Here is a 118,814-nt window from a genome sequence, read left to right on the forward strand (position 1 = left end):
GGTCGGAGTCCGGCCTTCGTCAGGAAGAACTTTTACAGATGAACGCGGGTTGTATTTATACAACCGTAGCATTGTATAAATACAACCCGCGTTCATCTGTAAAAGTTCTTCCTGACGAAGGCCGGACTCCGACCGAAACGTCGAAGAATAAATCGTCCGTTGTTGCTGTTTTCATTAAGGGTTTTTTTCTTCTCAGTTATATATATATATATATATATATATGTTACGTGTGAGTTTTTATTGTACAGAAATCGCGAATACACCTCCAACGCAATCTTAGTGGTGGGGGATCGGTGAGCGACGTGTTAGGGCGTCGCAGCTCGGAGCACGTGGAGCGAAAGCCCGAGCTGCAGAATCCAGGGATCCTGGGTCCAATCCCCACCCCTGTCCGTTTCGATCTGGATGAGCATCGTACTGGTGTGTGTTCGTGTAATCACGAAAGTACCCCTGGCTATAGCAGCGGTACAGCACTGGCTAAATTTCTCATTTATATCTGAGACACCATGACGGGCTGACTAACTTTAAGCTTTCTAAGCATACGCATAACGCACAAATCACAATGTCGATTTACGTGTAGCCCTTGTCTTTCGAAACAGAATTTCAGTTTATCTTTTGCGTATGTGTTCCTACCCCAAAAAATGCAACAAAAACCAATGAAAAACATTCTATTGCCAATATGCGTTGGCATTAATGTAAAGAGATTTGCTTTTATCGTCCAAAATGTACGTAGTACTTTCTTGTTACAATATCTAGTGCAATTTATGTTTTCTTAAAAAAGGATTCTGCCATTTATCTAATAAACAGATAGGCAGAAGTGCACGTTATGGGGTTATCTGGGTTATTTTAGCGCATATTTAACTCGTGCGTAATAAACAGAAAAATACAGACGAGATGTCCTTTCGGCTCCGGGTATCCAAACGCATTGAATTCAAGTGGCCCGCTTAGTATACGTAGAGTTCCTCGTATAAGTGTAATAGGACCTATCACAATTTTGCACTTCCGAGCTTCAAAGAAACGTGCCCTAACCGCGCTGTCTCTAAATAAAGAAACAATACTAAGAAATGGAATAAAAAATATCACCGGAATTCTTCGGGGATTCTAACATTTGAGACTCCCGGAAAGGACAAAAATATCGCTGCTGTCATTTTTATATCTTTCGCCTCCAATATTTGAACTCTATTTTTAATACTTCTTTTATTCTTTTTTTTGCACGATTGTGCGGCGACCTTTTGAAACCTGGAAGCAGCTGTATGAACACTTTTCCTTTTATCTCCTCCACGAAGCCACAAGACCGTCTCGTTTCTCTCGCGAACCCGGCGGCGATGGAACTGGTTTCCTAAATGATTTTGGATTTCGAAAGGGTTTTTTTCCTCGAGTAGTATGCAAACGAGGGTGTTCAGCACCGTCACTTTGCGAGCGGCCAAACCGTATGCATAGCGCAAGAAAAAATCAACGGGTTCCAATTAAAGTCGGTCAAGATAATCTATACTTTGTCGCTTTACTAACTTGCGTTCGTGTCTTTCCTTTTTTTTTTCTTTCTTTTTCCCAGGACTCCGTACCGCTTTGCAATATTCAGCAAGCGACTGTCGGGTTCGCAATCATTACGACCTTTTCTTATATTTTTTTATAAACTTCCTGACGTTGTGCTCATGTTAAATATTTTCTCCCACCGAGCTCTAGCTTTAACCTTTTTTTTTTTTTTTTTTGGACTCGATAGAGCGCATTCCCCTAACTGGGAGTTGGTCACTGTTCCTGGCACTTCGTCCATTGTCCATGTCGTGTTCGTTTAACTTCCTACATAGTGGCTGTCAGTTTCGAAACAATTATAGGCGTCGTCGGTGGCCTCGTGACCCCGTTGATCGCATTTGCGTATTCGCCCGTATTTCAATTTTTGCAGAACGAGGCGAGCGACACGCCTCTCTAATTTCAAATTCGTCGGCGACTTTAACGTGTACGTATACATGGGATATACGTATACACGGTGTGCAAGTTGTTCTGCTCTTTGCGCACCTCGTGCGTTTGTTTACCCCTTCAAAACGCGCCATGTACTTTTGTTTACCCCCTACTTCAACCAATGACGGGGCGCGCTTGCCTGCCTCGTCATCACGCATTCCCTGCGACTTCTTTAGGTTGCCCTTTGATTTGTCTTCTGCTCCCGTGCGTTCAAGTGCGTTCAAGACGCAGTTTGGAACACCTTGTCTGCCCTACACTCTAAAAAAAAGTTTGTGCGTCTATTTTCCCGCACAACACTCGGACAGCCAATCAGCGTAACTTACGGAGGCAGCTCAGCGAATTACGATGGCGAAACATATGTTTAGACCAAAAAACGCAGTCTGAGTTGTGACGTTAAGCAATGCCAAACGTCACGCTTGCATTGCTTAATGTCACAACTCATACTGCGTTTTTTGGTCTAAACATAAGTTTCGGCCGATCGTCATTCGCTGAGCTGCCTCCGTAAGTTGCGGTGATTGGTTCTCCAAGTGTCGTGCGGGAAAGTGAACGCACGGGCCTTTTTTAAAGTGTATAGACCTTTCCAAGGAAATGGCTTCTGGCCGGTGCCATTTACCGCGTTCGTGCGAATGGCACGCGATTTGCTCGCTTTCCGAAGCAACGAACTTGCGCCTGATGGGCAGTGGAGATTGCGCGCTGGGCATTGGATTTGTAAACATTGGTCCGTGCGCGACTCCGTCCCATCTCGAGCTTCCTGTCCTTTGGCATAGCCTCCTCTATACTGACAAAGCAGATGGCCACGAGAAGCGGCCGCCGAAATTGAAAAAAGTGGAGCGGCAGACAACGGATGCGAGGAGAGCCTCGTGACGGGCGCCCCGCTGCGGCGAGACGCCGAAACACACTTTTCCCGGGCGATGGAATGTCCGCTCGTGCTCCTCGAGTTCCTCGCGCTACCGCTTCTTTTCTCGTCGGGTTTCAAAACCATGTTTTGGGTCCTCGCCGCTGCAGAAGCTGTGCGCTGGCATCCAGGTTCCCCGAGAAATGCTCTGTGGTGCCAGATCCTCGCGCTCCAAGTCTGCGACCGGGCACTGTATGGCTCCGTCGTCGAACTGCCAGGCTATACCTTTGGTAACATTTCGTCACACGCGCAGCCGAGGTCCTGTGAAAGGCAACACGCGCGTGCTGGGATGTGAAGCTTCTACTGAATAGAATAGGGGACCTAAAGGCTTTGCTTCCCCCGAGCCGTTTGGGGCACCCAAAGCATCGGGGCACACTGTCCGAAAACCCCATATTAACTTGTTTCTTTTTTCTTTTTTTTTTCGTGCTTGCGGTGAGCAGACGCCGATGTTCCGAAGATCCATCGTCGCATTCGTCTTTTCTCGCACCATCGCTCCCGGATCGTGCACTGCCTGCACTCACGACCCGCCTGTCCCCTTCGGCGTCTGCTGCCTCTAGTCCTCCCCCGTGTCTCTCATCTATTCTGTTTTTACCCTAATTACACTCGCGCTTACGGACCACGCTGGGGCCAAACCGCAAGGGTCGCGCGGGTCACTTAATCCCGCCGCACTGCGTCCTTATTGCATTATTAGAGCCGGTGCTTTAGCGGCGGCAGCCGTCAGAACGTCCTCTGCCGCCGCGTCTTCGTTGACGCGCGCACACGCTAAAATGCACACATATAAACAAAACAATTAGAATTCCCGCACTCTGTTTTTCGTGCAAAACGGGTTTTCAGAAGTAAGTCACTACAGATGCGGGCCACGCGGGGTTACAGTATATTCTCTACGGATCGCTTCTGTCCGTTCAGCCCTAAGCTGGCAGTACGGTGGGGGTGTTACGCAGTCGCCGGACCAACCAACAGCCCCCTTTAATCGCCTGACCCCGGCTCTCTGCGCGTGGGTACGTGAGGGAGTGTGATCACGTGGCGAAAGGCAGACTATGACTGGTGCAACGAGTGGTGTAGCTTCCAACGCGCTGTTAGCTTAAGAGACAAACGGAGTTATAATGCGCGTCGCTCATCCGGTATCGCACTATTGCGCGTGCTCGAGCGAACATCAACCCACAACGAGAGTCAATTGGGTTCCCCCGCGCTTGCACACGCTGATGGCCGGTCGCGCGGCGCCCCAAATGAACGTATCTACCATGGGCGCTTGTAGCACTTGCATGCGAGCCCGTATACGCTATCCTACATTGCACCACTCGATCATATATACCCGTAGCCCGTGGACGGCTTCCGCTATGCTAATCTGCGAGGAAAGGTTCCAGCGTGTGTATCGTCGTGCGTGTGGGGGGATACGATATGATCGACACTGTCTTTCTTCCGAAAGTTGTTTTTTGCAGAACGCGGCTGACGTGACGTAAAGGAAGAGAAGAGGCGGCTCTAAGAGGTTTCCTCGTGCAACAGTCGAGCGCGATGTTGGGCTCCTTCTGCAAGGAAATGGAGCTCGAACAAACAGCCGGTCTGGAGGAAAAGTGGTTGTACTGTTGTGAGTCCGCGGAATAGGCGTCCACGAGAGATATCTTGTCGGAAAGTTCATTAGGCTAAGGCGGGCGCGACTTGCACGTACTACTAAATTGCTGCGCTTATCGCAATAGTCATTCGCACTAGGCCAATTGTAGTCTCATGACTCGCATTTGACGCTTCTCCTAGAAACTTGAAATAAAAATTAGCTTCTTTGTGAGCTCTGGGAGCTATAGGATGGGAAGACGATCGGTGCTGCCGAATTCCTTTTTGGCTTTGACCGAGTGCCCAAAAGAAGGGTGTGCTTGCCCTGCGATAGGAGGTGGAAGGCTGGATACGAATGTGCCCGTCTGTAAAGACGGCATATACGTCGAGACGAAAGAAACGACAAACAACGTTCGCCGACATAGCAGAAACAGGTGCTTAAAAAAAACTTGCAGTACCATTTATTTACAAGCGCGTTCTTCAGTTACAGTTAATAAAGAAAAAACGTTGCTGTCAAGATTTGTTTGGCATGTTAGCCGTGCTGTGCTTTTTTTCTTTTTTAGCACGAGACTTTAAGCGATTCCACCTCTGCCGGGGACTGCCTGAAAATAGAGAATCGTGCACACCGAGCAACAATTATGTTTACGCTCTTTGCGTCTTGATTCGGCGTTCTTGTCAGCTAATGTCGCAATCTCATTTATTGCGAATTGGTGATAAGATGTCCAGGACTCGCCACACGCTGCGTTTTTTTTTTTCTTTTTTTTTTTCTCAACGATAGTAGTGAATTGTTTTATTCCTTGAATATCATTAGTAACTTCTTCAACACGCTGCTTGATTTTTATTACATTATATATAGTCTTGTATGAATCGAGAAACTCTAAATCCCGTGAGAGCGTTTATTACGCGAGTTTCTTTTTACTTCATATTTGTGAACAGTATTCCCCATATAGTGGGAAAAGAGAGAAGTTTGGCAGGGCAGGCCGCCTCGGTTAACGTGTTTGTTTTCTCCTGATCTTATATTCTCTTTCTCTCTCCAGTTGTGTAATAATTTGATTCTATTTTGCCAATAGATTTAGCCCAAACATATCTGCAAAAGGAGAACAAAAGACGACGAAGTGTTTCCATGCCGAAGTGCCATTTCACCCCTCTTTACTATTTTTGTAAATAATAACGTGAAATTGAACCCTCCGCTACTACAATCACCATCCATCGACCTGCACTGCCGAACGGCGAGTACACGAACGCGGACGGACTTTTAACTCCTAAAACGAAAATGTGCATCGACTTCCTGACCGAAAGGCAGCATTTTCCCAGCTGTACGGTCACTGATAATGCGACTACAACGGACGACGAGGGCTACACTTTGAAGCAATAAAAAAAAAAAAGCAAAGAAACGATGTTGTCAAGCTAAGAATGCGTCTTCGAACAATACAATAATATCTGTTGAGGCCCGACCTTAAACTCTGACTGTCATCTTCAAGCCAGTAGATGAGACAAAACTGATTACCAAATCAAATGAACTCAAACTGACAAAGCCACTTGAATCGAAAGCACCCGCCTTTATAGTTTAAATCCGCCCGAACTACAAACTCAACCTGATCTCTGCCGATGCACGGAATGCTGAAGGACTTTCATTTCTTCGGAAGGTGACATCTCTGCTTGCAATCGCTGTCCATTCCTTTGAGCCCCGTTCCCAAGCAACCAAAGTCATCAGAGGAGTTGACACTAACATCGGCACTTCCGAGATACATGAAGAGTTAGAGACCGACAACGACACAACCTTTACATCTGTTCGTCAGATGGGTGCACCCACTACAGTGACTATAACTATCTTTTTATCAAGACTTTTTGAGTGCGAGTGTGTAGTAAGCCACAAAGTGAAACCATTTGTGGAAATGCCAATCTCATGCCATATGTGTGGCCGTTTTGGGCACATCAGATCTATCTGCCGGAATTCTCCAGTATGCTCGCGTTGTTCTGGACCACACCAGCGAGCTAACTGTGACGCCCAAGCAACAGCTATCCGCTGCTATAATTGTGGCAAGGAACACGAAGCGACATAACATCAGTGCGCGAAATGGGAACATGAACTGGAAATACGTCGACTACGACAAAAAGACAAGTTGGACTACAAAACAGCTCAAAGGACAGCCAACAATACTCTTGAGCGAGGCCTGACTAGGGAGCACTCTCCTCCGCTAAGTATGCGAAACCAACAACATGCAAGCTCAAACAAAAGTTACGCTGGCAATAATGACAAGGACACAACAACCACCTGGGTGAACAAAGCGCCAGCTCAGCAGATAACCCCAAAGCACAAATCAGTCATATATGAAGCACAGCGCGTATGAACTTCTGGCGTACCAGATATGTTATCTCTGCCATGAAGCACACCAGGAGGGTCATCAAATATCTCTTCAGTGGATACCAGGTCACTGTGCTGTCGCCGGAAAGGAGGCAGCAGATAGTGCCGTAAAATCAGCTAACAGAGGCAATAAAATAAATATACCATGCTCCAGATCTGACACGAGCATTCTGGTTTACAACATGACAAAGGCAATCTCACTGGAATACTGGACGAACGCGTATAGACCAGCACGCGGCCCTGATGTCATGCAGCTGCGGTGGCGCTGTCGACGGCACTGCGCATGCGCAGACGCTTCACGCGAATATGGTTTCTGCGCACGCGCAGTGCCCACATTTGATGTGGGCAAACACCGGCTTGTTTGTAAACAGCGTGTCGGCCTATAAGGAGTATTCACTGGGCGCCATATTTGTGGGTGCTGTCTAGAGCGCATGCTCAGAACGAGCCCACATTAATAGGCTGCTAAGACCGGCAATCTTGAGGGTGCAACTGTGGAAGCTCGCCATCAGCACACGCTCAGCAGCCGCGCACACAGCTATGGCCGCCAGTGAATACTTCCTATACTTTCTCGACCCTCAACTTTAATTCCGCGTTCCATCTGGACTTCCGAGACAATTGGAGACGGTTCTGCACCGACTGCGTCTTGGCGTGGCATTCACTCCGCAATTTATTTGCCGGATTGGAAAGAGAGACTCCGCGGATTGCACCAACTGTGATGTCGAAAGTTCGATTGAACATATCTTATGTGAACGCCGTCACTTCAACGAGGAACGTTAAGTGCTACGACAAAGTTTAATTACGTTGGATTTAGGCCTGTCAGCGTGTTCAAAGTTTTAGGAGTCTTGTACACAGTGGATTAGTTCATAAGGGCGGCGAAGGCCTTGGTAACATGCCTTACGAACACGAATTTGTCGTCCCAATGTAAATGCCTGGAGATATATACGTGAACGGTGAACCACTATCATTGGCAATTTCACCCCATCCTTCCTTCTCATGTCTACGTCTATCCTTCCCCCTCGCCCTAACCCCCCCCCCCCCCCTTTACAGAGTAGCAAAGTAGAACCTACGCTCAGGTTAACCTCTCTGTCTTTCCTTCATAGACCTTTCTATCTATCTACGTGCAAAAAATAGACTTCCGTGCAAGCGACAGCAGTTATGTTTCAAACGCAGCACTACAGCCCTAACTCCCGCTTTCCGGCGTTTATCAAGTTGCCAGAAGTGCGAGGTGTGTCGAACAGAGTTTGCCTCCCCGGCTCTAACTTTATTTATTCGGTTGTTTGGATGAAAAAAAAAAAGCAAAACAACTTATATTCAGGTGAACGTTTGTGGAATCATTTCTTTCTCAAGAGCACATCACTTTTTGGTATGATCCCATCAGCGACGATTCACTTCTCCCACCGGTGCACTATACTCTTTCACCTCAGCTTGTGCACCGGCGTATTTTCCCCAAAGAGAATTGTATCAGTGCGCCAACCAACCAGAGATCCGGGTGTCCTCACCCGGCACTCCCACTGGGAGGAGTCAGAGTGCATGTTGACAGTTGATTCAGCCAGCGGGTTGCAAGCAGGTTTGTGGCGTGCGTATTCCTAGCGGTCGCTCGCGGAGGAGCGGACGTCTGTACTATCGATTTAGAACTGCACAGGCCGGCATCTCTAAAGAATAATAAAACAGAACGATAAAGTGGTGAAAGAAGACCGAACATGCGGAAGAACGCAATCGAGTCGAGCACGTCGAGCCTTCGATTCCCCGAATACAACAACAACATGACGTCACCGAGTTGACCGGACGCGTTCGTAAATTCAACACTTCTATGACGTGCGTAAAAGAAGTAGAGAACTAGACACTCAAGCTGCAAGTCTTGCGCCGTTTAAGTGGACAGTTTGACGGTACAATTGTTTTATTTGAGAATAGATGTTAGCCAAGTCGGGAGTGCTGCATTTATTAACAAAGCAATTCCGTTTGTGAACGACTCGCTCTTCCGTGAACAAACGAACGCAGTCACTGCGGCCTCATTCACCTCCGCAGCGACTGCGTGCGATTCGTATTTGAAAAAAAATCACACCAATAAATTTGGACATATGAAAAATTATAGCTCAAAGCGTGCTACATTATAAACCCTATTTAACCCATTAATGCCCCATGTTGCATATCTGCAACACAGACTTCAACTGCTCAAGAAAAATACATCGGGCCCATTTTGTGACAAAAAGTTGTCAGTGCTCTTCTCAGTGGGCATTTCTCAATCCAAGGAGTTCAGATTTTCACCACTAGGGGCAGCGCTGTGCTCGCAGGAATCGTTTGAAAATGGCGTCCTCCACGCCGTGCGGGAGTTCTCAAAACCAGGTATGTTTACATTTCCACAAAGAACCTAAAACTGAAAATAGGAGCTCTATATTACCGGAGGAGCCTCTAGGAATGTCCTTCGCGTGAATCGCATGCAGAATCTCGCATTTCATACATTATATGAAGCTGGATATTTTTTATTCCTGGCATGTTGCAAATGTGCAACAGTGGGCAGTGAATGTCACTTCACACGGTTGTTGCATATATGCAACATTCGCTTTTTTTTCAATTTTCGCTACAATTTTGTTGTTCGGTTAGGTAATACCTTTCAGCTGTCATTTCGGGATGTTGTTTCACTCTTGGTAATTTGTTCTTATCCCATCTACAGGCCGTCATTGCACCTTCAGCCTTCTATGGTGTGCCAAGGACAAGACCAAAGCGGTTCCTTGGAAATGACAACCTGCTGGACAACATCGATTGCAACGAGAGTGATCTCTCGGGTGAAAGCAGCAGCGAAGAATGCGAAGCAATCACTGAAGATAGCAGCGATGAAGACGTCGAGAGCACTGACGCTAATGTTGAGACAGGAGTTGCTAAGGGGGACCTGAAAGGAGCCTATGCGAACAAACGCTACACATGGAAAAAATGTGCGTTTGACCAAGCTGGCACAGACTTTGAAAATGACTTCCCTCTGCCTCCTGCTGAACCCCTGTCAGCGAAGCAGCTTTTTGACCTGTTTGTTTCGAGGAGCATGCTGGGACACGTTGTCGAAGAAACCAACAACTACTATATGCAGAAGCACGGAACACCCCTAAACATGACAGTCGAAGAGCTCACCTCGGTTCTAGGAATGTTTTTTCGCATGGGACTTGTGGATATGCACAATGTACGTGCCTACTGGGAACATGGAAGCCGCTATGAGCTGGTTGCACAGGTGATGTCGCGCAATCGATTTGAGAAGATTGCTGGTCACTTGCATTTTGCTGACAACGACGGTGCAACAGACGAAGTGAAACAAGACAAATGCTGGAAGCTGCGACCATGGCTGTCAGCACTGCGGGGAAACATGCTGAAAATACCTCAGGAATGCAAGTCATCCGTCGACGAAATTTTGATTCCTTTTCGTGGAAGGTCGCAAATTCGTCAGTACCTTCCAAACAAGCCGAAGTGCAAGTGGGGCCTCAAGCTCTGGGCTCGTGCTGGCGAGTCTGGACTTTGTTACGACTTTGACATCTACCAGGCATGCAGCAAGGGAGCCTACGGAGACCAAGAAGGATATCAGTTAGGCCTTGGTGCGGGAGTGGTGCTTCAGTTGTGTTCAAGTCTCCCTGAACGGGACAACAATCTCATCGTTGCTGACAACTTTTTCACGGGACCACACTTAGTTTGCGAGCTAACGCGGAGGGGTATCTCGTACATTGGAACTGTGAGAGAGAACAGACTGCAGTCGTGCAAACTAATGGATGAGAAGGCAATGAAGATGCAAGGTCGTGGCACGTGTGATTCATGTGTCGCATCATGTGGTGACAGAAGCATGATAGCTGTAAAGTGGTTCGACAACAGACCGGTCACACTTCTTTCTAACTGCACTGGTGTGGAACCGGTCACCTCTGTAGAGAGATGGGACAAGAAAGAGAAGTCTCGCATCTCAGTTGAATGTCCAGCAATTGTACCCGAGTACAACAGATCGATGGGTGGTGTTGACCTACTAGACAAGATGTGCTACAGCTACAGGTTTTCCATACGCTCGAAGCGGTGGTACATGTACATATTTTGGCACACCGTCAAAATTGCTGCTGTGAATGCGTGGTTTCTGCACAAGCGTCACTCACTGCAGCAAAGGGAATCTTCCAAGCCTCTGCGAGAATTTCTTGCGGACCTTGCCACGAGCTTGGTTTTGTACAGGAAGCGTCCGCCTGGCCGCCTTTCTCGAGAGAATCTTCCCTTGGTGAAGCGGGCGTCACCACAAGTTCCACGCGACGTAAGAGGCGATGGTAGCCATCATTGGCCCATTTGGATGGACCGCCGCAACAGATGCAAGTTGTGCACAGGAGGCTACAGCTACGTCGCTTGCTCAAAGTGCAATGTTCACTTGTGCATAAACAAAGACCGGAATTGTTTCGTCGATTTCCATCGGGGTTAGGTAACTTATCCATGCTAGGAAGCACGTCTTTCTATGTTTTGTTCATCACTGCTGTGCCTTGTTTGATAAAATAAACTTCTTATATATGGCTAATATTTTGAGATATTCACTTACTGCCCAGTGTTGCAGATATGCAACAAGCTATAGTAGACAATTCGTAGCACTTATGAAATTTTTTTTGGCCCCTGTGTCTATATTTATGTTCAGTGACCCTGTATTCAATATATTTTTCAAATACTCTCACTATTTTTTGCACTGGGAAGCAATGGGTTAAGATTACTAGATTATCACGAATACGACACCCGTAGAGAACTTTCTCCTTGTAGACATTTTTTGTTTATATTTGTTTCAAAGATGGCGGAGGAACGCTTCGTGGTGGTGCGACGGTAACTGGCCAATGCGCGGCCTGTAGAGGTGGAGCCTCCGGTGCACAAGTTGAGGTGAAAAAGAGTATAGCCTCTGCATGCCGGCGACGAATACTGAGGGAGTCTCTTGACAAGATCAGCGCCTCGCTGGGGGAGATGCTGTTCCGAGATGTTTGCCTCACCCACCTTCCAGCCCAGACCTGACGCCATCGGACTTCTGACTGTTTTCCCAGATGACGGAGTAGCTGAAGGGTACGCGGACCGCGTGCGACGAAAAGATTATCATTGCGATGCGACGTTGGTGTTGTCTACAGCCGCCCTTATTTTTCTACGACGTCATGTGGAAGCTAGTGAACCGGTGGCAGAAGTTTATTGTCGCTGGTGGGGACTGTATTTAAATTAAAGTGTGTGGTCCTCCACTCCAGACTTTAATTTGGATGTGCCACTTTTGAATTCCATCATTGAATAAAAAAAAATAGACGTTTTCAAATCTCTTTAATGCGAAACTAGAGCGCAGCTGTTGAGAAGGAGGAGGGTAGGGTATGCCCCTGCTCCTCCTCCGTACCCTCCTCTTCTCCTCCTCTTCCTCCTCCTTTCCTCCTTCCGCTGAATTTGATCATGGGTGACGTGACACAAAGTCGTGACGTCATTTTCCCCGCTAAATTTAGCGGGGAAACGGAATTGGCGTGGAGGTCACGTGACGTTAATTTCCCCCTCTAAATTTAGCGGGAAACTTAACCCGCTAAAGTTAGCAGGGAAATTGTCCCGCTTACTTTAGCGGGAAAATATCCCCGCTAAATTTAGCGGGAAAATTTCCCCGCTAAATTTAGCGGGAAAATATCCCCGCTAAATTTAGTGGGAAAATTTCCCCGCTAACTTTAACGGGAAAACGTCCCATAATCCACGCCGACGCCGCTCAACCCGGAAACGGGCGTTCAAGAGCTGTTACAGCCCCCCAGGAGGCAAAATTTATTCAGCACCCATCCTGGGTACGATATTTTCGCTGTGTTGCCAACTTTCTAAAGTTTAAACTGGTTCAGCTTGTTTGTGTACACTTCGTGCGCGATGCTTTGTATAACTATTATTGTCGATTATACGAGTAATGTGGCCTTTAATTTAAAATTGGTTTCATGGCCTATACCTTGTTTTAATTTTTCTTAAGTTCTCGCCATTTAACTTGCTGACAAAAAAAAAATCTTAAATTTAAAAGTGCCCAGAAGTTGATAAGCTCTGCCAGGTGGGTTGGATCTTCAAAAATACGATCCCGATATCTATATATAATAGCACCTGCATAAACGTCGCACGAACCTGAATGTTAGGTGGTGACCTATATCAACGAGATCTCGATAAATACAGCATGTTTTGCGTGGGTTATGTTTTCAGGAGCAAGCTATAATCCTAAAGTGGAATGCCCCACGCCAGAATTTATTTTTGTCTTGTCGTTTTAATGACCTACAAGATACACTTCTGGACTCCAATTATCTATTTCAAATTCATCATTATTTTTCTTCTTCTTTGTTTTTATTCGATTGATTAGTCCATACGACGCATGCAGTCGAAATGGGTAACACTGTGCCGCGGCTGCTCAATAATACCCGATCCGTCTTTCGACTGAGACCTCCATATATAGACTGGATGGACGCTTGTTCTTGCTGTAATTTATTAGTTTTTATCTACTACGAAAACTAATATTTTTTTAATACCCTGCGCGACGTTTTGTTTTTCTTGGTGATGTCTATTCGGCCCACAATTAAGCGAGCACATAGTAATTTCCCGGCCTTATAAACGGAACGTTAGGAACAGGAACATACGACGTTCCTCCACTGTCGTCTAGAAATGATTGTGTTTCCTCTTCATCTCGATGTTCCGCGGTTTTTCTACTTTCATGGGAGCTAGAAAAAAGAAAGCACCTAAAAAGCGATTATGCCGAAAGGCGGCTCAATCTTCTCTGGCAGATGCCAACAGGAATACGAATGAGACGAGTCACTCGGCGATTCCCCGCCGCAGCTGCAGACTCTAGGTCAAGGCCGGCGACGAGAGCGCCTGAGGGCTGAACTGGAACCGCTAGTCGAGCCGATTCCGGTCTGATTTTAGAATGGACCATTTTTTTCGCGTAAAGACGACGCCAAGCGGCGAAAGCTCGGACTGCGATTGGCTTCTGTAATTGCGATACCTCTCATGGCTTCACCGCAACTCATCTGTTCCCGTTTTGCTTGATATGAGCTCTATGTCGCTTCGCGCAAGGCATTCTTATCAGAGAAGTTTCGTAGATCTTTTGCGGTGTCTCGCTACGCTTTTCGCAACCCCCTAGAGGAAATTCGAAACCCTGCAGACAGGGCTAGCGGCGCGCATGTCCAGTAGCGGTGTCCTCGTTGCAGAGAGGGTAGCGGAGTGGGGAAAAACGGCCTGCAAAAACTCTTTATTAGGGAGTTGTCGTAGATCGTTTCCACCGTTCCGCAACGCTCCCCGCAAGCCGGAACTCAAGAGCCAAGGCCATCAGCGCGCAGGCGCAGTACCGGCTTCTTCGTTGCGGAGATCTTAGCGGAGAGAGAAACGCGGTCTACGAAAACTTCCTATTGAGAAGCCTGTGTTACGCGAATAACGCCACAGGCGCAAAAAAGTCCAGTTTTCTTTTATTAGTTCTATAGCAAAGAATTTTTTTTTTTTGCTCCCTATTTTTGGTGTTTTTGTGTATCTTTTCACACCTTTACGACGTCCGGTGGATGAAATTTGATTTCAGAATCGTTTCATGGTTAAGCAAACTGGGAGCAGATGAGTCGCGGAGGAGGCAGGAGAGGTATCGCACGTTGTTGTTTGAGGCGAGGACGGGTGTTCTGCGAACCAGAACATACAGAGCGAAGTACCAGGAAATGGATACAGTGTGCAGTGCTTGTGGAGAGGAGGACGAGACGGCTGAGCACTTGATACTCTACTGTAAAGGGCTATGCCTACCGAAGACAATATAGATTTAATAAAGTCATTGGGTTTTCGAGACAGCGAAGGAAGAGTGGACTTGAAGACAGTAGAGATTACCAAGCAAAGATTAAGTGAATAATGGCTGAAAGCGAGAGAAAACTAGGTATTTTCTTATTAACTGATGGCAAGGGGGTTTTATAACCTCACTTTCTTTTCAGTGCGGAGTGAATATAGTTTTCTCCTTTAAATATTCTAAGCTTAAATGGTAAAACAAAATGGCTAGATGGCGTAAGCTACCAACTGATTCAAAGGGATCAGCCAGATTCATCCATCCATCCATCCTCCATCCATCCAGGTCTTGAATAGTCCATTCCTCATTATCGGCTTTCCTTTGAGTAAGAAGTGATACCGGTGCTCGCCATTTTGGTTCCAGATTTTGGACGTCCTACATAAACGTGTATTTAAAACTGTGTACTTATCTCTTCGTCAATCTTCATTATAGAAGCCATGTCAACACGTCTGATTCTTTTTTTTTTTTTTGTCAGCTTAATCGAAGCGTCAAGAGCCTGGTCCTGTTTCCAGCGGTGCTTGACGGGGTCAATCGTGATCACTTTAGGCTCGCAGTTTTCACGAAGCTAGAGGTTACACGGAAGGATGATCAATCAAAAAAATATAAATAGATGCATAGAAAAAAAGAAGAAATAAAACAGAGCAGGGATACCGCTTATCTAAAACGCTCGTATAACTCACCCACAATGAATCAATCTTTTGTTGCAAAATAACAACATAAGACCTGCCCCTGGCGAAAATAAACCAATATAACGGTTGTGTATTAATGTCGCACTTTTACGAAAAATAAAACAGAAAGGTAGATGTAAACTATGTTTCATTTATGTTTTAATATACTTTTAATATCCCTAGTGTATTTTAATCTACTTTGGTTTGCTTAAATTTTAGTGGAGCCCTACAGATTCTAGGTTGCTTCCGCCGACATAGTCAAGCCACTATGCATACACAACGTATATTTTAATGTGTTTTTATTAAACTCAAAATATCCCCATTTCACAAGCATCCCTTTGTTTCATAAAAGGCGAAATTAATATACTTCCAGTCTTTCTTTTTGACAGAGGTGATAGCTTCCTTTCACTGTCTCATACTTCCACTACATGAGATGTCCCATGTGTCAGGAGGAATAGACCGCCCTATCAGGGCAGCAGCAGTTAGTCTTTGTTTGAATATATTTGTTAATTGAAATAAAAAAGAATCTGAAGGGCTAATAAAAATATATTTTCACTATATATTCACTTAATGTGCTTTATATGTGTATCTACTAGTTGGTATCCACGAAATCAAGGACACAGTATGAATAAATATTGTTTATGTGTGTGGTACGGCCTCTAAAAGACGCGCTCAAGCACATGCATTTCACGAGCTACACTAAGCGTGTCAGACAAATGATTATTGCACTTTTTATTTTCTTTACGTCCATAGCTGCAGGTACGGAAGTAATAAAAGGGGCTGTCAGCCTCATGCGAATAATTTATTCATTTTATGTCGGCCATATATTTAAGCTAATTTGGAAGTCAGACTGAGATTACGTTTGCTCTGGTAAATTCTGCCTAATTGCGAGCATGTGAAAAGTGAGAGGTGAGGAGAAGGGGGGGGGGGGGGAGGGGGAGGGCTTTGAAAACGAGTTGAGAAGTTAGATGAGACAATTTAAAAGGAGGTGTAGTTAACTTTTTGCCTGATTGTATGTAGGCCTATTAGGAGTAACCGCAGTGTGATTTGGGATAATGAGCAGTTTCATGGTCGATCTTGTCTTGTTGACCACTGACTGATGCACTCAAGTGTGATTTAGATTTTTTTTTTCTGTTCTCCGTATTTTGATTTCTTTTCGAGATGCCCCAACAATGGACGAGGGATTCAAGAAAATGCTTAAAATAGCTATTAAAGGGCTCATTGAAAGGTTTCTAACTTTACGAGCGTGCTTTGTTGTTGTGAGACTTTCAATTAGCTTATCAAGGCCTCGAAGGGGGAGCATTGATATAGAAACGGGGTTCGGCAAGCCGATAGAGACGCCATTTTGGATAACGACAGCTACGCCCTTTTCGGGTCGCGCACAAAAGCAGAATGATATAATCAAGGTTTTTAAAACGGGCCTTTAGAGCCCCCTAAAAAAAACTATGAGTTTTTTTTTTTTTTTTTCTATTTGCATGCTACGGCGAGGAGATGCTTTCAACTTCTCAGCCTTCGTCTTCCTCCCTATGGTCTCTTTGCGTGCGCAAGTTCATTGGTTTCCTTGATGCCTTTTGTTGGCTGCCCCCAGCTAAGGTTCGTTCGGTCGTTTATGACTCCCGCTTTAAATAGGGGCTCGGTTTTGCGGAAGTCGGTAACGTTTAACCCTATTACGATTGTTCCAATTCCGGTTGATTAGACCGCTGTCCTCCTCTCCTTCCTTCTATGATTCAGTGGCGTTGGTGCTGCGTCAGATTTCCCATTATGCCGATCGGTGCGAAGATCCGATTTGAGATTTGACGAAAATAGACTTCTGTCCTATTGCTTTCTTATTTCTTGAAACGGGAATGAATACTGCCGAGATCGTGCATAATGACCGCACCAAAGCAGGATCCCCTTTCAAGGAAATAGCAGTCGTTAGAGAAATTGCCCGGGTACCCTCTCGGTAAGGCGCGGCTTATAGAAGCAAATTTGTCGTCTTGGAAGTGTTTGTGCTAGCTAACGTCAATGCAACTCTTAATGTTCCTTTGGTTTCTTGATGATGTTTTTAATGGAGATACTATCGCAAAGTATTGCAGTAACGAGCTTACGAAAGCCTTTTCCTCTTCGTTCGTCGGTGCGATACTTGGCTGTGCCTAAAATGGCTACCAGTTTGCGACAGTCATTGACTGTTTCCATTGGAAAGCAGCACAAAACAACATTTTGGTGTACGGGATTTAACATCCTCGACAGTTAACGTAACTGAAGACACTCCCAAAGAACGTATTTATGCGAAGGTGCGTCGTTCAGCTCGTTGTCTGCTCAAGCTTTTGGTTGTCGACATTTGACAATGCGCGAACTTTTACTGGTTAATATGATGTAAAATGAATACGCGTTTCGGCACATTCTGATACAAGGATGGTGAAAATGGATGGCCGATTGCAACGTTAACATTAGTAAAAACTGCTTCAAAGTACGGCCATGACATGGCGGCCCTTAGCTCGGTTCACATAGCCTTGACGGGGATTATTTTGTCGGATAGCTTGGCGGCGGGTGTCTGCTGGTGGTCTGGTGTCTGTCTGGGTGGAGGTCAGTCAGTCTGGCTCATTTCCGCCAACTTTGCGGCGGAATGTCTTTTTGCCTTCCCTCTTTCCAGTCTGTGTGGACGGCTCTAAATTGTTGTTCCCTTGCGAATAAACTTAGCTGCGTTTTAAATTTTGTGTCGTCTTGCCTGTTAATTTATTTCCCATTGTCTAATGGTTTAGATTATGATGTTTCCTGACCAAATCGCCTGCATACTTTCGCTTCTTGTATGGTTCATGTTGTTTGTGTCATCATGTTTTATTCTTTTTTTTTTATTCGCTATGTAACCAACACGTTCCTGGGCACAGCCAGTTAAGGGAGTGAATAATGAATAAAATAACAAACTGCCTTAAAAACGCACAGCTCTCAACTTCAACGCTATTTATTTTCTCATTTCCGAATGTATTAAAGGGGCACTGACTCATCAAAATCATATTTTTTTTTTATTATCCGAAACGATTGAAAACGATGCCGGGACGCTACCCTCAAAATTTGAAATTTGGGAATTCAGTATTTGTGAAGTAAAAAAACAATTTCCAAATGCCGAATTCGAAGTTCCCGCGCGATCGGCGCCGGTGCCTTGACGTCAAAAATCGCGGAGACCTGAGAGTCGACTTCCTTTCACCACTCCCTGCTGTTGCCATGGCGACCCAAAGCGAGGAGGAAAGGAGTGAGCGGCGGCGTTACGGCGGACCGGTTGTGAGCGGTGTCGCCTGTTTTACGTTGGAGGATACAAATCCAGGAGACGGCACCACAACGAACTCCCGATTTTTGGTATTTCAAAAAGAAGGGCCGTAGTGCGTTCGCAATTGCGTTAGAAAACATGTTTTACGATTGCCGTTATTAAATGTTATAGAGATGTCGCCTACAAAGCTTCTAAATTTCCTGATTTTTGACGTCACCGATCAAAAGAAGCGAGGAGGCGAGAGGCGGGAAAATCAAACGCCAAAAATAAAAAGGCGCGCGCGCGCGCGGGAAAAGTTTTTTTCGCGATGCGGTTTTTTTTGCGTGTCTATGACTGCAACTTGCATCGTTTTAGACAATAAAAATAAATACGACCTTTGGGGTGTCAGTGCCCCTTTAAAGACGTGAGAGGAAGAACCTCATTCTAGCATATCCTCTCGTGTATATACCTGCAGAGTTTTGGCAATGTAGGGCTGGCATGTGATGTAAGACGCAGGGTTAGTATCAATATCGCCGGATTGCTTACAATCGTTGGTCTCTCCCAGACCGGGAACAGATAAATTTAGGTACAGATTCTGCCAGATAAAAAGCGAGCAACTCACTGCACACGTCTATCGGCTATTCCTGCATCTCTTTCGTCTTTTGTATATTTTGCGACTTTTTGCACATCTCCCTTTTCCCCACAGATATAAAATTATTCAGCCAATATTAAAAGGGACAATTTTTCGTAGAATGGTCGTGTTTAGTCGCACAAGCGTTTGTAAAATCAGTAGTGTAGCAGAAGACCGTGAACGTTTTTGGTATGTGTAAAAGTTATAGAAAATGTCACGATCGATTTGTCTGTGCGGAAATTTACAGGGTAGGTCTCCACACGGGTGGCACCACGCTTCAAGTTCCAGCACCCCTGAGAAAGAGAGGGGGAGCGAACACTCAACCCAATACATGCGTAGTGCAGGCCACAATCTAGGGTGATACAATTGTTACCACCACGCAAAGAACAAGCTGTACGGAGCTGAATTCGAAATTAAAGAGAGTATACAAACCAAATGGTTTGCAATTACCTGTCTAAAAACCTCGAGTTTTGCTGTCCAATATTTTTTTCTTGTCCACGCTTTTTTTATTATTATGTGCATGTTGTTACTTTCCTAGCCACAGCCAAGGTGTTTGCTACAACGTTCAGCGGCAAGTTAGAACAAAAACAGGACAGCGGTCGGAACTGGCAGCAAGAACTTGCGAGCCCTTGAAGCTATACAATGGCCTTTGATATTTCGCTAAGAGACTTAGCTTCTCCTGGGATAAAAAAGCCCTCACAGAAACGTCGGCTGCCACAGGCACACTCATACACCATACAAAGGACGCGGTGTTAGCTGCAGACATGATTATTTGCGGACATGCTTCAAGTGCGTTGGAAGCATGCTTGCTTCCTACATGCTTCAAAGATGTCTGCAGGCGATCAAGCCTCAGGCTGTCTTTGCAGACTGTCTTTTGTGCGATGGGGTACTATAGCACTGGTATCGCGGCTTAACGCTTCCGGGAGACTTCTTCCGAAGTTCAACTGTCATTTCCGTTGAGCGAACCACGTCATCCGGGACACGTCCTGAGCCGGCCCTCCTTCCTTGTGCGCAGGCGACGTGTCCTCGGTGGACATGGTGCAGGTGCTGCAGACGCAGTTCGCGCCTCTGGCCGAGGCCCTGTGCAAGGCCGTGTTCGACCTGACCTCGAGGGGCGACACGGCCACGCTGGACACTATCTCGGCCCAGCTGACGGCCGCCTTCCCGGCCATCGAGCGGCCGGGATCGGACGTCGTGTACCGGGCCCTGGGGGCCCTTATCCGGGAGAGGCGCCTCTACCACACGGGCGTCGGGTACCAGGTGAGCGACCAAAACCGTACCAAAATTTCACGTTCGTGTCTGGACAGCGTAAGGTCGGTCTGCCTTTGAGGTGTGGCGACTCTGGTTTGCGCTGTAGATGAAGAAATTAGCCAGTGCAGCAACGGGAATAACGCGCCCCGTTTCAGCTTAACTTGGAAAACGGCGAGAGCTACTGCCCCCGTGAGCCAATTAGAGCGACGAAGCGAGCCACGTGAGAGCTCTCTGCCAGAGGTTGCCATTTTAGTTTAAATTCAACACTCACAAAAAGCTAAGAAAAAAAAGGCATTCTTTGCTTTTTAGGTTTGCGACTAGAAGCAATCTCAAAACTGAAAAGACTGTGATGGCGCAGGCGAGCTTGTGTCGGTTTACCATTTTCTTAACCCACCTGACACTATATGTGGGGAACTAGAAGAACCAAAAGGGGAAGAGACAGGAACAGAAAGACAGAAGGCGTCGTCCTTCTAGTTCTCAAAACTCAGTCACCCTTGCGGCCGCATTCATCTTGAATCTCTCACCCGCGAACGCATGAACTAGAAAACTGATGAACTAGCAAAACTCATAAACGTATCAAACTCGTAAGCTCACAAAGTAATGCGTTCACCAAGCGCAGTAACTGCAGAATTCCCTGAACTTGAGAACTCACCGAATTCAAGCATCCACCGAACTTATGAAATCACCGAACTCGAGCATTCACCGAACTCATGTATTCACCGAACTCGCGAGCTCACTAAACATAAACTATAACTGAACGCATGCACTAACCGTGCTCAGAGTACTCATGAGCTCACCCAACCGGCCCAACTTGTGTACTAACCCAATTTTCGCCTCTCATCGACCTCACGCCCTTCACTCAACCCAAAACGTATGAATTTTCAAGCTTACCGACGCACTCCCCTCCCCCTCCCCCCCCCTTCCCCCCCCCCCCCACACACACACACGTACACACACACAGATACACGTCCGAGTGTGATTGAAGTGGCTGAATGGAATGCACTCCTTTGTGGAATTTGCCGAAGTATGAACTCTCCACGGGAGGAGCGCCGAACGTTGGTGCGCTGTCCCGTGCCTCGCTCGGACGTTCTGCCTGGCTCTTCAGGGCCGCTGCCTTTACCCTTTCCAATTTATACCCAACTAAAATATAGCACAAAGTCATCATTCCTGCAGCCTACCAAGGCTAAAGTGTAATGTACGTGAAAGACGCCAGACTCGCGATCGTACTGAATTGAGTAAATTTCTCATCTTGAGTGGAGACATCAATCAGACGCCTTTTGAGTCAAACTAACGTCCCACTGCCTAAACTTCCATACAACAAATCACTACCGTGCTGCAACACGAGCAGAGTCATGAACTGCGGGGTACTTTCTTCCTTCTGTATACGTTGAAACGATTGCGTTTGTCATACGTAAATCTTACAAATATGTTTTATGCTTTCTTAAAACGTGACACACTTTTCTTTCGTATTTTCGTTCGTGCGCGCATTCGTCGACAGTTTACCTTCTCGTGTAGTCTGCAGAAAGTTGAATTACAAAGAACCGATAATGTTTTGATTTAGAAAGTTTGGTGCGTCTTGGGAAGAGTCGGCGTTCTTGTTCTGCTCGTTTTTTAGGGTTCTTTCACTCTCCTGTCTCACTCCGTGTGCCGCAGTAATTCCATCTCTGCGCTCGCGACAAAATAGTGTCTACTTTTTTTACAGTGACGTTTTCGTTGTGTGTGCGTGTGTGCCCGTCCGTGTGTGTGTGCGTGCGTGCGTGTCTGCGTGTGGGTGTTTCTGTGTTTGCGCGCGTGTGTGCGAGGGTGTGTGCGTTATTTTTATGTTTTTTTTTTCGCCAATAGTATATACGTTTTAAAAACTTTGAGGACGCTTAAGCTTCGCCTTTAAGCGTGGAACGCGATAGCGAAACATATAAACTCCCGCTCGTTCTCAAGCCGTCCAAGCAACCGAAGGCTTGTGGGTTCGAATCCCGGCTAAAATTCTTCAAATTTTTCCTTAGGGCAAACTAATTACTTTATAAACTTGAAATCGTTTGAGACATGCGGCGCCTTTTCATTCGCATTCAGTGTCATGTTTTTTTAATCGCTTTCATTCCACGCGTGACGTCACGTTTTACGTGAGCGTTGTGAGTTGTTTGAAATTCTCGCGCGAGGTCACGTGGCTGTGACGTCATGACCCTATCGACCAATCCTAGATTTTAGCACACGCCACCGCCACCGGCTTTTCTGCGACACGAGCTCCTTAACGCTATCGCGTTAAAACGTTGTCTGTTTGGGTCTGTTTCGGTCTATAGACATGCACTGACCTATGACCACTGATAGCTTGCATGTTCTTCACGCTTCGTGCTTCGTGATTGGCTTCATGATTGGCTCTTCGGCTTTCTTATCAATTAATGCAGCGCTCTCATTGGCTGCGGAGCGACCAATGAGACCCGCCGCACACTCCCTTTCTTAATCTGTCGGTTACTGTAGTCTGTTGCTTGTAAACAAACACGTCGTGAGTGCTCTATTCAGCATAAAGAGATAGAAAGAAAGCGGAAGTCAGACATTCACTTTCGATAGCTAGGATAGCGTACATTATTTTATCGAATGGTCTAATTCCTCCCTTCTTTTCACTTGGAACGAGCAGCCCACCACAACGTCCTCGATTTCACAAAACCTAGAGAACCGACCGAGTTCTATTATTCTGTAGTTTTGTCTATTGACTCGGCGGTCTTAATGACGCAAGGTAAAAGTAAGTTCCAAGTTTTTCTCAACCACAGAGAGAGAAAGGGAGAGAGAGAACTGTGTGGTCTGTGAAAACGCTCGCTGTCTCCTGATCAAAAACGAAACCGTTTAGTTGGAGAAAACAAGAAAGCACATTTCACAACTCGGTGTCTTATTCAAATGAATGTCTGCCCGAAGAATAGGAAGGACGCCGTACGGTGGCTACATTCACGTCTTGCTCGTGCTCCTCGTCCTTGTCCTTGTTTTGTGTACTTTTTTTTGGAACGCGCCATAGAGCAAGACTGGCCGACTAACAAAAGATACATACTTCCTTGGCATTGGGTTGAGTTTGTTTTTCCGCACGGACTTTTCCTGTTCGCGTAAGCCGCTGAAACAGTACGCTTTATCCTCTCTGCACGCTTTCTCCAGCGATAAAACTTTGCGCTTTGTACTCGCTGCCTTTTTTTTTTTTTTTTTTTCTTGCGTTTCCACAAGACAAATTTGTGTATTCTGCTCTTCCGCATTATCTGTTGGTGGTTTGCCCTGTCCACCGAGTACGTGCGCCTCCTCTGACTTCGCGTTCGTAGTCATTTGCATTTCTTTTCTTTCCACCGATGTCTGTTTGCAGACACGACGAGATCATAACAATTGACCTTGAGCTAGTTCTAAGAACATCTTAAAAGCTGGAAGTCGCATTAAGCGTCAACCGAGAACGTCTCCCTAGACATATTGATTCTAAGAGGGAATTAACGAGACATCTCGATACCTTCGCGCCTATTACTAAATACCGTATTTACTCGAGTAATAGCCGCACTATTTATGAACAAGGCCCTTCCGTCTACTTTTCCCACAGGGAACACATATACAGCCAATCATTGCGTTGCGCATAAATAACATAGCGAATAACCAGATCCATACGAATTCAATCTTCACAGATGGTATCTTCGCGCGAAGACGTTATGTCTGTCCTGTAAACAGCTGGAATCATGCTGTCGATCGCGGTGATTGGCAATCTGCGTGCTCCGCGCAAAAAGCGAACTCTCAGGTTGTCTTCATAAAGGGTGCGGCTATTACTCGAGTAAATACGGTATGTTAAGTGAGATTGTAGGATGTCATGCGAACTAGTAAATACTTTGTGAGTGTAGGGAGAGGTGTGTCGTAAAACTAAAACTTGCCGGTGTACACTCCCCGCCTCTTTTCCCGAATCATCAGTGACGTTGGAGGCGATGTATTCTCGAGTGATTTCGAGTACTTACATCTCATTCCTTTGCATTATAATGAACACTCTGCGGCTATTTTCTTGCCGGAACCAAGATTCGCTGTGTGATATGAGGCAGCTTACAAGTAGATGCTAAAAACTACTAGGGCTTCCATCACAGCGTTTGCGACTGGTCTGGTGAGGTCGTTGAAAAATTAAAGGTACAACCACGAGTTCTGCGAATGCAATCATTTTCTTTTTAATGATTAGAGAACCGATTTTACAAACGCCTTTATATATCGACGTATATATTCTCATTTATTGTAATATGCATTGCGCGTGGAACATTTAGGAGTAGCTCGTCCCGAATCGTCTAAAAACTATAAACAAACACACACACGCACGGACGCACGTGTAGATAGAACCGAAAGTTATATGTACCTTTACTTTAGCATTGCAAGAGAAGAAAGAAAAAAAGAAGTTCTAAATGTTTGAGTAAATTGATATCCAGGCTTTTTTATTGTAGTAATTTGTGCTTTGAGCGTCTGTGCCACCAAAGGTTATTTGCAAACAATAAAAATACAATAAATTTCCCTTTATCGCGCGAATCCATCCTCTCCCCTCTACGCCTTCGGGCATTTCTAAAGTCTTAAGAATGAGGAACCCACAACATCAAAGGGCAAGCAGGGCATCCCAGGAGTGTGGAACCACGAGGCTTGTAATCTGGTCGCTCGTGAGCGCTTTAAGGTTAACCGAATCCGTCTCGCACCGTGAATAGCCTTCCCGTGGGGGGTCCAAAGTTCCCCGGACGAAGGTTAAGTTCAACGCAAAGAAAAACGACAGGTTTACAATAAAGGCGGGTCTGCGTGCGTAACACACTATACAATCACACACCATCGAAGCAGATAAAAAGGCTTATACGGGAAACCAGCGAGCACGAAATTAAGGAGCGAAGGAGGAGGGAAAAGGCCAGAACGAATTGTCTAACTATCGGCGTACACAAAATCCGGATGGAAGGAGCGAAAAAACGGGGGACCAGAGCAATGCGTCCTCACGACGGCGTGCACGGTTCAGCGCATCATCGGGCAGGTGGCTCGCCGGCCCAACGCTCCCTCCCGGCGTGCGCAGGTGGCGGCCCCGGACACGTTCCTGCAGACGTCGCCGTCGCCGGTGCCCACGGAGCGGCCCATGCTGCTCACCAACGAAGAGGCCATCTCGAGACTGCACGGCACGCCGCCGACGTCGGCGCCGCACACGACCGACGAGTCGGCGGCCGATGGCAGCACGCTCGAGCGCAGCGCCTCCATGAGGCTCCTGGGCACGCGGGACAGGGCCTCGGAGCCCGGCCTGGGCGCCAGGCTGAGCCGCAGCAGCTCGGTGCGGCTCTGCAGGACCACCGTCCAGGACAACCTGCTCATCACGCCGGCGGCCAGCAAGAGGGCCGGCCGTTCAGAGGCCAGCAACAAACGTGAGTGTCTGTCCCTTGGCCTTAGGCCACGGACCACACTGCTGATACATTATACGGAAGGCAGTCTGCAAACACTGTCTGAGGTGGGTTTTTTCCTTGTACGACGCCCCTGTCAAATTACTCGTAGAAAGACTGCTTTTAAACGTGTTCCAAGCACACATATATGGGGCAAACATGCTTCGAAAATGCTTCAGGCGTATCCGCAGATATTTCCTTCATTACGTCTGCGGCGACCACCGTGCCTTATGCATATGTTGTACGAGCAGTGTGACTGTTGCTCTAGTCTTCTAAGACAATGACCTGCAGGGGCTCTGCCGCAGTTCATCCCAGGTCACTCCCTTCCAAGACAGTTCATCCCGAACACTTCGTACCATTTTATTCCGGGATGTTTTATTTTCACACCTTTTCTTTTTTTAATCCCAGGGACGCTTAATACCGCGACATTTCGTGCCAGCAGAGCGTAACTTAGGATGATATATCTTTGGCATGAAGCATCTGGAATGAAGTGAGTCCGCCTGGCGGGAGAAGCTGCGTTGTTCCCGGATTCCCAGGGTGAGATGGGCATCACTACGCCACTTAGTACGGGCGATAATTTTCCTGGCATTACGCAGATGCAAGACCATTTGCCAACGTATAGTATCAGAATGCCTAATGCACAGATGATCCTAGATGCGTTAGGCATCAAAAGGAGCGTTGTTGGCGGTTCTCATGTTGCAAGAGACTATATGCTTAACCTCTCTTAGCTTCTCTTGCTTACAAGCCGAAGTTCTTGTCGAGTATTCTTTGAATAGACTTCAGAACAGGCTTACGAGTAAACAAACGCTGGCTATGCCTGGACCAAAGGGAATGTATGTTTGTGAGGCGCTCTTGGAAAGGTAAACGCGACCAGTATCAGGTGCTCACAGTCTGTGGGAGGTGCGCGAGTAACTTTGAAGTTCTTGGAAAACGAAGCACGAGTCATGATGCTGACCAGTTTTCATATATTGCAGCTGAACCTTCTCTGGTCTGCATTAGCAAACATGCAACCTGTACGGATTGGATGTTCATGACTCCGATGTGTCTACCACAAAGACGTGAATAGACCCTTTTCAAGAGTTCGCGCCAACGCCTGTCCGCCATTGCTTGCTCACACACTCTGAGCACGTAATGGACACGAGCGATGCGTCGGCGTTCGGCGTGAACTCGGATCCTATCACACGCTCGTGTCCAGGCAATGGCGACCGCCAAGGTTGCTCGACGGACTTTTGAAAAGGGTCTATTAACGAGGTCGACAGTTCAGTGCTGAAAACTAAAAGAAACTACACTATTCAGAGAGAGACTCACAAACATATTCCTACCCCGACCCTACCTGCTAATGCTCCTGTTTTTTTTTTTTTTGGTTTGTTTTGTGCTTTACTTTTTTTTTAGTCAATATGTGAGGTCTCGAGAGATGGCTAGAAATACAGTTTATCTAAATGCCATCGAACGTTTTTGTGCACTAATTAGGTTCCCAAAGTCGCATCAACCTTTCTAGCCTTTGGTTAGACTCCGTCGTTACGATCAATACTAATTACACATTAATTAGATGCACTGAGCTAAGAAACTCCGTATTTGATAGAACATATGTGCATTGCCGGAAAACATATCTTATAAAGTTTTACACATCCCCCAATACCTCTCTCGAAGACAGCCACCTGTTTTATGGCCCTCACGTAGAAAGACCAGGAAGACACAGGCGATACAAGCGGCCGTATTTGAGTTCTGGTGCTCCTGTAGCATCGGCGGCCGCTAAGAGGGCGGGCAGGTTCTTCTCTCGTCGACTGACCGAATTCGCACGCTTTCGCCGCCAATGCCGTGCAGCCGGGCCATCCGAAGGACGTTTGCAGTTCTTCTGACAGCCGGCATGGCCGCAGCAGTGGGCCACAAAGGGTTGGCCCGTCTATATTTAAACGGGAACTGGGCGTGAACGAAAGCAGACTTGTGTCAACAACTCGCACCGTTTGTTTCAACGCTGCGGTATAGGCCAACTGGCCGACCTGGAGCGCCAGAACGAACCTCCCAGGACGTGGCCACGTCCTGGAAGGCCCATCAGACAGAGTGCCACGTCTTAAAGATAGGATGTTGAGGACACACTTGTGTTAGTTCGTGATGCATCTCGAATAAAATAAAGCGAAAAAATAAAAACGAAGGACGAGTTAAAGAAACTGGACAGGCCAATCACTGACTTACAACTGGCTTTACTATGAAGAAAACATAAACCTACGTAATCTTAAACATGCCACTACACTGCTAACATCATCCAATTGCTTCAGTCTGCACAAGATATACGATCTCTTTTTCATATGACGCAATCAACGGTGCACAGACACGCTTGCCTTGCTCGTACTGTGTCATAAGGAATGCTTCTGTTATCTCTCGAGTCCTTTGGTTGGCCTATGACACAGTACGAGGAAGGCACGGATGGATGGGTGGATGGATGTTAATGGCTATACCTTTTGTAACGGGCGGTAGCTTTTGCCACCTAGCCTAAGTCTAAAAAGACAAGCATGATTCCTCTCACCCTTTTGAGCCAATCCCCCCCCCCCCTCCCTAACTATCACGAGGCGGTGATAGTTAGTGCACCGTCGATTGCGTTATATGAAAAAAAAAATCGCATATCTTGTGCAGAGTGAAGGAATAGGCCATATGCGAAATGTAAAGTGCCAACTAGTAGCGCGCCGAGGACTACGTCCGCCATCTTGTTAGTGGCGAGAAAACGAAGCCAGAGACCCGACGGGCAAAGACCCCATGTGAACAAGCGACCGCGCTTCGTGTGAGAGATGCGATGCCAACGATTGCTGCGTTCCGCTGCAGATGCAGCGATAAACCTTTGATTCGTGCATGACGTGAACGCAAACGTGAACAGAGTTCACCTTTCTCCCCTTATTTATATTTGTTATTTGAGAGGTAGCCTTTGACAAAAACAATCGATGACAACGCGAAGAAACATGCGGACGTTATCGCGCGGCGTGAAGGAATTTAGAACTATTGAGCTGGGCCCTAATCTTTTCAAGAAATTGAACCAAATTTGTTCATGACCTTGTTTTTTCTTGTATATGCGTTGTAGTGTCGGCCTGCCTTTTTCTTGATACGCAAGCAGCTCAATGCACGCGGACGAGACCAAGGCTGTTCAGCGAGGCAAAAAGATGGCAGTTTTAATAATCTACGCCACCAACCATAATTGACGTCGCGTATGGTTAACAGTTGTATGGTTAGGTTCATCACAGTGGCTAAAACTTTAATGTCGGCGGTGGCAAAAACTTACGTTGCGGACGTCGAATGAAGCAACACGGGGGGTGCCAACTTCATTTTACAACCTCCTTTCCTTTCTTTTTTCTTTTTGTCGCAGCCGAGGCAGAAATCTTGTTTTGTGCAAAGAAGTTCAGGGTTAGTTTTGAGAAAGTCGCTGCAGTTATTCTGTCAGGGTTGAACAAATCTTTATTAATAGCGCAACATCCGTCAACTGTGCTTGAGGTTAACGTTATCTGAAACCAATGCAACTCTTGAAAATTATTGCCCAGGGCAGAGTTTCTTTTAGAACACAGAGCGTTCCACCAAAAAAAACCTTCGCCAGTAACAAATAAAAAAAAAAGAACTAATTTTGAGTCATATATTTGCGTGGTGCAGTACACCACTAAACAGTATGACTTCAAGCGTATTCGCATCGAAAAAAGAATTAAAAGTGTTCTCAAAGATGAAAGGCAGGACGGCGTAGTCCTTTCGGAGGCCTGTGCACACGCTGGCGACAACACGCTTCCACAGAAAAGGCGTGGGACTTGGTCCGCTGCTTCGACAAGGTGGTCGCCAGCGTGTACAGGCCTCCGAGAGGTTTGTCAGACAGTTGTGGTATGTTGTTTAAACTGTTCGTCGACGTAATATGGTCAGAAGGCGGAAAACAGTTGCTGCGCCATCGCACATTGCCCGTACGGCTGCCGCCGATGCCTCCACCGTGCTTCAGTACCGACAACGCATGCCAACATTAAAATGTCGACGTTCTCAGTGTTGTCAGATCACAAAGCAATTTCGCATAAGGCCTTTTGGATGATGTTAGCAATCTAGTGGCATGTTTAAGATTACGCAAGCTTATGTTTTCTTCATAGTAAAACCAGTTGTAAGTCAGCGATTGGCCTGTCCAGTTTCTTTGACTCGTCCTTCGTTTTTTTTTTTGTTTTTTTTTTTTCGCGCTGTTTTTATTTAAAATGTTCAGCAACTTGAGATAATGGTAAGATAACCGAGAACGTTAAAATACGTTCCTTTAGCCTAGTCGCGGATTATTGGACATCTTGGTTAACTTTCGCCAGCACCTGCACTGTTACCAGGGGTGGGCAAGATACTTCGAAATTGTATCTTCGATACCGATACTCGATACCCTCGAAAATTGTATTTGAGATACCGATACAAGATACAGATGCAAAACTAATCTCCGATACAGATAATGAATACTGTATTTTAGATACCTCGATACATCGCTAAAACCTCATTCGAAGTACTTTAAAATGGGTGTATCTTATTGCTTTAGATTAATTAACAAAGGTATTAGTTGAATTCTTGTGTTTGTTATATTGCGTCTTTTTTTCGAACGTTTACACAAACGTACAATCCTCCGTAAAACTATTGCAGCCAAGAGAGCAGCGAGGTATAAAGATACACGCTATTTCAAATCCACAGAATCTACCAAACCAAAACGTTCTATCTATAATTGAGTTTTAGTCTCCGCAAGTTTTTTTCAGAAACACAGACTATGTGGTGTTAACGAGTTATAGTAGATCGTGTTTTCAGGGAAAGATATTTGTACTGGGAGCTCGCGCTGCCACATCGAAGCATGCTCTGAAGCGCGCGCATGGAGTGGTATCGATCCAATGAAAACGATATACTGAAACTCCTTACTGTCGCTGTCGGGGGCTGAAGCTCGAAAAACAAATACAGGCATTGAAAGAATCAGGAGAGCGTGTTGGTTAAACATTCATGAGGAGGATTTAGAACGCAAGTAAGAAGAAGGGACACACAGAAATATGAGACAGACATGGCAGTCGGTGTCTGTCTCGTTTTCATATTAGTCCCTTGAGTTTACTTCCGTTCTGAATCCTCAAGAAATGACAGACACTTTTAGATAGACGTACAAGTAGGCAGCAATTTAGCACCATGTTTTGCGTCTTTTCGTTCTGGTCGCTTTATTGTGATAGTGTCGCGCAAGAGCTTGCTGCCGTTTTTGCCGCCCTGGCGTTTGAAAAACCTTTCGGTCACGATGGCACCCGTGGGACCGCAGCCTTAAGCAGAAGCATTTGCTCAAAACGCCGGTCTGAAAGTCTGCCACGATGCGGGCGTAAGATTAGCGAAGCGAAGGAGAACAGCCGTTCTACAGGAGCCGAGGAGCACGTTGGGCTGTTGTATCTAATGAAGGCGCTTCTCAGAGAAGGGTATGAGCGGAGCATATCGAATTCAACTCGAGGATCTTGCAGGTAGCTCAGGAACTCAAGTTTGACTTGATCTTCCTGACAACTGGGGCTCGTGCCGCAGTGGGCTTCAAAAGAAAAGAATGCATCAGCCGATACGTCAGAGGCTGCAGAGGTTGATGGCGCGCACGCCAAAGGACGCGTGGTATGCTTGGTTGCATTTACAAAGTCAATTACAGCTTTTTCTGTGAGTTGCTGGCCATGCTCGCGGACATCTTGAGGTTCTCGTGACAACCACCGCAACTTAAAGTAAGGGTGAAGAACGGCAGCAACAGTCGCTTCATTTGCACTTGGTTTCATTCGCAGAAGCTCGTCAAATCTGCGAATGAACCCAGATGTAACCGCATCCAAAAGTGGTCTGCAGTAGACGAAGTCCATACCAGCCTTCTCCTGAAGCTTTGATTTTACGGTAAAAAGCGTTGGCAGCAGCTCCCCGAAGAAGCAATCGGACTGCGCTTGGAGTCGCGTCAGAGCGGAGGCGATGGGCTGCAGGATCTCACAGTACTCGGCAATAAATGCTAAGTCTCTTTCTTGGAATGTCTGCAGATTTAGTCCATCGCAGACATCTCGCAGTTTATCCTTCGAGCGAAGGAGGTCTTTCATGCTGTCATACAATGAATTCCAGCGTGTTACGCATGGCGTCTTCAGAGAATGCCCTAGGATGTCCACAATAACTTCAGACGACTTGGGTCTTCGAACGCAGTTCCATAGAGCCGAACACTTTGACATGACCGATGTGTTAGCACGTTCAAAGGACGGTGTCGACAAGGCTGCCTTCGCATCTGAAGTTGCCACAAGACTCAGCGTGTGACATGCGCATCGAAGATGACGAGGCAAGTTGATTTCAGCATCGTCCAGGTTGTCGGGTTCGACCATAATTTCAAAGGACAAGTCGGCGGCGACATCATCTGCCAGTTAAAAAAGGAACACATTTAGCCGAAATACTTAAAACAGCACTCAAGATTACATTTTTGGAAACATTTTACGGTGAATAACACATATTCATAGAAACTAAAAGAAAAACAGTTGTGCAATAATCAAACACACTCTCGTTTGAATTAGCTCCAGTGGCTTCATCTTCAATTATTTGTATTGCGTATCAAAAGAAGAATTATATGTATCACAAAAATTAACCAAGTCAGCTGCACCAGACAAGAGGAAAATTAGAATGGGTGCATAACATGACGGATATTTTTCACACTTCTTGCATTTGTAATCGCACGTTACCCACTTGGGTTTAGGTTATTGAGACAGACATAAATCAGTCCTTAAAAAATCTGAAAAAAAATGTTTGATAATAAGTACAGCATTACCCTTACCCTGGTCAGTAATCTCAGAACAAAAGCCGAACTCCCTGAAGGCTTTGGCGAAGTTGCTGGCGTTGTCTGTGACCGTGGCTACGACCTTCTCCCGCGAGATGTCGAAGGACTGCCTAATGTCTTCCAGCATTTCTGCTATCCTGTCGTACGTGTGGCTTCCAGGAAACCTCCTGCAGGCCAGTGCGAGCGACCTCCGAGAAAGGGTGTCAGCGTCGATCTAAATAAATATACAAATATTATCATTCATTAGTTACTTAATCATGATTTTCCACAACTTCTACTTTTTAATACAGAATATGTTATAGGAATGGCCTCAGGCACTTCCGGCGACGCCTTCTAGGTAACGAAGGTGCGGAACACGAAAATTGAAATATAAAAGACACCGGCAGCGCTCCGATACGAACCAGCGTCCCTCAGATTATGAATCCGATGTCTTAAACACTGAACTACTAGGGACTTTTTTACGAATCTCTGACCCTCATACTGTGAATCCGATGTCTTAACCACTGTACTACCGCTCTATGAGGAAACCATATGCTTCGATTCACCTTATACGTGGGCGAAGCATAAAATCTACGTGACCTACGCGTTCCACTCCCGCTCGAGCGCTACTTATGGCAGGGCTTTCTTCCGGAGACGCTGTTTCCAGCAAGCTGATGGAAGCTCCCCAAAATAATGCGTACACATTCTGTGTTACCACTGCCTTTGCCACGGTAGTGAAGGAAAGGGACACATTTTGTTTTATTCAAAACACAAAGCGCTTACCCAATGAACCGTGACACCCATGAAGCTACGATGGTGGGTGGACCAGATGTCAGCTGTGGTTGCAACATAGCTTTGACCAGACAACTTCTCTCGCGCGTCATCCAGAAACGTTTCCCATTCCTCATCAATTCGCCGACCTAGGGAGCGTCGCGACATCACACTAGTCCCTGGGCGCAAGCCTAAAATAGAAAAAGAGACAATGTACAATTATAATGCAGTCTGATTTCGCATAGAATTGAAAGCTCACCTGTTACAAGCTGTATGAAGCCTGGCCCTTCGACTGTCGATAATGAATGCAACCCATCCACAACGAACTTGACGATCAGATTGTCTACTTTAGGCTGAGTCAGTTGACTTCCGGGAGAGCAAAACAGTTTCGTTTGGCGCATTTTGTCAGCAGGGGCGTCGGCCTTTCTCTTGACTGCTTGTGTTCTCCACCCTTCTTTGTACTCATCGAACCTTCTTAGCTCTTGTGGATGCACGTGCTGAAACAAAATAAGTATCGATTGATTATATAGCCGCCACACAAGTAATATCACACAAAGCGTACTTCCGTAAGCTATGCAAATGCACCGTTTTGATACATAAGACAGCACTGAAAAATTAGATACATATAGATACACTCTGTTCGACTCAATGCATTTCTTGGCATGTTACAAGCAAACAAAAAATCTAATTTATGTTGATTCTGCACCTACCTTTAAGTGAAGCTTGAAATTCGAGGTTGACGAGTAGGCGCCAGAGATGGTCGCTTTACAAAACGAACAGGCAGCCTTTACTCTGTCGTCCCTAGATGAAATCACGGTAAAATACTTCCCGTCCAAGATGGCACAGCGAGGAGTATTGTCGTTGTCTCGACGCGGCGGAACAAATAACTTTCAACTCCAAGACTGGGACTGCGAAGTGCGCACCATACAGCCGGAAATATCAAGTGAAGTTCCGCGGAAAAGAAAACCAGGGACAGAGCTCAGCCTAGCCGCCTAGCGTTTTGCAGACGGCGCCCTCCTGTCTGGCTCCTGTAGTGCTCTGGGCGGCCGTGCAACCCGGGTTTGCTATAGACACACACAAAAAAAAGGACAATGAGCGTACAGAGATTGCGAAACCGCTCGACTTTCTTTCGATCGTGTTTCTTTGTTTGTTGTTTTAGCCGCGGACACAAGACTTGTTTACTTGATGTCGTCTTTTCGGAGGCCTTCTATGCTCTAGCTTCCCCTGAACAAGAGTGAAAGAAAACGCAGCTTCGATTTAGAAGCGCACTTTTGCAGGTGATGTATCGGGTATTTTTACAATACACGATACTTTCAAAAAGTATCTTCGATACCGATACTTCGATACATGTTTTTCTGGCAAGCGATACCAGATACAAGATACTCAACTGTATCGAAAGATAGTATCGAAGATACATATATCTTCGATACTGCCCAGCTCTGACTGTTACTGCGTTTTTCTTGAAGCTAGTTGTATCAGAGATGTTGGCATCGCTCTATTCATTTGCGTTTGAGACAACTTTGCTTATTATCTGAAGTGACGGCAGAATTGGTTGTTTAGACTACATGTACCTTCCAAGAAAATTCAAGGAGACCTTGCAGCGAGGGGAAAGGCTACTTTTAAAAATCTCTGCATGCAACACTGCGCGCGGGAGAGAAGTGGCATGGTTTCGATTTCGACGACGAAGTAGTGCATCTGAGCACAGCATGAAACCGAACCCAGCGCTCGCTTGCATTGTACCCTTTCGCCTTCGTGATATCCCCCGTTGAAACACGGATGGCCAGCGGCCGTAAGGACCTGGCTTAGAGAGAAGTAGGAGTACGGCCGGCCGCGTCCCATACCTTTCTGGCAGCTTGGTACCAGACCAGAGTGCAGCAAGACTCTCCGGGCTTACGAAACATTTAAGACGCCCATTGAGGAGAAGATGAAGCAGGATGACCGGCCCTGTATACGCCTTATATGTGCCTTCGTAGTCCTGCTTACATCTGCACAAGCTCTGGCACATCGAACAATATCTCTCTCTCTCCCCCCCCTCCCCCCCTCCCCCCCCCCCCCCCCCACACACACACAAAAAAAAAAGTGTCTTAGCATTTGAATTTTAGTTGGGGGCAGCACCTACAGTATTATAATTTTAGGGAAAGTTTCCTTTTCGAAAATGCAAGCACTGTACTTTGTCGTGGGTTGGCGAATCGAAACCGAAGCTCTGGCCAAGGGGTTCCCAAGATGCTTTGTACGGCACTACGTCGCTAGGATCACTTCGATTTTGCGAGAGTTCTATTGTGGTACTGTTCTGATGTATGTTCGTGCCGACTCTGATACACTTCCGTGCCGATACGCTTCGTATATCCTGGAAGTGGCACAGTTAATTGTCTTTTATCATTAGAAGCTCAAAGCGCACAAAGGAAATAAAGTGAACACGAGATAAGGTCATCCCATACTTTGTTTTGCTTTCCTTCTGCCTTCTTTGCGTTTTTAAATCACAGAATGGTAAATCAACGTCAACGTCACCTTCGTTTTCGATTCCTGGAGAATCTCACGTGCCGTACATCGGAACCCAATAATGCGTCAAACAGACGGTAGGGGTACCGCATATCAGCACGTTTTGATTGTATCCACTATACGGGTAGGATGTGTATGAATATGCTAAACTGTTTATGTTGACGATGTAGATTTTGCTCCTGATGTAATGGATGAGGCAGGTCTTCGAGAAAGGGGAATAAAAGGGCCTTAATTCCTTCTACTCACCTGATGTCTGGGGCCTTCTACCAAAAGTCTATATCGATGAGACGAAAGAAACGAAAGAAGCAGAAGTAGTTATGTTGTTTCAATAAAGTGACTGGAGATGGCACTCGATTTAATAACCGTCTCGAGCCAGCTGTCCAGGTTGTCGTTCCCCCTGTACAGACCGTCTGGTTATATACCCTGCCGTGTATGAAAACTATTGTCAATTACTTGACAAGAAACGACGAATTCTATTGAAAATGCTATTTGAAATCCGTGAGAAATCAGTCCGATCCAGATGTATTCTGTTTCACTTTAAGCTTGATTGGACATGAGAGCAAAGAATTTGGGGACGCACACGGAAAGAAACGAGCGGCAGGCACAGAGAGAGCGCGGGAATAGGATGAAAATCATGTTTGAATGATCCTGCTTGCTTTTATGGTATTCACAACTTTCAGCGATCATGGTACCGCGGTGTGACCATTGCGCACCATAGTTCCGAGGTGATCGGCTTCACAATAAAGGTTGTTGCTACACCTTCAAGACGTGCAAAAAATAAAGTAAGGCTTTAATACTTCTCATATATAACAAAACCAGAATTACTTACGCGTCGGAGACTCAGCCTCGTTCTGCCGTTCTACGATGATCATCCAGGTGACAGCCATTTTGACGGGCGTCAGTGCGCCCCTTATCGGTCGTGAAAGTTGCGAATACGCCCCAGTGCCCATATGCTACTGCTAGTGTAAATAGGCGCGTCCTTTGGCTTCAAATGTCCTTCACACTTGATGCGCGATTCACGTCTGCTTGATTCGACGGATGACAGAGTCACGTTTGGGAATATTGGTCCGCATTCTGGAACCGGTTTTTGCAATAACATCCGGATATCGGAACCCGTGAGAACCCCATTCTCGGTATTGAAAGGACGAGATCTACGAAACGTACGAAGCTGTTACGACCCTCGAGTGCCGTGCTTTCACATAAGGGCCGCGGAATTCAGATCTCTGTACAGCGGACGTCACGATCAATGCATGCACGAGGCCATTGTGAGCACCATACAAATTCTGTCAATACCATCGTTGTAACGCGGCTTGTATAGGCGCGCCTTTGGGTATTCGCCGGTTTCTTCCCGTTTTGCTTACCCACTAAAGTGCTTTCTTTCAAAGTTTTATGCGGGATATCATCTTGTCCTCTTTTTTTTTTTTTTTGTGTGTGTATGATTCGTCTTGCTGCGTCAGTCAAAGGGCTTCACAACGAGGCCGTTTTATTTTCGTTGTGAAGTAACAGGTTATAGTTTAGAATTTGGGCACCGAATGGTTTTGTGCTGTACAGTAGACATCAGGACCGGCTTCCTAGAAACAGAGTCCTACCTAATAGTGTGCCGAAGAAAGCACTGCCAAAGCTAATGCTCAAGCGGAGTGGTAGCATCTACAGCGGAGACACCAAACGCCCATTGCTGCTAATTTCACGTTGTCGATACAAACACACCGCACAATTTACTTAAAGTCAAGTCTCAAGTGCTGGCGCGCCCGAGGCTTGGCTGGCTCTTTTTCATGCAGTCTTAGCTAAGACACTGTTTCTAGCAAACCCGATTCGTGGTCGTCGAGCTCATACCACATAGTATATTGTTTAATATAAATAATGATAACAATGACGAGTGTCTTCTTTCTTTGTGGTCCGCAGGAGATGGCCACGGCAAGTCCTCGGTCTTCAGCCGCTGGTTCCGGAGAAGTCGATCGGAGAAGCGGTCCGAAGCGTCCGTGGCCTCGGCGGCGGGCTCGTCTTCGGCCAAGAAGCAGCTGTCCACCTTCTCGGCCCAGTTTCCGCCGCTGGAGTGGAACGACCCGGACTACGTGCACTACCACTCCAGGGCCACCCAGACGGTCCAGCCGGACGTCCAGCCGTACGCCGTGCTCAAGGTATGCATCCAACTCCTGTGTCGCGCCTCCTCTATCCTCCCCAAACGTCATCACAAGTGAATCCACGCAGCGCCGTCTGCCTTGTACCAGCGTCGTCGATAGAGCAGCGTCTCTCAACGAGCGCCACGTTAGCACGTCTGCCACTTTTGCGACGGCTGTCGTCGAGCTTCAGCGTGTTTGCCGCTAGGGGCGGGTCGGGGTTCCTATGACGTGATGCGTAAATCCTGTCTTCTAGATTGTGTTGCATGAGCCCCATTCATATGCGGAGAGCATGTCGTCTGCTTCTTGCACAGGAGTTGCGGTGACGTCAGAACGACGCCGAGCTCTCATTGGATTTGATTGAAAGGATGGTGGGTAGACCTCAATGCTAGATGCCTTGAGGTCTAGCCACTATTTTTTTTTTTTTTTTGTTTCAATATGCCAATAAGAGCTTGGCGTTTTGACATCATCGCAACAATTGTGCGAGAAGCAGACGAACTTGCGCTCCGCTTAGGCGCGTAGCCTGTTTACGCGAGGCATGCTAAATTTAAACTTGATTGAGAAGAGAAAAAAACACCTAGTTTGTTTTTATTTGCCGACCACAATAGGTTTTCCGGATGGTTGCATACGGCATGTTGAATACTTTAATGAATGAATGATGGATGGATGGATACGGATGAACCATTTTGATCGGGTCACCTAGTCAAAGTTTCTGCTCTCGACAGTTAACTAATCTCCGATTAAGTTCGGAACGAATGAAGAATGGGAAATGAAGTCATATCTCTGCTAAGCATTCATTTAACGTACTTCACAACCGAAAGTTACAATCCGTGTGACGATGGTGCCGTTATGACCTACGGTCATACGAGTTGCAAAGAAAACTTTAACAAAAATGTATTCTTCCCTCGACTTGTGCCACCAGTCTCATAACCTGTGCTTGTTAATCTCCGCTTTCCCTTCGACTATTTTTTTTCCGTCGCTGCTTTTAAAACCCAAGGCCTTTACGAAACCGGCGACTTGCGCCACTTAGCAGTGGACGGACAGATTTCTCGAGTCACGTGTCACCACTTTCTTCGAAACCTCTGAAAGAGAGCTCTGTCAAAATTAAGCTTCGAGCGGGGTTGCACGTCAAGATGGCGTACCTGGGCTCAGATGCCCCAGTCTCCTCCCCGCTAATTCTCCGGCCCCCGTTTCCTCCGAAGCACGTGCAAGCATCGAAATTCATGTGGAACTAGAGCTCGCGCTTCCGCAGACTTTTTTCTCAGCAAAGGGACGTTACCTATACTTCATTTCACCACACGTCAGTTCGCAGTCGTCAAAGGCTCGAAGGCATATGAACACAAAACCTCAATGACACCCCGCATTCTCTCTCCATGATTGGTTTAGCCGGTCATATAGCTCAGGCACAGAAAGACGACGAACGAACACCATGACATTGCGCTTTTGGCGCTTTTTGATTGGACACACTAGCTCGCAGAGCGAGCTCAACTCTGCAGGAAGTACAGAAATCAGAGCGTTCCTACCACCACTGCTTCTATTTTCTCAAAGCTTTTTTTTTTTCTTTTTCTCATTATCGGTCTATGGAACATTTTTGGGGCGTGGCCCAACTGATTACGTGTATGTGGCTGTATTTTTATTACCTACGGTTTCTCGGCAAGGGAAGAAGTACGGCAAAACCTCGTGCACGGATGACTTCCACTCCACACGTTACATAGCCCTATCGTGACTCACAGCGATCTTGTGATCTTGTATGACTCCACAAAAACGAAAAACAAGGTGTTTTTTTTTTGTTTTGTTTTTTCTTGAATATAGATGTTGGGTGAATCGGGGTCTGAGCGTGTTACGCTCGAGGACAGATTTCCGACACATTTCAGAAAGAGAAGGGGAGTGCGCGTGCGCAGATTTAATGCTGGTTGTGAACGGGTGCGCTCAGATTGCTCGATCGCACGCGTTCCCGTGCCTTTGTCTGCATTGCTACAGAGAGTTGACCCCTTGTATATCGCACCGCAGCCAATATAGAGTTCTAGAATAGGGGGCCCCAACGCTTCGGGTCACGAGAGCGAGTCGTCTGCTTCTTGCGCAGGAGTTGCGGTGACGTCATAACGACGCCGAGCTCGGATTGGCTTTGATTGAAAAGACAGCGGGTAAACCTCAATGCCAGATCCCTCAAAGTCTCACTATTTTTTTTCTTTCAATCAGCCAATAGAAGCCCTGCGTCCTGACATCATCGCAACCTCTGCGCAAGAAACAGACGAACTTGCGCTCCGCATAGGTCACCCGAGCAGCTCGGGGCGTCTCACTCAGCAAGCGCAGAGGACATGCGCATGCGTACTGCGACGCTCCAAGCAGTAGACCTTTCTAGTCCCAACTGAAGCGCTGAATATTCCTGATTGATTCTGGGCTCAATCATCTTCGCTGTTGATTTCCATATGAGAAGTACCAGCGTGCGTTCTCGTGATCACTAGTATACGTGACGCACGTTAGATACATCTAGTTAGCAGTAGCACCCCAGAACTATTTTGAGTCAGGATTATTCACCACTATTCAAACTTCCATGCAACAAATTTGACGTTTAATAGAGAGAGAAAGAGAGAGAGAGAAAAATGGGAAAAGAAGGGGGGGGGGGGGCAATTCGGTAGCAGATTGTGATACCTAAGATACTGAAGCTCGGCAGCACGTAGAGCGAGATGCACAAATTGTAATTCTTGTTGGTTTTCGCATTTGGTTTTCATCTGCGGTCTTCAGTGCCAGCTGTAGAGGAAGTGGCTTATTGTATGTGATGCACAGTAATTGTGGTGATGGAAATTGAATGAACATGGTGCAAGCTCGCTGCCACGAAGCACGCGCTCAACCTGCTGGTCTGGGGTTAAACACTCCAAACCAGCAGTGCATGGTACCGCACCTGCTAAATTCATCATCTATAGCGAGGACACCCGACGTCCACTCACGCCGACTTCCCGTTGTCTAAGCGTACACACAACGCAATTACTTGTTATTTCCGAAAGTGAGACTAGGCGCTATCGCTTCCTTCTAAATCTCTCTTACCACTCCGTATCTGGTGTAGTCCTGCAGTGCCCTGATGTCTGTTATAACTGCATTCCTGTTGCGTTTGCCAGTTGAACACATTTCACGCTCACTGAGAAATTCTGTTTCTTCGTTCATCCATACTCCTGGGTGCGTGCTAGCACTTATCCACGCTCTCAACCGTGAATTCCCGTATCTTTCGCTCTTCAGCCCCAAAATGTCATTAAAGGGCATGATTGCCGATTTGCCACTAGTGAATTCCAGAAATTGCCTGTGTCCTACTGTGCCACAGTTGCTCACTGCAAATCTAGCTTCGAAAACAGTAAAGGTTACGGGCCCGGCGAGCCAATAGCAACGAAGCGCGTTGCACGTGACAAACAGGACTATAGTTCACAGATGGTACGTTATCACGATCCCCGCTCCAACGCTCTGATTGGATGGACCGTGGCTTTAGCGTTCGCTCTCTGACAGATTACGTTAAAACAAAGTATATGCAACCTCGTTTTATCTCTGTTGGTTTTGTCGCATTTTCTGTAAGTGTACCTATACCCCACCCCCTTCTTCTCCTCTTTCTGGCAATCGTTAAAGGCGGCTGCTTTGTGAACTTTAGTGAATAAAGATGGCGCTAAAGTCAACTGGTGGCGACAGTTTAAATCAATGGAAGGCTGATTTTCCGGAACTTTCCCACTGTACATTTCACTTTTATTAATTCTTTTTTTTTTTTTAGGCTCTGTTTTTGTGGTTTTTTGCTTATAAACGTTTCTTTATATTTCTGGTCAAGAGTACGCGCTAGCATCCCCAGCAAGCCACATGTAAAAGGTGTGCCCCCCCCCCCCCCCCAAAAAAAAGAAAACAAAAACAAATTACAGTTTTTTTTTTACTGGAAAAATAAACTGCGCTTTACGGAACGCTCATTCTCTACCCATGATGTAGCCCTAGTGCTCTGAACCAAATATCGCATTTTCAGAACTAACCGTAATATTATTAAAAGTTATAGCCGATTTTCTGAAATTTTCGATGGGAAAATGACGGCTGATGGACCTGTTATAAATTACAATACATGCAGCTGAATGGCGCCAGTTGCCGAAAACGGGCCCCATTTTCCCATTGAAATTTTCAGAAAATCACGCGTAACTTTTGCCACTGAGATAACGCTTAGTTCTGAGACATTGGCATCTAGTTAAAACCGCTAGCGCTACATTTGGGCGGAGAATGAGCGTTCGGCGATGCGTAGTTTATTTTTGCAATAAAAAATTCACTGTAATTTTATTTATCTTTTAGGGGGGGGGGGGGGGGGGGGCACACAGACGCTGCACTTGTCTAACACGTTATAATATTATTTTCTCTAAGTAGACGACCAACAAAGACAAAGAAATGGTTAAATGTTAAAACTACCATTAAATGGGAGAGTGTGCTGATCATATTTTAGGCGATTCTAAAGACAGAAACAAAAACGTTTGCGTCGCCGTACAAGTAAGGGTATACGACCAACTTCCTCCAGTACATTAATCACGATGCTTCGCGAGACGGCTCATCTTAACATGCACGTTAACGTACCCCAGTGTCCGCAACTGTACGCTTTTGTCTTGCACAGTATATGTCAGCGTATACCACCAAGAGCACGATAGCCAAATTGGCTTCGCGCGCTTCTGAGAGAGATTGCCGTGCGGTTGCACGCGATCGAAGACGAGAATAGCCGCGCTGAGAAGACAGACGGTCCCCTACGTGCGGTTACGCGCCTGAGTAATGAACGCAAACAAAGCTCTACTTCACTCGCACCCAGATACCGTACTTGCGCTATACGCCAGAAGCGCCTCTGACTGATCCGCAGCCCGTTGCAGCTCGCGACAGGGTTTGAGGGTGAATTAGCTTCACCCCGAGCCGAGGACTTTATTAACCAGGCGACCGACTTTCGCCGCTGCTCGCGCTGTCCGCGCCAGCATCCTAATTGCTCGTTGACCCGTTCAGGTCGCGGCCACAATGGCACGATATTTCACGGGCGCTTCGCGAAAGTAACCTGGCGGAGCACGCGGTGTACACGGAGCATGACTACTACAATACAAACAACTTTTATTTTTTGGTTTTGTTTCTAATGTAGAATACACACGCATGAACCTGGGGATGCTAACCATAGACGCCTTCAATCGTGTGACCAGTTAATTTAAGGAACTTCTTAATTGCGGCCTCAGCAGTCCTTGGAACCTTTTTGTGGACGCTTCTAAAATAAACGTCGGCGGACGTCTGAAAGATCCCGAACTTAATTGCGGAATGAATAGCTGGACCTCATTAGGTGTCATTACGCGCGGCTTCTCGCTTGACTCCACGGAGGTTTAACCGCGCGGGAAAAAGTTTGTATCTGGGTGCTGTGGCGCTATATGGACATTTCGGTCACCGGAGCCGTCTTTCCTTTCGTAAAAATAAACGCTTCCACGATGTTGACTTAGAGCATTGTGCTCGAGGAAAGCCAAAGATCGTGTCTCGTTGGCACTTTACCTTTTTTAGGCTACGTTTAAATGACTGAATGCATTGTGCTCGAAGGAACCGAAAGCTGTAGACTCTTTTTGAACTGTCTCTAAATAGTAACCGACGCTTCTTGCAACTGCGAGTCGAAGGCGAATAATTAAACGAGTGCTGTTGCGGTCACCTCAAGGTGTCAAGTTTCCAGTGCGCTCATTCCAATAACAGTCCACGTCCCTCCTTTCGCTTTCTTTTTCTCGTTTCCTCTTCCTTACGACCCGTTACAGTAGAAACCCGCGTCCATTGAAACTGCTTCGTCGAACTATGATCTCATATTCGATTTTGCGTTCACGCGTTGGGGTTGTAATATTTGCGTGTAAACAAAGAACGTTCTACCTTGAATAGATTTGCAGTTCAGTCACTATTCGACGCATGCTTTTAGTAATCGCTATCATCGGGAAATCGAAAACGATATCCCGCTGGTTGTTTTCGTCAGATCTAGTAATTCCGAGCCTGCCTTCTCTCGCTCTATGGAGCCATTGAACAGGCTGGCGTTGCAGACCTCGTGTCGTACCGAGATGCTATGCCACTGAAGCAGGCGTTAACGTTGGACACTAGGACAATGTACCCTCTACAAAGGCAGTGATCCCGTCCCGCTGCCATAGCGATGAAGCGAAGTGAATGGAACGAGCGGGAAGAGAGAGTGAGGTTTGGTTACGGCAGCGCCCTTGCAAAACTGTGGTCATAGTCACGATGCGTTCTTGCGCAGAAAGAAAAACCCACGCCAAGTAAATATCCAAGTTAAAAGCGAGATTTCGAACAATCTTCCGTTTTACATCGAGACCACATGGTCATTTTTGGCAATGAGTATGTAGCATTGGGGAACTGGTCCAGCAATGTTCTACATCGAGATCACTGTTCATTCGCCCTCGGTTGTCCATTAAAATCACAAGTGGAAGACGCTCCCACTTATGGACACAAACAAACAACTCAGATGCTTCGTGCAAAGGGAGCTTTCACTTCTCGTTTGGCGATGAATATGGAACAACCACGGCAGGTTAACTTCCCTGTCTTTCTCTTCCGTCCTTCCTTCCTATTTTCCCATCTTATATTTTCAAAAACGTGCCGACAAAGTTGCGTGTCTGAGAAGGGGGCTTTCTGACTGTACAATCAATGAAGCCGGCCCAGCAAGTATAGTTCCGGTGGATAACGACATAGTCTAACAACATCGGCAACTGAAATTCCTGTTATTTCTAAGATTAATTGTGACGACGAAAGGAAAGATGCTTCGCGCGGATTCGTGACGAATGCACAGATACATATCCGAACGACACAGAAAGTCGATCGAGGCTGGTGGGAAGAACCTCATAAAACCTCAGAGTGGCGGCCGACGTTTTGTTGAGAGACTTTGCTTTGAATGCGTTAGCATCAGAACGCTCGTTTTGACGAAAACCCCGCGGCGTCTTTCGCTTGTCAGCTACAGGGAGAGAGGGAGAAAAAGGCGGAGAGGGTGACGCGTACGACGCTCCCATTGGTCCGAAGCGCTGACCTCAGCGCGTGTCAACCTCCCCCTCTCCTTCTCCCTCTCTCCCTGTAGCTGAAAACGAAAGACACCACCGGGTTTTCGTCAAAACAAGCCCTTTGGTTTTCGTCAAATTCACGCGCACAGCTGGCGCGGAGCCAGAGAGGAGGAGGCGCCGCGCAACACCCTCTAGATAACAAAGCCTTATTGCTGAATGAGATGACGTCATCAGAGAAGGCCAACGCTGGACAAAGATTGGACACGAGTGCCGCGTCAGCGCTCGGCTTCGAATCAAGTTTGAACTGTGAGCCGAACGGTGGCGCAATCGTCCTGTCCAATCTGAGCATAGCGTTGGCCTTCTCTGATGACGCCATCTCATTCAGCCCTACGGCTTTGTTATCTAGGAGGTGTTGCTGCGCTGTGGAATGCGGGCGCAGTGGCGTCCTAGGGCCAGCGGCACCCGGGGTGGCAGCCCGCCGCCGCGGCTCCCTTTTTACTTTTCAGCTTCACCCCCCTGAACTCTGCACCCGAGCTTTGTGACGCCACCTCACGCGCGTGCACAGTTGCCGCTCTGCCGTCGCCTATTGTTCTTCGCTCTGGGTTTCCATAGTAGCGGTGCGTGGGCTATGATGCGTGTGTGTAGTTAAAACGATGGACGTGGTTCCCTCCATGAGTGATATGGATGCGGTTCCTTCAATGAGTGCTATGGATGTGGTTCGTTTCACGAATGGTATGGATGACCGTATCCAAGGGCGTCAACGTACTCTGACAGTCCGAGAGTACAGAAAAGGCGTGAAAAAAAAAAATAGAGAAAGATCCATTGGTGGATTCTTAGGGAATCCGTTAGCATGACCTTTGGGAAACGCCACATACATACCCCTTTGAGAAACGCTAACACTGACCCCGTAACGAAGCCAAAACCAGACAGCAAAAAATAAAAGAAGCAAAAGAGAAAGCCCAAAGAAAAAAGTGAAGGGGTCAGTGTTAGCGTTTCCCAAAGGGGGACATGTGTGGCGTCTCCAAGGGTCATGCTAACGCATTCCTTAAGAATCCACCAATAGATCTTTTCTATATCACGATCTTATTTTTCTCGCTAGATTATATGAGTCCATGGGGGTAGTTGAGAATTAAGAGGATGAGGTAAGGCCCGCTTCAAAAGAAGCAATTTCTCCTAGCAAGCTGACATCGTCACACGAGCAACACTGGCCCCCCGCGTTCACACGGAGCAACCAAATTGCTACGATTTGGCATCATTGTCATTGGATTTAAAATTTCTTTCACTATTTAGACACACAGTCACGCGCTATAAACGTGTTTTAATATATTTAAATGGCCTTGAGAATACTAACTAATCTTTCTCAAACGATTTATTCTTAAAAACGATTAATTTAAGCCATAACCAAGTTAAACCCTGAGCTTAACTGTCATCATCGCCACCACAGGGATGTCACGTGAAAATATCGCGCCTCTGATTGGTCACTGCCGCTTCAAACATCTCCGAGTTGTCCGAGTGGCTCGCCGGTTTTGAGCCAGACTCGATCCCAAAAATTAATGTTGCAGCGCGAGAATTTAGGGAAAGCTAGGGAACAACTCGTCAGCAAAACCGACATTGCATGGAAAATTGCCCCGCCTGAATCGAGTGATTGAGAGTGACTGATGGCCTTGAGTCGACTATCACCGGCTTTTTTATTCAGGTGCTGACTCGGTACTGTACCTTGCTTCACACTCTCACTTGCCCACACCCCCTCTTGCATCGTATATACTGTATTCTGAAATCGTCAGATGCCCGTCTTTGGGGAGACACTTTTTTTTAGATACGAGCTCATAGCTTTGGGAAGGATTTTGGCTTAACGTGTAGTCAGTCATTAGATGATGTGGACCTCGCGGGCTAAGTTTGTGGCACCGAAGAACTTTCTACAAATGTCATTCAACGTCTACTATTGGAGTGCCAGCCTTTCCGGTGTTCAAGTGAGAGGCAAAAGGATGGGAAGATATTTTTTTCTTTTTTCCAATGATTTTTTTTTTTTAACTTTGACATAGAACTACGTCTTTCTCCGCGCTTGGAAGAGGTGCAAAGTTGCGAGTGGATGTCACGAAAACTTGATCTCGGAAAGACGTCTCTAGGCGTACGCCAATGACGCGGCGAACATGCTGTCGCGTCAGCCAGGGAAGCACGGTCGGCTCCTTTTTCTTCTCTTTTTCTTATTTTCTTTTTCTCGAGGCGTAACGTAAAGCAATGACGCGGCCAACAAGCTGTGGCGTCAGCCACAAAGGCGCCGTCGGCTTCTTTCATCCGTGTGTGCTTCTTCCCGAAAATACTTCGTATCGTGTGTTTGAAATAGCCCAATAGCGCGCCCAGGTTTTCTCCGTTGGCTCTCTTCGCACGCAACAGACCTTCCCGGAAAAACGTGGCGCCCCCGCCGTCTGCTCGACGCTTTGTGACGTTCCGATGTACGGTGCGTGAAATTATACAGGATTCGAAAACCAAGTTCACGTAAGTTCAACATATTGTGATTTCAGAACGCAGAGAAGGGCGAAGGAAAGCCAAAAAGGGTATGCCATCACCTCCTTTTGTGTTCGCTTTATTTTTTGAGCGTTCTGATTTCCTAGTGATAAGAGAAAATGAATTGTACCACTTCCAGGATATATAAAGCGTTTGAGTCGGCACGTGCGTAGGCCTGAACAGTCTCGCGATTTTCCTCTCTACAATGTCTCTTGGAATTTTCCGAAATGCTCTATTCCTCATATGCACCTCGGAAATGGCGGCGCGGAGGGGCTGCAAAAGGACTCCGAGCCATGGGCATTCACTTTTTGCACACCCGCCATCGTCATGCGGCACGATTCCGTGGATGCATCTCCAGCTGCCACAAACAATACACCTGAAACGAATGGACGAGGCATGGCCTCTCATATATCACCCCCCTCTCATTTGTTGTGCCACCCACACGTTACGGTTCTACGGAAATTTGTGCAGCGTATTACTCCTAGGCACCGACGTTTTTTTTTCTTCAGAGCTACGCTTGTTTATACACAGTGACAAAAAGATTTAAAAATTGAGTAAAAAAAAGTTGATATTGTCTTCGTAACATTATGGCTTTTATATAAAAAAAATGATGGTGTGTTTCTTTTTTTTTTTAGCGACTTACAATATACGAGGCACAACTTGCAGTGTCATTTCAAAAGTAAAGAGTGCGTGTGCTAAGCTTTGATCGTGGCTCAAAGTACGCGAGCGCTCGTGGGCCGTGGCTTTGGCTTTATTGCAACTCATCGATCGCCTCACCAAAGATATGAATAAGTAAATAAATACACTTTTTTATCTTGGGGAAGAAACGCCGCAAAGCTAAAGGAAATTTACCGCCTGCTCGTCAACCTCCGCAAATGAATCTCCACGGCGCTTTTTGTTTACCACGAAGTTTACGAAAACGACCTAAACAAGCCGAAATTTCCCATCGTTTCATCTCCACGTGATATTCGTTCGCGTGCTGCCCCGAATGTTTTCCTGTGCCGACTTTCAAAGAGTTGTGCTTGACCGCGCAGTTCCATATTGGGGACGCCGTACAAAACGAAATATTTTTTTTCTATGTCGATTTGGAATCGCCCTAGAAGGGGAGTCTCCACCGGTGGGCGCTAAATGCGCTAAAAGGGGTCTTTATGGCGTTGTCCTGCACCCGATTCGAAAGCAACCCACGACTAGCGACTGCCTGGTGAGTATTACGGCGAATCAGAGCAGCTGGCGAGGAATGATATCGGCCCACCTGACTCCCCGCTGGGCTCGCGCTGGGCTCCCCGCAGAGCCGGCCACAATTTGGCGACGTTTGGAGGCCGATTCTCTCCCTTTCTTCATTCAGGAAAGGAAGCGAATTCTCGTTCTTTGCTCAGGTATTCCGGAATGCACGACAGCTATTTAGACCGGCGCCAGCGTTTAAGAAAAATGGTCGTTAAGGCGACTCTCGCGACGTTAAAGCGTCGCCTGTGGCGAAAAACAATTTTTTTTTCGTGTCGGTTGTTTTTGCAGCTTTCAGATTAGACCGAATCTGAACAGTTCATCTAAGTTCTAACGTCATGACTGGTAGGTTTGTTTAACGCGTTGGCATTAGAACGCTCGTTTTGACGAAAACCCCCTGGTGTCTTTTGTTTGCCAGTTGTCACGTGGGATGCTCCCATTGGTCTGAAGCGCTGACGTGAGCACGCGTCAGCCTCTCCCTTTCTCCCTGTAGCTGACAAACGAAAGACACCACGGGGTCTCCGTCAAATCAAGTCCTTTCTTTGGTTTTCGTAAAAGTCACGCGCACAGCTGGCCCGGAGCCAGAGAGGAGGAGGCGCCGCGCAACCCCCCATCTCCTCGATAACAAAACCTTAGTGCTGAATGAGATCGCGTCATCAGAGAAGGCCAACGCTGAACACATTGGAAACGAGTGCCGCGTCAACGCTGGGCTTCGTGCCAAGTTTGAGCAATCGTCGTGTCTAATCTGTGCCCAGCGTTGGCCTTCTCTGTTGATGCCATCTCATTCAGCACTACGGCCTTGTCATCTTTAGGAGGTGTCGCGGCGCGGTGGAATGCGGGCGTGCTCAGTTGCCGCTCTGTCGTCGCCGGTTGTTCTTCACTCTGGGTTTCCGTTGTAGCGGTGCGCGGGCTGTGATGTGTTTGTAGTTGAAAAGATGGATGCGGTTCCCTCCACGAGTGGTATGGATGTGAATCTTTCCACGAGCGATATAGATAACCGTATCCAAGGGCGTCGACGTACTCTGACAAACAGAGTACAAAAAAGGGCTGAAAAGAAAAATTACAGGAAGATCCATTGGTGAATTCTTTGGGGAAGCTGTTAACATGACTCTTGGGAAATACCACACACGTTCCCCTTTGGGAGACGCTAACACTGGCCGCGTAACGAAGCCAAAAAGAGGCAGCAAAAAATAAAGGAAGCAAAAGAGAAAGCCAAAAGAAATAAAAATTTGAAAGGTTTTTAATTTATCCCGTTGATTTTCATCGCTTTATTTCGCTTCTCTAATTACGCGAAGCGAAGGTATGCAGGCGAGCTGGTTAGAAAACATCATACTATCTCTACCCTGCGTTAAAAATTGAAAAATACGTTTAATAGAATAGAAAGTAACTAAAGAAAACAAAATACATAGAACATCATGGGACCCGTCCAACACTACGCAACGCACATTTTCGTTCGGTCTCGCTCTTTCTTCTCGTGCTCTTCTAAAAAACATGACTGATGATGATTGCTGGCGCACCGTATATGCCACACAACAACACTCGGCCAATAGACTGCTTCCATAAATCCGTCACCGCGCGCGTCGCACTCTGGGAACCTGCGGGCCAGCTAGGAGCGGAGCGCGTACGGATTTTGCTGCCCACTGATTCCCCCATATGCATAACGTGAGATACGTCGCGATGAAGCGCTTCGAGTTTTGGAATAGGTAGTGACAATTTGGACGTCCACCGTCAAAAATTATTTCGACGTCTGTGACGTCACTTCCGTAAAACGTCAAAACAATTGCTTTATTATGTCGACGTCTTCCTTCAAGGCAACCGTCGCAACGGTAGCCGTTTTGTGGTTTCGTTGGCTTCTTTCTGTTTAGTTTCTGATGGTGTTGTGTTGGCGTTTTGACAAATTCATGTGTTGCGTGCCTAAAAAGTTTCGGTTCTAGTTGGGAGCGGAAATGTCGTATTCAGCGTGTGTGTGGGACTGGCTGTACATTTGATCTTTTCGAATGTGACACGCCCGCTGGCAATGTTCTGAGCGTTGTGAGCTAGCACCCCGGCACGAGTCTCACTTAAAATATTGAATCTACAACAAAGGCGAGCTGAATATCCCTCTGTTTTTCCTGCACGTAACAAATGTAAGTGCGTACACTACGTGGCACTGAGAATTTTGGTTCGCTTTTTGTGCCATGCGAGCGCGTCTTCATGTGGTTGCATTCTCGCTTTGCATCTGGCACCCGCCCTGTTTTTAACCGGAAGTTTCGTGAGTTCATTGTTTAGTTTAGATTTTCTGTTTGGTTCGTGTATAACTAGAGGGTTAACTACGAAACGGTCGGGATGATAAATAAAAAAGGTTGCGAAAGCAAACGTTGCCACCTGGATACGTTTCTTGACCGGTCAAAACGCACAAAGCTTCTGGCGCGATTGAACGAGATACGCGCAATTTCCGATCAACTGCAACTTTTGTGGCACGGAATTCAGCTCCTTTGTCTATATAAATCACGTGAAATAAATCATGAAAAGCAGCGGCGCCGCATTCTGTGATGTTTGGCATGACGAAGTAAACGTTACGTTCGGCTATGAAAGCGAATGCACCTTAAAAAGATTTCTTTTTTTTTTTTGCATTGCACATTTTTTAAAAGGTAAAAAAAAAACAGCATTTGGTTGCATGACATTTGTTTTCGGAAAGTGCGTGTCAATGGCAACGCTGCCCGAAAGCCAGATGATATTTTTTTGACCGCCACCTCCGATCGGCTTCCCAGTACGGACTCCGAAGCTCCAAAGTTCCGTTTGAGACGTCAAAGAAAAAGGGAAAAAATATTTTAACAAGAAACAACAAAATGTAAAAAAAAAAAAAAAGCTTTTTTTAGGAAGTGGCGTTACGGATGTCAAAATAATATCAATATTTATTTTGAAAGTCACCGAAACAATCACTACCTTTGGAATAAGTCTGTTCTGGCCTAACGACTGCCCTCAGTCTGTTAAAGTTGGTCACTTCGTCTTCGAATCGCTTTGGCTGTTTTTCTTGCTTTCTGTATTATTTTTTTTTTCTTGAGTAGGATCACTAATCTGCTGTACTCTGATTCGCTGCCCGTTATGAGTTCGATGATTTGATGATTTGCCGAAGTGCTCGTCGCTCTGTCTACGAGGCACGATAAGGAGGTCGACCTCTCGGGTTAACTCCCTTGCGCAGCTGTCGCGCATCCCAGTTCCTTGTTGCCCATTGCAAAGCATTCGCGGTTTTCGTTCAACATCTCAGAGTTCTTTCTCCTGTTCCTTGGTCACAGACGGTCTGACCTTGACCTCTTCCGTGTTGATTGTAGATAGGACTTCCTTTCCACGCTGGACGTAGTGAGCTATGCATTGTGAAATCATTTCCTCATCGGTATCCCGAAGTTCGACCAGGTCTCCAAGCTTAACTGTGGTGACGTTCACGATAGGAAGACTTGTTTCCCCATCTTTTAACTCGCACCGGTAGTCCATCTCGTCCTTCCCTTGATTTTGTTGAGAAAAGAAAAGTCTCGTTCGTCTATAGTAGCATAGTCGTTCCCTTTTTCCGCAGTAGCACGAAGTTTGGTGTGTCAAGGACGTCTTTTCCCACGATGATGTAAGGGCCCTTGAAAGTGCTGTCTGGAACCACCTGCATTCTCACAGCCTTGAAGAGGTTGCTGTCTACTTCCAGGTCGGCTTGGATCTCCCCGAAGGTTTCGCATGTTTCTCTTACGCCACATACTTGTTCTTTTCGGCTAGGAACTGCTACTTATTTTACCTAGCTGGGCGGCAAGTTTCGTCTTGATCAGGCTGATCGGCGCACCGGTGTCCAGGAGGGCAGCTATTGGTTCTCCGTCAATGTTCACTGATTTTAACGCTTGCGACGACCCACAAACTTTGTGCCGGTCTTTACCCTTGAGGTTGGCCACTCGTAGTGCATTTTCTTTTCGCTCGAAACAATTTTTTTCTGCGGTGTCCTTGCTTCCCACAGCGAGTGCACGTTTTATTCCGTCCTGGATCGGGGCAATCTCGTGCAGTGTAACCACATTTCTGACAATTGAAACATTTCGGCCCCTGATTCTGGACATGCTTGGAACCGTCATTCTCAGCTCGTGACGGCCACAATTTCGCTTTCGAAGCTTGCCGTGGCCTCTCGTCTTGTTGTTTGCCGTCCGACAGGAATCTTGCGTCGCGATTCTTCTGAAAACACTCGTAGCTGATAATATCACGTAAAAGAAAGATGAGATCGGTTTCGCGTGGCGTAGCTGAGCTCCCTCTACGCTAGTCCCGTATTAATCTCCTCCAAATTGACTCCGCAGGCGTACGCAAAGCTTTTCTTCGTCGCGAACGTATGCTTCGTGGTGTTCGCCTTCCGTTGCACTCGGCTTTCCATGATCTTCCACTGTTGAGTTTTCGACGGTGGGCGGACGTAAGCGTCCCGAAAAGCGGCTTCTCAGGACGACCACGTCTTGCAAGCTCCGCCCGTGGATTGCTGCCGGTCGCGCGCCGGTCCTGACAGCTTCAACTTGGCCACAGTGATCTTTTCTTCCTCGTTCCACCTTGCTAACTCGGCGATATGAATAAGCTCGGTAATCCACTCGTTTGCCACGATGTCCAACTCCATTCCGGTGAACTTGGGAATCGCAGTTGACGCGCCACCTGCATGGAGATATCCGAAGGCGTCGGTCGACTCGACTGCGTCAGTAGCAGGCGTTCAACAAGTTCTTGATTTTGTCGTAACACTCGCGCCACCATCTCTATTACGTCTGCATTGACCTCGCTTCTTTAGTCGGTCTCAGCGTCTTTGCTTGCCGTTGCAAGTCACAGATCACAGTCAGTAAAATCTGGGGTGTCAAAGTGTGAGCTCGACTCGCCTTGTCGCAATATCTGGATCTCGTTCCGATGTAAGGCCTCGCACCACTGATGTTGACGAATCGCAAAATAGCGCTCGCTCACGGTGGCGTACGATTGAGGAGCAGTTTATCCCACTTTTGAATTGTTAAAAGTTAAGAAAACACGTTTAATAAAATAGAAAATAACTAAAGAAAGGAAGCTACATAGAACATCATGGGACCCGTATAACAACACGCAACACACGTTTCCGTTCGGTCTCGTTCCTTCTTCACGTGACAACAACACCTGAGACGCCGAAAAATACACTAGCGGACAATAGCGACAAGACGTCTTGTGCGTCTGGTCCGTTATTTATTTCTTCATGTCTCAGGATTTAGATTTCAATGTCTAATTGCGTTTTTTTATTATTATACACTTGGGCATCAACGCGCATGCATACGATCATGTACAGGGAGTTACCGAGAAAAGAGAGCCGTGTTTTTCGGCCCGGGTAAATAAACTATGCATTGCAGAAAGCTCCAACTCCGTGAAAATAGGACGATAGTGGTTGGGATAGAACGCGAACGTTGGAGTGCATGACGTTACCCGGATCAAAAAAAAAAAAAAAAAATTGAGAAAAACAAAATTTCTCCAAATGCTGCCATCCACCTAAGCTTTAATATCATCAAAACTAGAAACAGGATTGTGGTCGCCTAAAGCACCTATTTCAGTGGGGAGAAAAAAAAACAAAAAAAAACTTGTCAGCAAGAAAGAAAAAATATCCCCTTTTTGCTGACAAGTGTTTTTCACTGATATAAATCCAGCAAGCATCCACGATGTCGGATTCTGTTTTGACTTTATTAGGCGGACGTCGGTTCATCGACAAATCTTATTTTTCTCAGTTATCTTTTGATCAAGCTAACGTGATGTTCCCAAATTAAACTTTCGCGTTCTATCCCAACCACTAGCGTCGCATTCTCAGGGAGTTCGAGCTATCTGGGATGCATAATTTATTTACCTGGGCCGAAAGACACGGTTCTCGTTTCTCGGGAACTAATACGTTTTCTTGCCAATTTACATGCTCTCTTTCTCCTATGCAGGAACTCACTGATATGCGCGTGCCTGCATCGGAGCACGTGATATCTGACGTCATGCTCTAGCTTATGCAGAAACGTGGGTAAAACGCCGGCAGATGTAATGGAATGGAGGCGGCACATTTCCACGTATGCAGACATACGCACGCACGCAAGGTATCATATACACACACGTGCACACTGTTGAAGCCTCCGAAGGTTCTTCGTTTATACTTCCACTCCACGCCATCGGCACACACAATTGTGTTGTACAGCTTCCATGCGACCAATGTATGTTTTTCAGAGTAGTGTCACCTGATATCGCTGTCCATAAATAGACATCCCGCACCGAGACGCGTTAGCATTCCTGCCAGTGGCTTACTTTCACCGACGATTAGGGCGAGGAAACATGGCGCGGTCAAGAGCGAGCAAGACAAGCAACGAAAGAAAATAACCACAACAACAACTTCATCAACAACAAAAGCGACATCACCAACAAAACATAGGATCGCAGGAGGAAGCACCATAAGAAACGAGCAGCAGGCTGCTTAGCATTCGTGGTGGCACCCTCCTGCAGCGTGGGTGTTGGTTGTTATTGTTTTGGTGCGTCGCTCTCCTGGAGCAGCTGCCCGTGCGCCCATACACCCCCTCGCCGTGTCCAGTTTCAATCGATACGGCCGAGGCTACGCCGCGACCGACTGTAACGAAGAACCCAGCCCAAAACGGCCCGACCGAGACCCACTTCCCACAGCGTGGGGCTCCTTTAACACTCCGCCTGGTCCTCCAAGAATCCCGGCGGCACTTAGAGAAGAGACAGGGCCCTGGGATATATAGGTTACGCCGAGAGCACGACCCCGACATGGGAGCGGCCCTCGGCGCCACTGCGCTGCTGCGCTTCGAGCGAGCTCGACGGATGCTCGCTGGCTGCCCGGGCTAGGCTGATTGCTCGCCGCGAATTGAGCACGCGCGGCGCGCCTTGCTAGGTGTCGACTCCGCGGGCCGAGGAAGAAGGACCGTCCGTCTACGACTCATCGGGCAGCGCCCACGAAGGATTTACGCGACGAAAGGGACCGTTGTACGCGTCTCGGGGGGGACGCCTGAAGGACTTGTTGGGACGCACGGGGAGCCGATTCTTCCAGCGATGTGGTGGTTCTGCCTGGGAATAGACAGCGAGGAAAACTAGGCGTTGGGACTCAATCGTCGTCATTGCCGCCGTTGATGGCGAAACTGCCTTAGCGCGGAACATATAGCGAGAGACGCGAGCTCAAAAAAAGTTGAAGGACCACTTGGAGATATCATCTTTTGCTCGTGGCGTTTTCTTTGAGGCAAATTTGTGGTGAGAGTTGTCCCGTCTTCTCCAGCAGAATGGATACGATACACGCAAGTCACGTCAAGGTCCGAAATAGTGGATAAAAACATATGTCCTCTCCACATATCCAGGTGCTGCGCCGCGTCTTGGTGGATGTAGAATTGCACGGCCTGTGTCGCGCTTTATGAACGTTTGAACAGCCTTTTGCGGTGTACGCCGAGAAGGGTGCTTTTGCTGAGAGGTATCATGACAAGTACTAAAGACGAGATGGTTGCTAGAAGTTTACCTACTGAGCCTTCGGCAACCTCGCCCTTTTTCGTGGCAAAATGGTCCGCCGAGAAAGCTGATTTAGAACCTCCACTGGGCAGCGATTGCCGTGAAACGCAAATTCGTACGTGAGAGCAACACGTCATTTAAAGTTCGCCATACTTTCGGAAAGAGCCTATCATGCCAAGACCCACGTATGGCTGTATGCATGCCCTTTGCAGTACGGTACGTCTATTTGCCACATATACTGTTTCTAGTTTTGCTCAGAGGCTCGCAGCAAACATCAACGTCAAACTGTTCGTTGTATGACGCACATAGTGCAATGATCTAATATACTCAGACGTTTTGAACGCGTCTAGGCAGAAAGCAAAAGTACCAATACAAAACAGGATAGACACGGACAGCATGTAACTTGCTACGTGTTTACTCGTTCGTCACTATACTTCTTTGTCGAGGGCGCGCTCTCTCTCTCTTCCTTCAAGCTTAGCCTCCCTAAATCCTTCTCTAGAAGCCATTCTTCCAGCCGGTCCATACAGCTTCCGTCTATTTGTCCCTTCAACCAGATATCGCCAGCGAATGGCAATCAATGTCTTGTCTCCAGAGGGCAACGAGCTGTGTCCACGTGTCGATTTGTAAGGACTACTAGTCATGAGTAGCGTTTATATATTTAGAGCCTGTGTTTCCTCCTTATGCCTGCTTCATGTCCTAATAAATCAGGCGCCATTCAAAAGAATATGGCTTTTGATCTAACCCCACAGTGCTCGTCTTCGCCTAGCAGCTGTCTGCCAATTGAAATGATACATTACCCAACTCATCCCTCTCTCTTTCTCCCTCCTTCTTCCCTCTCCGTCGAAGCAACTTGGCATCCACGAAAAAACACGAGCGTTCACGGCGCCCGGCGTCTCTGTGACGAGTGGATGGGTAGCCTCGACCCCAATCTGGTGGTTGCCCACTCGGCCGGCGGCATCAACGTCAATCACGGGCCAGATATCTCATGCAGCGCCGAGATTGAGAGCTGTTCCGACGAGTCCTTCCAAAACGGAGGACTGTAATCACGGCTATCGCATCCGTACGCTGACCAGTGGGGAGCGGCCGCGGTGTCTGCCCAGTGACCGAGTGACGCAGGAACACCTTCGAATTCCAGGGGGACAGTTGAAGTAGGCTCAACGGATAAATACTAATTAGAAACAAAAAATGGTTGAACAGCTCGTGTTGTTTCTGTGTGGCTAACTGGACCTTTGCCTGCTGTGCATCATTTCAATGCTTTCAAATCCACAGCCTAGGGTGCCTACACGTTTCCGCCGCGGAGCGGAAACATGTAGGCACCCTACCACAGCCCATCGTATACTGTCTCCTCAGCACAGCACTGGCATGCTCTTTGCTTCGGTAAGCGAGCAAAGCAGCTGACGTACGCACGCACTGTGAAGATGGCATCGACGACGTACCAGAGTCCCTTGAATGGACCATATGGTCTGTAAGAACAAATTAAAGAATGAAGAACCACGCATCTTCGCACTATTGGCTGTTTCATCCTAGGCCAATCGTACCAGAAAACTAAAGAGGAGGCAAAACTGACATCGAAGGATGCAGACACGAGATCTTTGCTTTATGGCGTAAATCTCTGGTGTATCTAAAGCGTTCCAAAAGTTCTCTCTGCAGCCGAGGCGTCGTTGTTGTCGTAGTCTCTTTCAAAGCTGTCCGCTCGCTCTCGTAGGCATCCTTGCAGTTGATGTTACGATGAGGCAAATGATTGGGGGTCCCCTTACGAATGCTTTACGTCTCTTTTATACGCTCAGCCAACAAGCTCTATAGCCCGAGGGCAGTGAACAGGAGGCGCCTGGATCGGCTGCTTGTCAGCGCGGCTTGTGGACAAAGTGGGCAACGTTGGGAAGGCCTAACCGTCAGACGATTGGACACGGGCGCTGCGTCAGACTTTGGCAGGGCACTCGGAGATTTGAGATTGAGATCGGGTCCAATGCGGCCGCCGGCCGTCTCAGAGTTGCCAACATTCCGCATACGTTGGCGCCATCTGTCGAAGCGAACTTCATTGCCCGGTGGGTATTCGCCGTCATATATTCGTATGTGAATTTGTTCATATTACGCTAGACAGCTTTAAACTTTGTACTCTTGGCGTCGTGCACTTTCCTGGACTCGCGAATGGTTTCGGTTGCCACCCTATAGTAGCAGAATAGCTGTGAGTTTATTTAAGTGCTGTTCAAACTACGGTAGCCTAACCGCTCGCATGCCCACCTGCCAGCGGAAGTTCGTTTCTGTCCTGTCACTTGCTTTCATATCTTTTTTTTTTTTTTCTTGTAGTTGGCTTTGCGGTTTAGCTTTCGCGAAAAATTAAGTTTGAACAGTGGGCCAGTAATAGAGTTCGGCAGTGATTTCACTGGCCCGCATAATGGGTGGCGTACCTAGGGTGTGGCACGGGGGCGTGGGGGGGGGGGGGGGGGGGGGGGCACGTGTTTTGGGTGCCACAGACATAACCCGCGTCGGCCCGGGCTTCCACCCGGGCCGCGAGAGGAAGCCCTTAGTTAGAATCGGACAAAGGGCACCATGGGCCGAAAGCTTTCTTCCGAAGCGGTTAGTGCAGAGCGCTTTCCTTGTGCCGGCCGCCTGAATGTCAAAGCCTAGGCATATGCCAGGGCAAAACACTGCTCTTCTACTGTTTTCTATTTTCACATAAAATCAGAATTTTTATCTCTCCATGGGCGCCGCCATGTTTGTCTATGCTGGCGCCACCACGCGGCAGGTGGACTGTGGTGGGTGCTCGGCTGCATTGTTTTGAGAATCTTTGCACAAAATGTAGTTCGAAAACCGCAGAAATGTATAGTCGTTGAAGGCCAAGAACAACATCGTTTCTGGCGGTGCTGCAAAAAGGAAAAACCGATTGCAACCTGAGCCCCCCGTTCCCGCACAGGACAGCGGGCGCCAGAGATTCCTTTAATTTCTTGTCACAATTCGTATGCACGGTATGATTTATCTTCTGTATGGTTCAAAGTTATTTAAAACCAGTTCAGTTTTTACATATCTATATTTCTCATTTACCACAAAATATGGGAGCCCGGGGAAGATTAGGAGGTGGTTTGACATGAGCTAACTTTGTTTGGTATCTTCATTTCGTGTGTCTTCAGCAGAAGACAGTGGAATGTATGTGCTGAGACACTGCCAGACCGCTTTCGTGGGCACGTGGAATTTTGCACAAAATCATTATAATCAGAGGTGCGAAAAAATATTTTTGTCATGGGTGCCAGCACCCCTGGATATACGCCACTGAGAGTAATGATTGCGTCCTACCAGATATGTGAACGCTAGAGTGTCGCGAAACAAATAATAAGTAGAGTTTTTTTTTGTTTTTTTTTTTTTTTGTATATGCACAATTGTCGGCATAAACGATGATTGGTTAACGAGGAGGCCACTTGATTTCCTCTTTAACCAATCAGCTTCGAGCAGCTCACTCTTCCTCTTCCACCTGTCAACCAATCAGTGTCGAGCCTCGCGGCCACGCTTTTATCTAGGCTTCGATTTTGGGCTTCACGAAATGCCGAACACCGGGCCAACGAACGTTTCACGTAAAAATAAAAAGCGCAGGATGATGGTGCATTCGCTGTGCGTGATTGGTTTGGCCGGGGAGAGCAAACGCACAAGACGAAGAGCGTCGTGACGATGCACCTTTGTCGCTGCTCGATTGGCTCCATCCGAGCGTGGCGACGGCTGCGATCTAGGGAAATGCAGTTCCAGGGTCACCGCGTAGATGGCGCCAGCCTGCCAGTGTGTTCTCTCGTCGTAAGAGATTTTAAGAGGTGTTAAGGCAGCCGGTCCTACGAAGTCACGAGTGTGTAAACGAGTGGGCCTTTAAGTGAAACCATAAGTTTTAACGAAGCACAACCGCGAGTCAACCAGGGGACGTCGGCGACGCGTGCAACGTTACACGGGCGACTTTATCAAAAGCGGGGAATTGTTTCCCACACTGCTCGCCGGCGACGCCTTCGGAGCGAGGTTGCGCGCGAACGCGAGTCGGTACCGAACCGGCCTCTTGGTCGCGCCGCGGCGGCGACCAAACAGGAGCGAGGCTATATGCATTGTCTCTTCGCGCACTTGGAACACCGGCTTCGAACTATATTCGCACCCGCTTAGAACCTCACTCACGCGCGCACACACACAGACTCAAACGAAGAAAGCGAGATGGCAGTCTCGTCTCGATGAGGCTCTTTTCACTACACGATACCGCAAAAACCCGCGCGGGTCATGCCATCGCGAGTCTTGGCGAATCGTACAAGTTTCCGTGATAAAAGACGCGGGGAGCGTTGCCCCCAGTCACGTCAAAGGAAACACCCCGCGGACTTGTTTGTTTAGTAGGGGATAGCTTCAGGTGAAAGAAGAGGCGTTTAGAACCTCGAGCTTCAACTGGCGACTCGCTTTGCAAGGTGGGAACGATGTTTTGTTAGACGGGAAGTCTGTGGCGTTATCTAACGAGGCGCTTGCGTTGAATAGGACCTGACGATAATGCGACGATTGCTCGCGCGATTGCTCGCTTTTCGTTTCGAATCTTATCACTCGCTTCTTCTAAAGAAAGCGAAGGGGCGTGGGAAGTTTGGATAGGATGCGGAAGAGTGAGATGCCCACTCAAGGCCGATCAAGACCATGATCGCCTTTTAAATGCGCTGTGGTCGTTATTACGCAAACGAGCTGCTGTTGTGCGGCTTTTTTTTTTCTATCTTTCGGTCTTTTATCTTTATCAAGGGAGCCTTCATCCACACTCCCACTCTGTATAAAGGCTCCTTACCTTTATCTTTTCTGTCGGCAGTTACAGAGGAGGATGAAAAATCGGCCCCACACAACTTACACAGATTGGACTATAGGCAAGGATATTCCTGGCACTATTTTATATACGCAGTATATATATATATATATATATATATATATATATATATATATATATATATATATATATATATATATATATATATAGTGCTACAACGCGCTGCACTTTCTCCGACACTCTAGAATAGACACGCCTGCGTTTATGCCCGCCAAAGACTACGTACGTTGTCCACTTTAATAGCAGCGAGATTGCGGTTAACCCTTGTACATATAACTCCAGTTGAAAAGATAATGTTATAACGGCCACGCGGACTTCCTGTTTCTGAAACAGCCGCGCAACTTGAGAAACAAACTAATCAAAGCAAAAGAAAAAAAGAAATGTCTTTTTTAGACGCCAGCGGCCTTTCTTTTTAGAGCTCAACACCAAGCTGAAGGACGATACCGGAACATCGCCAATGAACCATTGTTTTCACATAAAGACGGCACCGAGCGACGAAAGCTCGAAGTACAGTTGGCGTCCGGAAGTGGAATTGCGCTACCGCTCCTGCCTCTTCCGCGACTCATTTGAGCCGCAAAAGGAGCAGGAGAGGTAGCGCAGCTCTCTTTCCGGACGCCGACCGTAGTTCGAGCTTTCGGGATAGGGCCTGCGCACGCGCGGAAAGTCTTCTTGAAAAAAGGTCTATTAGGCGACAATCAACTCTTTCCAAAAACCACAGCCATCTGCAGGTGGCTGTCTCAAAAGCGCCAATATTTCCGCTCCAATGACGGTATAGTAGAAGAACGAGATTGGTCGACTTCGTGACCGGAAGGCGACGTACAATTGAATCAACTTGTTAAATACAGTTCCCCGCATTTTTTTCTTTTTTTTTCTTTTAAGCGTTTGGTGTTCCTGCTGTGGAGGAGTTGCGCAATGCCGCCATGAGAGTGTCGGCTTTGGATCGAGGGTTTATTAAAACCTCTCTCGTGGATTCTTCACTTCGCAGACGAACAAAGCGATTTTCGTTCCGAAAAGCGGTCACCTTCGGCGGGAGGCTGCGGCGTGAGATTTCCGACGCCGCTGGGTCCCAGAACGCCGCTATCGTGCACGACGCGCACGTCCGAGTCAACGCTGCCAACTCGAATTTCGTGCTCCGCCGAGCGGCAGCTGTCGGCAGGCCTAAGCCCGCTGTTCCGTTCCCGATCGCAGAATTGGACGGCTAGAAGCCGGCCGGCCTTGGGATCGGCGTTTTCGATGCGCACACATGCCTGCATGAGTGACCCTTAGCTGCATGCAGACGCGGATGCGTGGCTCTAGTTGCGCGCTGCTTCAATGGCGTAACGTCCGAAGGAGAAACGAACGGGCGAGCGAACACATGATGAGACGAGGACGGGGCAGAATACGTGACGAGCGGTTTTATCTTTCCCAGGCCAATTCATCGTACGGATGCATGGGTTTAACGAATTCGGTGAATGCGGTTGTTCTGTACCTGCCAAGTTGATTGAACTCACAGCGGCTGAAATAAAACGAAAACACAGTCCCGGAAGTATCCTGGGCGTAAAATTATCTCATCAAATAAAATCGGGCAATGTCTCCTTTTATAGAATCGAACATTCTTATCGTTCACGGTTGGAGATACCGAACGCTAACGCTTCTCGAGAAGAACTCTTTAGGTCGCCCACGTGTAGCGTCAGTTGAATTTTCATCCGCACGGTCTTTCATTCGCGTGACCACGAACGTAGAATTCAGAAAGTCGTCTACTCCTTAACTCCAGCCCTAGTAGCTTTCACGCGTTGCAAATACTTTGAAGGAATAGTAACAATTCAAACTGCGAAGGCTATGACCTCCAGCGTGCTGTGCAGCAAATTATATAAACGCGATTTTTTTTTAAACGTTACTCAGCAGCACGAACGTAGGTACTGCGTGCAGAACGGGTATTCACAATAAAAGGTGTCAGTTCGCGCTTAAAGTTTCTGCTGCAGTTCATATTAACGCGAGACAGAGTATACACATTGAAATATTAAAAACAGCGCGAACAAGACGAAGGACTAGAGGAGACGTAGACGGACAGAGCGCTGTTCCCTCTTGTGTCCTTCGTCTTGTTCACGCTGTTTTTAATTCTTCAATATGCAAAGGCAACTCGCCCAAGTGTTCGTCCTACTGCAATACCCAGAGTACACACCCCAAAGTCACTCCGAGAGGTTTCAAAACCTCGCCTCTTGCCGATTTCATTCCCACGTAGCACTACAACGCTGTTTGCCTTGCAACAAAGGCGAACATGCGTGTTTGTCCGAATTACGAGTCTTTTTTTGCATGCCGGGCAGCTTGCTATTCCTCTAGAGGCCACGTAACAAAGTGTCTGCACTTATAGAGAATGTACTGCTGAAAACACTTGGCTTAGACGCAAACTACAGCCACACGAACGTTCGTGCAATCGTTAACGTGGGCTGTCAAATTCCATGGAGTCCCCCGGTGATTTTGTTTCTGCGCTTATTATTTTATAAGCCGAAGGAAAATTCTCTCGTGCTCACACGGCTAGGGGAAACTAACATTATTTAGTAAATACCAAGCAATCTCTCGCGTTTATCATCTCGAGCAATGTTGGGGGCGTGGCCCTTAGAACGGTTTTCATGCGGGGCACGAACTACAAGGTGCAAGAAGCACCTTCCAAGCTTCCAGGGCTGTGACCTCACGCCCGTAACCTTCGCTTTGCAAATTCCAGCTATTCGCTGCAAAGTTCGTGCCCTTCGTAACACTGAGCTAGTTCACCGGCTATACTTTGTGACACTTGGACAGCTTGTGAGATAGAGCGTATACCCATTCCTGTACGAGGACACAATCATCTTTTCCAACTTCACGTTTCGGCGCGCGGCTAATGACTTTCCTATACGCTATTTAAAAAACGAAGGTAACTTGCGAATCAAACTAATCACTGCACGGGAACACGCCCAAAACAAACGCCTGCAATGTCCCGCTGGTACGCGGAGTGGCGACTATAAGTAGAGCCAGTGATTCCGATATCGGAACGCACGCTTGCCGCCTCGTGGCTCGGTTCCTGGGACTAGAGTTAGCTCCTTGCACGTATTTAGCATTCGAAAGGGGTCCATAACCGTGCACGCGTCCTTGATGGGTCGCCGTGGATTGTGTACGTGGTCGGCATCCTGACCATTGACCGGGCCGATTTCTTTGCCTAGAAGACTGGTACGCGGCGAGCGAATAGGGAACACGCCGGGCGTATCGAATGGAGGTGCGTGAGGCTCAGTCTTATCGCTTTCCCTCTTCCCGAGCAACGTGTTTTTGGTGTTTGTTTTCGTGAACGCAGAGGCGCAAATACCCATTGACAGATGACAGCTTGTGCCTTCGTTCGGTTGCTCGGAACCCGGTGGGCTACTCGCCGATATGTCCAGCGCCTTTCTCGTCGGTGTTGACTGGCCGTATACATACAGCCATTTGCAAGAGGCCACGCTTCGAAAGCTGGTCTGACCAGTGTGGATGGAACATTCTTTGTTTGGGTGCTAGTCTGGCAACAGCGGGCGCGCCTTAGCAATTGACCCCGTAAGTGTGACGTCACTGCTGCTCCAAACAAACCGTTGCTGTGGGTGTCGCTATGGGCGAATGCATGGGACTGGCTTTCAATCCGAAAGAACGATCGGTCAAAAATCAGACGGGGGATTTATATGTCTAAAAATAACGTATATATATACATATATGAAGCCTAGATCTCGCACATCTCGCACTTACCGCGGCAGGAGTTTGCCGAGAAACGAATGTTTCTGAAACATTTGCGATGACAACTTCCGGTCCTCGAGACGCCATCGAGATGCCTGCAGAAGATTTTCATAGCATGCGGAAAATTATTTTGCAAGTCGGTTTTTTAAGAGTTCGCTGTGGAAATATTTCGAGTGCCTGGCTGCTACGAGCGCATACGGGGAATGACTGAAGCATGTCGTCTGCAACAGTTTAAATTGTTTGAATAATAATACGATTTTGATCCTGTAGTTATTGGGAACAAGCCGGGCCTGAGGAAACTCGTCAGGTTTATAAAAACGAATTGTATTTGCTTGCGATACGGGATACCGTCCGACAAAAATCATCGCACGTACGGAAATCTGCTAAAAATACGGCGAGATAACCATCTTTTAGTACATGATGTGCATTGTAATGAAGGAGCCGTTATTTTCACTCTAACATGAGCGGCTCGAGACCCTAGATTTTGTTTGCGGGCTCGTAATATGGGGGTCGTTTTGTACCTGCTTGAACCATCACAGTGAGGAAAAAAAAAACAAAAAAACCTGCTGATTTCGATTTCAGTAAGATATTATGATCGCGAAATAACTGGCTGAAAACATCAGGTGGGTTTATATCAGTTACGGACAGTTCGTTTGATCACACAAACGTGCACTCAAGCGACTTCTGTGCCGTCATAAAATCTTAAGAGGCGTGCTGGCCTGTACTTCGACGTGAATGTACACTTCTCGTCGGTTGTTGTAACTTGTCATAATTAAGGCTGGACTCCATGAAATGTATATGCTGCGAAAAATCGACGAATTTTCGCCCGGCAGCTTTTATTCTGCGCGTTGCATCATCGCAGTGGCTGCTACGTCGCGCACAAAGCGAGCCTGCCGTCGGGCGAAGTTCGTCAGTTATTCGTCGCCTAATTCGCTCCATGAAGTTCAGCCACGTGATTCGGCTTCCCAGTGTCTTCAGTCTTCCCAAATATTGTGGAAGCCTCTATACGGGCCGGGTTCGCGCGCTCGCGCACCTCGAGCGTCGATCAATGCTGTGTACGGGCACTCTTCGCTTCAGAAATCACACAGAAAGTTGACCCCGAGAATAGAAGGTTTGTCTATCTTCAGCTACTTCATTCAACGCAGTCGCGTGCTACGTCGGGAAGGACTACTGGACCAAACTGGCCTCTCAAGGCTATCGTGCCGTCTGATAGCAAGGCAAAACCGTAATACGGACTTTTATCATCGCTATATATGTCACTGAGACGATAGAAAAGGTCTTCGTATGATTTGATATTCAGAAGACACAATGCTTACAAAAATGTATTCAATGTTTTATCACACAAATTCTAACCTAACGTCGAGCCCACATGCTTTTGTCCATAACAACGGCCCTGTAGTAACATAATGTTTGGAGCATATAGTGCCATGTTGGGACGCCATCACTTGTGAGGTCAATGAGGCTTGGCTATCAGACGATCGACTAACACATGCAGCGAGATGGCGGCGCCCAGGAGCTGTATTTCAAACGTCTCTCGTGGAGGCCTTATGCGTGACTAAAGGAGCAGTAAAAGGTTTTCCGCGAGGCAGAATATCCTCCTCGCCACCCTTCCCGTTTCCCCCTCTCCCACTGCTAGCTTGACGGCGGGGGGACTTCCTATGTTGCTGCATCTTCCGGTTGGATATGCCGGAGCTTATCCCGACTTATTCAACCCCGAGATGCAACTACAAAAGGGGTTCTCCCGCCGTCAAGATAACTGCGAGAGAGGGGGAAATGGGAAGGGTGGCGAGGAAGATTTTTCTATTTTGCGGAAAATGATTTTGTAGGTCGGCCTTTAAGAGGCGTACAACGTGCGCATAGCAATTGTATAAATTGGCGTGCCACTCGGGGAATTTGAGTTTACGAATGAGATAGGGCCGAAATGATCCGTAGGATGGTTTCAGTTTTTAACAAGTGTTCAGTTTGCAAGAGTCCGTTGAGCGCCTGTTTGAACAGACCTTGACTTCGGGTCGGAACTACGTCAATTTTAAGGTTAACGAGTTTCGGCCAAGCGTACGAAAAAGCTTCTTTTGTATCCGTATCCCACGACACTCTCCCTTCGTTCGTATCGTGTGCGACACCGCTTGCTGGAAAGCCACAAGGTGTCGCCATATATAGAGTGCACTCTCACTTCTAAATAAGCGAAACCATCCCCAACTGCTCTGAAGAGAAACTATAATTCTCCGTTACCCAATACTTCGAGAGAAAAAAAAGTATTCTCACGAAACGGTGTGGAATACGATTCCACCGTAGTACGGATATCTAAAGGGGCCATAGCGAGAGGTAGCCCTCCGCTAAGCGACCGGAATGCCCTCGGGGACACCCCAAGATAAACTGAATCTTTAACCACTCGCGAATTAGGCCACACTATAGGACCCTTTCTCTCTGCTCATTTTAACACGGGCGAGAAATATACGCCAATCTATAACGGAAGCGATCGCCGTCGCGAGTTCACCGGGCTACGCCAGCAGCGTTCTATTTCTGCAGGGAAAAAAAAAAAAAAAAAAGACGTCTGCATTTTGAAAAAGCGTGGGAACCGTTTCTGCCTTGTGAAGCACAAATTGTGTCCGATCCTGAACCGCACGTGTACGCGTCCATCCGGAGAAAACACGCGATACGCAACTCGACGGAGAGTCGTCGTCGAATTGCGACATCATCATTCGATTTCTTGAAGTAGAGGGTAAGAGAAATTGTGTTGTGCGTTTGTTTAAACAGCAGGAGGTTAGTCAGCCTCATTGGGCATCCGCTGCAGATGAGACATTTAGCCAGTGCCCTACCACTGCTAGCCCGGGATCTTTAACGTGCATCGCGCAGTATTGGCGACGCGAGTGATCGATGGCGTCGCTATGGTCGGCCTGCCACGATTGACCGAGTGCTGACGATGACGTCAGCAAAAGATTTCTCATCGACAGAAATAAGATTGATGTAAGAATTTAAATTTTGGTGGTGTTTGAAGCGTTGCTTTGAGAGAGCAATTATTTGAAGCTTCCACCATTATAATTAGAAACACCATCGAACGTGTTGTTCGCGAAGTAATGATGTCGCGAGAGGTAACCATAGGAGGGCGCCACCAAAATATCTCGCCGCCAATAGACCTATTGCTATATTACCCTAGTATCAAAGGGAATGCAGGGATTGGTGTTCCACGCGCCGCACATGCTGGCGTCAGCATTAGTAATTTTTCTAAAGCAAATACCTAAAACAAATGCCATCTTGCACGCGCGTTCGTCAACGCTTCATGTTGGTTATTTACTTCGAACCTTTTATACGGGGAAGGCGTGCGCGTGTGGCGCCTGGAACACCAATCCCTGCATTCTCCTTGAAGCTTGGGGGGGGGGGGGGGGGGGGGGGGGGGGGGGGATCGGTGGCCGAGTGGGCTGTAGTCGGATGCAACCTAAGAACAATCTTTTAGCTCCACCCACAAGCGCATTGCGCCCATCTGAAGTGCCTCCGCCGTCGAGAAAGTAGTTCGCTAGCAACGTTGCTTTTTCTTCCTCCAGGAAACGTGTCTTAAACTACTACAATATTTATTTAATTCATTCAGGACATTTAAATAAGTTAGAATACGTTTTTGTCAACGAAATAGCTGTTTAGTAAAGAAAGAAAGAAAGTCATGTCCAATGTACCGTCTTCCCAATTCATTTTCTGTCCAAGATACTGTCTAACATACCGTCTAACATACCTCTCAGCAGTGCTAAGCCTCGCGCCCGCTTCGAAATTTTTGTTGGCGATAGCGTCGCTGGATTCTCACGTTTTTGCGCAAAAAGTGCTGCAAACGTAAGCCGATACCATTACGATTTCGTGGCGTAACCTCGGGCACGTAAAACTCGGTGCAAAAAAGCAGAATAATTGTCACGAGAAACTAGCGTCGCGTTGCTAAGGCCAGCAGCCATGTTGAACTTTTTTTTTTTTTTTTTCAAAAGGATCGCGATTGGTCCACGGAATCGTGACTTCATGAAAACGATTGGCTGGCGTTTCTCGGCGTAGGATTACATTTTCCTCTGAGAGGCATTTCCGGTTTTTTCTTAGCTTGCAACCAACTATAGCGCACACCAGCTCGGAGCACGTGGAGCGAAAGCTCGCGCTGCAGGACCCAGGGATCCTGGGTTCAATCAAGTTCAATCCCCACCCCTACCCGTTTCGATCTGGATGAGCATCGTACCGGCGTGCGGTCGTGTACCAGTACTGCGTGGCGCACGTTAAAGACCCCAGGCTAGCGGTTGTACTGCACTGGCTAAATTGCTCATCTACAGCTGGGAGACTCGTCGCCCCTGTGAGGCAGACCAAGTTCTAGGCTGTATAAACACACACACAACCCAATTTCTTTTTCTCCTTGAAGCTTGGGTAATACAGCAAATGGATACACGACCGCGCGCCGGTACGAGGGTGGGGATTGAGGCCACGATCCCTGTATTCTCCAGCGCGAGCTTTCGCTTGCTCGTGCTCCGAGATGCGGCGCGCTAACACACACGCGGCCACCAGTCCCTTCCACCGTTCATTCCGCAAAACACACACACAAACAAACAAAAAAAAGAAACGCAAGCGCATTTTGCAGCTCGGCGGAGAGCCACCGTCGCTTTTGGAAGAGCCACGCAACTAATTGATGTTCTTGTGTGCGCAGGCTATTCTGGTGCTTTGTGCAGAGCGGGCGCAAAGTGGCGATTGTTACTATTTTCGAATATACGACCCTCTAGACGTGCGGTGTCAAGCGACAGTTGCATACTGACTCTCTCGCATGCAGTTCTAAAATTCCGAAATAAACAAAAACCGTTTTTTTTTTTTAATTTAGATACATTTTTAGATAACCGTTATGAAGGAATTTAGGCACCAAATGCATTGGCTTGGGACCGAGGGGAAGGAGGGGGAGGAATTTGGGTTTTCGTTTGTTTTTAGGCTAGGTGGCGCAAGCTACAGCCCGGTATAAGGATATAGCCGTTATTTTCCATCCATCCAACCATCGCGGCCGAAATGTCGCCACTCTACTAAAGCGTAGCTTATTTAGTGACTCGTGTTTTTTGCCGTTATCATTTCATCTTTTTAGGAACTTATAGCACTTGGGCCATGCTCCAGAAGAACAGAGTGCGATCTCTGCCGCCGTTCCGTTTCTCTTGCTCGGCTTCCTCGACCGCATGCACCACAACCCATCCGTCTTGGACCGGCCGGCCAAGTGGGCGAACTGGGCGTCAGCTCGCCTTACGTATCACCTTCTGCTCGCACCTCTCCCTAGTGAGGGCCCTCTAAATTAAACGGACCCAGCGCCAAATTACTCCCAGATACCTATCTGATTGCAGTTGCTCCTTTTCTCGGGGGAGGCTAAAGGGAGGCGAACATTTTGCCTCCGCTGAGACCAAATTCCCCGTGTCGGCATCGCGCGGCTATTTGTCACGGAGATATGCATCGCCCGGCGGTCTCTGCGGTGCAGTGAGAACGGTTGGTCCCAAACTTCTGAGATAGAAAAAAAAGTAACACGGTCCTGGCGTTTGTCCGCAACGGCGTAACTGGATCCTATCTCTGTCTCGGCAGGCTTTGGTTCTTTTTCTGCGTCGAAGCTTGGGATACTGTTTTTGGAAGCGACACAGTCTCCCAGATACACGACACTGCGAAGAAAAAAAAAAAAAGAACAGGAGCCGAAATTGTCGTGTGAAAAAAATAAAATAAATTATAAGTGGATAAAAAAAAAAAAAAAACTGGTCGTAGCATTAACTTGGAGGATTATAGAGTCGTCCGCGTTGGAGACAAACTTTGCCAGGAAGGTGCTCTCGGGCGTATATAGAAAAAAGTGCCAGAGGAAAAGACCTGGCCGCGAGTTCAAAGAAGTCAGGTTCGTTTTGTGTTTCCGTGCATCATCGTGTAAACCCACGCAGTCCCTGCAACGGGAAGATCCGGTTTCCACGGCGTCTAGACGTCGAAGGTTACTACGTGCTCCTGGAGACTCCTGCGTTAAATTACTTCCAAGAGGACAGTTGTATACCGCATCGTGCTGCCTGTAAATCGTTTGTGAACAGCATGCTTCCGTCCGTGTTTACGGGATAGCTTTTGTCGTTTTCCGTCATAACGCGAGATTAAAAATGTACCCTGGAGGTGATGCTCTTCTCCAGCGTTTATCACTCTTTATTTGCTGTAATATATACTTAACTCGTTTACCTTTGTTCATGCGTGGCATCGAGCAGGACAAACACATTATGTTAGTTCACTTATGTGATTGTAAAACAGGGCCACACGGCTTTCCTTCGACAAAATCCAGATTTGGACGCAATTCGACGCAAGTGGGTGTGTTTTTCTAGGCGTTGCAATCCTTCATTCAGCGGGAGGTATGTCTGCTTTAAAGGTATGGCTATACTCATTCAACGTTGTCGAGTAGAAATTAAGCCAGTGCTGCGTCTGCTAACCTCGGGTCTCCACTGTACATCACACCGGGATCATACCAACGCGCACCTGTCCTATGCCTGACCAAAATGGGTAGGGAAAAAGCAAAGAAGATTTGGTGTCATATCTGTTCATACAGCGCGAGGTTGGTCTGTCGTAGTTTAGCGGCACCGGTCCACGTCGTAGGTGAGAAATGTATCCAGCGCAGTTTGACTACTCGAAAGGAACTTCCTGAACGCGCATCATTCAGTAGTAGTTTACAACGGCATGCCAGTGGTTTCGAACCGAATTGAAACGCGCAATGGATTAACCCCAAGATCCCTGAGTTCTGTAGCTCAAGCTTTCGCTCCACGTGCTCGGCGCTGCGCTGCCATGACGCAGCCACCGATCCCCGCTCCCGGTTAATATAAACAATTTCAAGCACGACGCCTCACTGGTGCCCCATGCGTGCAAGGATGTGCATCGTGTGTGTGAGCGTAGCTTTGGCAAGCTTGTAATTACACGCGCTTGCCCGCACGAGCAGAGGCAGGGCGACGGTCAGATGCCCTGCTTGCAATCGTCTATAGGACATCCCACGACTGTTGATGTAAGTAGCGTTAATACCACATCTCATTAGCCTCAGGTTATGCTAGTTTCCAGCAGCTGACATAAAACTGAGAATTGAAATTTTACGGCAGTCTACATAGTATGTTACCTTCAAAATTATAGCGAGCTGCATTAGGGCAATCCCCTTACGCAGGTAACTTAATGCTTCCTCAACCTAGATGGGACTCCCTAGGCCAAACTGATAACACGTGACCAACAGGAATAAGTTGTCTAGCCAAGCTGAAACTTTAAGAGAACCTGACCTTACGGACTGTAATCCTATACTCCAAATGTTCTTTGCCAGGATGGACGAGCGGATCCGCGTATAGCTTCTCGCCTTCGCCGACCGTTGCCTGTTCTCTCTTTATATCTTTACACGATTGCTTATTTTCGTTCACCAGGGCGTTGTATCCCATCAGTCACAGCAACCGGGTGTCCCTCCCACGCCATTGTTTAGAATTCAATCCGTCACTCTTCATCTAGATCGCACACGTCCACGGTGCTAGTATCATCCTTGGAGCTTGCCAAATAACTATGCGCGCTGTAATCTGTTTAATCATCATCACCGTCAGTCCGATGGCACCTCCTCTCGTTCCTAACACATTGTCTTCGCGCTTTTAAACCGCAAGCTGGGGCGAAGGTCAGCCGGGCCGTTCCTTGGGTCAGTCGTTCAGTCCACCCCATCAACCACCTTCACTCACTATCTAGATCTCTGCGCCACGGTCGTTCGTCGTTGTCGAAACCCCAGCGAGCGGTGTGCATAATTACCCCCGCAGTCCTTTCCCATCATCCAAATGTTGTGCCCCGGAGCGGTCTCTCCAAGCGCTTATCTCCCTGAGCGAATAGAGAAAAAAAAATATACATGAAGCGACGCGGCGCTGGCAATCTGGCCCGCGCACGCAACCAGGAATTGGTGTCAGTATAACAGCGGCGACGTCCGCCACCCGAAACCTCAACGAAGAAAAGCGAACTCACTCAGCCAGGCCCGCTAAGAATAGGGTAGCGGTCTTACGTGGCGAACTGTAGCAAGGCTAAGCTGGATCGTCCAAGAACTACCTCCTCGGGATCGTGCCGGAGGCTTCGTCTTAGACGAAACGTCAAGATCAAACGGGTTCGACCCCAATCACCCATTCACCGCCCTCCGACGTGGCTGACATCACAGTGACAAAAAGGTAAAAAAACGCCGGCGAGCTGGTGAATGACATCCATAGTAACCCTGAGATGTAGGAACAATAAAAAAATAAAAAAACGGACAGAGCAGCAAAGTCTTTAACACAGCTTGAACTTTAGTTTATTTCAAGCTGTGTTAGAAACTTCGTTATCCTGTCCTTTTTTTTACGTTTTAGGGTTATTATAGATGGATTACATCACAGTAACGTCGGCGTTGGTGTTGTACATTTTCGGGGACAACACTTGTAGATCGAAAGGAACTTCTGGAAGTTGAAAAGAAACTGACTGAACTCTCATTAAAGGGGCCCTGCAACCATATTTAAGCATCTACCTTTTTTGCGGTTTCCACATCTCTTGCGGTTCGGGCAAGCCAGCGGGCACGGAGAGAGTAACTAAATATCAGTGCGTCATATTTTAACCGGACGACGCGGAAACCACCTCCACCTACGAGGGCGACCCGCGTTGCCGAAAGCGCGCGATATGTGACGTTTTTGGTCCTGGCCTTACTACTGGTCAGAGCCACTAAAAGTTTTTTTTTTTTTTTTTTAGTCGAGATACAAAATAGAAGTGTCGCGAGCCGTTTCAAATATGTATGACAGTAGTTTTTGTTCAGTATTTTAGATCAGAAAAGAAACAAATGCAGTTTATACAGCACGGAAACAAGAAAGGACCCGTCGACATACTCACCACCAAGCTGCGGAAAAAACGGCGCATACTAGAAAGGGCTAGTGGGATGAGGCTACGACGAACCGCGAGCGTAGAAAGGTCCCGGATGTACGCGGCGGCGCTGCGGTCGTATACCGGCTCGAGGATCCGGCCGGTTCCGAGCGTTCCGAAGGCTCTCGGCGCGGGCCCTGCTGGCGATTTGACCATTTGGCCGCATGGCAGCGCGAAGTTGAACCCGTTCTGAACTGATCTTTACCCCGTGTTTGCTGTCGTTTGTGGCCAATAAAGTGTTATGCCGAAATAGTCTTTAATCGCGCAGCAAATCCAATGCGAGCCGCCCGGGCCGCCTGCTTCATAGGGCGTATCCAACACATGCTTTGGTGGCGCCCTCTCGAGCCGTCGACACGGAGTGCGGCAGCCGTGAGCGCTCGATGAGCTCACTACCCCTCCTCTAGTTCACGGCCACTCAAGCCAAAACCTACGACGTCATGAAAGAGGTTATTTTTTGCTTGTTTTTGTAGTTATAATTCGCCTATAACTTTTAAGATAAAGCGAAATTTGAGAAAAGTTTGATCAAGTTGCTACGTTCAGTGCGCTCAGGTTCAGCGCAAATCGAAAACCAGTAAAAAAGTCATTGCAGGGCCCCTTTAAGGCGAGGAGCGTGTAGTGCACTTGAAGACATTGCTAATCTAAGTGCCTTGTTTTTGTTTTGATTTCTTTTCGTGAACGGTTCTGATTTCGTTGTCCCTGTGGGAGCACGGGATCGCGCTGCCGTTCTTCTGTCTTTGGGTGAGAAGTTCAAAGTCGGGGTCACACTGCTTATACATCATACAAAAGACAGTCTGCATGCAGATTCGAGCGTGAGTCACCGAGAGATCCGTGCTTCGAATGCAGCATGGCAATGAGCTCAAAGAGGAAACTTGGCACGCGGCATTTGAACCACGGATATTGTGGTGACTCGTGTTTGCAGGCTGTCTTTTGTAGGATGTAGGATCAGTGTGGACCCCGGCTTAACGAATTCCGGTCAAAACGCATTCTCGTGGACTTCGCCTGTTGACAAAAGAAGCGGCATTTCATTTCATACTGTAGAAACCAGTTGTTGATTTTGATATAGAACAGTGTTTAAGCAAGTGACTTGCTTTTTTTTTTTTATCGTGCAAAATATAATAGCAGGATCTTGGTCGATTTCAAGACCTTCCTGGGTCCTGTCAGGTGTTGGTGCCTGAAAACAAACGCAGAAGAGAGGCTTTAGACCTCCAAATTTTTGTTGCAGGTCGTTTAAAACGGCGCTTGCTAAATAGGGACAAACAGAAACAACTACTGTTTCGACATAAATTCTACTAAAAGTATTGCAGGCGGTTGTAAGTGTAGCTAGGAGACAACAAGATTGACATATATACTGCAACGCTTTATTTATTAAACGAGCTCGTTGAACATCTCACGAAAGCGTTGTTACGGCTCTTCTTTCTCCAGATGTTGCTTCCTGAATGTGTCTTTATAAATATTGAACTGGCCAAATATTTATCTTTTTTATACAGTATACACCGTTCAGTCATTCTCACTGCTCCTTTCATGGTGAATTCCGTGGCAGTTTTTGTCCGCGGTTTTCTTTAACATCGAGAAGACGCACCTTGTTTTAAGACACTAAACAGTTACTCTCATGTACGTAATATAGCATATCATGTATGCCGCCCGCATCCCATACCTAGGGTTTACTTACACGAGAAACGCAGCGTCGTTTCGTCTTCAACTTGGGTGGAACGGTGATGCCTCTTAGCTCGCGAACCCTTCCGGAGGCCAAAGGTAGACGCATATGAATTGTTCGCTTGCGTCATTATGCAGCGAGCGCTTTCCTCATCATTGCTCAGTAAGGCGACAGCCTTGGATGTGTCGGAATTCGTTTCATTCTACGGTCACGGCAAACAGAAAGGAGATCAAGATTACCGTGACACAATTAGATCAGACGCATCAACTCGGGCAATGTGGTTATCTGTTATTTTTCCTCTTCTCAAACAAAGATGAAAGCACAAGGTGCCGCTCCACTAGAGCGAATCACAGCTGCGCACATAGTTTCGCTTTGCGAACGGACGCGAGGAATCATGGAACTCGGCGGTGGAAGAGCAAGCAGTGAAGGACGTTTTACTCTTATACGCAGCTCTTTGTAAACCTGCGAAGCGTAGAGTTCGCGAGGGCGCTCTCCACGGCACTGCACGCCATTCTGCTTCCGCACAAAGAACACTCCCCATGTTGCTGGAGTGTGAGGCATTTTCAATGGGCGGATGAGACTGCCGGAAAGAACGTGGACACTAAGATATGCGAAGGAATAATTGGAGCCATATCGAATAGCGGCTTCGTCCCACTGACAAAGTTACGGCAGTAAGAAACAAAAATAACAAGCTTACTTATTTTAGAAAAAAAAAAAGTAGGAAACGATCGAATCGCCTCCGCTCGTCCTCTCGACTTGTTCTCACGGACGCGATACCGTAGGAAAATTCACGCCACAGTGATTTATGTGCGTCCTGAATTGGTTAACAACTAGATTCACGTTTCCTTTTGAGGCCTCGCTCGTCAAACACGGTCGCTCGCTAACTGCCGCTGCCAGGAACACGATGCGGAGTTCATCATACAAAGGACCCTTGATTGTTATAATTCGATGGATCGTTATCTCGTCCACTTTTGTTTTTCCTTCCTCGTGTCCTAACCTTTCCCCGTCGCCGATCTCAGGACTGACGGCTTCCCGTTCCTTCTGGCGGAATGTGTAAGTGTACCCGTCTGCTCTCGAATCAAGAACGGCAAATGGGCAGCGATGGAACCGCGTTGATGATAGTGTCTTGGCCCAAACCTCGGCATCAGACGCCGGACGGTGATCATCGGTCTGGAAGTGCCAAAGTGAAAAAACGAGGTCGAGCTTTCGCTTCGACACCTCCTCGGGTTTTTGCCTCTTGAAGACGCGTCCCTTGTTGTCCGCGCCTTCCAGAGATAAGACGTTCAATTCTGCGCGTTCTCTTTCTTGAAAAAAAAAAAAAAAAAGGAATAGCTTGCAGTGAAAGCGTTCTTTTCGCGGTATCGTGCTCCAGGAACCTCCGGCACCCCAGGGACGTGTATCTGCCGTAGACGGGTCCCGATAAAGCGGGATCTATAGCCCGAGGTGCCAAGTCGTTAGCTCTGCAGAGGTGAGAAAAGATACCGGGACGGTTCCGCGTTCCGGTATGTCTCCTTTCCGTCGTGAACTATAAACGAATCTCCAAGAAGTGACTTCATTTTCTCCTTCCCCTTATTCGGCTCTTCATAACCCCGAGGGCCGTTCCACATTTATCATCCTTGATGATCCTTCTAGATATAGAGCTCGCAGGGTTGGCCGCATGGTGTCGGAGATGCTCCGTGGATATATGTACTTCCCCCCCCCCCCCCCCTCTTTTTTTTATTTTCTGCTAAAGAAAAAGAAAAGCTCGCTGCCTTCTGTCATATTCGCTTTAGAAAACGATAAACGCATTGGTAGTTTTTTTTTTTTCTTATCCAGGACGACTGAATAGTAAGTGTTCGGGATCAGCCCCTGGCGACGCACCAGCGAGTGTCAAGCGATCCGCCAGCGACGCGCTTCTTTTTTCGTAGTTTATATCTTACTCTGTCACTTCCTTTTTTATATATATTTATATTCGACTCTGGACCTCCGTCTTCCTTATGGGGCGCGGGCCTGTGAGACAATGCCGGCACAGCTATTAGGCAGCCTGACAGAGCGTTTATACCCCCCCCCCCCCCCTTCTTCCCGCCCGTCGATTTCGTAATTAAAATCACTCGCGCGTACACCCTATGCAAACAAGCGCAACGAGGCCGATCCAGTGTATCACAAAAGACAATACTCAGCGTCGCGGCAGCAGCCGCATGCCCGAAGAGGTCTACACCAGCGAACGCTCGCTATAAAAGAGTCCTACATATCGAGCCTCTATACGATACAACCACGTGCATGGAACCTGCGTAGCCGCCGCCGCTACTGGGATAGCGCGGTCTATACTCAACAAAGAGCTAGAATAAAACTGAAAAAGAAAAATGCTGCGTTAAACGGGACAGGGGAAACTATCGTTCGCCAGACGCATGAATAGGGCCTCCAGACAGGCGCAAACCTGTATCTCACGCCCAGCCCGCACGTCAACTCAAAAAGCGTTTCAATCTTTCGTGGCGTCAAGAAAAAATAAAATTAAAATAAAAAAAGGAAAACGTAGGCTCCGGGTGGTCGCTTCTGACGGGTTGCCGACGCACGTAAACGCTATGACCCTTTCCGAAGGGCCAGTCGCGACCTGCGCCCCTTAAAAGTCCCGCCCCACCCACGCACGCCTTTTGCTTATTTGTATTCCTTTTTTCTCACCGATGTCAACACGCCCAGTCCAGTCGCTAGAAGCCTGATGCCCGCCAGTGTGTTTTCGTGTACGCCGCGGTCTTCCGGTGAAGTCCCCGTCACTGACGGAAGCGGCATGAGAAAATTTTCAAAAGCACCAAAGAACCGCGAGCGTGCGCGCGCGCGGAGCTGTTTGCACTTTAAAATTAAGGTTGCCCAAGAGCAATGGTGCTTGCTGCGTACATACCCGGCCAGTGGGCGTATTCAATATTGTTGGTGCGGTCCGCAAACCTTTTTTTATTTGTTTTTTTTATTGGCGCTTTGTCTTGATCTGGGCGACGCCTATACGGGACCATTAGTCGATTTATTCTCGCAGCGCGGAGCTCATATTCTCTCTTTTTATATTATTATTATATATTATATTTGCTTTTTGTCATCTTGTCTTTTGTTTTTAAGTCGTCATCACGCTTAGTGCACAGTCAATCGAACTGAGGGTAACTGTTTCTAAATTTTACGGAACGTATCGCACACTCCTGCATTTCAACTGTTCCCGTAACTACTTCCATAAAGCCCTGCATGCAACACGGCGCGCGTTGCACTCTGGGAACTAGTTGGCCAGGGAGGAGGGTGGCATGGTTTCGGTTTCGAGCGACACGTCGACAAGAGATTATTTTCTGGTCCCGAGAGCGTCATTTGTGGTCTCTAAACTAACCTAAATGGTCATACCTCGAAGCTTTAGCACAATCCCGAGACGTATAGCTTGTCTTAACACATGTTTGTTGTATTTTTGTAATTGAGCCTTCCTGTTAGCGTTCCAATCGAGGTATGTGGACGAGCCAGTGCTGGGATTCTCGACGCTGCGAAGCTCGGGTGCTCGGGGATCTTGCTTGTGTACGAATCAACAAGCTGTAGCAACCAATAAGTATGCCTACATCGAGCTCGCGCCTTTACATTAGTGTTGTTGATCAGGAAGTTTGCTTCGTGCGTCCATAGACGAAATATTACTTTTTGCAATTACTGTTTTTCTTAATGTGCCTGAGTATGCGAGGTAAAACTCGGAGGTGCCATTGAAAAGCTCAATTTTAACACACTTATCTCTTATCTGTACTGACCCGCAGCACTGCACGAAGTGAAGTCCCCACCCGCTTGCATTCCACTAATATTGAACATCGCGTATGCGCATAAAGTTATCCTGCAATCATAGGCGAATTCGCGCATACAGGCCGTTTTAAGAATGCAAAATTCGAGCACTTGTGTGAAGAATGTCGCACCGTTCGCCGGCAGTGCGTCAGACGGGCATGAACCCCTATGCGCACCGCATTGGGATTCATGCATGCCCGTCCGGCGCACGGTGCGACATTCTCCAGACAAGTGCTCGAACGAATTCAAAGCGCATTTGACGGCTGCTAATGGCCATAATATTTGTTATGTGATTGCTTTCTTCCTGCCTGAGTATGCCGAGATAATTTCAGACACACCGTTCCCGGCACAGATCTCGGGCGTCAGTAAAAGCTCGTCCAAAAAGGCTTAGCGAGGAGTAGGGGACACTTGTTAGGGCCTCCGTCGTAGCTAGCCGATCTCAGCGTTTGCGAAAAGTTAATCTTCTATCAGCATAAAATTCGAGTGGGAGATATATGATGACACGAGGAAGACATCATAGTAACTTTTGTGCAGTAGTGAGGTCGAATTTATTGCGTTTCCTTAAAAGTTCATGCGCAAACGCTGGCCTCAACTTTGATACCCTGTGAGGATGCGGCTTGCTTTTTGCCCAATGAAGTAACGAGAAGCGGACGTTTGGCAAACAAAATGCGTGTAAGGCTCCAGACGAACAAATTTCAGTTGTAGTTCACTGGTACTAAACGGGATTACTGACATCGAGCTCAAAGATGCACTCGTGAGGTGACTAAGCCACGACTTACTACGTTCGCATACGCACGCACACTATCCGGTGTTTCGGGAACCAAGGAAAGTGCCCCGGTCATCGTTTTGTATCGCTCGAGAATGAGTGTATTGTAAGTACGTTCGTGAAAAGTCAGATAAGCGAAAACGCAAGCAGCGCGTTCGGTCGCGGCGTGATAGCATGAGATGAAGCTGCTCAGTCGAAACCGAAACTGAGTGGCCAACTAGTTCCCAGAGTGCACTGCGTGCTATTTCGCCGCGATGGGGCGCGTCGGTTTTGGAAGAAGTTTGTGCTCCGTCGATCAAAGAACCCCGTTTTCGGCGGTGCACGTTAAGGCGAAAGGGGTATAATGATCTTATATGGCTTTCGAGTTCCGTCAAATTCGTCGGGCAGTTTTTCCCCTTCGCGAAATATTGACTACTCGAGGAACCATTCGAATTATCGCTTTGTGTGCGCCGCCATATTTGTCCACTGGGCTGTGAAACGCGTTCTGATCACGAACAGTAGCTCTCTTCTACGGTATACCAGACGCTGCGCATGCAACCACAGCTCAGTGACGTTTTTCTTTTCTTTTTTTTGCCTGGTTGGTAAGCGCTAATTAGGTGTACAGCGTGTCCCAAAAACAATTTACAATGTTTTTTCTTTCTTTCTACCGCAAAGATAAACTACGCACCGCCGAATGCTCATTCCCGGCCTAAAAATTATAAATGATTTTTTTTTTTTTTATTTCCAAGGAAAAAGTTTAACCTGCTTTTGCCCGCTCACGCCTTTTTTTGTTTTTTGTTTTTTGTTTGTTTTGTAACTGGCGTTATTTAGCTTTATGTAGGCAAGAACTTCGTCGGCCGCCATCTTCCCATTGAAATTATTAGAAAATCACTCAAGTTATAGCTTTTGAATAAGGTAACGGTTAGTTGTGAAACTTTGGTTCGGATGACTAGCGCTAGGTTTTGGCGGAGAATTTGCGCTCGGCGATACGTAATTTAGTTTTGCGGTAAAAAAAACAAACAAAAAAAACAGCGACAACTGTAAATTGTTTTTGGGCACCCTGAATACAACTATAACCACTGAGAGCTTAAGAAAGGCGGGGCGTCGCGAGTCCCCAGCATTTTAACTATTACACTTCCGCAGCCAATGAGGTATGGTCACTGACAGTTTAAGAAATTCAGGGCGCTCCTTGCATCGTGGTTCGGTATTCTTATCGGCTAATGTCGCAATCTAATTGGGAGCAGTAATAAGATGCTGGTTACTTTCCACCCCCGGCTTAGCTGTCGGTGAGCCCGGGTCGCACTCCTCATACCTCAGTCTGCAAACACCAGTCACGGCAGTATCCGTGTTTCGAATGCCGGGCGCCAAATTTTCTCCTGGAACGCCTCGCGGCATTCGAAGCGCGGATCTCGTGGTAACTCGCGTTCGAATCTGTGTGCGGACTGTCTTTTGTATAATGTATAAGCAGTGTAATCCCGGCTCAACGCATCGCGTGACGTCGTTCGCTCCTCATTTTACGTACGCCCAGGCTTGTGCGGGTACCCATTACATGTAATCGAACTACTCGATTACTTTTGGAGTAATTTCGTAAATCATTCGATTATCTTTATTCGGTACTATAATCTGATTACTTTTGAAAGCAGTAAAATCACTTGGAACCGTTACTATTTTCCCCTCTCCTTTCTAATGCCTCCCTTTGTTTCCCCAACCTTCCTACGTGGGGCCTTGGATGAGTAATCCCATGATTCTAAATTAATATTGAACAGTATGAAAAATCCGTTCTTAAACCGGCAGAAAGATATGCCTTATCAAAGCTGTATGTTGGGCTAGTTGGTATTGGTCTTGGGTTGCCAAAGGCATGGTAGCGCTTTTTTGAACGAGGACGAGCGCTCGTGTCTGTCTTGTCTTTCTTTCTTTTGTCCTCGTCCAAAAAAGCGCTACCATGCCTTTGGCAACCCAAGAAGAAAAAGATATGCCGTTCTGAAAACCTCAAATCAAAAGGTGACGGTTACTTTTTTCAAGTAACGGTCTATTATTTTTCCTTTCAAGCGATCGAGTAATCAACTTGAATACTTTTTGTAAACGAGAGTAATGGTAACCGTAATCGATTACTTATTAGAGTAACGTGTACGAGACTGCTTACGCTTTGCGATTCTTCCCCTTATTTCGAGTTGGAGCTATTACTAAAGCCGGGGTACAAGCGCTTTTTACGAGACTTGGGATGAAAACGAAGTGACGGGTCTTATGTCAGGCGAGGAAGGCTGTACCGCGGCGCACGGGCGACGCCTCTCGCCCGAAGAGCGCCTTGGGCTAATGGAGCATGACGGTGCTGGGTCCGGCGTGGCTATCACCTCCGGCGGCGACGGGTGAAGGCAGCGCACGATCCTTTAGAAACCGGATGACCCCTCGGTCGGCTCCGGGCAGCACGGAGGAGACCTTCATCGCGGCGCCCTCACGGTCCTCACTCACCGTTATGGCGCTGCCTTGAAGGCATCGAAAGGAAAGCAGCGACTTGCTCGGACGCACATTTGCAGCATTGAAGGTTTTCGCGACGGATGGAGTGTTAGACCCCGAAAGGACGCTGCGGTGGGCTTGTCGCGCCGATGAACCGGTAAGGAGACAGCCAGCGAGTGGGGAGTTGTGACGCCTCTGATATGCGTGTTGAGGGTATAGCGTGTCGAATTATAGCAGGGATGATACGGTTGGGTCCACTTCTGCCTCGGTGTACCACTGAGGCTTATAGATGAAGGACGTGGTACAGACGGACGTCGGAATGAATTCAGTTTAGTACTGATCTTCGTTCTTGTTACTGTAATCTCGACCGAGCCAGAAATGTATCCGTTTTATTCGAATGTGTTTTGTGAGGGAGGCAGGAAGATCGACGCCCACCGGTTGCTCTTCTTCGTGTGAGCAATCAGCGTTCGAACAGTCGTCTCTTTATTAACTTCTTGTGCCTTCCGTTCAAATACCCGAAATCGTCACGCTATGGTACTCGCGAATGTTTTTGTTTGTAAATTGCGTGGTTCTATTTCAGACGTAAGTATTAGATGTTCCATACGCAAGTAAGACGGTTGGTCAATTTTTTTTGGCGTTGGCTGATTTCGCCATTGGCTTCGATTCGGGCAGGCGTGTGCACACGCCAAACACTCTATATGATCGACTGACATGTCCGTCGATCACTATAGAGTGTGTGAGGAGCATTTTAAATGTAAGTATTTATATATGTCTTTATTGTGTATATCAGTGCGATTACTTCTTTTTTGCTTAATGTTTTAAACGAACTTTCACTTTCGAGTGTTCGGAGTCACTTACCGTACTTTTGCTAAAACAGCTCTGGCATCCAATGGCGTTCCACATGTTATCACCATCCTTGGCTTTGTCGGTATATGAGAAAACAAGCGCGTCTTCTGTATTTTACTAACGTAGTGATACAATCCCATGGAACAGCCTAAATAATAAGTTCGCAAGGGTAACTGTCGGTAACCGCAAGCAATCGACACGTGTACATATCGAATAATTGTTCGGGCAATTTCTCACGCTGTTGTTAGAACTTGACAACGCTTTTCTGTGGCGCGAGAATATGCAATCACGATATCTTAAGATGTGTGGCATTTGTTACGCATTCAAACTCAAGCGATTGAGATGTTCTACTAAAAACGAAAGCGAACCTACCTGACGGTTCCGTATACTTTCGCGCAGGCATCTCCAGTTGTATCATTCCTCACCCATTTCTCGGCCGGGCTCGGCCCTCCATACGCCCACGGTAGTGTGGTTCTTAATACAGCGAAACTCTTATGGATTTCCTTTCAATTACCGGTACAGAGCCAATGGAGAGTTTAAGCGTAGCGTTTCTGTTACACCATACCAGAACTGGTTCGCGAACATACCGCAATAGTGAATTGGGGATTAGGATCAAAACGGCCAAGTTCTAACACGGTAGAAACGGTACTGGTGTTGCGGAAACGCAAAGGTATATCCTCGTGTTAACAAGTAATCCATCTAAAAAAAAATAGTTACGATTTATTTTTTATGGATTATTATCGTTATTACGAAAGATTTCTTTTTATATTTGTAAGGCATAACAGAGCCCGTCCAATTTCTCATATTTATCAGGAATATTAAGCCTCAGTCAATCAAAAAGAGACAGGAGTTACGAATAAACAATGGGCCCAACTATTTATATGACCGTCCGGCAATTTTTCCGCTTTCGCCGGCTTCGTTACTTTACACCCGTCTGGTTAAACATTTCAGAAATATCTGTGAGAATTATTTTCTAGTGTTTACCCGAACCTTCAAACAGGCAATCCAATAGGTTTGTGATGATGAGCAACGGCATTCCAGTGATCTTCAAGAGAAGGACGGCCACTGTAAAGGCATGGGTGGTGCGCTATGTTTGTGTGACGCATACAGCGAACTAGAGCATCTCTTACGTCGGTTGGATTGATTGTGTGTGCCCCGGTTCCGTCTCCGGCAACTACACGTGTTTGCATACAACCGCGCTTTAAAAACTACACTGTTAGCAAAAATAACACGCCCAGACGTGTAAACCGTTGTCCCATAGCGGACACGTCAAAACGTGTTCGTTTTACACGCAGCTATCTGTGTTTTTCGTCTACACATGAGGTGCTGTGTAAACTTCACACGCTACACCGTGTCTGCCTTCAGCAAAACACGTTTCGAGCGTGTTCCTTATGAAACATGGCGGCCAGCGGCCGAGAACAGGCGAGAGACGAGCCCAGCGAGCCGCGCGCCTTTCACCCGATTTGAAAGCACACAGGGCTCGTTAGTTCTCGTTCGATGTCTTTTATACACAGTAAAGTCTCCAAGCGGCGGACGTACCTACGTGCAAAGGTACGTACTGTACGTGCGTCGTCGGCGGTCGGCGGCGTCGGTAGCTTCAACGAGCCGCTGGACAAAAAAACGAATGCCGAACTCACATGGATAAATAACTTGAGCAAACTATTTAAAATCGGGCGGTAACTTGCGCCACCTATCGAGATTTCTAGCAGCCTGTATTTACAAAAAAGACGAGTCTGTTAACACTGCGAACGAACACGACTAGAGAACAACCCTACATACAACGCAGGCAAACCAGTACCACATCCTACACAGCACCGACATGTACACAAACACAACAACGACACTACGCCCGACACTTCCTACTCAGTATTCATTTCTCCCCGCGGCGCATATAAGCTTGACATGTGCGGGTGAGCTCTTTGGTCGCTGACCATTACAGATTTATAGAAGAATACACAAAACACGGCGCAATGGACAGCCGTGTGTTAGAACTGTTTGCATTTAAGAATTATGGAGGCAAAATCTATAATGTTAGTCCGTTGCAATAAATAACGATACGTTAACAATAAATCTTAAACCGGTCATGAAAAAGTTCAAATTTTTGTTATTTTCTTGCTTGACCAGTGTTATGAGCATTCCGACTAGCTTGAATCAGATAGGAAAACAAATTATTGGGATTTTGTCATTATGTATACAATAATAAATGAAAATGATCCGTCCGCAAAGCATTTTTTTATATATTTTTGTGAAGGACATCCGCCCAACACTTCACTTCCGCTAGTTGCAGTACGGGAGCAGACGCCTTCACTTTAGGGGCGTTTTGATGCAGTTTGTTGTCGTATGTTGTGTCGGTGTCGAGTGAAGCGGTGGGGCTCGGGAGTTTGTGACCGGTGTTATTCGTAAACACTAGTGTGAGGCGCTGATGCGTCTTCTTTTTCATACTGAAACCACCCCGAACTTTGAAGATACACGGGCCCGTAGCACTGCATTATGCTGAATCGCGAGCTCCTTCTCTGTTGACGTCGCTTTCCTGGTACCACTCGTGGATACTGCAAGTGTTTAAACATTGTGCGCCGTCTCGCCTACATCCCCGGTGACGTACTCGACCTGTTGAAACTTATTGCTTCCGTCATTTTGGAGTACGTAAGGCAGTTATCTCGTTGGTGTGGTTTCGGTTATAAAAGCAAGGCAAAACGCTCGCAGTTCCCGCCCTCAGTACACGTTGGACATCTTCCACACTTTGACACCGGATAACTGAATGAACGAGGATTTACATTCACTTCCGAGGGTACTCTCGCCCTTCCTCACCGTTGAGCAGTAGGATGAGCTGGCGACAAGCCGCGGATGAAAGGCTTGAGCATCGACAGCCCAAGCGCACTCGGTGCCGATGCGGGCGACGCGGGTTTCTGTCAACCGGGAGGCCAGCACAAACCGTTACCGTTCCAGCTCTTCGTCATGACACGGTGTTGCAGAGAGCAGGATAAAATACAGCTACAGGGATCACCGAAGCAAACGCACTGCTATCGTAAATCTTGGCTTGTGATTGCGCCTTTGTAGTAGATCCTTTTATTCGTTTTGCTGGAGAGACGCAAACGACGGGCATAACAAAATCGCTTACATATTCGGCATACCTCACAAAAGCATTTACCCCGTCACCTTGGGAAAAGCGCGAAACACGGAGTCCGCACCGTCCTAAGCTTCCCGTTTTTTAACTGCTTTAGAGCAGTTTGTACCTGCTAGTAGATATGCCTACTGAAACTGAAACAGGGCAGTAAAAGAGAGAAAGAGACAAAGTTGGGAAAGCTTGCTCGCTCTCCAATTTCTCAACTCTCAAGTGATTGTACCATAATAAATGCACCAACGCCTCTTCCCAAAAGAAAGAAAAAGCACTACGTTCACTACGTAAAAAATGGTCTCAGTACATGCATCTGTGGGCAGGTAGGAAACCTTGCCCTAATTTATTCACGCCGCATGATTGGCGCAACAAACTCGTTGCAGGACCGAATCATCTACTCGAGCGGTGTACGTCGCTGTGCAAACGCAGTCCAACACGAAGCATAAAAACGGCAGATTTAAGACAACAATCCGGAGTCCATCATTCAATTAAAACGACGCAATTTTGTTGAAAACGCCCGCTGCTTCTTACTCACGGTCTGTGTCGGGATATCTTCACAGTTTGAAACGGAACGAAGGAAGATTTACTTTTAAAACCGCTCGCTGCGTCCTCCCGGACCAGCTGGACCGGACCAGCTGACGACGACGGGACTGTACCCGTTGAACCTCCACCCCGCAACAAACAATTTGCGCTCCGTGTTAAAAGCGCGGTTCAAACAGACCCGGAGTACAAAACACCGCACCACACACGACGAACGTTTCAGCTCTTTTTCGCATCGCCCTGTTGCACCAAACCAGAACGAGATCGCCGAAGTCAACGCCGCGCTGTCGTGAACCTTGGCTTGTGATTGCGCAATCGTGGACCCTGTGACTCCCTTCGCTTTCAAAGCACACACGATGATTACGAATGGTACTTTCCGTCTTCCGGGAACATCACAGGGGCACTTCTCCGGTCACGTCTTCACTATGTGCTCGCAAACTGCAAAGCTCTATGCGAAGCTTCTCGCGTCCCGTCAAACTAAAACAATAGCGGCGCCATGCGTACTTGCCATACTTGCCAGATTTTCTCCGGTCTAACAAAAACAACGAAAGCCAACCGGCTCTTGCTTCCAGCGTGCATCGGCGTTGCGCTTGCGCCGTGGCCAGATCGCTTGCAGTTGAAGCAAAAACGAAACCAAGTGCAATGTCACGTGTTCACATCGAGGACACGCTTTTTATATTCATTTTAACTGTTTGGAACGAATAATTAGACCCATGACTTTATTTGTGGTGTGTAAGAAACTATTATCAAGACCAGTAAGCTAAATACCTCGTTTTTAAATACAAACATAGGCGACATGAGCGAAGCCGCATTGCCATCGACCAGAAAATGGCGGCGAGCACGGTAAGAAGCGCGGGTTACGCCAACGTCCTGCGACATGGCGCAATTGCTTTTGGTGCATATTTGTCTCCGAGACATGTTTCTTTCCGCGGCATTTGTCTCGACGGTCCTTTCTAGCTGTGTCCCCAAGCATTCCGGTGCTTCGACAGCCGGCAATGCCGCGGTCGTCGCCGGGTGCGATGCGTGTTATCGAGGTCGGCTACACGGTTATGCGTGTATGACCGAACCAAAACACGTCTTTTACAACCTCGCATGATTTCTGAACGAATTATCCGTTACTGATCGTGTAAAATTATGGTAATTTGTGTAAATAGCGTGTTTTTCACCCCAAATACTCGCCAAATACACGGGACTTGCTAACAGTGTAGCCTAGCCGCCTTCGGGAACGTAAACACGCCGGCAGCAAAATGAAGCTGCTCAAGAGCCACACCTGCAAACGTAGTATATGAATACCTTGCGAAGAGTTCCAGCTGCCATTGTAGTGGCCTTGCTGCTGAGCGGGCACCTTCTGCTGAACATGTTTTGCACCACCGAATCTGTTTCTCTTGGCAAGAACAAGTAAGGATTACAACCAGGATGCTTCGATGGCGTCGCGTGCATGCCATGTATATCGCGAAGGTCTCCACTGTAAACGCCTGATATGTTGTGTAAACGTATCCTCTTCTGAATACACCACTGAAGATGGCTTTTCGCTTTGTTTGACAAAGAACCTGCCTTGTTCTTTTCTATGCAGCCGAGGTCCTCCAGTGCCAACCGCATCCGCCACTCGAGCAACGGGGACACGCCGGACGCGAGCCTGGACCGCTCCGACCGGCGCTCCAGGAGTTCCAGAGGCTACCGGACTCCGCGCAAGGCCACCATCAGCGCGGAAGACCCAGACTCCTCGGCGACCCTGTACCGACACCGCAGCGCGTCCCCGGCTCGCCGAAATGGGTCCCGACACACGCTGACCGGGTCGACGCCCACCTTCCGTCGCCTCCCATCGACGGCAGAGGTCCGCACCCCACCGGCGTCCAGAAGAGCCTACCGACACCAGCGTGCCCTGCCGCCCTTGCCGGTTGAGAGGCTCAACAACGGCGGCCTCAGACACGAAGAACAGCGCTACAGACTCCCGAACTTCACCAACAACGCGCTGGAGCGGCCCAAGGACGAGAACGAGCCGACGCACAGGGGCGTCACGGAGTACAACAATAGGTTCAGGCCGCCGCCGCCACCCCTGCACGTCTACGAAGGACGGAGGAGCAGCATTGCGGGAACCACGCTGGACATCGACAACGTCGCGTCTACGGGAAAATTGGACGCGCCGCGACACTCGACAACGTTTTCGATGAAAAACCTGCAGCAGACGACGTTCCCTTCGGCCAGAGGGTCTCATATAAGCGCCGAAGACCTAAAGAATATCCAGAAGGCGGACGAGCGACCACACGCGATCTCGAGCATCAAGAACTTGCAGTGTGGTCCGATGGTCATCAGTAAGCCTCCGCCGCCGGTCGAACCGAAACGAACCACCACGTTTACCACCACGGACACGGTGACGCTAAAGAACATCCAGAACCTCAATTCGGCCGCGGACCTTGAAAAGGCGAAGCCGTCGCTGCAGACTCTCAAGAACCTACAGCCTTCGACGAACACGACGACTGTCTCGATCAAGCAGACCAATGGGAATGTGAGAGGCGAAGACAACGTGGACGCGGCCAAAAAAATCGCCACAAACCTCATTCTGGAGGAAAAAATAGAGGCGCAGAGGAACTCATCGACGCTGCCCGCCCCAACTGGGTCCATCAAGAAGATCGTCGAAGAGAAATCGGTGCAGTCCACCGTGGAGTCAACTGGGAAGTTGGGCAACCTTAAGAGCACAGTGGACGTAAATATGGAAGTCGTCACAGAAGTGGGAAGCTCGAGGACTGTGACTAACATCACAACGTCTCTCTCCCACGCGCTTCCCAAGACAGTCTCCCCCGAAGACACTGGAAGAGCTGTTACCGGTAAGCAGATCGTCAAGGCACCAAAACCACCCAAGGTGGTTCGGGGCTCAGACGGCACCGTGACCTATACACCTATCAGGGCCAAGCTGGCCGAAGCAAAGGCGGCTTTCTTCGCAGACTCCGCCAACAAGGGAAGTGCTGACGACAGTGGTTTCGTGTCGACATCGCCTCAGCCGGTGCCGGTGTAGTCGGCATCTCAAACTCATGATCATCGAAGCAAAAAGATTGTGCTCGAGAATTTAGCATAATAAGGTTGCCCCAATGAGGCATACGAGCTTCGTCGAAATGGGTGTGAGCTGTCTCGATTGAAATCACGTCCTGCACGGTGAATAGGGCCCTTACGTTGATGGGAATGTCAATCCTGAACGAATGTCACAGACGACAACACCCGCTTTTTTTTTTCGTCCGGTGATGCAGTTATCCCTCCGCTTTTTTACGTGACGAAGTTGTTGACATCTTTACTCTTCTTTTCATCATTATTATTATTGTTGTTATTATTACGAGCATGCGACGAAGTCAGATGGCATCCACGCGCCGCCTATCGGGATGGTTTTCTGTCCAACGTGCATCTCTATATTTCTACACTAACAAAAGCGGCAGTACCTTCGGAACACCGAAAAACTTTGAAATGCGTTCGAACATCTTTCTCCGGTTCCCGAAAGGCCCAAAGCGATGGACTCGCACTGGTAGACGTGGGTGAATGCACTTCACTCGTCTTTTCCGAGTCCAAGGCAAGGAAGTGCACGCTGCGGCGAATGACACTGCTTCTGCCTCTCATTCAGGTTATGAGGATCCCACGTAACACCGAGGGGTACGAGGCCGGCACGTAGACGAAAGCTAACGTCGCAAACCTGCCCTTCGGGAAAATCGATGGAACCACCAGCGCACCCGTCCATTAAATTGACCATCCTTAATTGCCAGCTCAAGCGTCATGATGACCCGAGGCCGTGTAACTCTAGATAACAAGACATTGCTCCAGTTTGCTTCTCTTCAGTTGGACAAAGAGCCCTAGAGGCAACCATAACGCCGCTCTAAACCTGTTTGAGTAGCCCTAACGTTACCACGGCCGATGAACGAAGTGCCTTCTTGCCCTGATCACATATATTTACACACATATGGGTTGGTCGGGGATGAAAACCGCCTTCCCTATTTGCGCTTCTCTTTGTCTCCATGGTACGCCCGACTGGAGGCGTTATTCGTTGGCAGCGAAGCATCGAGAAGCACTGCCAAAATTAACTAATGATAACTAAAGACAAGCGCGGTTATACGTCTTATAAACTTGTACAGGCAGCATCTAAAGGTTGCGTTAAAAATTGCATTTTAGCTTAGACTTCTTTTTTTTTGTTTGTCAGATAGTGTGATTTTGGATTATCTAGCACCATCTCGAACACCGCAGAATGCACGTAGGCACGCACGTTGCAATTAAACGACCCCTTACAACGAAGGAATTAACTAATCCCTACTTACAACGAACCGGCAAGCCTAAGGAAATGCAAGCGATGCCTTGTAAGCACGTTACAGAAAAAGGAGGCAGTTCCGTTATAATTCGGAGGTCTTAGCAACTGTGTAACCACAACTGGCAACAAATTCAAGCGGCGTATTCGCAGCTATCATACGATCTAATCGGCTGAGATGCTCGATTCGACGCAAGCAATTTTGTACAGCACCCCTCCCTCCTTTTTCTTTCCTTTTTTTTTTTTTTTTTGTCTTGATTGTAAAGAGCGAGACTATCGTATACCGCCGCCGACTCGAGCAGCTAGCTCTCACACTGTCGCGTTGTTTATACAACTTCCTCCGGTCGCATTTTTAGCTCAGGTGAAAACGCCTCGCTTCCAAGTGGAAAGTTGTTTTTTGCCCCGCTGGCCACGGGAAAAATATTGAACCAGACCCGCTTTTGCACCCTTCGGGGCGTTTTTTTGTGCCAAACTGGCGAACGAAGCTTTCTGTTTTTCCTTGTCCCGGGTGCTCTAAAAACCATCGTTCCGTGCCAAAACAGCGCAATTGCGTTTCCTGGTGGCTATGCACACTTATGATCGCAATCTGCTTAACTTCGTTCGGGCCGGGTTAGCAGCGTAACGATCCGATACTCAACGCTATGTAACAAATCCTTATCGAGACCGCCGTGTAAGCTGTCGCTTGCAGACTTTGCATTTTCTTCGAGTAACAGAACGTTGCCTCGTTCGACACTCTTCTACGATGTTTAAACTGCTGCACCGTTTACAGTAACTTTGGATCATAAGCAAAATATGAAAGGAGTGGCTTAGTCGTAATGTTTCACGATTACGCAGAAAACCCGAAGTCACGCCCCGCACGTGGGTATTCGCAACCGAACACATCTCCGCAGCGCCGTACTCTCTCCTTGGCAACGTCTTTAGTACAGGCGGCTGAGAACGTATAGTTGATGCTTTGTCAACAATTTTCTATCTCGCTTTCTTTTTTTTTTTTTTTTTGACGAAGAGACGTTTTTAGTTAAATCAAAAGGTCATGATGCCTTCTGTGACCATCGAAATGTGTGCGTGTTTTACGTTTCGAAGCAAAGAAGACACTATGGCGTCGACTCCGTCCAACAAACGTGGCAATTTCTTCTTTTTTTTTTTTTTTTTGACGTAAGACGTAATTACTGCCGCCACATTTCTTTACCATTGTTTGGCTTCAGAGTTTCTACAACCGTAAAGCAGCACGCTTCGCATGTATCGCGAGATGTATGAATGCTGTTTGCATCGCTGTAAATAAAAGTTTGAAGTAACATTACTCCTTGCAAACTTCTTGATTCTTTATCGCCTGCTCGCAATTTTTGGGAAGCTGGCCGAGATTTTAACCTTCTAGTGTCCTGCGCAGAAGAAAGCGGCACAGGTAAGCCGGACTCGCAATCGTCTATTTCCGTTGAAATTATAAACCTGCAGTGTCGATTTGTGTCGTGGGGGGCCGGCCCATCTGAGAAAACCAGATTTGGTGTTCGACGGTGTATTTATGGGCAAATTTCTTTAAAGTACCGTTGCAGTGTTGGAGCTATGTCCCGTAGTGTGTCGAAACAAATACAATTAGCACAAAAAAGCAACCGCCAGTTTTTCCTGTTTTACACTTAAAAATGAAAGGAGGAAAGACTGTAATCAAAAATTATATTCTAGCGTTTAGGAAAGGACTCATTCGGGGATCCAACTTGCGATGTAAAAGTTGGTCATTACCGTGTCGGATAAAAAGTAAGAAAAAACACTGTTGTCGTGTTTGCGCTAACTGCATTGCACTCATCAGGCAGTGACGTAATAAAATATTGTGGCCTCTTCACCTCAGTGGCCTTCACACCAAAACCGTTCTTGTCGTTCTGGCGGTATACCGACGCATACCGAAGGAGGAGATCGGCCAGGAAGCAGTTTTCAGTATATTTCTTACTTTCGTTTCCTTCTTTTATTTAACTGCGGTAACGTCATCATGTATTGGGCCACCAGACCATAAAATTCTTTGCGTCCGTTCGTTGCTGCTCGATCTCTAATTTTAGCGAGAATACCTGAATGTGTGTATAGTTATACAAGTCAATTTCACCGCTAAATTTAACGAGGAAACTCTTCCCGGCTAGATATAGCGGGAAACCCTCGATTGGCGTGTAACGTTATACCGATTCAATTTGGGAAGAATTGTAGCGTCAACTAATTCACGCGAAAACGGCGCCGCGCTGAAGCAGATCGGCAGCGCTCAACTCCACGGACTTCTGAAGAGGTGCAAATGACCCGAAATGCTATCGCCTTAAACCGCTATTGGCAGCACATAGGTGAAGTCGTAGTTTTGCTTCCGCCTTACCTTCTACACTTTTGTATGGGTAAAGCCGATCGCACGAGATGCGTCATCTTGTATTTAATTTTCGTATACTGCCGTTGCTCAGTAAGGAGCTCACTGCACCTTCTTTGGGGAAGCTGGGACACTAACACGCGCCGCATGCATAATAAATTAGTGCCAAAAAAAAATAAAAGATAAAAAACATAAATTTGCTTTTGTTTTGACGAATTAATTTCTTCATCGCTACTCGTTCAGTAAGGTCAAAGAGAAACTGGTGACAAAAAGAGGAGACACGAGCCATGAACTGGATCGTTATAACGGGTAAGCTCGCATGGGGTGGGAAGGCTGAGCGACTTAATGCTAGTTGAGTGGGCGGCAGTGAAACAGTGTTGCAAATTTTCCACTCCGGAGTTGGATTGATTCCGGAATCATTCCGCACTTTTGCGACCCCTGAATGGAGTGGGAATGGCATGGCGCCAGCCCTGGGAAGAATGGGATGGGAATGGAATTAAATGCTTCTTACCCGGAATTGGGTGGGAATAGAATGGTGTCGATTCTTACGCGAGCTGTGTCGATCTTCAGCTATATATGACCTGGCGGCGCCAGGCTAGCGCACACTCGGAGTGGCTCTTAAAACAGCATCATTGCACCTTACATAACTGACGGCTTGATTGTCTGACCGGCTCATGCTTTTCGAGGATCAAAGTGGCGTGTCCCCATTGAAACAACAAAACCTGAAAAGCTGTAGAGGAACAAGGTGTCGTTCCTAACGCCGCGAGAAGCGATAAAGTGGCTGTTGTAACCACGCGCAATTAGCATGGAGTTTTTGACCAAGCAGATCTTCTAATGCTTGTATGGAAAACAAATACACACTCGACTACTCAATAAATCCGTCACCGCGCGCGTTGCATTCTGGGAACCTGTTGGCCATTGGCGGAGCATAGGGATTTTGCTTCCGACTGGTTCCCACAAAGCAACGTGGCATTACGCCGCGATGAGGCTCTTAGAGGTTTGAAATAAATCTATGAGAGGTATTCAGTGGCCGCCATCTGCGAGTGCGCTGTTCAGAGCGGATGCTCAGAACGAGCTCAGATTATAGGCTGATAAGACCGGCAAACTTGATGGTGTGGAATGCACGCTGCAAAAGAACTGTGGAAGCTCGCCGTTAGCATGCAATGAGCAGTCGCGCACCAGTGAAAACTCTTTATTGAATAGAGGGTATTATTCACTGACACCATATTTGATGGAAAGTTTAGATTGCATGCTCAGAACGAACTGACATTAATAGGCTGCTAAGATCGACATTCTTGATGGTGCAGAATGCACGTTGCAAAAGAACTGTGAAAGCTTGTTGTCAGCATGCGCTCATCAGTTACGCACACAGCCATAGCCTCCTCTCTACTCACAAAGCCTGCCAGTTCGATGACGGAGCCGTAGTGCCCGGTCGCAGATTTGGAGCGCGAGGGTCTGGTACCACAGAGCATTTCTCGGGTAGCCTGTAGTCAGCGCACAGCTTTTGCGGCGGCGAGGACCCGAAACATGGTTTTCAAACCCGACGAGAAAAGAAGCGGTAGCCCGAGGAGCACGAGAAGCACGAGTGGACATTCCATCGCTCGGAACAAGTGTGTTTCGGCGTTTCGCCGCAGCGGGGCGCCCGTTACATGCCTCCTGTCTGCCGCTCTACCTTTTCCCTTTCAGCGGCCGCGTCTCGTGGCGAATCTGCCAGGTTTGGTCAGTATAAAGGAGGCTATGACACAGCTATGGCCGCCAGCACGGCGTCAGATACACTCTTTAGGTGATGACACGGCGGGGCTGAACGCGTGGCGCGAGGATTCAGATAGTGTTCGTTCGACGGGCACCCGAAAGGCTGCATTATTCCGCGGCCACCGTGCCCGCGGCTGACAGTGTCACCGGCAGCCAAACGGCGAAACTGTGTGAGAGCGAAAAAAAATTATCTCGTTGCCATGACACCCCGGTACACCGTGGTCTTTCTGCACGAGCGACAACCTCGCTGGAGCTCTGCGCGTGTGGAGCATGAGGTGGCACGAGCCGTCTTTGCAGTGCCCACGTGCCCACGTGCCCACGGGTCGACGAGTCATCTGCCGGCGCCGTTTGAAACCATAATGAGAGAGAGAAAGAGAGAGAGTGAAAAGCGAACTTTATCTGCACTGCGCGAAAGCAGCAGAAAGTCGCTGTAATCCGCACGTGCCGCCGCGTGCACGTGCGCGTGCACGCACACAACCACAACTATACTGACCCTATAGACACTTTACACACACGCCAGAGCCGTATATGTAGAGAGTTTGGTCAATGGGAGGCGCGGGCAGAGCCAGGGCGTGCGCAGACTCGGAAAGAGGGCTTGGCATGCTGTCTTGACCAACCAGAAGCCGAAAAGAATCCCCTAGCGGTGGTAGCGAGAAACAGTTCTGAGCCGATCGATCATCGAAGGTCTATGTTCGTATATGGTTTAAATAAACGCGTAAGAGTGAAGTGTAGTAACTCTTTGTGGTTGAAAATAGGGCTCACGTGTTGTTTTATCATGATCATGCAGAAAGATGTAAGAAACGAATGCGCCGCTCAACTCTGTTTTGCGCGGAAAGAGTGTGACCGCTCTGACGGGCAGATTCAGGCGCTCGGCGTTTGGCGTAAGGATTATGTCGATCTTTCCGCTAGTCGCACTCTTCCACCATCATTTTAGATGAGTGTGATTGAAACATCACGTGTACCATAATTTCAGCCATCAAGAGTTACTCCAATGCAGTTATCAGGTTTGTTTCTCGCGACCACCGCCAGGGTATTATTTCGGGCTTCTGGTTGGTCACATTCGAATTTCTGAAGACGCCCTGGAACACGCCCAGCCCGCTTTCGGCCAATGGCGCCGCTTCATTTGTCTCCTATACTTCCCAACGAATGGCCAAACTCTCTACATATATGGCTCTGACACACGCAAGATTACAGCCGCCATCGCTAACCTTCTCTTGCCTTACCGAGATACTGAGCCACCAAAGAGGGCGTTGAAGAGCTTCCACATAAGCCTATGGCTGAGGAGAAGGACATGGTAGCATCGAAAATGACAATACCCTGTCCTTCTGCGGTAATGATGAAGTGATGTAAACAGAATAAGAGGAAACATAAACTAAAGGTCGGTTATGGCGCCGCCCACGCACAGCTGCTGCAAAGCGTCTATACTGCCGATGCGCCAGTGTCGACATCTATCGCGGTCTGCATCAGACGTCTCACGCCCGAGCCGCTCTGCTCCCAAAACTACCCCGTATTCTAGTACACCGTAGCCAACTTTCATTGAGAACATGCTGGAGGTGAGTATGGGTTCTAACAAAACGTATAGGCCTCTTAATTTTAAAGGGCTCGCGTATCGAATGTGAGTAATGGTACATCCTCCACAAAATAATATGGAGGCTCGAACGACTGTCTAATGTGCAGACGCGCAAGTTCAAAAGCATAGCGCTGATTATAATACAATTAAATGCAAAGGTGCAAGCGAGCTGGACAAGAATGACGAAAATAATCCCGGGAGAGGGGTACGAGAAGGACAAAGGACAAACACAAATCTCCAAACACAGCTATGTGTCTGGTACGCGACTGAAAAATTCCGCATGGTCCGGGTATCAAACCCGGGACCTCTCCATTTCCAATGGAGAGGGGTTAGACGTCAGTAGAGCAAACGGGTTTTATCAGCTGCCACCAGTCTACCAACAAGGGTGAAGGCTTGCATTTTAAGGTTATGATTAAAACGCAATTAAATGCAAAGGTGCAAGTGACCTGGACAAGAATGACGAGTCTCGGCATAGCGCTGATTACTCAAAAGCGTCATCTCGTGCATGTTATTATATATATATATATATATCAGACATTAGACTTCCTTTACTTGTTCGGTAACTGAATTTGATTCATGACTTCGACAGTGCCACACGAAGCTGATGGTACTAACAACGGAAGTTCTTCAACGTTAATGCAGTATACGGTTGCGTGTAACTGACGAGTTAGATACGAGTATACGTCAGGGCTCGGCTTGGGCTCGGTTACGTGACCGTGTTTCGGCGCTTGCTTGTCCTGACGGCGGGTCGAGATGGTTAATGTTGCGTAATATATCATCAAAAATATGCCGCATAAAGATAAAGTTTGCGGACGTTTTGTCTAGTACATTTGAAGGTTTCGTAGTTTTGGCGAAAGAAAATAATTTCGCAGTCCGTCGCTGAACAGCTTAATACTACGACTGTAGCTGTAAATTGTTCGAGAGTACAGCCGATGTTTGCCAATAGTCCTGACCATCTTTAAATTTAAGTAGGTTTAAACGATTACTCGGCAATTGTAACCGCGATATAGGTCTACAAGAAACAAACAGGATCTGTCAATCATTGAACCCTTGTGTGGAACTAATTTGTTTAAAGCCATCCTTCTTCCCTAACATAATAATTGAACGGAACAAATTCCCAAAGAGTGTTATCAGTTCAGAACCAGAGTACCCTGAACGGCGCGCTACTTGATTTTGTCTCGAGAAGCTACCTACATCACATTGCTATGATTTGTTTTGATTTTTTTTTTTTCTCTTTGTATTTCCTGACTTGACGCTTACGTAGAAGGCTGGCTAGATATTTCAATAAATGATTCTTATTATCGCTTCACAGCCAACGGGATTATGGTATTGGTGATGCCAACACCGAAGGAAGAATCGCGAAGCACTTAGCGTACAATTAATAAACCACGGCCCGCCTTTCTTGGGTTGTCGAAGACTGGATTGAAGAAGCTAAGAAACTCCGGCTGCAACTCGATGGCTTCTATACTCATTTTTAAAAGAAGTCCGGCTCCTCGCGGAGTGCTACCAACTTCCCATTTTATTTGGGTATCCCTTTGACAACCAAATCTTGTAGGAACTGCTTCGCACGGCGTATGAACAATTCGCAAAATTTGTTTTCGTTTCCTTGGTTCCTTTTCTAGATAACTAGGACGACGATCGGGCGAGGACCGGGGGTGACGGACGTCGGCACAGCCCGGTCCGCATCGGCGCGTACCGCCCAGCACGAAGTGGGATGCGGCGGCGGAGCTCGATGCAGTCGAGCGTCGCCAATCGCCAGAGGAGAGCACGGCCCGCGCCCATATCGCCGCCGCCATTGTGTTCGGGAAATCGAGGCTCGGCGAATCGGTTTCGACGGCTTCGCCTCGATCGCTTTGCGAACGACGACCCGCCTGTCTGATACGTCGGACGTCGGAACTCCGGGAGTCCCGAATCTGTCGAAAGGTTCGGTCGGTTTGAGGATCCACCAGGCCAACACCCGACAAACACGCATGCACTGCTCGGCGGACACGTCCAGTACACCTTTGCAACAGGAGTAGTTCTTATCCTCGAGCATAATCAAGGAACTGACCACAAAGAATATATTTGGAAACAAACGCTCCTGCACGAGACATGTTCGGATCGCCAGGAAAAAAAACAACGAAAATCTCTTCGTTGGTGGCCAACATTGAGTGTTTGTCTCTTCCGTAACGGCCAAAATTTAGCGTTACAGCTTTCTCTTCTTTTTTTCTTTCGCCGGTTTATATTTTTATATTTCTATTACGTCTGGAGCTTGTTTATTGAGTGGCCGCATGCAGGTTACTATCTATACATCTAACTATACATTATCCTGCTGTTAGCCTATTACTCCGCATATGGCTATTTCGGGAACATTAAACCGAACGAGATGTCCTTTCCTCTTCTCCGTAGACAATTATGCCACCCAGAGTTCGATAACCGATCATCCTCAAGATGCCGTTCGACAGATATCCTGTGCGTGCGTGCGTGCGTGCGTGCGTGCGTGCGTGCGTGCGTGCGTGCGTGCGTGCGTGCGTGCGTGCGTGCGTGCGTGCGTGCGTGCGTGCGTGCGTGCGTGCGTGCGTGCGTGCGTGCGTGCGTGCGTGCACGCGCGTGTGCGTGTGCACGTATTTGGAGGGGGGGGGGGGGGGGGCATTCTCGAAAATTGACTACTTACGTGGTGGCGTAAACCCGATCTTTGATTGTGGTCTGCTGCACACTGACAGCTGAAGAAATCCAGAGTGTGGCTTCTTAATTGTGTTCACTGGGGTATATCTGCCGAAACAGGGGGTTTATACTGATTGCAGTGACTGCTACAAGTATTCGGCTTGAAGACCCATAGGGACTTGACAGAAACAGTGCCGCGGTTTCTATTTTCCTCTCTCTCTCTCTCTATCAGTCGAGAAATGTGGCATTTTCCGTTTTTGTGCATCAGAACAAAACATTCTCGCAACTTTCATATGAAAGTAGCGATGGCAAGGCTCATGACCGCGGTGTGCTCAAGCGTGGCCGCGGTGCTTTCGCTCTGGGTGCACAGAAGTCGTACGTAGACTCCTTTCATTGCCCAGCAAGCCAGCTCATAATGTCACGAATGACAATAGATGAGGCGGTAATAACTAAAGAAACTAAACGTTTAATGGGGCGAACTTGCGCCTAAAAATGAAAGGAAACAGAAGATAACAGCAGAGCATCGCGAGCGTCGAAGTCGACGTAAGAGCAGACTCGAACGCTGGGGCGAGACTGACTCCGCTCGCCTTGCGGAGTCCCTTATGTACCCTTGTGGGTTTCTGGATCATTCGGCATAGAACTTTCGGTGCGTAGAACATTCGAAACTCGACCAGACGAGATTGTTCTCGAGCTTACGAGAAGGCCAAGTATAAAGAATCAATAAAAGGACAGTCCGCTGACTGGGATCGAACCTACACCTTCCGCGCGACAGTCAAGCGCGGTAACTATCGGCTACGCACGCACTTGTTCGCCGACGCGCGTGGCAATATCACCGAAAATAACTTGTCGGTGTTGTTTTCTTTTATACAGGGCGACAACCGAAACGCATATTGATTGTAGTATATGGCTCGTCATGAGGCGAAACGAAAACACCACTGGTATCGTCTTCTATTTGTGTACGCTGAGACAGGAGCCAATTTTATCAATTCGAAATCAGGATGGAATCAGCGAATGCTCAGACAACTTGGATGGTAGTCTCGATGGGGCGTCTGTCAAGCTTTAATTTTTACTTTTTTTCTTTGTAACGAGACTTTATGATGAAGAGAGCAGAGTTTTGGTGGCATGTATGCGCTCAAACAGCCTGCTCCCTGCTCCCGTATTTTACTTATTGCAAACATGACCTGCTAAGCTTTTGATGGCAGCATACCGAGTGGATGGAAAAAATACATATATTTTTTTTCTTTCTACCAAAACGAAATAAATTTTGCATTTCCGAACGTTCCGTTTCCGCCTAAATGTAGCGGGAGAAGTTACATTAGGGAGTTTTCGTATATCGTTTTCGCCGTCCCTGAACCGCAACCAGATTTATTATTGCGCATATAAGCGAACGAAAGCGCTGTGCGTTTGCGTACGTTAGAGTTGCGTGCCCCACGTTGTGCATGCGCCTCATCGCCATGCGCCATCTAAGGCCGCAATTTTGGGCCCCCCATGCACACTAACAGTGCGGAACACGCAAAGCTAACACAAACACACAGTGCTTGCGTTCGCTCGTGTACGCAATACTAAAACTCACTACTCTTTCACCGGCTTCCAACGCCAACGAAACTTCTGCAGTGAGCAGACGTGCAAGTAGGTAGGCGTTCCTTCGAACTGGAAAGGCTGGCATTGGCAAAACGACGGAGCGTAAAAATGAAAGTAACTAAATGTTATGAAAATATTAATATGTTAAAAAAAGTAGTTTTTTTTTTGTTTTTTTTTGGGGGGGGGGGTGGGGGGGAGGCATTTGGTATGGAAGGATATTGGCGGCGACTTTGGACGTTTTGCCGATTGTCAAAAGTCGCGACTTTGATAGCAAAGTATACTTTACCCACAATTAATGTAATTCTACATAGATTTCTCACATTAGTTAGGATGTTTTCATTGATTTAGACTATTTTTATTTTATTATATCGTAATTAAAAATGTTGCAATTGGCACCAGTGATGATAATTAGCACACTTTTGATTGTCATATTTGTTTGCGCGTTTGAAATTATATCATAAGGAACAAATTATATTAGAGCTTGAAAAATGATGTATTAAAATATCTGAATTTTAACATAATTATTATTAATACAAATCGCGGCAATGAGTGCCCCCAATTAACGCCACGTTCACAGAAATACGCCATTTAACCATGACAGTCTTTCCTGAAAGGTATAATTTTGTTTTCTTTTTAGCATATGAAAAACCCTGACATCGTTATCAAGATGGACAAACAGTCAAACACTGGATGTAATATACCTATGTGTCACGCGTTGCAATAAAAAAACAGACACACACTTTAGCTGTCTGACTCAGATTCCATCCTTGGGTTGTTGCAGTGAGAACTGGCAGCGTTTATCAATTTATACGTCTTGTGAACATATTGTGAAATTTTGAATTATTTTGTTATTCTTGTGCTGGGAATAATGTTAGACTAATTAATCATCTAAATACCCAAAACCCCATTAAAAGGCCCGCAGTTCATTATTTTCCATGACAATTATCTGAGCAAGAAAAGGCAGCGACAACGCACAAGTATCAACACTGATTTTTTAAACAACTAGAAATATAAGCCTGGATCGAACATGTATGTCACAAAATAAAATTTACGTGAACAATTTCTCTAACTAAATAATTACGATGTGAGACACATCTTGAGTTATGAGAGAATCCAAAATTAAGACCTATAGGGAGAAATTAAATCCAAAAAAAAAAAAGGTTAGTTTCGGTTTCGATCCAGAATTAAAACGCGCATCCTTGGGTAAATATTCGCTAAACACCGTTCTTGTTTTCAGGGTAAAGAGGTGACGTGCGCTCATAACACCCTAGCTTCCTCGTATTACCAGAAATAATTAGTGTCGCTCAGTGAAGCCAGCACACTAGACAGGCTCAACAGCGGCACGCATCTCCGACCCTCACTATAACCGCCATTTTGGAAAATGGGTGGCGCCACCTATAGTTAGTTGGAGTCGCGAGGCAGACGCAAAACTCCCTAATAACAAATGTAATTTATCTTCATGTGTTCGCAGGCTTGGTTGGCCGCAATTTTCTCATTGAAAATTTTCGGAAATCGCTCATAATTGTTTAATCAAAAAGACGGAACGCTCTGCAACTTTGGCGTCTGGTCCCGACCGCTAGCGCTACATGCGGACGGAGACCGAGGTGATGCGTAAAGTTTATTTTTGCGGCGAGTAAAACGCGACAATTTCTTTCCTCCGAAGCACCCGGTATATCAAATACCGCCCTTAACACGTTCGTCACAGCTTAATACACCGTAATTGCAGCGTTTACGCTAACGCCTTCCTGGGGTTGACGTACGGTCACAGTGTAAAAAGGTCCACTCCATCCATATTGTTCCTACTTCGTAGTAAAACAAATTGAGTCACGGGGCTTATAACCGTGAATCAAAAGTTCAATGCGCGGAAAGCTACATAAAAACAAAACAAACAAACAAAAACGAACGAACTCAATGAAAGTAGGACAGCGATCGTGCATCGATCGCTCGCGAGTCACTTGCCCAACAATTATATGCGCCTCATCCGTGTCCTCCCCCCCCCCCCCCTTTTTTTTTTTATTTTTGCTTTTGTGCGTGTTTTAGTTTAAGGAATGATCCGCATCCCGCGGAGACAATGGAGAGGCGAGACCGAATCCTGAATTGTTCCCTCGCGTGGATCCGTGATTCTGTACTTAATCAGCGTGCGTGCAATTCTTTCGTCAAGGCATTAGTTTTCTCTCGAATTTCGCCGGACGTATATGGCAATGAGCGTCGTGCACTGGAGTTCCGACCGAAACAATCCGCCAGCACGGGACGTAGTCCGCCAACAACCCCAGAAAACTCCAGCGCACGCACGGACCACGACTGCCCCTGATGAGTAGAGCCCTGGATATCCGCGGATCATCCGCGGAAAACAACGGATATTGGGGGGTATCCGCGCATATCCGCAGTGTACTGGCGGATTCGGATAAAATTGAATCAGACTTGGCGGATAGCGGATCGGATGCCGATATCGGCGAATCCGGATCCGTGTTTTCCAATGTGGCCCATAAACGGGTTGCGGCCACACAGTGTATAGAGTGAATAAGTGAGTATTACTATGAAGTGCGTCATGGAATGTAAGGGGGGGGCAAACTTCTTTCTTAAATAAAGGGTGCTAATCGGCGAGAAAATTGTTCTCTACGTCAAGAAAGATTTCATTCTCACCAAAGATCGCTTGAAGGTTCTAACTTCCATCTCGCCAAAAATGTTGTCCCTAGAAAAAGTAAAGAACGCAGAAGTATCAGTCGTCCCAGGAAGTGTACTTCTGTTTGACAAGAAAAGAGCGGAAGACGTTTTTCGGGCAAAGAAAACCTAATACGTACAAGCCACAAAAAAGTGGAAGCCAGAGTCGAGACTGAATTCGATTCTTTGAAGTTTACGTGGAACAATTGCGCCTGCACGAGTTTCCGCACCTCATCCTTGTGGCGCAGTTCGTGCATGCCATCCCAGCATCAAGTGCACCAACGGAGAGAGACTTTTCATTAGCGAGTACTAATTTAAGAGAGGCGAACCAGTCTGGGAATCCGTCCGTGTTCACGATGTTCTGTTTCTTCTAGTATACACAGCAACCTCGACGAGTGAAACGTTGCGTGTGTGTGCGTTTTTTCTTTTTCTCAACAGTTGGCACTGAACTTTTTTTTTTTTTAAGCATATAGTTTTAAGCATGCAGTTGTGGGATCGTGTATAAAACTGAAACCGATAGGAGGTGTTGACATTATTGAATACTGTGATATTTTCCCAGTGGTGTACTCGTGCCTTACCACGTATTTTGCTGCGACGAGTGAGCGCCTTTCCTTACCCACTTTGTATTGTTTGTCAGAAATAATATGACACAATGTTATTAGTCTGCCCTTTGTCAATTTTCATGTTTATAAAATATTCGGCTGCTTAAAGTGCGTTTTACAAAGCAAAAAGGAAGATAAACAAATTCCCTTCCTTTGTGCGCCTCTTCCGGACAGAGTGTAAGCGTCACGGACACCCAAGACGGTCTCATAACCGCGATCATCTTTCCAGCAATGCGAAGTTCCTCTGGGAGGATGATCGCTTATTTTATAAATATGATAAAACAGAATACGATCAAATGACTTTCACCGCACTGACACGAAACGTTATTTGTCGGAAGGTATAAGCAGACGCCCTATAGAACACCTCCCCATGCTTTTTTGTTTTAATTTTTATTCATGTTTGATTTTATGATGTAAAATAAATGCGCGGATTGAGGGTCGGATGCGGATACAAAGCCAGCGGATCCGAATCGGATTATCAAACTGTTATCCGCGCATTGTCCTACTGAAGAGCTAAAGGAAATTAATGTAAAGAAAATGAAGATCCATTGGTGGATCCTTAGGGAAGGAGTTAGCATGACCCTTAGGAAGCGCCATATACGTCCCCCTTTGGGAAACGCTGGTGCTGCCCCCTTCGCTTCTTTGTTCTGGTGTTTTGTTTTGCTTCCTCCATTTCTTGCTTCCTCTTTTTGGCTTTGTTACGGGGTCACTGTTAGCGTTTCCCAAAGGGGAACGTGTGTGGCGTTTTCGGGTCATGCTAACGCATTCTCTAATTACCCACCAATGGATCTCCCTTTGATTTTTCGCCGTCTACGTGGACCAGCGCTAGTACTTGGTTCACACTCCATTTTCTCCATTTTGTAGCACAAACCGAGGCATACGCGCTCCCCACACCTGTAAGTTCAGACTCGCCCCAGTATCCGCGCGCCCATTGGCTTCCACCTCGTGACGTCGCCCCCTCTCGCCTTTGTCCTCCACTCTCCTCCTCTCTATTCGACGCGCTTCTCTTTCCACTGTTTCGTACCCAGACGAACGCCGTCAGCGTTTCCCTCTCACGTGGGCACTAACGATTAAAAAAAAAAAAAGAGTAGCCATAATAAAGATGCTTAGTACCTTACCACGTGAGCTTGTCAACCTATGCGGATAGAAACTGAGGGAGAGGAGGAGACTAGAGCGCGCGGGGACGTGGGAACCCCGAGCTCTGATTGGGGTGTTTAGTGGGTAGACGCGAAGCTAGCTGGCCTTTGTCTCTGCCCATTCTTCGATCGCGTTCGAACGCCAAAGCCGATGCCTGACGTTCGACGTTCGCGAGATCGAACCCGTTTCGACCAGTGAGCATCAGACAAAGGCAGCAGCTGTCTTTCCCCCTACCCACTAATACCTCCAAGCAGATCTCGGCGCTCTGGCGTCCCGTCTCAGTTTCTACCTGTATACAGAACCGACACTTATTTAATGTTTGTTTATCCACAGTGCCTCGATGAGATCGCAGTAAAACAGTAAAGGGGTAGAGATTACGCATGTACATTAGAGAAAATATCGAAGCAGGAATAGAACCTCAAAGAAAACTACATGCACCTAATATAAATCTTTTTTTTTTTTGTGAAGGCGGTTGCTTACGAGACTATATTTTTCTCCTCGTTTTCCTCTTCTTTTTCTGGCGTGACGGGGGAAACTGACTTCAATCGTCATAGTTAACTAAGGTAAAATATTAAAGTGATTAAAATACCGGTGTCCTCGGCACGAATATGTTTTAAAAAAATTCAACGTTAGAGTGAAAAGAAAAAAAAAAAAGCATAGGAGCTGGTAAAGTTCCAACGTCTTGAAAACCCGAGACCTAGGCACAAAAAAAAAAAAAGGTGGACATCACACATACAGGTTTTTCTAAAACATCTATAGAACGGAGTAAATGACCCCGTCCTTCTCGTTTTTAAGTTGCTCTTTGGTGCGGATACCAGATTTGGTCTTGCCTGTGTCTTGAGTAATTATGACTGGGAAAGGTTGCATGGGATCAGAAAGAGAAAGCTGAATCGTATAGCAATTATAGTCTCCCTCGTTAATATTTAAAAAAGCGCAACGAGACAGAGAAACGGCGCTCACTTATAACTGAACTTTTCCGCAGTCACCTATTATATACTACTACATGATGTCAACGAAAAAGAAGCGAGTGTCTCGTTGCGCTTTTTTAAATATTGCTAATCACTAACTAACCCAACTTTCCACCCTTGTCCCGTAATAAGTTTTTTTTATTTTTATTTTTTTTTATATAAGTTAACGGTTTTTGATGCATTCTTTAACGCAAATATTGAAATCCGTAACACCTGAAAAATATATTTCCGAACCTCTAAAATTTCCCTAAAAAATATAAAAAAATTGCAATTATGTTTTTTACTTACATAGGGTCTTTTTTAATTTTGAATGGTTTTTTAAAGCAAAAAAGCGAACATTTAAGCTTTTTTATCCGAGAAGAAGATTTGTCTCGTCCGTTTTGAAGGTAAACAATGAGAAAAGTCGATTCTGCTAATTCGAGAAATGTGGGAATCGCTAATTTAAAAAAAAATTGTCTCGATGATGATGATGACATTGATCCTAAAATCCTAATGATGAGATTTCTGTAGTTTCGTGAACATAACTTTTGATTTCCAGTGAGCGGTCGGCCGCGGATTGCATCACGTTCCGCCATAGATAGTCCAACTTACATCCCTTTTACCACGGAAGACGATGGTGAGTTGTTACGAGGCTTATAATCACCGACAGCTTAAGAAACGCGGGACGTGGCGAACATCTCGTTATCTCTCCGGAGCCAATCAGATTGCTGTATTGGCCGATAAGAACGCCGAAGAACCAATTACGAAGCAGGAAGCGTTGCTCGTTGCTCGCCCTCTCGCGGCGGAAATGGGAAACGCTCTAGTGAGGGGCCAGGGCGAGGGCATGGCCTCCGGCTCCGAGATCCCGAAGCGCGCGCGCGAGGGCTTCTCCGGCCGTCCCATTCGACTCGCTCCCCAGCAGCGCGAGTGTAGTTGTGCTAACTCCGTCACTCGCCGCGAGGTGGCGACGTTCGCCTAGTCATCACAAAGCGACGAGCCGTCGGCGTCGCAAGCATCGCGTGGGTGGTGTCTGTCGCGTCCTCGTGCTTCATCTTGCGTTGACCCGGGCTCCGCGGTCTGTTATGTTTTTTGGCAACTTCCTGATCTGCCGAAATGGCTAATGGGATTGGGGGTGGGGGTTTCGGGGGGAGAAAAAAGAAAAAAGGTTGTTTGGTGGGACTGTGGAACTGATTTGCTTTATCTGCCAAAACAACTTTCTACAGAGCTAAAAGAAAAAGAAATTGGTGTGTTTGCGTGTATGTTTATACAGCCTAGAGCTTAGTCTGCCTCAACGGGCGACTTGACTCCCAGCTGTAGACGAGAAGTTTAGCCGGCGCAGCACAACCGCTAGCCCGAGGTCTTTAATTAACGTGAACCACGCAGTAGTGACACACGGCCGCACGCTAGTACGATGCTCATCCAGATCGAAACAGGCAAGGGTGGGGTACAAAGCTCATTTCACACGCGCTCAGCGTTGTTACAACAATAGCTGTTGTGGGCTCTTCCCCCATTCAAAATGGTGCAGGGCGTCTGTGTCGTCATGCGACTTCATGAATGTCGCGTGATATAGTGTCACATGACGTTATAATGTGACGTAACTATGCGAGTAGTCGCGTGACATCATCTAACTGGATAATTTTATGGTTGCGGATGAGTGTGTCACTCTCCGAGAAGACATTGGCGGTGGTTCCTCTACGTAAGATGCAAGATACAGAAGGAGACTTTAGGGTTCGTGAAGGCGTAGCTATCGCTGTAATTGCAAAGAGAGCCTAGATTGCAGAGAAAGGCGTCCCCCTCAAACCATAGGGAGCGTTTGCAATTGAATGACGGACAACTCCCGCACCGAGTGGTCGCAAGTGCGCATGCCCAGCGTTTTTGCGTGTGGAGGAGGAAAGGCAGAGATACTTGCAGACTACCAACGCCAGTATTTGCCAACACGCTCGTCACCTGTGGCGGTGCTGGTGCCTGTCAAAAAAGCTCTTTGCTCTGATGTTCCACAAATTAGAATGCTCAGTGAGCTTAAAAAGTTAACAGCACGGATTTTGTCGTGCTTAGAGAAGACCCCCTTCTAGCGTGCTCAGCAAGAGATGACCACGAGACAAAACCTATGATTGCAACAGAGAAGTTTGTACGGTCATTTCTGGTCAACATAGGCATGACTACGACAGGCAGGGTAGCGTAACGATCAGTGGCGTACCAACCTGTTTTTGAGTGAAGCGGCAAGCCAGAACCCCCCTCCCCCCCCCCCCCCCCCCCCCCTCAGGGCCGGAGGGCGGTGCCCTTGGTATCCCTTGGGCGCCGTTGGCCAGTGTTTGCTCTGCCCAGTGTTGGCTTTTTCTGGAGGGGGGGGGGGGGGGCACATGCCTTGCCCTCCACTTTGAGAACTTGGGGGGGGGGGGGGCAAGCTTGCCCCCCCACCCCGGTTGGTACGCCCATGGTAACGATAGAAACTGCTCGAAGCCACTGCATCGCAAAGTACTTCACGTCTAATCTAAACATTCAAAGCTTGGCATCTGTAAATAAACCAGGTTGTAAATTGAAATATCGAATAAACCAGGCTGCAATTAGGTTGGAATTTATAAATAAACCAAAGTTATTTTTCTGGAGATATCACTGTCTGTTAGCATATCAATTAAGTTACATCACAAGGTGCATAACGGGATGCGGGGGTCCGTGCTAGATGTGCCAAAAACTAGACGTTTACAAGATAACGCCCTACCTTTTGAATCAGTACCTACAATTATCACGAAGTTTATAAAAACAATGGCGAAATCATGCGCCCGCAAGGCTTGCAATCCTAAGCGTACGCCCTGCAAAAACGTTCTAGCATATTGAGCGAAGTGCATTTGCAGACTCTGCATCACTCGAGTTAGGCAAATAAAAGACACTACAACGCGTGCAAAACCGTGAATTTTCGGTAATGTATAGCATTACCGTTCGTTTTGCCAAACCAGAAGCTTGGTATACTTCATACACATTTTATAAATGTCGAATACTACCTGCAACTGTGCACATGCGCACGAAGTAGTATGGGACGTCGGCTATTTACGGGCCCCGTGCATTTAACTCTCCATCGAATACACTCATTTGTTTCCCCTCAATTAAAAAATATATATACATATATAATATATATAGCGCGTGCTCAGTAATTGTTACCGCGTTCCTCATTTCTTCCATTTATTAGCGAGGCCTTCTTTCATCCTTACTGTGTTTGGAGATATATTTTTGACGTTCTCACGCGCAAGGTACGCCCTGGAGTTCACTTGCAAAGCGTGTAAGACTTGCCGCCCACCCGCGGGCGTGCCTTACTGCGAGGGTTACAAATGAGGACAGAGAGATCCTTCAGCTAAGCCTTCAAAAGACAAGAGCAATTTTTTTATTATCAGTAAATGATATTTTATTGTTCACACAGTATATAAATCACATACGAAGATGAGGACAACAAAATATTTATTGCTGCGAGGCAAAATATTGCACATTTGTCACAATCTGGACTTGTCGCCTTTTCAAGGAACACTCCTGTTCAACTACAAAGACATCCGTAAGAAAATGACTACTGCACACTTCTCACCATATACAACCTCCTACACAAAAACAATCCCAAGCACAGCAAAACAACCCTTTTTGTTCAGGATGTCGTCCTATATCATACTGTTCTCGTCTCATGATCGTATTAGGCGATTTTCATGGGCTATACCGAAAGAGACAGGTAATACGATTCTGAGTGTTACAATGACTTACCTCGCAAAGTTTCCCTCCTAGGCAGTCAAAACTTTCCTGACCGATCCGGTGGAAAAGTTTCGATCCGGTGGAAAATCTGCGTCGCTGCAGATTTTCTTCTCCCGTCGGGACGGCAAAAAGCTCCTTCCCTCTCGCAACGCTGTTTGTACGAGCAGCATGATGGCATCGCGTTGCTGCCAAAATCAAAATATATATATATATATATATATATTTTTTTTTAAATCCTACGGCCGGGTTGTACGCAACGGAGTCACCACTACGCCTCGCACAAAGATGACGTCGCCACGGTCCGATGCAGGACGCTTGATGGTGTAGGGCCGGTCCTGATCCACATAACCGCATAAACACCCCATCAATCAAAAGGTGACTGTTTACGCCACGGGATGGAGCCTCTTCTTCATCAAACCGGATATCCGTTCAAAGGGGCTACTCTGGTCAAAGGTGCAAATATATTTGTTTTCCTTCAACGATGGAAGCATCACGGTGACTCCGAGCCAGATGTACACATTCCCGACGGCAACCTGTTATATGTTTGCACCATTCTAAGCATAAAGACGGGAATACGTGCGCGAAATACCATGCGTATAGCGCACACATTTTAAAGCATAAGAAAATAGCTCCAGAATTGTAAAGGAATTAGAGGCTGGAGTTTAACGCAGAGAAATTTTAAATCTGCTTTAAACAAAAACCATATATTCTAAAATACGAAAGAGTTAGGCAAGGAGGGCGGACAGGACAAACATCTTTCGTTACGTTTCTGGTTTCTCAAAAATAGCAAGAAACGATTTTTTTTAATTCAGTCAAATTCCCGTGTTTCTTTTTTTTTCGCAGTTTTTTGTAATATATGGCAAGCCCGATTTAACGCGGCTTGCCATGAGTTCAATTCGCAGTTCCTTGTAAAATCCGCCGTCAAATAAGGACAGGGCGTTCGCTTCAGACGCGATGAGAGGAGATATCTGCAGAGACACCGCAAGCATCTTCGAATCATGTTTGCCTCAGAGACAAAGGCGGATTCAGAGGGTAGGTCCGGATGTCCTGACCCCCCTCATAGACAAAGGCGGATTCAGAGCGTAGGTCCGGATGTCCTAACCCCCCTCATAGACAAAGGCGGATTCAGAGGGGGGGTCCGGATGTCCTGACCCCTCTCATAGACAAAGGCGGATTCAGAGCGTAGGTCCAGATGTCCTAACCCCCCTCATAGACAAAGGCGGATTCAGAGGGTAGGTCCGGATGTCCTGACCCCCCTCATAGACAAAGGCGGATTCAGAGCGTAGGTCCGGATGTCCTAACCCCCCTCATAGACAAAGGCGGATTCAGAGGGTAGGTCCGGATGTCCTAACCCCCCTCATAGACAAAGGCGGATTCAGAGGGTAGGTCCGGGTGTCCTGACCACCTCATAGACAAAGGCGGATTCAGAGGGTAGGTCCGGATGTCCTGACCCCCCTCATAGACAAAGGCGGATTCAGAAGGTAGGTCCGGATGTCCTAACCCCCCTCATAGACAAAGGCGGATTCAGAGGGGGGGTCCGGATGTCCTGACCCCTCTCATAGACAAAGGCGGATTCAGAGGGGGGATCCGGATGTCCTGACCCCTCTCATAGACAAAGGCGGATTCAGAGCGTAGGTCCGGATGTCCTAACTCCCCTAATAGACAAAGGCGGATTCAGAGGGTAGGTCCGGATGTCCTGACCCCCCTCATAGACAAAGGCGGATTCGGAGGGGGGGGTCCGGATGTTCTAACCCCCCTCATAGACAAAGGCGGATTCAGAGCGTAGGTCCGGGTGTCCTGACCCCCCCCCATAGACAAAGGCGGATTCAGAGGGTTGGTCCGGATGTCCTGACCCCCCTCATAGAGAAAGGCGGATTCACAGGGAGGGTCCGGATGTCCTAACCCCCCTCATAGACAAAGGCGGATTCAGAGGGTAGGTCCAGATGTCCTGACCCCCCTCATAGACAAAGGCGGATTCAGAGCGTAGGTCCGGATGTCCTAACCCCCCTCATAGACAAAGGCGGATTCAGAGCGTAGGTCCGGGTGTCCTGACCCCCCTCATAGACAAAGGTGGATTCAGAGGGTTGGTCCGGATGTCCTGACCCCCTCATAGACAAAGGCGGATTCAGAGGGGGGATCCGGATGTCCTGACCCCTCTCATAGACAAAGGCGGATTCAGAGCGTAGGTCCGGATGTCCTAACCCCCCTCATAGACAAAGGCGGATTCAGAGCGTAGGTCCGGATGTCCTGACCCCCCTCATAGACAAAGGCGGATTCAGAGGGGGGGGTCCGGATGTCCTGACCCCTCTCATAGACAAAGGCGGATTCAGAGGGCAGGTCCGTATGTCCTGACCCCCCTCATAGACAAAGGCGGATTCAGAGGTTAGGTCCGGATGTCCTAACCCCCCTCATAGACAAAGGAGGATTCAGAGCGTAGGTCCGGATGTCCTAACCCCCCTCATAGACAAAGGCGGATTCAGAGCGTAGGTCCGGATGTCCTGACCCCCCTCATAGACAAAGGTGTATTCAGAGGGGGGTCCGGATGTCCTGATCCCTCTCATAAACAAAGGCGGATTCAGAGGGTAGGTCCGGATGTCCTAACCCCCCTCATAGACAAAGGCGGATTCAGAGCGTAGGTCCGGATGTCCTGACCCCCCTCATAGACAAAGGCGGATTCAGAGGGGGGGTCCGGATGTCCTGACCCCTCTCATAGACAAAGGCGGATTCAGAGCGTAGGTCCGGATGTCCTAACCCCCCTCATAGACAAAGGCGGATTCAGAGGGTAGGTCCGGATGTCCTGACCCCCCTCATAGACAAAGGCGGATTCAGAGCGTAGGTCCGGATGTCCTAACCCCCCTAATAAACAAAGGCGGATTCAGAGCGTAGGTCCGGATGTCCTAACCCCCCTCATAGACAAGGGCGGATTCAGAGGGTAGGTCCGGATGTCCTAACCCCCCTCATAGACAAAGGCGGATTCAGAGAGGGGGGTCCGGATGTCCTAACCCCCCTCATAGACAAAGGCGGATTCAGAGGGTAGGTCCGGATGTCCTAACCCCCCTCATAGACAAAGGCGGATTCAGAGGGTAGGTCCGGATGTCCTGACCCCTCTCATAGACAAAGGCGGATTCAGAGCGTAGGTCCGGATGTCCTAACCCCCCTCATAGACAAAGGCGGATTCAGAGGGTAGGTCCGGATGTCCTGACCCCCCTCATAGACAAAGGCGGATTCAGAGCGTAGGTCCGGATGTCCTAACCCCCCTCATAGACAAAGGCGGATTCAGAGGGTAGGTCCGGGTGTCCTGACCACCTCATAGACAAAGGCGGATTCAGAGGGTAGGTCCGGATGTCCTGACCCCCCTCATAGACAAAGGCGGATTCAGAAGGTAGGTCCGGATGTCCTAACCCCCCTCATAGACAAAGGCGGATTCAGAGGGGGGTCCGGATGTCCTGACCCCTCTCATAGACAAAGGCGGATTCAGAGGGGGGATCCGGATGTCCTGACCCCTCTCATAGACAAAGGCGGATTCAGAGCGTAGGTCCGGATGTCCTAACTCCCCTAATAGACAAAGGCGGATTCAGAGGGTAGGTCCGGATGTCCTGACCCCCCTCATAGACAAAGGCGGATTCAGAGGGGGGGGTCCGGATGTTCTAACCCCCCTCATAGACAAAGGCGGATTCAGAGCGTAGGTCCGGGTGTCCTGACCCCCCCCCCCCATAGACAAAGGCGGATTCAGAGGGTTGGTCCGGATGTCCTGACCCCCCTCATAGAGAAAGGCGGATTCACAGGGGGGGTCCGGATGTCCTAACCCCCCTCATAGACAAAGGCGGATTCAGAGGGTAGGTCCGGATGTCCTGACCCCCCTCATAGACAAAGGCGGATTCAGAGCGTAGGTCCGGATGTCCTAACCCCCCTCATAGACAAAGGCGGATTCAGAGCGTAGGTCCGGGTGTCCTGACCCCCCTCATAGACAAAGGTGGATTCAGAGGGTTGGTCCGGATGTCCTGACCCCCTCATAGACAAAGGCGGATTCAGAGGGGGGATCCGGATGTCCTGACCCCTCTCATAGACAAAGGCGGATTCAGAGCGTAGGTCCGGATGTCCTAACCCCCCTTATAGACAAAGGCGGATTCAGAGCGTAGGTCCGGATGTCCTGACCCCCCTCATAGACAAAGGCGGATTCAGAGGGGGGGGGTCCGGATGTCCTGACCCCTCTCATAGACAAAGGCGGATTCAGAGGGTAGGTCCGTATGTCCTGACCCCCCTCATAGACAAAGGCGGATTCAGAGGTTAGGTCCGGATGTCCTAACCCCCCTCATAGACAAAGGAGGATTCAGAGCGTAGGTCCGGATGTCCTAACCCCCCTCATAGACAAAGGCGGATTCAGAGCGTAGGTCCGGATGTCCTGACCCCCCTCATAGACAAAGGTGTATTCAGAGGGGGGTCCGGATGTCCTGATCCCTCTCATAAACAAAGGCGGATTCAGAGGGTTGGTCCGGATGTCCTAACCCCCCTCATAGACAAAGGCGGATTCAGAGCGTAGGTCCGGATGTCCTGACCCCCCTCATAGGCAAAGGCGGATTCAGAGGGGGGGTCCGGATGTCCTGACCCCTCTCATAGACAAAGGCGGATTCAGAGCGTAGGTCCGGATGTCCTAACCCCCCTCATAGACAAAGGCGGATTCAGAGGGTAGGTCCGGATGTCCTGACCCCCCTCATAGACAAAGGCGGATTCAGAGCGTAGGTCCGGATGTCCTAACCCCCCTAATAAACAAAGGCGGATTCAGAGCGTAGGTCCGGATGTCCTAACCCCCCTCATAGACAAGGGCGGATTCAGAGGGTAGGTCCGGATGTCCTAACCCCCCTCATAGACAAAGGCGGATTCAGAGAGGGGGGTCCGGATGTCCTAACCCCCCTCATAGACAAAGGCGGATTCAGAGGGTAGGTCCGGATGTCCTAACCCCCCTCATAGACAAAGGCGGATTCAGAGGGTAGGTCCGGATGTCCTGACCCCTCTCATAGACAAAGGCGGATTCAGAGCGTAGGTCCGGATGTCCTAACCCCCCTCATAGACAAAGGCGGATTCAGAGGGTAGGTCCGGATGTCCTGACCCCCCTCATAGACAAAGGCGGATTCAGAGGGTAGGTCCGGATGTCCTGACCCCCCTCGTAGACAAAGGCGGATTCAGAGCGTAGGTCCGGATGTCCTAACCCCCCTCATAGACAAAGGCGGATTCAGAGGGTAGGTCCGGGTGTCCTAACCCCCCCATAGACAAAGGCGGATTCAGAGGGTTGGTCCGGATGTCCTGACCCCCCTCATAGACAAAGGCGGATTCAGAGGGGGGGTCCGGATGTCCTGACCCCTCTCATAGACAAAGGCGGATTCAGAGCGTAGGTCCGGATGTCCTAACCCCCCTCATAGACAAAGGCGGATTCAGAGGGTAGGTCCGGATGTCCTGACCCCCCTCATAGACAAAGGCGGATTCAGAGCGTAGGTCCGGATGTCCTAACCCCCCTCATAGACAAAGGCGGATTCAGAGGGGGGGGGGTCCGGATGTCCTGACCCCTCTCATAGACAAAGGCGGATTCAGAGCGTAGGTCCGGATGTCCTAACCCCCCTCATAGACAAAGGCGGATTCAGAGGGGGAGTCCGGATGTCCTGACCCCTCTCATAGACAAAGGCGGATTCAGAGCGTAGGTCCGGATGTCCTAACCTTCCTCATAGACAAAGGCGGATTCAGAGGGTAGGTCCGGATGCCCTGACCCCCCTCATAGACAAAGGCGGATTCACAGGGGGGGTCCGGATGTCCTAACCCCCCTCATAGACAAAGGCGGATTCAGAGGGTAGGTCCGGATGTCCTGACCCCCCTCATAGACAAAGGCGGATTCAGAGCGTAGGTCCGGATGTCCTAACCCCCCTCATAGACAAAGGCGGATTCAGAGCGTAGGTCCGGGTGTCCTGACCCCCCTCATAGACAAAGGTGGATTCAGAGGGTTGGTCCGGATGTCCTGACCCCCTCATAGACAAAGGCGGATTCAGAGGGGGGATCCGGATGTCCTGACCCCTCTCATAGACAAAGGCGGATTCAGAGCGTAGGTCCGGATGTCCTAACCCCCCTCATAGACAAAGGCGGATTCAGAGCGTAGGTCCGGATGTCCTGACCCCCCTCATAGACAAAGGCGGATTCAGAGGGGGGGTCCGGATGTCCTGACCCCTCTCATAGACAAAGGCGGATTCAGAGGGTAGGTCCGTATGTCCTGACCCCCCTCATAGACAAAGGCGGATTCAGAGGTTAGGTCCGGATGTCCTAACCCCCCTCATAGACAAAGGAGGATTCAGAGCGTAGGTCCGGATGTCCTAACCCCCCTCATAGACAAAGGCGGATTCAGAGCGTAGGTCCGGATGTCCTGACCCCCCTCATAGACAAAGGTGTATTCAGAGGGGGGTCCGGATGTCCTGATCCCTCTCATAAACAAAGGCGGATTCAGAGGGTAGGTCCGGATGTCCTAACCCCCCTCATAGACAAAGGCGGATTCAGAGGGGGGGTCCGAATGTCCTGACCCCCCTCATAGACAAAGGCGGATTCAGAGGGGGGGTCCGGATGTCCTGACCCCTCTCATAGACAAAGGCGGATTCAGAGCGTAGATCCGGATGTCCTAACCCCCCTCATAGACAAAGGCGGATTCAGAGGGTAGGTCCGGATGTCCTGACCCCCCTCATAGACAAAGGCGGATTCAGAGCGTAGGTCCGGATGTCCTAACCCCCCTAATAAACAAAGGCGGATTCAGAGCGTAGGTCCGGATGTCCTAACCCCCCTCATAGACAAGGGCGGATTCAGAGGGTAGGTCCGGATGTCCTAATCCCCCTCATAGACAAAGGCGGATTCAGAGGGGGGGGTCCGGATGTCCTAACCCCCCTCATAGACAAAGGCGGATTCAGAGGGTAGGTACGGATGTCCTAACCCCCCTCATAGACAAAGGCGGATTCAGAGGGTAGGTCCGGATGTCCTGACCCCTCTCATAGACAAAGGCGGATTCAGAGCGTAGGTCCGGATGTCCTAACCCCCCTCATAGACAAAGGCGGATTCAGAGGGTAGGTCCGGATGTCCTGACCCCCCTCATAGACAAAGGCGGATTCAGAGGGTAGGTCCGGATGTCCTGACCCCCCTCATAGACAAAGGCGGATTCAGAGCGTAGGTCCGGATGTCCTAACCCCCCTCATAGACAAAGGCGGATTCAGAGGGTAGGTCCGGGTGTCCTAACCCCCCCATAGACAAAGGCGGATTCAGAGGGTTGGTCCGGATGTCCTGACCCCCCTCATAGACAAAGGCGGATTCAGAGGGGGGGGGGGGTCCGGATGTCCTGACCCCTCTCATAGACAAAGGCGGATTCAGAGCGTAGGTCCGGATGTCCTAACCCCCCTCATAGACAAAGGCGGATTCAGAGGGTAGGTCCGGATGTCCTGACCCCCCTCATAGACAAAGGCGGATTCAGAGCGTAGGTCCGGATGTCCTAACCCCCCTCATAGACAAAGGCGGATTCAGAGGGGGGGGGGGTCCGGATGTCCTGACCCCTCTCATAGACAAAGGCGGATTCAGAGCGTAGGTCCGGATGTCCTGACCCCCCTCATAGACAAAGGCGGATTCAGAGGGTAGGTCCGGATGTCCTGACCCCCCTCATAGACAAAGGCGGATTCAGAGCGTAGGTCCGGATGTCCTAACCCCCCTCATAGACAAAGGCGGATTCAGAGGGGGGGTCCGGATGTCCTGACCCCTCTCATAGACAAAGGCGGATTCAGAGCGTAGGTCCGGATGTCCTAACCTTCCTCATAGACAAAGGCGGATTCAGAGGGTAGGTCCGGATGCCCTGACCCCCCTCATAGACAAAGGCGGATTCAGAGCGTAGGTCCGGATGTCCTAACCCCCCTCATAGACAAAGGCGGATTCAGAGGGTAGGTCCGGGTGTCCTGACCCCCCTCATAGACAAAGGCGGATTCAGAGCGTAGGTCCGGATGTCCTAACCCCCCTCATAGACAAAGGCGGATTCAGAGGGTAGGTCCGGGTGTCCTGACCCCCCTCATAGACAAAGGCGGATTCAGAGGGTTGGTCCGGATGTCGTGACCCCCTCATAGACAAAGGCGGATTCAGAGGGGGGGTCCGGATGTCCTGACCCCTCTCATAGACAAAGGCGGATTCAGAGCGTAGGTCCGGATGTCCTAACCCCCCTCATAGACAAAGGCGGATTCAGAGGGTAGGTCCGGATGTCCTGACCCTCCTAATAGACAAAGGCGGATTCAGAGGGTTGGTCCGGATGTCCTAACCCCCCTCATAAACAAAGGCGGATTCAGAGCGTAGGTCAGGGTGTCCTGACCCCCCTCAGACAAAGGCGGATTCAGAGGGGGGGTCCGGATGTCCTGACCCCTCTCATAGACAAAGGCGGATTCAAAGCGTAGGTCCGGATGTCCTAATTCCCCTCATAGACAAAGGCGGATTCAGAGGGTAGGTCCGGATGTCCTGACCCCCCTCATAGACAAAGGCGGATTCAGAGCGTAGGTCCGGATGTCCTAACCCCCCTCATAGACAAAGGCGGATTCAGAGGGTAGGTCCGGGTGTCCTGACCCCCCTCATAGACAAAGGCGGATTCAGAGGGTTGGTCCGGATGTCGTGACCCCCTCATAGACAAAGGCGGATTCAGAGGGGGGGTCCGGATGTCCTGACCCCTCTCATAGACAAAGGCGGATTCAGAGCGTAGGTCCGGATGTCCTAACCCCCCTCATAGACAAAGGCGGATTCAGAGGGTAGGTCCGGATGTCCTGACCCTCCTAATAGACAAAGGCGGATTCAGAGGGTTGGTCCAGATGTCCTAACCCCCCTCATAGACAAAGGCGGATTCAGAGCGTAGGTCAGGGTGTCCTGACCCCCCTCAGACAAAGGCGCATTCAGAGGGGGGGTCCGGATGTCCTGACCCCTCTCATAGACAGAGGCGGATTCAGAGCGTAAGTCCGGATGTCCTAACCCCCCTCATAGACAA

At 47.9% G+C, this 118,814-nt stretch overlaps 3 protein-coding genes across 3 annotated transcripts; 2 read left to right on the forward strand and 1 right to left on the reverse strand.

Moving 5' to 3' along the window:
• Positions 1-8,889: 8,889 nt before the first annotated feature.
• Positions 8,890-11,277, forward strand: LOC121837078 (piggyBac transposable element-derived protein 3-like). Its single transcript, XM_042292496.1, has 2 exons — positions 8,890-9,101; positions 9,430-11,277. The coding sequence occupies exons 1-2, from the start codon at positions 9,063-9,065 to the stop codon at positions 11,182-11,184; spliced, it is 1,794 nt and encodes a 597-aa protein (XP_042148430.1). The 5' UTR covers positions 8,890-9,062; the 3' UTR covers positions 11,185-11,277.
• Positions 11,278-19,268: 7,991 nt separating this feature from the next.
• On the forward strand, positions 19,269-92,135 carry LOC8028210. The gene is made up of 5 exons (XM_029983436.4): positions 19,269-19,305; positions 20,073-20,317; positions 25,341-25,680; positions 37,625-37,860; positions 88,133-92,135. Exons 1-5 carry the CDS (start codon positions 19,269-19,271, stop codon positions 89,570-89,572), a joined length of 2,298 nt encoding a protein of 765 aa, XP_029839296.4. The 3' UTR covers positions 89,573-92,135.
• LOC120844385 lies at positions 30,939-32,102 on the reverse strand. Its single transcript, XM_040216152.3, has one exon. The coding sequence runs from the start codon at positions 32,025-32,027 to the stop codon at positions 30,939-30,941; it is 1,089 nt and encodes a 362-aa protein (XP_040072086.1). The 5' UTR covers positions 32,028-32,102.
• Positions 92,136-118,814: the final 26,679 nt, after the last annotated feature.

This window comes from Ixodes scapularis, unplaced genomic scaffold (assembly GCF_016920785.2).
Source record: "Ixodes scapularis isolate PalLabHiFi unplaced genomic scaffold, ASM1692078v2 PGA_scaffold3__209_contigs__length_174095766, whole genome shotgun sequence".
Taxonomy (NCBI): Eukaryota; Metazoa; Arthropoda; class Arachnida; order Ixodida; family Ixodidae; genus Ixodes; species Ixodes scapularis.

Bases quoted from the DNA above. Each gene is read 5' to 3' on its own strand.
- LOC120844385 (XM_040216152.3), bottom strand. From the start codon at position 32,027: ATGGTCGAACCCGACAACCTGGACGATGCTGAAATCAACTTGCCTCGT.
- LOC8028210 (XM_029983436.4), top strand. From the start codon at position 19,269: ATGTCACGATCGATTTGTCTGTGCGGAAATTTACAGG. The intron at 20,318-25,340 runs GTGAGCGACCAA...CGGCGTGCGCAG, and splicing joins ACACGGGCGTCGGGTACCAG to GTGGCGGCCCCGGACACGTT. The intron at 25,681-37,624 runs GTGAGTGTCTGT...TGTGGTCCGCAG, and splicing joins TTCAGAGGCCAGCAACAAAC to GAGATGGCCACGGCAAGTCC.
- LOC121837078 (XM_042292496.1), top strand. From the start codon at position 9,063: ATGGCGTCCTCCACGCCGTGCGGGAGTTCTCAAAACCAG. The intron at 9,102-9,429 runs GTATGTTTACAT...TCCCATCTACAG, and splicing joins GCGGGAGTTCTCAAAACCAG to GCCGTCATTGCACCTTCAGC.